At 40.8% G+C, this 144,179-nt stretch overlaps 2 protein-coding genes and 1 long non-coding RNA gene across 4 annotated transcripts; all 3 read left to right on the top strand.

Moving 5' to 3' along the window:
• The first annotated feature begins 16,463 nt into the window (after positions 1-16,463).
• Positions 16,464-21,836, top strand: LOC119814027. Its single transcript, XR_005285346.1, has 3 exons — positions 16,464-16,670; positions 17,568-17,758; positions 21,590-21,836. It is a non-coding gene; the product is annotated as an uncharacterized LOC119814027 (long non-coding RNA).
• Positions 21,837-62,778: 40,942 nt separating this feature from the next.
• On the top strand, positions 62,779-94,806 carry Dsc1 (desmocollin 1). The gene is made up of 16 exons (XM_038330884.1): positions 62,779-62,841; positions 65,235-65,319; positions 66,951-67,153; positions 68,459-68,578; positions 70,031-70,186; positions 77,428-77,572; positions 79,317-79,483; positions 81,228-81,362; positions 82,648-82,833; positions 83,944-84,203; positions 84,324-84,466; positions 88,716-88,928; positions 89,789-90,028; positions 90,746-90,870; positions 91,500-91,748; positions 92,685-94,806. Exons 1-16 carry the CDS (start codon positions 62,779-62,781, stop codon positions 92,880-92,882), a joined length of 2,688 nt encoding a protein of 895 aa, XP_038186812.1. The 3' UTR covers positions 92,883-94,806.
• A 10,177-nt stretch (positions 94,807-104,983) lies between these two features.
• On the top strand, positions 104,984-139,281 carry Dsc2 (desmocollin 2). 2 transcript variants are annotated; one of them, XM_038330027.1, is made up of 17 exons: positions 104,984-105,366; positions 113,630-113,714; positions 114,723-114,922; positions 116,469-116,588; positions 117,660-117,815; positions 120,995-121,139; positions 121,992-122,158; positions 124,970-125,104; positions 125,336-125,521; positions 128,335-128,591; positions 128,716-128,858; positions 131,517-131,741; positions 134,207-134,443; positions 135,025-135,149; positions 136,408-136,665; positions 137,353-137,398; positions 137,485-137,626. In XM_038330027.1, exons 1-16 carry the CDS (start codon positions 105,298-105,300, stop codon positions 137,386-137,388), a joined length of 2,544 nt encoding a protein of 847 aa, XP_038185955.1. In that variant the 5' UTR covers positions 104,984-105,297; the 3' UTR covers positions 137,389-137,398; positions 137,485-137,626. The 2 variants fall into 2 exon arrangements, with proteins under 2 accessions (XP_038185955.1, XP_038185954.1); XM_038330026.2 differs by lacking the exon at positions 137,353-137,398 and having other exon boundaries at positions 137,485-139,281.
• The last annotated feature ends 4,898 nt before the right edge of the window (positions 139,282-144,179 follow it).

Below are 144,179 nucleotides of genomic sequence, written 5' to 3'. Positions count from 1 at the left end.
AGAAAGTTCTCAGAGTAGGAATTGAGTCTTGTCAGACAAGAGAGATTTGGCTAAGCAATCAGAAGTATTAGAGACTCAGCTGGCCTCCCTATCCTTCACTTTTAAGACTCTCTTTCGAGCTGGCTATTACTCAAATGCCTACTTCCTACCACCATTCTCCTTTGGCAGCTGCCGCACCCTGGCTCCTGCCCACAGGGTCGCTCTGCCAGGCAAACTGTCTAGGCTGTTGTCCTCAGGAATGCCATTCTGAAGCCTATCAGTACCTATTCTTCAGCCAGACTCAACCAAAGCCCGTAAGACTTGGACACATGCTATTGCTGCCTCTTTCTACTGGAATGGCCTTCCCAGGAATCTTGGTCTGAATCTTACCAGTTCTCTTCCGCACTGACTATCTCAGAAGCCAAGGCACTGCACTCATACAAAACTATTATTAGGCCAGCGCTGTGCCAAGTACAACATACAGAGAAAGGCCAGGAGCCATTAAGGCACTTGTATGCTTGTAGGCCTATTTTTATTTCCTGTTTCTTTTCGGACCTTTACAAAAGTTGTGTGTTAGATGCAGCACCTACCCCACTCCCACCCATCCTCCCCACCCCATCCCCACCCATCCTCCCCACCCCATCCCCACCTCATCCCCACCCATCTCCACCTCACTCCCACCCATCCCCACCCCACCCCATTCCCACCCATCTCCACCACATCCCCACCCCATCCCAACTCATCCCCACCCTAGCCCCACCTCATCCCCATCCCCAATTCAGGAACAATTGGGCTAATGAGGATTCTGGAGTGGCAGATTTCAAACTTGCATCTTCAGACTCTATTTTTCCCATACAAGGAGACCAGTTTTATTTTGTTTTCTTTATTATCCCTTATGTCTCTTCAATACAGCTGTTTCTCAAAAACTAAGAAAAATCAGTGCAGAGGAGTAGACCCACGGTAACTGAAAGTGTTGAAGATGAACTGGATTTGGAGGCTGTTCCTTTTAGAATATCCTGGGAGAGCAGGAAGAGGAAATGCTACACGAGGGAAACACTTGCCTGATATGGCCACTCTTCTGGAGCCCAACACCCAAGGCTTCGACGTGGATGCCACTGCTGTTTCTGGTCACCATGTAGGCAATCTTACCTCAGCTGCTTCTGCCCCACGGTTGGATAACCACAGTCCTGCCCCTTCCATGAAAACTGGCTTTTTTCTTTGTGGTTTCCCCTGCCCTTCCCAGGCTTGTGCACAGTGCTAAAGAAAACAAATGACCCCATCTCCTGTTCATGACCACACTCTGTGTCAGGTTGAAATAGGAAGCCTTAGCTTGTATCTTGTCTGGGAGCCCATACGACCTGTCTGCAGTATCCACACCCGTCTGAGACCCTAGAGCAAGCCTAGTTCCGATTTCCAATAGAAAACTAGTTATTGGATTCAGAGAATATCAGAACCTTAAGGTTGTTGAGGAATTCTAGTTAGTATCAGCAAATATTTCAGAAGCTGTGTCTGTCTGTGAACTAACTAGGTGAGTAGTAACATGAAAACCCTGATCAGTTTTCAGAAGGGATTGCTTACAGAGACTCACTCTTAGAAATAAATTTTAAATTATGTGTTATGTGTAGTTCTCTATGTGGCCCTGAGCAGTACCAACATTTCCGCAGTAACTGTTGGGAAGACAGCTTGCAGATCTGTGGTTTTCTTTGGTCACTGTTTGATCCACATTCTCAGTGTGTGGGCTCAATAGTTAAGACTTAAAATGTGCATTTTTCAATCCTGAAAATCATACTCTGTTTTCAAGGAGACTGGTTTAATTCTGTTTGAGAAAAAGGAGAAATCAAAAGCAAATAAAGACATTCTGGGAGCGTTAGCTGCGGCCTTTGCCTTGCTACATTATCTGTGTAGATTTTCACGGTCTGAGATTGCCATAATTTACTTATCTAAATCACTGTTTTTACTTGTCCTGCTTCCCACCCATCACATCCACTTCCTGAGAGCAGAAATTCCATTTAACACTAAAGACCGGAGGGATGCTACACTCAGCCTCAGACAGCACCTTTATCCTTAGTAAACTTATCAGAATAGAAACATGGTTGTCTGTGAGACTCCATTTCCAGTATTGTCAACCCATCTAAGTCCACTCATTCAGAGAGTATCAATTGATAGGCAATATGTCAGGCACCTCATTAAGTGTTGTGATTAATAAAAAATGCAATAATTCTTTTTTTGCCTCAAGGAATCTGGGAAGAACATCACACATCACACTGAAACTACTCCCCCAAATGGGTTACTCCTCCCCTATGAGGACAGTTACTAAATTCTTGGGCATATTTACCAATGACACAGAAATCGGGCACACAAACTTTGGTAGAAAAAAAGCATATTACAATGTATATCAGCAGTCCCTCTCAAATTCACCAACCTTTGTCTGTTCCCCAAGGTATCATTACAGACACTGTGGGCAGGGCACGTAGTTAGAAAGTCAGCAGCTCTTTTCCTGGCATCATTGGGTGTGTCTTCCAGGTCGCCATACTAAAAACGTCTTTTGTCACATAACTTACTGACCTCCTTTGGCCACATAAGGGAAGGAGTGAGGGGTCCTGGAACACGCAATGAGTTAAGTGTTTATTTCTAGACCCTTAAACGAGGCCTAGAATCTTCTGAGAACCTGGAGTACACTTGCTAATATCGGGCAGGCAAAAATCCCATGCTGTCAGCAAAACTTTGATGGTATCAAAATACAGATGAGTCACCTAATTTCAGCTTGCTGAAGGTGGGGCTTGAGAAACTGCGAAAGAAGCTTCACTCATGGGGCAGAGGAAGACACCCCCAGCCTGTGGGGCTCATTAGTGGCTCCTACAGTTTGCAGTTCCAGAGACCACCATGGGTGAATCTGCTGCAGTCCTGCAGAGGATTTCCTCTTGCTTCTCTGTCTTCTGATGCTGTGAGAAACAGCCCCCTTCTGTGAATCCTTCTGTCTCAGACAGTTCAAAGATCTCCAGAGGTGGAGGCGCTGGACAGTTTCATTGCTCCAGGCAGATTATTCATTCACTGGAGATTCCACCCAGGGAAGTTGCCTAGCCGGTTTGCTGACTGCCTGGTGGAGACTTTTAAAGGGACATCGCCCCATTTCTTAAAAAAGAATTTGATGAAAACAGTGCCTGAAGAGGGCAGTGAACAGATCAGCCCCTCTATAACCAAGTGGATAGGACTCTTTCCCTCTGTCATCTTAAGGAAAGAAGGGATGAGCAAGACAGCGTTTTTTGTCAGGCAGCCAGTTCTGAGGGCAGATTTCAGGGCTCTTTTCTGGTGGTGCTTTTAAGCTGCGAGCGCATGGAGATGAGGTGGAAATACGTCCTGCATTATCGTGGGAAAATCCATTACTCAGTTCAGAGACTGCACACGCGTGTGTGCACACATACACCACAAACAACTGTGCTTCTAAAGTCCAAAGGACAGCGTGTACTTCATGCCTTGCTTACCATTATTCTTCCTTGAGTGAAATTTCCTTAGACAAAAAAAAAAAAAAAAAAAAAAAAATTAAGAAAGGAATTCTTTTACAACTATCCTTTTATCTTGGTTTCCTGGGATCCTTGATTTGGGAAAGTTTTGGTGTTGCCCATATTTCCTTCCCAGATCTTAACAGGATAATTGAAAAATGTATTTTTAAAGATCGTGAAATATGATCTGATTCAGTGTGCTTATTCAGAGTCTCAACTACATGGCAAGGCAATGCAGGAGGATCACTTGAGACCAGGAATTAAAAACCAGACTGGCTAACAAAGCAAGACTTCCATCTCAACAACCAACCAACTAGATAACAATTAATTGTTTGGTCTGATTTGACATGGTTCAGCCACTTATAGGCAGAACAGGGTAGGATATTTCTTCTATAAGTCTCCATAGTTCAAATTCTGTCTGTCTGTCTGTCTGTCTCTCTCTCTCTCTTTATGTTCATATATGTTCATGTACGTGTGTATGCATCTGTGCACACATGTGGAGGCCTCTTCAGCTTGAAGTGGCTTCTTCAATCACTGTTTTACATTACTTTTGAGACAGGGTCTCTCACTAAACCTGGAGCTGAGTGATTTGGCTGGACTGACAGGCTAGCTAGCATGGTGCACAGCTTTTCACATGGGTCTTGGAGATCAAAATCGTGTCTTCATGCTTGTACACCAAACACTTTACTGGCAGCTATCCTCCCAGACCCAATAACTTATGCATTTATTATTTCATTTGTATCAAGAGATTGCCATTATCACTATCATCATCATCATCATCATCATCATCATCATCATCATCCTTGAGAATGGTTTCCAGCCAGCTATTCAATGCATTTTTGATTTCATTAAAACAAAACCAAAATGGTTTTCCTTTTGCAATGAGATGGGTCTGAAGTTGGATTTAGTATGTGCATATTCTGCTTTTCTGTTGATGACACAGGCTTTATAACTGTCCATTCTAGCAGATACATAAAGTCATTAGTAGAATGATTTGTGTGGTTTAATGAGGATTTCAACACTTCCTACTAAAACAGTACTAATTCAGGATTAAGGTACGGAAGCAAATGTCTTTACTATATTTAAATGTGGCCAGATTTGGGTAGAATGATCAACAACACAGGATTTGGCATCTACTATGTCCAAGTACTACAGTTGTAGTTCTGTCCAAGTCACATAGATGAAGAAACCAGGATGCAGAGAAACTTCCTAGTTAGCAATAAATGGGGCAAAAATGACCACATTCAAACCTCAGGTCTGTCAGATGGTTCTAACGGTTCCCAAGGTGGTGCATGTCTTTGAATATTTTTATTAGAGTCATTCACATATTGTTATTCAGAGCCATTTTTTCCTGAATATGACATATCAGTCTCCCCAAGAAAAGGATGTTTGTGGAAAAGGAAGGTGTTCATCTGTAAGTAGGAGAGGGAAGACAGAAATGAGACACCATGGCTATGCATTCTAAAGGGAGGAGAGAGTGTCCAGTTGCTAGTGGTAGCTGCCTTTGTGCCACCATCCCCAAATTACCTGGCTTGGTCAGCTTCAGAGAGGAGAGATGTGTTTTAGCTTGCAATTTCAGAGTGGCTTTGACCACGGTAGCAGGAGCATGAAGTGGGGACTGTTCACAGAGTGGACCAGGAAGCAGAGTGTGTAGAGAAGGGGTTAGAGCTCGGGCAGAATCTGTAAGAGCCTGCATCTAGTCACCTGTTTCTACCAGGTAGCATCCGTCTCCTAAGGGCTCCAGGAAGGAAGCACTGAAAACACAGCCTGTGGAGGATGTTTCAGATGCAAACCATAACATCGCACTTCTGGCCTCAAAAGATCTCATGCTGAAAAATTTATTTAGTTTTATTTCAAGGGGCACCCAACTTACATACAGTTTCAAAGTTCTAGTTAAGACCCAAGACAAAAATCTCAAGTATGGGCTCTTTGGATATCAAAATGAAAGTTACATACTTCAAGTACAAAACAACACACAGATTAAGTATTCTATTTCCAAAAGGGAGGGATAAAGGAAGCAAGGCCTAATCCCATTAGAAAAAGCAGTAAGTCCTGAGTCTCCATGTCTAGTGTCCAGGGCACGTAATATGATTACACAGGCACAGGTAGGGTTAACCATTCACACCCTTAGAGCTCTGCTACCTGTAACACACTAGCCTTCTCATCCAGGCTAGCAACAAGCATTTCCTAGAGATTTCTTTAGGGTATGCCCCATGCTCCTGGCATCTCCTGTTCAGTGTCTTGTGGTAACATAGGCATCATTCCTACAAATCCAGACATCAAATTGTTTGGCACTCCTTGCAGGAAATGTGCAGAAAGACACATGACCTGCCCTCACAAACACTCCTTAATTATTTGCATGGAAACATACATCACTGTGTAATACTGGAACTCTGAAAGTTTGACAGACTAGTACCATATAGATGCTGTCAGGTTCTGGTACTAGCTGGAGAAGTAGCTTGGCAGACTTGGAACACAGATGCAGTAGCCTTCCGTGTACCTCGGCAGCTGAGTCTGGCACAGAAAAGGAGCCAGGGGAGGGGGCTTTGCTATGTGATCCCTTTCCAACAGAGCATACAACACTCTATAGAAGTGGAACAGGATGAGGTGGAAGAACAGAAGAGAGACGGAGCAGGATTAGGAGGTGAAAGCTCATCACATCTGTGTGGTGGCTGAGGAGGAGGCAAAGCATGTGCAGCAGACATTAGGGGCTAGGTCTGGCCTTCTGGGGTCTTCACCCCTAGTCACCTATTGTGCCAGCTTGGTCCCATTTCCTAAAATAATGGCCCCAGTGTGGGAATGAACACTCAAGTCATGAGCCCGTGGGGCATTCCTTATTCAACCTGCAACCTTATCTGCTGTGCTTGTATTTGTGTTGGGTTAAGGAGGGCACCAGGTAGAGGTGGAAGAAAGGAAACATTGAGGGGAAGACAGGATGGTAAAGCTACTCTTCAAGAGTTTGAGCGGAGTTGTTTTTAATAATGTGAAATGGAGTGCTGAATCTTCAAACAGTAAAGGGATGCTGGAAGCATCTGTGACGGCTTGAATGAGAAATGGCCCCCTAAGCGTGTGGTGTGCATTTGAACACTTAATTGCCAGCAGGTGATGCTTTGGAGGAGGTTGTGGAGCCCTTAGGAGGTAGAGCCTTGCTAGCTGAAGTATGTCCCCAAGAATAGGGGGTTCATACTTCATAGCCTTATTCCACTTCCAGTTCTCTGTGGCGATATTTTGTTTGTGCTATAACAAATAAAGCTTGCCCGAGGATAAGAGTGCATAGCTAAATTGCTAGTCAGTCATAGAAGCCAGGTGGTAGTGGCACACACCTTTAATCCCAGCACTCAGGGGACAGAGGCAGAGGGATCTCTGTGAATTCAAGACCATCCTGGACTACACGCGATTGATCCAGTCTAAAAAAGACAGAGCCAGGTGGTGGTGGTTCATACCTTTAATCCCTTCACTCGGGAGTCACACACCAACACTAGGGAGGTGGAAACAGGAAGGGATATGGCTGGGCAGAGAGAGGAATATAAGGCAGGAGGAGTTAGGAGCTCAAGGTATTCAGTCTGAGGACTTGCAGAGACAGGATACCCCATTCTGTCTGAGGATTTTGTAGAGGTACAAACTAGTGGCCAGCTGCTTCACTTCTCTGAAATTTCACCTTTCACCCCCTAATGTTTGGCTCTAGATTTTTATTATTAAGACCAATTAGAAAATCACGCTAGGTTTTCCCTCTACTTTCTGCTCCAGTCACCTGCTATCATGCCTCCCCTCCTGTAAGGATGCACCCTCTGGAGCTGTGACCCTGTTTATAACAGCAACAAAAAGTAACTAATACAATATCCTTTAGGAGTTATTTCTAGACTGGACAGTAGAGGCACAGGCCTTTAATCCCAGCACTTGGGAGTCAGAGACTGGCGGGTCTCTGTGAGTTGAAGGTCAGCCTGGTCTATAGAGTTATTAAAACAATATTGTCTTTTGAACAGATAGAAAGTGAAAAATTAATTCTCATTTCTTCTTCTAAAATGTGCCATAAAGGCCCCTGGCTAGGAGACATCTACAGATGGGGTCCTCATGCGAAAAGACCTAAGAGAACTAATTGAAGAGGAGGAGACATGGGAATACCCTGCGCACAGCTGAGGATTACACAATCCTCATGGCATCTGCGGGCATCAGCATCAGGCCTTGAAAGCAATAAAGAACCTGACCTCTGCCTGCTTAGCCCTTCAAACAGCACTTAGAAGTCTGGAACAATGGCTAGAACGTAATTTAGTAGGATAATTTTACTGCATGGTGCCAAGCATATTGACTCAAGTGTTCTTGACAGTTTGGAATGTAGTGTGTTGTTTCTCTTATGGTCTCTCTGTGTTGTCATCTCTTATTCATAGATGCTTCATGGCTTAGGCACTTAGGCAATGATCACCTTTCTGCTATTTACGTCGATACTCTACGGACACTAACAGTATGTAAAAATATTGCAAATCCAAGAGTCATTATTAGATGACACTGAGTCACAGCGCAATAGTAGAGTTCATGCCTAAAGATTATTGGTAAAATATTAAAATGACAAAACAAAAATATTTAATAAAATATCAAATTAAAATTTTATTTCATTATTTATTAGATACAGTTATATAGATATGAACATAAGATTGCCTTCTCTGCTAAAAGAATGAAGAGAGCAGACTGGGGGTTTCGGGAAGTTGGAGAGACAGTATATGCATGCCTGAGCCTAGATAACAGGGGCAGCAAGTGTCTTGGTGACAATAATCCACTAGAGGTGTTCTTATCATCCTTGAAAATAGCACAACCCAAGTCGGCATGCCGGGGAGTGTCTTTAACTGGAAAAGGGAGGGCAAACGGATCGAGTTCAAACCCAGACGTGTGCCCAGCAAGACTGTTTATTAAAAACAAAATCAAACAAAACAAAAATACAAGAATTACTCCTTCTTGTTTTCTTTCTTACCAACTCAGATTCAGTTAGACGTTCAAATCTGTTTTTTAAATTATTCATGGAATGCTTTCTTCTGACTAAAAGAGAAAAAAATCTACTTTCAAATTTTGGTTAATCTGTACTAATTTCTAAGGATTTTTCTCCCCAGTGATTGGAATATTGAAAGTAAAAAATAAACTTTGAGATTATAAAATAATATGAAAGGAGACTGGTGGATGGCGGAGAAGACAAGCGCACTTGCTGCCATGTTTGGTGATGTAAGTGCAGTCCCACACGGTAGAAGAAGGAGGCTCTCACAAGCTGTTTTCTGGCCACCATCTGTGTGCTGCAGCACACCCACGTAATCCCTCCCCCCCACAATGCACTCTAAATAAATGTAAACAAAAGCTAAAATAATATGAAAGATTTAAATGCTTGATTTAATGTAGAAAAATAAATGATTAAGCCGGGTGGTGGTGGCGCACACCTTTAATCCCAGCACTTGGGAGGCAGAGGCAGGCAGATCTCTGTGAGTTCGAGACCAGCCTGGTCTACAAGAGCTAGTTCCAGGACAGGCTCCAAAGCTACAGAGAAACCCTGTCTCGAAAAACCAAAAAATAAATAAATAAATAAATAAATGATTAAAATGTACATACATACATAATGAAAGAAGAATATGTGGTGAATTCAAGGGTAAGTTGTGGAGACACAGGGCAAATTGGAGAGGGAGAGGACATGGGACAGAAATTATGTTAATGCAGTACACATGCAGGAAATTCTCAAAAACAAATTTCAAACAGCAGCAACAACAAAAACATATACTATGGATCAAAGAGAGCAATACAGATAATGTGCACTCAAAGGGCTGTATCTGGGTAAGTTCCAACACAAAGCAAGCATGGCCAATAAACAAGAATGAAGAGAGACTTCAGCTTTCATAGTAAAGTCTTTGCCACTTTCAAGTTTAGCTCTATCACAGATTTGCTGCTAGAGGTGACTATCCGCTCAGTTGGTCATGTCAGATTCTCTGAAGTAATTGCAGAAAGAATCACCACAGGCAGACAATCGCGGAACTTATTTCAGGGACTGACTATTTAGTTTTCTTAGTTTAATATCAAGGAGATACTGAACACATTTCCCCAATTGGTTGCAATTCTTAAACCTATTTAATGGCAGCAGCATGTGATATTTGAAAGAATGTATATAAAAGCATCTCACTTAAATTGTATTCTGTTGTTCAGTACAGGATGATTTTTTTTTCTCTTAGGTTGTTTTATTAAGATTAGGTTCACAAGGATTAGGTTCCACTGCAACCTTCTTCAAGCAAAATTTGTTTTTGCTCTTTTTCGCTACACATTCTCCCACCTCCCTCCCGGATATCCTCCTACCTCTCCTCCTCCCACTCTTGTGTCATATGTGACCCTTTGTCCCCTTTCTCAATAGACCCTAGTTCTCCTCTCCTTGATTCCCTTGTTGTTTTAGTCTACATGCACTCGTAGAACCCTGTATTGACATGTGTGCGAATGTTAAAGGATCTGAGTATGGGAGAGAACATGTGGTATTTTTTTCTTAGATTCTGTCACCTTGCACAATACCATACTTTCCATTTTCTCTATCTTTCCTGAAAATTTCATGATAACATTTTAAAATTTTTTTTGAAAAATTTATTCTTCAACCGTTTCTTATATGTAAACAGTGAACCCGATTACAATCGAACCCACCTTATATGAACCCTACAACACCTTTTATCTTTACACAAGTCTTTTTCTCCTATTCATGTCATTTTGTTTTGTTCTGTGACTTTACCCATGGCCATCTTGGTAACCACGGATTTGGAATCAATAACTGGAGTCTGGTGAACTTCCTCAGTAGGTATGTAGTTGAAAACAATGTCTGTGAAGGCCCAAAAATGTGAGCCAATTTCTACCTTGTCTGATGGTCAGAGAGTTTGGAGCTTGCTCAAAACGGTCGACAAATGTAGGTACACTTCCTGACTCAGGATGTGATTTCTTGGTTCTTTTGACATTAAGATAGCTCATACAGGTAGATCCTTTCCATCCTGACAGATGGTCAGGATATGCAAGCATACTTCTTCTCCAACTTTTGTAATATGAGGTTACCTGGGGAATGGCTGCCTTCAGGATACTTGGTCTAGGGTGGCTTCACTCCCTGAACAACAGAATGCTAACAAATTGATTCTTCAAAGTGTTAAAGCAATTAACTGTTCAAATTGTCCTTTGTATCATGTTAAAGAAGTCTTCTATTGCCTTCTTCCCTCTTTTGTATTGGGATATAAAAGCATATGGAAAATTAAATGCAGATGAATTTTAGTACTGGAACACCCTCCTGGTACTATTCTATGGTTTCTGTTTTATTATTTTTTTCCACGTGTCTTCATAGTCTTTACTTATATTTCTAAATCCCCATGTCCCTACCCTGGCAAGAAGTGTTTTTGTCTGGGCTGGTCCCTGACAAATGCCTTCCATTCTCCCAGGACACATCAGTAGCTAGAAGTTTAGCAGTGAGGAACATAGATAGAGTCCTGGAAGTCCATCCCTACTCATGACTGACTGTTGACAAACCTCGTTTTGTGCGGGCCCATTGCAGGCAGCCCCAGCTGCTGTAGACGATGATTGCACTGGATGTGTCAAACTCAGATTATAGCATTTCATGGCTGTTCTTCCTATTTTCTGGCTTCTGTATTCTTTCTGCCCCTCCCTTGAGCCTCCTAAAGGTGGTATAAATGTCCCATTGAGGAACGAACACTTAACCATCACTTATTCTCAGCACCTTAACCAGTCATGAATCTCCCTAGTTATTGCAAGGAGAAGCTTCTCTGAGAATAACTATCTATGGGTATAAACACAGATATTTAAGGAGTGGCATGGTTGGAGCCATGATAATTAGTCTAAACAACATTTTGGCCTATGTCCTTCTCAATCATAAGCCATTTTGTTTTCTATTCAAGTTGGCATTACCAGGGATGAATTGTATCCTGCAAGTAGGTCTCTTATCCAGTCAGAAAGCAGTTGGTTATTATCCGTAACAGTTGTGCCATTATTGAAAGGTTGCCTAAAAGGTTGATCTTTTAGTTTGTAGGGGTCATAGCTGTGTAAAACAGTTGAGACCCTTTCTCTCCCAGCAGCCTGTACCTTTGAGTACCATGAATGCTAGCGATGAAGGAACAAGCTTTTAGTTCAGTCCCAGTTTGGTTACTCTGTATTTTGTCTTCAAAGCATATGATGCCTTCAGCAATAGGGTCTTCGTGTGTTCTGGTGGAGGAAGGGTAAGAACTTGTATTTTCTGGGCCCCCGGGACACCCTTCAGTAACTTAACAAGGAGTTGGACCACAGCTGGCCCTAGAATTTTTGATAACTAGTGGCTTCTTGAAGCAGAATTATCCAGCACTGCAGAATGGGAAAAGATACTTTTAAAGAAACAAATACCTATATCTAGTTTTATAATATTTTAAACTTTTTCATAATTTGACCTATCCAGCCTTTAAATAAACTGAATTTAACAAATACCACTTCCTCTAATGACATGGGCTGCAGGAAACAATAATTACAACCAACATTTGCTGAATGTGTAAATAAATGAATGATTCTGCAGGGGAAGATTAAATAAGGTTGTAGAAACAATAATTATAAAACACAGAAAACTTCTGGGGGCCTAGGATATACCTCAGTTGGCAGAGAGTTTTCCTCCCCTGCACAAATCTCTGGACTTGATGCCGGCAACACAGAAAACCTGGCCTGGCGGGGCATGTCTGTGACGCATTTAGCAAGTGTAGCCAAGAGGATCAGAACTTCAAGACCATCTTTGACTGCTGCTCAAACGTGAGACCAGGTTGGTCCTGTCTCAGAACTGAAAGGAAAACAACTATCTCTGTAAATTAGAATACAGGTTTTACATTTCACTTTGATTTCGTTGTTAGAAGCAGGTGGGTTCATGTAGACAGCTCTGAATCAAGCACAGATTTGGACGCAGAGGCTTCCTGCTGCTGAGAACTCGTCTTTTCTCATCCCTAGTCATCCCTGTCTTCTTTTCCAGGACATATACTTCAGTGTCACCAGCTAATCACTCCTATTTTTAAAATACCACTTTGAAATAGAGCTATGCAGAAAAATCTCATTGTGGATGTTGTCAAACAGGGTAGGCTTCATATATACAGATAAAATGACTAGATCCCCTTTCAACTATTTCTTAAAATTATCTGATACTTGTTAATTAAAATAGTTAGTACTTCCAATCTAGTAATTCCATATCTAGGTCCTAACCTTGATGATACCAAGAAACTGTATAAAATTATTTGTTGAGTGGAGAAGTTGAGTTGCTTAAAAAATATAAATCCAAAATTTCCTGTCTATTTTAAAATTATATTTTTATGTATACTTACTATCAACAGCTTTAGTTTTTCAATATCTAGACTATTTGTTCCCTGTTTTCTTTTTCAAATGTTTTATTTTAACTGATTTTTTTGTGATTCTTGAAGTCTACAAAACATTGGTTTCATAAGATGTTCTATTCATGGAATAGTTGGACTCAATTATGGCATTAAGTATGGCTTTGTGTGTGTGTGTGTGTGTGTGTGTGTGTTTGTGTGTGTATGCACACATGCGTGTATTTGAGTCCTCACTCAATATCCCAGTGTATTTGAGTCATGTCTCGTGTATCCCAGAATTCCCTTAACTCACTCTGATGATGGCTTTGAACCACCAATCCTTTTGCTCTGCTGCATGCAAACTGCAGACCACACCACTAAGTTCAGCTCAAATTCCTTGATGAAAATGCAGGAGTATAATTAAGTTACTAGAAAACCTGAAGAAAGGGATTTTTCAAGTTTGAAATAAAGTTTACAGACTATACTCCTCAGGGATTTTAATGACTAAACTTTTATCCAGATTTCATTAAAAATTTTCAATGACTCTTGAATACTATTGGATAATGTATAATAAAGTGAAAAGATTGAAAGGAGAGCATTAATTTCAACTTATGGGTCTATAATCACCCGTGGTGATAAATCAAGTCTTTACTATTTCCGTCAGCAGCAACTCACTCTTTTCAAAGGTTTGGCAGAATTGGAGAGCAATTGAAAACAGCCACATGAAAGCTGTCACGTTAAAGGTGACATTTCCTGGGTCTCTGCCCTCCAGCTTGCCTTTTCCTTTCCTTGTGCAATTATTGCTCAAGCTAGAAGCGTCAGCTCTCCCCTGTGGGCCAACGATTCACGGAGAAGGCACGCTGCTTATCCTGTCCCGTCATCTTGTGCTATTCCTGTGCGTCCATCTTTCTATTGAACATGATGTCATCCTGACACTTGGTCCAAATGCAAGCTTAACCATTCAGGAGAGAAAACTGTGTGCCTGCCTTGTCTGGACACAAGAAACCACTACTCACATCCAGAAAGACAGAAAGGCAGACAGGCAGGCAGGCAAACGGCAAAACGTAACCATCTAAGGCTCGCTCAGGACTCAGTGATCTCACTTCTCTTCCATCTGTATGCAAATGTTTAAACACTGCGGGTCCCTCCTTCTCTTCGGTATGTACATGCCTTATTGCATGTTTATTTAGTATCAGGCTCTCTCATTTAAATGCCTATTGCCAGAATCCAAGCTCCAATCTTAATGATTCCCCACTAATATTATTGGTCACTTAGGACCCCATCAGCAAGGGCACCTTGGAAAATCTCATAGGCTGATCACTGTGTCATGCTCTTCTCATATGGAAACAAAGCAGTTAAGTGTGGGCACTTGGGGCAGAGGGGGGCACACAAAACGAGGGGTTCTTTCTAGTATTACAATGTCGGGCTCAAACTCTTTTGAGAGGAGAGCAAGTTTCCTAGAGCCACTTACAGGGAAAATACGCAGACTCTGCAGTTACAGTCATTTCAGATTCAGGCCTTCCTCATGAAAAGTTCAGTATCCCCTCCCCCCGCTCATCTTCCCAGGTGTTCTGTGGGCCAGAGGGAGAGCCTCGTGATACCTTTGTGTCTAGTGGCCTGTTTTGAGTCAGGTGTGTGCATAGCTTCCTCATTGGCTCCCGGGGACAGACCTCTCTCCACAGAACAGAGCAGGACAGAACATCTGGGCAGAAACACGTGACATGTAGCCACAGGGCAGGGGTGGGGGTGGGGGCGAATTGCGAATTAGGTCTAGAGGACTCAGATGAGGCAAGATTATTATTTTCACTTAAAGGCATAAATTGAGTTGAAGACATTTTCCATAGAAGAGAAAATTTCTATCTTGGTTTGTATTAACCCGTTGGCTATAAATTCTACTCCATCTTGCCTAATGTATCTGCAGGCTTATGTCCTCCCTCCAGTTGCTAATTTGAGTTTCTTTTCTAGGACGCTGCATGTGTTTGAAGCTGTCTTTTTCAGTTTCTCAGAGGTAAGCATCAGGGTGACACAAAAGGCAGCTGATGGGTCTGCAGCCTGCGTGGATGCGCCCTGGAGAAAACTCCAGGTGTCCTGTTGCATCTTCCCTGTAGCATCCTGGTACACACGTGGCTCTAGAGCACTGTGCCAGGTTCACGAGGTCGCTGCTACTCGGTTGGTCCTCTCTGCTCAGAGTCCACATCCCTTGAGCTTGGGAGGCGGAGTCTCAGCACTGTTTAAACAACTCTTCAGGTCATGGTGACCTAAGTTGTGTGGGTTGCTTCTCTCTCTCTCTCTCTCTCTCTCTCTCTCTCTCTCTCTCTCTCTCTCTCTCTCTCTCTCTCTCTCTCTCTCCTCTCTCTCTCTCTCTCTCCTCTCTCTCTCTCTCTCTCTCTCTCTCTTTCTCTCTCTCTCTGTCAGTCTTCTCTTGTTCTTATAATTTGGTTTAAATGTTTGGGGGTAGGAGTGGGAACTAACTTTCCATTTTCTTTTAATCTCTATGTTTTAATATTTATTAGTTTGTTTGGTTTGCCTGCTTGTTTGTTTATTTCAGGAATGGGGGTTAATTTGTCTAATAGCATCTTGTGAAAGTAAAACAATGTTTAACTAAATAACTCACTAGTGGTGATGGCCAGGTCCTAATACCTGTGGTTATACACTTGGGTGGTTTTGTATATATAGTGTAATATATACTATATATATTGTTATATGTCATAATAGTTTAGCACAGCTGTGGGTGCACACACCTCCAGCCTAGTCCCCAGTTTGGACTGTGTGTGTGGTTCAGGGAAGATGGCCTCAACGGTCCTCCCTCAGATGTGTTTATAGCTCTACTAGTTTGGTGTTGTTTCTTTATTCATTGTTGAGGAAGTTTCTCACTTCCTGGAACTCAGTAGGCTAGGCTGGCTAGCTGGCCGGAACCTCAGGAATCCACCTGTCTCCATTTCCCTCCTGTTAGGATGGCAAATAGCATTTCTTTCTTTCTTTTTTTAAATCATGCATTCTGGGAAACAAACAAGAACTTTGCCAACTGATGTCCCTACCTTTATTTATTCATTTTTTTTAAAATAACAACTTTTTTGTGGTTTTCATCATAATATTTAAGATCTTTTCTATACGAAAATTGGCCCGACTAAAGTGTGCTGCTCTGTACACAGCAGCTTTTATTTTCTTTATATATATATATATTCATTATTTATTTATTTTGACCCACATGTGGAGATCTGAGGGCAACTTTCTACAGTTGACTCTCTCTTCCCCCTGTGTGGGACCTAGGGGATCAAACTCAGGTTGTTAAGCTTGGCAGCAAGCACTGAGCCATCTCACTGGGGGACCAAGGGGAAGTTCTTGTTTCTTACTTCAGTGTTTTTGACAGTTTCATTATCTGCAGCAGATAACTATTTGGTACACGTTAAATAAATAAGGAAATGCTGTGGTATACAGATCAGCACATTTCTGTCAAGTTAATTTTTCATATAAACACCAGAAACTAAGATTCTAAATATTATAATAAAAATCACAAAAGTACATTATATACTCTGTATTATTAACACCATTTTTTGTTGTTTTGTTTGTGATTCAAGATCAATATCAAGAAGAACCATTGCTCGGACCATAGGCACTATCTGAAGCCGCTCCTTTCCCATTTGGCTCTCCTTGTGTTATTGAGGTGCTGGACCTTGCACACACTAGGGAAATGATCAAGCCCTCAGCTACATTCCCCACCTCATTTGTTGCTTTCTAATCATCACCACTGCATGGCAAGGGTTGTTTAAAAGACATCAAGGAAAGGCAAATACTTTCTGTGGGAGAAAGCAAAGAAAACTTCAACCACAAGATGCACAAATGTGAAGGCCCTTGATTCCCCTGCATCTCACAGCAGGTGAGCTATGCTCTGCTTCCCCCTGGAGCTTTTGCCAAGTTGAAACTCAGTGAAAATTCTGACAGAACAATGTGAATCACAGTAGGGGGAAAACTTTCTAAGTAGACTCTCTCTGGGGACCAGTCGGCTGGATTCTGTTTTACAAAGTGGAACGTCCCTTGAATTCGAGAGCAGCCTCACTTCTCATTGTAGGAGCCATGATGAGCTAAATATGAACAAATGACCCAAAGGGAGTGCTTTACTTCCAAGCATTCTCACCTGCCAGGGTAGGACTCAGCCATCGATAAACTTAATAGAGGCCTGAGTCTCAGTAGTTTACCCTGAAGCAATACCTGGCTGCAGGAAGAACCACAAACTGAGATTACTTGAGCACCACCCTAGAACAGACCATCCAGAGGAAATGCCTAACGTTCCAACTGCTGTAGATAGGATCACCTGCCAGCACACTCACCAGGACACCCCTAGACAAATGTTAGCCAATCAGGGGTCCTGGACCTCAAAAATCCTTCACCCCCACCTTTACTACTATAAAAACCCAACTCTAACTGAGCTCGGGGCTCTCTGTTTATTCCAATATGTTGGACATGCGGAGAGACCAATTTTGCAAACTTGCATAAAATAAAGGCTCTTTGCTTTAACATATGGGACTCGGTCTCCTTGTTGGCTTTTGGGAGACTTCATGGATTTGGGCAAATCTGACATTTCATGAACATTATATTTTTGAATCCCTGTAGATGAAGTTCACACTGGACTCAATCAGAAAAAGCCTGTGTATCGAAGTGGAACATACTGTCCTAGGTACACTTTGAAGAAATTACCTTCAACTGCAAATAAATCTCTCACCCAATCAAAAGTATATCTAGCTGAATGAAAGAGGTTGCTTGTTATTTTCTGCAGGATTCTGGACTGTTTGCATGGATTCCCTGCAACTTCTGGGCATGCTTTAGGTTGGCGATGACTCATTGAACAGAAAGGCATCTTTCACTGCTAAAGAGAAGACATGTTTAAACAGAGCATTCTTAATCCTTCTTAAACAGGAGGCTACCCAGATGACAGTTCAGCCCTTCTTATGCTGTGCTTTCATGCAGGTGAGTCATAATTAGAAGTTACAGGATTCAGGTATTGTAAAGCCAAACAGAAAAATGAAAAAAAAAGTTGGAACAAGTTGGCGGGTTCATGATGAATCCAAAATATATGATACTTTAAACAGTGTATTGTTATGATAAGACAATTTAAAATTTGGGTATTGTGCTTCATAATGGTGGGGAATGCATTAACATGTGGGAGGTGTCTCAGAGGAGCTGCAGCCTATTAATCTCAGGTCTGGTAGGCTAAATCCAGGGCCTTGCGGATGCTGAACATGCAGACACTTTCACTTTTCTTCATGGAAACTCTGATACTGGCTCATCTTGGCCAAGAAAATCCTTAAAATGAAGATTCTTTATGCACACAGCGTGCTTCGAAATTCCCACCTGCAGACTGGACAAACTAGCAATCAGACACTGGTATAAACAATGAAGAGAAGGGGGCTGGGGAGGGCATGGCTGCATTAGGAGGAAGCTGGCTTTGAGGTGTTGTTATGAATACGCCTACATAAAACATAACCAGGGTTTCCCTGTATGTCAGCAAGTGTTCTGCAAGATGCATCTTTACGTATGTTCAGATAACACCTGCTTTTACTGATGAAGGGACAGGTGTCTGTGTGTCTCACATGACATTTACTGATGTAAATGTGTAATCAGATGACATTTACTGATGAGGGAGGGAGCTGCAGTCTCAAGTTGAGAAAGTTAGTGTAATTTCCATCGTTATAAGAGAACAGAAGCTAAGGCTAAATCCTGAAGCTGCCCCATCCAGTATTTAAGTCAATCAACTCCTGGTGACTGACTTGACTTTCTGAATTGTTTTCTTCATAATGTTTGAATTATGAAGGAAAAAAAGGAGGAAAAAAGTACTATATAGAAGTACTATATAGAAGGAAAAAATGTCAGGAGGGCATTACTAGAAACGGAAGTTCTAAAAATGTAACTGTCTGAAATAAGAAAACATATTCTACCATGAAAATCAGAAAGGACAGTAAAAGCAGATGGTTAGGTCTCAGGGAAGCATCAGAGACGGAGCACCAGGGCCCAAGAGTCATCATAGTGGAAAAAGACAAAAGCGAGGAGAAATTAATCAGGAGCATGCCAGATGGACCCAGAAGATACAGCTTGCATGGTAGAGACATTTGAAAGATGGGAGATAGAGGGGAGAGGAGAGAGGGGGAGGGAAAGAGAGGGGGGAAAGAAGAAAAAGGAAGAGGGGGAAGAGGGAGGGGATGAGGAAGGAGGAGGTGGGGGGGGGAGAGGTGATGGAGCAAGAGAACCAATAAGAAAAAAACAACAAAACCAACAAACAACAACAACACTGGAAACCTCTTTTGGAATGGCGTAGAAAGTATCCCTAAAAGTTTTGAAAGTGAAAGAGGCCTGAGTATGTTAGTAAATTGCTACTGCTAACAGATGAAACATTTTGTTTCCATATTATAGGTCTTAGCTTCTTTCTTTCTTTGGAGAGTCTTCTGCTCATCCTAGGGTATATGTTACTGTCTTTTTCATGTCTTTCTCCTCTTCTCTTGTTGCTTATATTTAAAGCTATACTATTTTTTCTTGATAAACTCCAATTTACTTCATTAAAAATAAATTTTAAAAGGAAAGTCTGGAATGACATTAAGAAAATGCTAGAGATGGCCACTCTTCTATACCCCACCCTCCCAATAACACGTCATGTAAGAATTTAGAAATGCACAAGTGTCATGTAGTTGAAGTGATAAATGAGGAGACTTGAGGGATGGCTCAGTCCTTAGGAGCACTGGCTACACTTCTGGAGGGACTGGGCTTGGTTCCCAGCACCCACACTGATGCTCATAACTCTGTTTAAGTCCAGCTCCAGGAGATGCAGTGTCTTCTATGTGCACCAGACAGGCAAGTGATGCAGACACTAAATGCCAGCAAAACTCTGATACACACAACATGATAAATGAGGTAGCGAAAGTAGGGTTTGTTCATGCATTCTGCCTTTGTGACAGATGCTAGGAATTGTTCTAGGTCCGAAACAGGTTTTCCATTCCCATTAGGGTAGTTTTTTAAACCATATTATTTTTATGATCTACTTTAGGAAAAAGCCACAGTTGTGGATGGAATGTGATGGGGAACAAGGTAGAGTAATAAAAGTATTCTAATGATTTCATTTTTGGCAAAAGGGATACATGGATGAATTTTCGGGGAGAAAAAGGGATTATTTTATTGATATTAAAAATAAGGAATTCAGTAAGATGCAGTGGTTACCAGCACTTGGGAAGCAGAGGCAGGTGAAACTCTGTGAGTGAGAGACCTGGTCTCCAGAGTGAGTTCCAGGATAGTCAAGGTTACACAGTGGAACCCTGTTTCAAAAAACAAAACAAAACAAAACAACAACAACAACAACAAAGACTTATAGATTTAAAGGCATCATGGTTTCAACAGAGTATGACAGAGAAGAAACAGGAGATTGTGCAGTTTAAGAGCAGACGAAGGAGCACAGGGACTGGGTTTACATCACAAGCATCCACGTGAACACCTAGTCTGTGTGGTGTCCTGCCTGCAGTCCCAGCATGGTTATCCTGCTGCACTAGTTTAATTGCTGAGGTCTGGATTCAAGAGAAAGACTTGGCATCAAATATATGCTGGAGAGTAATCAAGGAAGACAGTGGGATTCAACCTCCAGCCTTCATATGCACACCCCCATGATCGCATACACAAGGAAGATACACATGTATGCAACCCCACCCCCCCCCCCCCCACACACACAGATGGGGGAAAGAGCTAAGATTCTCAACTCTGGGAACTTGTGGTAGTCTTCCATAGTGAATCAGAGGCTTCTAGGCTGTGTGTGTATAACCAAATTCCTGCCAATGGAGTAGGAAGAGAGATGCTGTGCAAAACTGGGGACAAAACTTGAAAGAAAATGTCTTGCCTTGGTTTTGCCCTTCCTCCAGTGGAAGATAAATGTGTTCACAGGTGAGCTGTGGCCTAGGATCTGAGTGCTGCAAAACTAAACGTGGAACTAACCAGGAGACATGGGGAGCAGGGCCACCCAGAACCTGGACAGACCTTTGTGTGACTCGGAGTACGTTAGAAGTGATAAAGGGCGATGGCTTATTCATCTCCTCCTCCTCCTCTTTCCCTCCTTCTTCTATTTTATTTTATGTGTATGGTGTTTTACATGTGTGTGTGTGTGAGAGAGAGAGAGAGCGAAAGAGAGAGAGGAGAGAGGAGAGTGAGAGAGAGAAGAGAGAGAGAGAGAGACAGAGAGAGAGAGAGAGAGAGAGAGAGAGAGAGAGAGAGAGAGAGAGAGAGAGAGAGAGAGACCATGCCTGCTGAGGTCTGAAGAACAGAAAGCTGCATTGGAGCCACTGGAAATGGAATTACAGATAATTGCAGCCATCATCCATCCTGTGGGTACTGGTAGCTGAGCTCTGGTGTCCTGGAAGAATAGCCAGTGCCCCTAACCAGTAGGCAATGTCTCCAGTTCTGTCAGCTTCTTAATTTCTTTATATGGTACCCTTTGGTATAATGTTATAGAAATTCATACTGGAAGTGGTACAGATATCACATAGAATCAGTGATGTGATTTTGATATGAAAATCTACTAACAGCAAGGGCAAAATAAGGTGGGCTGGAAAGATGATCACTCATTCATACGCAGAAAACAACTGACAGCAGTATTACATGTGATGCTATGCAAGACGAATAATTTGTTCACTAAACTAGGTGCAGTGGCTGGACACTTCCAGAAAGAGTGTATGATGAAGCATGGAAGTTAAAAAACAGGTGTGTTAAGGAGTAATATTAAAAATAGATATGCAATCAACGATAAGGAGACACACTTTCTGTTTTCAGGACCCATGCTGCTGAGCTAGCAATTTGCATAGCACAGTAGAATCCTCAGACACAAGCAGTCCTAGGAGAAAATCAACTCTCCAATGTGCCTTAGAAGAGATGGCCATCTCCCTGGAGGCAGGAGAGCAGCAAGGACCATGGACAAAGGCACTCTTCTCAGAAGGGTGAGGAGCCAGGACTCATGTCTCCTGCTACAACAGGGATCATAGCTCCACGTCTTTCTCCCCGCAGTGCTACATCCACCCCCTTTCCCCCCTGATTGGTAGTTTCTGTCACAGTTACCCTGTTCCTATTTTTTGGGAGGTGGGGCAGAGGTCAGAAGAAGACAACATGTTGATCTGATGAAGAAGCCTGTGTTTCAACCAAGGACCCTGAACTTTGATCTGGGATAAAGTCACAATCAGATTTTGGATTACTTCCCTTAGAAATCAAATAGAGCCTTTTATTTGTGGAAATGAATCAACATCTAAGTAACTTGTAGCTAGAACCACAAGCCAGGGCTACCTATCTATCTAACTCCTTTCTCCTGACTTGTGTAATAGCACTGATTAAGCTGAGTGTGTTTTTCTTTATGTTTCCCAGGGTCCTTTGTGATGGCAGGAATGTGGTTTCTCCTGCAAGTGTAATGGGAGCAGCATTGATGGATATAATTTCTGCTTTATCATTTTAAAGATAAGTAAAAACTCGTAGCCTAGGGCTTGAAAGATGTGTGGTGTAGGAGAAGCGCCCAGATCTTGGAGGAGAGAAGACCAGAGAGGTGGATGCAGCCAGTCCAGCTCATGTGCAAACTCAAATTTTTATTCTGCCAAAAACAATCCAGGCTTGGTATAATATAAGAAAAAATTAATTGATGAGAAGATTAAAAGAAGAGCTAGCTTGGCCTTTACCTGAGAGCAAGAGTTTTGTTTGTCATGTGTCCGTCCTGGTTACTAGGTACTCATGTACACTCAGTAAGATGGTTCTAATCTGACCTCATTACCCTAAAGACCAGAGATGGGGTGACTGCCATGTGTGGCTCTGTATGGATGATGAGGAGAAGAGAGCTGAGGGCTCTCTTTTGTATGCACAGGATACATAAATTAGGACAGAAAAATATTACAAGTGGTGTCACAAAAGAAGTTCTCTTAAAGCTAAGAGACGCTTCCGGATTCTCCCCTACTGGGTTGCCTTCCTTGAAAGAGACTGGCAACATGATTGGATGCTACTGTGTCTGTATCTGAGCTATTGCTTGTCCCGTTGTTCTTTGATCGTTTATCAGAATGGACAGGTTAAAACTATGACAGGCACATTGTGCACACCAGCCATACAGATTGGACTCTGGCTTTTAGAAGAGCAAGGCTGAACCTCCAGCTGGCTTTAGTGAGAGCTAGGTCCTGTTGGAGAACATTCACTCTGAGTACCCAAGGTTATGCATGACCCGGGAGGATGGCAAACCCTTCCCCCTCAAAATTGTACAATCAGGTCATGAGGCAACAGACTTTGCTCCTGGAGGCAGATGGCTTTATTGGAGTGGGGGTTGGGACAAGCTCAGCCAGCAAGCAGCAAATGTGAAAAGGCAGTTGTAGTCCAGGTCAGGGCAAACAACTGGACTAACAAGCCAGTTAGCAGGGAGCTACCAACCCAACCGAAGAACACTGTAAACATCCTTGACTGGGAAACTGTGTGTGTACATGTGCGTTTGCGTGTGTGTGTGCACGTATGTATGTGTGCATGCACGTGTGCATGTGTGTGCGTGTGTGTGTGCACGTGTGTGTGTGCATGCACGTGTGCATGTGTGTGCTTGTGTGTGTGTGTTTGCGTGTGTGCGTGCACGTATGAGTGTGTGTGCATGTGTGTGCTTGTGTGTGTGTTAAAGCCCAGAGAGGTCCAACAACAAGGAAAAACTTCCTTATCAGGAAAACTGCCCAAATCAAAGGTGTTCCCAGAGCAAACTCTGATCTAAGCATGCAGTTGCTCAACCTCTCACAGATGACTAAGTTAAAAAAAAACTTGTAGAAAATCAGGTTTTAAAATAAATCCAGCAGTCATGTACCACAGGGTCAGAGACTCCTCAACTCAGGTGTGCTTCTTGCAACAACCAGAACAAGCAGCAGAAGGAGAAATCTGGAGAAACAGAGAAAGAGGAAATCAAAACCCAGACTTGTTACAGTATCTAAATTTTCAGGTTTCTATGAAAACGTAGAACAGGAAAAAAAATAAAAAAAAAATAGTAAAGCATGAACCGCACTTAGTATAAAATGCTTTTTCTGTGAAAATTGTCTCTGGCTGGGATAACACTTAGTAAGTAAGCATCAGACCTAATGCTGCATGTGTGCTGAAGAATCCAAGGACTTAAAGTGCGTTTGTTTACATGACTACAGGGAAAGGTAGCGGCAGCGCCTCAGAAATGGGGAACATAATATAATACATCATTCAGAAAGAATTCTAGAGCTAATAATATGCAAATAAATAGTCATAGGATCCAACAAGCTGAAAGAAATCCAATTCTGCATCAACTTGTGAATGATAAAAGCAGTATGCCCCTTCTGAATGTTATGCAGCGATTAAAAGGAATAAGCCTTAAACCACTTGACTGCATAGATGAATCTCAGAATGCTGTACTCCGCTCCTCAGTGATGTGCTATAGCTCATATCTCCTCGTTTAAGTAAGTAAGCCCCTTCCTATAACCTTAATTTAATAACAGCCTTATCAGTAACTAGAAAAAAATTATATAGATCATTTACCTTAATCTTTCTAACAGAAAGATAGGACCACTGAGATGAAAAACATTAAAATACAGCTCAAAGTCAGACTGTTAAGTAAGTAATTTGATAAAATAATCCACGTAACAACCGGAACTCCATACAGTTAAACTAGATGTGACCAGTGAGGTAATTTTGGCCACATAAATTAAGTTTGATCTTTTTTAAACTTTGATTTTCCAACCTACTGACAGCTGAAGTATTGAAAGGCCAGTGTGGAGCACGTGATCTAAGTGATGTCTCAGAAGAACACGGAAACTTTTCTTCTTTTCCTGTGATGTCAATAGTTAGAAAAACATCGCTCTTCAGTCTTAGACGTTCATTACGAGCAGCCAAACCGCAAATTCACCATGTTCTCCTGAACCCACTAGAAAGCAGAAGTCACACAGCAGCTAAACTGAAGAGTTAAGAGAGACATACCTGCAGTTAGAGAAGAATGGAACACTTGCTTAAAGGGAGTAGGGAACGAGGATGCAGTCGGTTGTTAGTATCAGAGAGTCAAGCAGAAAGACCACCAGACCATCATGGCCAAATTAATTAAAGCAAGCTTTTTTATTCAGGGACATGGGCTGTCTCTCCCCAAGAGTAGGCTTAAAGAGATCAGCATTGGATATGAGCTATGCTGCAGAGGCAGGAGGTTTCCAAACGGGGAATTTGGAGGGCAAAATAGGTGGGGTTACAGGAGCAGAACACAAGCATAGCAAGTGAGTCATAAGGACCTCCTGAAACAGAGACATGACTGCAAGGTGGTCATAAGGTAGACATAACAACAGGTGGTCATAGCAACCTCTTGAAACAAAGCCATGGTTGCTGTTTCCTGTAACAGGCAGTGCAGAACCATTCGTAGTTAAGATTACAGGTGAGGCATAGTCCAATCCTTGAGATACAGAGATTTAATCATACCTAGGAATGAACTTAGTTTGTCTTTACTATAAAGTGGCTTTAATACCAAATGGGAAGCAGACTGGTTCATCACAGGCACCAGTAATGACCAGTTGAGGAGTTTGGTTAAGGAAGTAGCAGAAGTTGAATGTGAGTTGCTGAGAGAGCAGAGACCCCGAGGGCAGTAGATGCAAGAAATGTTTGCACATACATATTTTTCTCCAGAGATTTCACCAAAATAGGTTGATGAGAACCCTGATAGAACATTCTTTGGTGGTGTGTTCCCCAAGAATGGGATAAATCCTGCAGGAGAGGCTGGAAGCCCTGATCAGTCTTATCTCTCATCTTCTTCCTACAAGGGTCTTAAGCCATCTACTGAGGTGCACACCTGTATCCCAAGCACTGGCTGGAGTTGTTTTGGGGAAATGCTAATGCTTTCTGCGAAATAGAAAAACTTCCTGGCCTTTTAGGAGAGACAAGAACATGCATAGAGCACAGAAAGGTAGCTGGTCAGTGGGAGGTTTAAATGCTCTTATCCACTGAGTGTAACCATAGCAACTGAAAACCACAGACTTAGCTCAACTCTTACTAGAATGAATGACTCAATCCTGAAAATGAAGGTATGTACTAAGAAAAGGACATGGAGAAGGATGTATCCTCAAGATAGTGGTCACAGTGTGTGCATGCGACTGAGGCTCAGTCAGAATCCCCACAAGGGAGGGAAGACCCCATGCTGAAGGTGAAGCAGGCTATGAGAAAACCCTCTCAAGATCTGCCCCCACTGTGAGGCAGGGCATCTCTAAAGACATTTACACTGTAACCATAGCAACTGGAAACTCAATTCAACTCCTTTCTTCTAGTTATCTCAATCACTAAAGCTACAGATCTAGTACATGGAAAGGAATGTCTTCATGAAAACTTAGAGTTTTCTCAGTTTCTATTCCCACACAGATGTCAAACTTAAAACACACACACACACACACACACACACACACACACACACAAACTTTAATAAGAAGTAAGCACAATGAACAAAGTACCAAAAGCAAGCAATAATGGATACAACTTGTAGATGGAACAGTGGGCTGTGTCCCACCACCCGGCTAGCTTTACCCAAAATAATTACACGGAAACTGTATTCATTTAAACACTGCCTGGCCCATTAATTCTAGCCTCTTATTGGCTAATTCTCACATCTTGCTTTAACCCATAATTAGTAATCTGTGTAGCACCACGAGGTAGTCGCTTACCAGGAGAGATCTTAACCTGCGTCCATCTTGGAGAGAAGAAGCATGGCGACTGACTATGGCGACTGCCTGAAGTGTCTGCCTTCTCTCTCCCAGAATTCTGTTCTGTCTACTCCACCCACTTATGTTCTGACCTATTGGGCCAAGCAGTTTCTTTATTAATTAACCAATGAAAGTCCTCCATCAACAACTTCAGATGATAATGGAACTATCAGGAAAAGACTGGTTAATTCACTAAGACTCTAGAGGAAGAGATAAACAAATAAGAGCATGGGCTGTTTCAGCAGAGACTGAAGCTGTTGTGCGCTGTACAGTGAAAACAAAAATGAAGAGCACTACAAAAATACAGATACCCAGATGTTGGTGAAAAGACTTGACACACTCAAGGGAAGAATTATTCAGTGTGAAGATAGACTAAGAGACATTAATTATACTGAAGCCAGATTTCTTATTTAGTATCAGTGAGAATTCAAAATGGCACAACTATGTTGGATTCTGAAGGTACCTGCACACACAGGTAGGTGTACTCACACAGACACATATACATATGCATAATTTTACAATAAATAAAAATTTAAAAGCAGTAGGATGAAAATAAATAAATAAATAAGCAACAGAATGGATAGATAAAAGCAATACACATAAATTTCAAGATTTATTTGTGAAGTGAAAGAAGTCATCCCCCCACTCAGACCATTTACCATAGTTCTCCATGCATCAAAAAGAAAATTACAGAGCCAAAGACCCAATCAACACCCCATGGGATAAAGATGGGGGGTAGTATGAAGAAATCTAGAGAGAGAAAAAAACAATTGTTTTCAATGATATTTTTATGGAGGATAATGTGATTATGTGTTTTTCACAATGCTTAGAATTCAGTGTCCCAAAGAGTAATTCTTACCATGAGTAAAGTTATTTTTTAAAAAAGTTAAAAAAATAGCTTGTTTGTATTACTGTATTCAGAATTTGGAATTGTGTGATTTTTACAGTTAGGAATACTTACCAGATACATGATAAATACAATTCATGGTTGTTATGTAACAGGCTACCAGGCCTTAACACAACTGGCACCATGTTGGAAGCACCATTCTGAGCTTAGCAGCACATAGATTACACCTGCCAAAACAGGAACAAAGACCTAGACTTTTCTAGGATCCTAGAAAGTCTCTAAGGTTGCTACCCTTGTTTATGGCTTCTGTAGTTTTGTTTCTCACTGTTCTTGCTAACTGAGAGAAGTCAATCATGGTATGGTTTTTTGTGCATAAAAGACAAAGAATGGCAAGGTTTGGTGTTGGGGAAAGTTTCTGTCCCACCAGCAGCTCCCAAATAAACACACTGGTGCTTATATTAATTACGAATGCTTGACTGATAGCTCAGGCTTGCTATTAATTTCTCTTACAACTTAACTCATTTCTATTAAGCAATGTGCTGCCTGAGGCTTATGGCTTTTACTTCTATCCCATTTTGTGTGTCTGACTCATTCTGCATCTAGCAGGCAACACTTCTGACTTCAGTTTTCTCCTTCCTAGCATTCTGTTTGGCTTTCCTGCCTAACCTTATCCTGTTTAGCTATTGGATAGTCAGTTTGTTTATTAAACCAGTTACAGAAACAAATCTTCACAGTGTACAAAGGTATTATTCCACAGCATTTTCCCCTTTACATTTAATTAAAAAGGAAGGTTTTTAACTTTAACATAGTAAAATTATATACACAAACTAGTTATCAAGTAAGAATTTCAGTTACAATATTTAATTTATTTGTATTTGACAAAATTAGAGAAATATTTTATTAGCTATTTTATGTTTATGAGTTTAAAGTTTTGTACTTAATTTACCTTTTATCATATTTAAGGCAAACTTTAACTATAACTATTTAGTCTTTAACTCCGTCAAAGACTCCAGAAAGATGAAATGTTACCTAATGACAAGGACATCAGGCTGCCTGGATAGTCACACAAAGTTCCTCTTCAGTGTTGGGCATCCAACTCTGGACTATAGTTCTAGCATATCTGACAGACTTTTCTGTGAAGCAGGGAATTTTTAAGGACTGTCCTACCTTGTCTTGGCAAAATTCAGCAGTAATTTTTCTTGCCACCTCCTGGTTCAGTTTAGACAGTAAGTGTCAACAATTGAGGCCAGGGCAGTTTTTTTGCACACATGGTTAGCTTTTGTCATAAAAAAGCAAACTTCATATAGACTTTTTTTGATGACCATCATCCTCTTTGAAGTAATTGATGTTGCCAGGAGCAGACGAGTCTCACTGTTGAGAAACATCTAATTTTTAAAACATTTTAAGTGCCTATTCTGTTGGTCTTTGAAATGTTTGAAGATTACCTATCTATCTGAAAATGTATCTCTGTATACATAGAAAACTTAACTAATATGACTGCAAGTTTGACTATTATAGATGACTATTAATCTGTATTTTGGGGATGGGAGATGAGACAGGGTTTCTCTGTAGCTTTGGAGCCTGTCCTGGTACTAGCTCTTGTAGACCAGGCTGTGTTCAAACTCACAGAGATCCACCTACCTCTGCCTCCCAAGTACTGGGATTAAAGGCATGTGCCACCACCACCTGGCTAATCTGCATTTTAAAATTATATATTATATATTTGAATAAGTTGCATAAGCACAATAGCCCAAACAAGATTAGAAACATACATACAGTATAAAAAAATAATTTTAAATTTGCATCAATATTCAAGAATCCACACCAAGTAGAATATTTAAGACTAGTAGTTGCTTTTTTGGTTTAAATCTACCCTTTTATCTTATTATTTCTATATCCTATCTCCTTTTTTTCCTTTAGAAAGAGATCTTTGAATTTAACTCCTTTGTTAAGCTTTTTTCCTGATTATGAGCAATAGAAATTTATAGCCAACCTGCCTTGAATAAGAATAAACATCCATAACCTAATTTTTGGGAGTGTGGCCATAGTTCTCTAGAGTACTTCCTGTTGACTGAGAGTGGTGGTATTCTTCAAACCCTGAGAAAACAGGATAGTGGTTTAGTCTTGGCTGGAGTAGACTGTGTGTGCAGATCATCTCAGCCAGTAGCTTTGAAGCTGCTTTGGAGCTGGATCACTTGGGCCATCTGTTTTCATTGGCATCTGGACTCCTTGCTCTAAAAATACATAAACTTTTAAAGGTAACATATATATATATATATATATATATATGTATATGTATATATTTGCATTAATATAAGTATACTGTGCATTGTATATACGTCAGCCAAAAATGTCTTTTTTGTTATGTGTTTGAGCAGATAACATGTACATCACATGTCTTGTAGTTCTTTTAGGTTTATTTCTTTATGTCTGTATTCAGGATTTCAGGGGGGCGTCCTCAGTCACACCTGATTGTTCTTAACCCAGAATGAGTTCACAGCTTCTCATTTCCTATGAAATAAACCCATCTCCCAAAGTAACACACCTTCTGAATTAAGTCAAAAATTTTTAAAATATATGGGCTGGTTTAGTCTATCGACTTTCATAATCCAGTATCTCTTAGAGGGCAAAAACTTTAAAGACAACACAACAACACATAGTATCCAAATTCTCTGTGTATTTCCCACCTTTATGTGGCTTTTTTCTTTTATATTACTTAACTCTCTTTTTAAGAATTTTTTATTACTTTAAAACTATATTTTTCTTTTTATGACTATTTATTCTCTTTTACTTTTTCTTCCAAGTCTTTGCACTTTTAAAATTTTTTTATTGATTTTTATTGAGTTCTATATTTTTCTCTGCTCCCCTTCCTGCCTCTCCCTTTCCCCCCTTCAACCATCTTCCAAGGTCTTGTCTTTTTCTACTTCTCATGTAGATTAGATCTATGTAAGCCCCTCCCTGGTGTCCTCATTGTTGTCTAAGTTCTCTGAGATTTTGGTTTGTAGGCTGGTTTTCTTTGCTTTATGTTTAAAAACCACCTATGAGTGAGTACATGTGATAATTGTCTTTCTATGTCTGGGTTATCTTATTCAAAATAATGTTTTCTAGCTTTATCCATTTTCCTGCAAAATTCAAGATGTCATTATATTTTTCTGCTATGTAGTACTCCATTGTGTAAATGTACCACATTTTCCTTATCTATTCTTTGGTCGAGGGGCATTAAGGTTGTTTCCAGGTTCTGGCTATGACAAACAATGCTGCTATGAACATAGTTGAGCACATGTCCTTGGGGCACTATTGAGCATCCTTTGTATATATAGCCAAAAGTGGCATTGCTGGGTCTTGAGGAAGGTTGTTTCCTAATTTTCTAAGAAATCTCCACGTTAACACCCAAAGGGGTTGTACCAGCTTGTATTCCCACCAGCAATGCAGAAGTGTTCCCTTTTCCCCACAACCTCTCCAGCATAAGTTATCATCAGTGTTTTTGATCTTGGCCATTCTTTCAGTTGTAAGATGGAATCTCAGACTTGTTTTGATTTGCATTTCTCTGATGACTAAGGATGTTGAACATTTCCTTAAGTGTCTTTCAGCCATTTTAGATTTCTCTGTTGAGAGTTCTCTGTTTAGGTCTGTTCTCCATTTTTTTTTTTTAAATAAGATTATGTGTTCTTTTGGTGACCAATTTTTTGAGTTCTTTGTATATTTTGGAGATCAGACCTTTGCCTGATGTGGGGTTAGTGGAGATCTTTTTCCATTCTGTAGGCTGTCATTTTTGTCTTGTTGACCATGTCCTTTGCTTTACAGAAGCTTTTCAGTTTCAGGAGGTACCATTTATTAATTGTTTCTCTCAGTGTTTGTGTTGCTGGTGTTATTTTTAAGTAGTGGTCTCCTGTGCCAATGCGTTCAAGTGTATTTCCCACTTTCTCTTCTATAAGGTTCAGTGTGGCTGGCTTTATGTTGAGGTCTTTGATCCATTTGGGCTTAAGTTTTGTGCATGGTGATAGATATGGGTCTATTTTCATTCTTCTACATGTTGATATCCAGTTATGCCAACAACACTTGTTAAATATACTTTCTTTTTTCCATTTGGTATTTTTTGCTTCTTTGTCAAAAATCAGGTGTTCGAGGTATGTGGATTAATATCTGGGTCTTCTATTTGGTTCCATTGGTCCTCCTGTCTGTTCTTATGCCAATACCAAGCTGTTTTCAGTACTGTAGCTCTGTAGTAGACTTTGAAGTCAGGGATTATGATGCCTCCAGAAGTTCTTTTATGTACAGGATTGTTTTGGCTATCCTGGGTTTTTTGCTTTTCCATATGAAGTTGAGTACCATTCTTTTGAGGACTGTGAAGAATTTTGCTGGTATTTTGATAGACATTGCATTGAATCTGTGCCTTTGTACATTTTTAAACAGATTGTAACCTGTTTAGAGTTTTTCTCATCAGAATCTGTCTTTACAGTGTATTTGTAATCTTTTTCAGATGACATGAGTTTACAAAGGGCTAAGCAGTGTGGCTTCTGCTTTGGCAGTTGGCTCTGTTCTGCTTGATTTCCTGAGAGCTTAGCTTCAAGGCAGAGGTACTAGGAACCATGTTTTCCATCCCAACACTGGGGAGTTGTTAGTTCCACACTGATACTGAGAAGTGCACTGCCCACTGCTTATAAACCCCATTTAAGTGTTAGGCTCTTAAAAGTCATGCCTGTTTTTGCTGCTAGCCCTGAGCCAGGGAGCTGTTTCTTAAAGGAGCCATGCCTCTGCTGGACACTAGCGAACAGTCTACCACAAAGTTGTGCTTTATGACTCTCTTTTTCTGTGTTTACAATTCTTCTTTAAGACTTTATGTGCATGTTTGTGATCCTGGACTTTGGGTGCCATTTGCTGGCAGAATTTCCTGTCCCACCAGCAGCTTGGCCGATAGCTCAGGCTTGTTACTAACTAGCTTTTACAGATGAACCCATTTCTATTCATCTATGTGCTGCCCCGAGGCTCATGACTTTTACCTCTATCCCAGTTTTTTGTGTTCAACTTGTTATGTGTCTGGCTGGCAACCATTATGACTTTGCCTTTCTTATTCCCAGCATTCTCAGTTTGGTTTCTCTGTCTAACCTTATTCTGTTCAGCTATCGGCCAGTCCGCTTGTTTATTAAACCGATCACAGTGACAAATCTTTACAGCATATGAAGGGATTATTCCCTGTTTACCCAGGGGTGACATGTTTTGAGCTAGGTTCCCATGTACCCACTCTCAGGCAATACAGACTTTCCAGTCATCTTTGGTGAACCTTCCTTGAAACATTCGACTGTATCCAGGGTGAAACCATTTGGAATTCCTTTCTCAGACAACCTTCCTTACAGACAACACTAAATTACAACTTGGAAGAACATCCCATTCTGCTGGTCCCAGGCAGGTTGAAAACAATGTACATTCTAACTTTCACTGAAAGGTAATTGTTTATTTCTCGATTACTTACTTAACGTTTTGTTTAAATTAAGCTAGTCCTTTCTTTCTTACTCACAGTTAACTACTGTCCACCTTTCTTTATCAGCCTTTGGAGTATCAGGTTGTTCGTTCTCCAAGAACGCTTGTGTTAAACTCATAAACTATGTACGGGACACACACTGTTCCTACCTAAGTACAATCCTAGTGACTATCCCTCTGTGGGATAATTTTCATAATTACATGGCTTCGCTGTTCCATTTACATTGCCTGGCTTTCCAAGGAATAATGAAATAATGATTGTAATTATAATCAGTCTCATTGTGAAAGTCCTTTGACATACTTCCTCAGTTATTAGAATAATGTGCACACACAACTGGAATGGATAAAACAACCGAATTTTCAGAGCCAGCATTAGCATATATTCATTTCAGGCTACCTTGGTCATGAATGGGCTTTCTCATATTGTCCATTGAATAGCCTGATTTAAGTTCACCTACCCAGAGTATGAGTGTATAATTTTAAAGTGTGGAGGTTAGGGGCAAATCTGGAGCTGGAACACTACCTCCTGCCAATTAATAGTTATTAATGCTGCCAATAAGGGGTTAGAGGTACCCATACTGGAGATGAACTTTAGACAAAGGGAGTCACGGAAATCAAGTATGAGAAGGGTTCTACAGGTATCCATGAATTTTCTGCTGCTGGGAACATGGCACCATTGTCTTTCCAAAAACAATCTGGAATTTAATGTTTACAATCAAAATATATACTTTAAAAATATGAGATAATTCTTTAATTCTTAAAATTAAAAAGTACATGCTAACTTAAATGTGCATAATATTACCTTGGGCAACAAAAATCCATTGTTTCAGGGTTAAGGATGAACCGAGGAGGGTCTGGTGACACGTCTGTGATCACAGTACTCAGATTCGGAGGACTGCAAGTCCAAGGCCAGAATGGATCACATCAAGAGACTGTCTCAAAACAGACTCAAAACCAAATAGGAACAAAAGAGATTTATCAAAGCTGATAAATCAGGTTTGAGCTGCATATCAAAAATAGAAAAAGAAACTAATGAAACTTCTTTTAAAGCCTTGTGTTGTAGACACCAGTTCACTCAGAACCAGAGCCAAGGGCACCCTGGGTAAGACCGTCCCTTGTTTTTTCACCATGCCTGTTTGCTTTAGGTTATGCCATTCCGAATCGTGCAGTGTCTCCTGGGAGAATGGAGTCTTCTGGGCATGGCTTCTGATACTGAAGAATTTCTCACCCTCAGCAGTTCTTTCTATTCACAAGGAGCCTGACTTTGAGCCCAGTTCCTCTGTTTCCGCAATCAGTCCTCCTAAACATTTCAGTTTGTTCCTAAATGTATTATTGTGGCTGTTTCATTCTCCATAGTTTATCCTAAGAAATTGCCACTTAAGTAAATATGAAAACATAGAAAGCAGGTCTTATTTTATATAAGCTTTAAAAATAACATTTGTTCATTGGTTTTATGTGAGTGTTCATGGGTGCGTATGTGCCACAGTGTACTTGTGGAGGTCGGAGGATAACTTGGGCATCCCAGCAAGCGCCTTTACCAGTTGAGCTGTCTCTTACCCCCAAAAGGATAGCTTTTAATACTAGAGTAGCTTGTTTCCATGACTCAGCCAACAGTAGAAAGATGATGCTAAAAGTAAGAAGCAATGTGAAGAGTGATATGAAGGTGGATTTGAAGGTGGCGAGAGAAACAGTAGGACCAGGAGCAGGTTCTTGGGGTGCGTTAGAGGAAGACAATTTAAAGTTCAACTATGGTGTTTGAAGTAGGAGAGGAAAAACAGAGACAGACAAAGAACAGCTGATAGGCCTGAATCCATCTATGGAATTCTATCAAGGAATGGTTTGAAAAGTGTGATGGCAAAGGTTAAATTTTTCTTTCTTTCTTTCTTTCTTTCTTTCTTTCTTTCTTTCTTTCTTTCTTTCTTTCTTTCTCTCTCTCTCTCTCCCTTCCTTCCTTCCTTCCTTCCTTCCTTCCTTCTTTCTTCCTCTCTTCCTCTCTTTCTCTCTTTCTCTCTTTTTTTGTTTTTTCAAGACAGGGTTTCTCTGTGGCTTTGGAGCCTATCCTGGAACTCACTCTGTAGACCAGGCTGGCCTCGAACTCTCAGAGATCCACTTGTCTCTGCCTCCCAAGTGTCAGTATTAAAAGCATGTGCCACTACTGCCTGGCTGTAAGGGATAAATTTTAATGACCATATACCAGTGGTGGGAGTTGGGAAGAGTTTGGTGGCACTGGCAAGCTTTACATTTAAAGAGATTGCATTCAAAACCTGTATTTGGCACTGAAGACCAACCATACGGTAGTAAGCAGATGCTTTAATTTCTCCCTGAATTACTTAGTACTTTCACACACAGAAGTTAGCACACATACCCACAAAGAGGGTTGTGATGAGAGTTGAGAGCTAATGTATGGGAGGCACCTGTTACACAAGCTTCCTGGCCCATGAATGGAAATCAAAATTGTTATGTCCACTGTAAAGAAAGGCCTATTCTAATTACCCACCAATGATTAACAATGACCCACAATAGAATAGGCATAATGGCATATTTACATGGGGCGTTTTCTTGTGCCTCAGGGAGATGGCCTGACTGACTGAGTCCATTCATGGGAGATTGCCACCAGGGGTCCCGGGGGTGACAAAGGTTCTTGAGTACCTGCTTATTTCATTGAAAATAATTCTGAAGGGAGACATGGAAGGTGAAGAGACAAGGACAAGTGGAGGAGTAAGATGGGAGTTAGGGTGTAGGGGTAAGGGAGGACAGGGGAAGGAGAGTCTCCTTAAAGGCACAGGGCAGGGGTGCACTAGCTGCTGAGCAAGCCAGTACAGTAGACAGGGTGTGGTATGTGAGCTGTGAGCTGAAGAGGCCTTTCACCTTAGAAAGAGGGTGGAACTTGGGAAGGGCAGGTGGCCAGAGGGTGGGGACATGGACCAGGGAGGACTGGGAAGGGACAAATGGGAAATTGCTGGGCCTGGTTGGGTGGAGCTCAGCCAATAAATCATTTGCAGTTGGTTGACACAGCATGCGTCTTCCTTTACGTAGTTGCTCTGTGAAAAGGGCCCTGCTTCCTTTCAGTGCCGGTTTGAGTCACTCAGTTACTCATTTCTGAAGGCAGCTGGACAGCCCCACGCTGCTGAGTGGCCAACAGTAGCATCTGTTTCACTTAAGCAAGGACAAGCAGCATTACACATCACCGAAACCATCAAGGCAGGACGGGATTGTTTCTGGAATTAATTATACGACAAAGATGGGCTGTTAATGAAGAGGAAGGTGCTGTACATATGTAAATATGGCCTTAGATTTTTCTGATTTAAGCAAAGCGTGCTTTGATAGGAATCCTGTTGGAGTCAATCGCTTGCTGTGCTTGCTAGATAAGAATAGGAAGGAAGGGAAGAATGGGGCTGCTGGATGCATGGCCCTTATGTGAGCAAGAGATGTGTTCAAATCCAGCCTTGCCTCTTGACTGTGGGGCTTTAGGAAGTTGCTTACCCTCTTCAGAGCTTAGCTTGCTCTCCACCAAAGAGGAGGCACAGGAACTGGATGCAGTGTATAAGGTAGTCAACATCAGAGAAAATAGTAATAACGGTGATGATGATGATGATGATGATGATGACGGTGATGATGATAATCCATAGCTACTATTACTTTTGAAGTGCTATACTGTTTGCTCATTCCCACCATTATCTCCCACTTCCTCTAAAGCTATTGAGGTAGGAGCATCTCAATGAGTTCACAGAGGAAATGAAAGAGGATACCCAGACTCCGTTACTTATCAGGGTTCCAAGGTTACAGGCAGCTGAGCTGCTATTCACACACCATACCTGGTGTCCTGTCTATGTGAGGCATGGGGACGCAGGACAGCTTGGGTCAGACTGACAGTGTGTGCTCAGTCTAACACTTCATTTCATGAGACAGAATCAAAAGGTCACATGCTTCACCTCCCCAAATTGGGTGATTTTTTAAAAATATGACTTAACTGACTCAAGACATACACATGTTGATGGGGTGCAGAAAACACCAAAACTACATAAAGTTTAAAAACTAGACAGGGCAAATGGCATAAAATATGACCAAACAGACACTCTTGACAATGTATCTGTAAAGTTTCCCCAAATACTCTCCAGTCCCAAGCACCTCAGCAGAGAGCTGGGCCACAGGAAAATGAGCAACAGCTGGGGGCGGGGATGTATGCGGCAGGACTGCTGACAAAGAGGAAAACGCTTGCTGAAGTCAGTGATGGTTGTGACAAACAATTGTCACCAAATGTCCTGTTCCTTTCTCCCTGTGAAATGGCTGTGGCAACCATAATGCACTTCTCATGAGAATAAGAGGCCCAGTGCAGGTAGATGCCTAGAAGTTTCGTGAACCACCAGATGTTCACCTTCCGCCTGCCGCCTACAAGCTGCCCAGGGTTGCTGTGAATATCGCCCAACATAAATCTGTGAACTTATTCAAAACACTGCTCTTGATTTTTTGTTTCTTATCTGAGTTGTGAAATCAGTGACTGTCAACGTTGTACACAGCAACATGGACCAGACCTGCGGAAAGGTTCGCAATCCCACCCATGGCTTCCAAATGTCTTCCTCATCTCTGTTACACTGCCACCGGGAGCCCACTGATCATACGATCTAGCTCAGTTTGTCAGTGTTGCTGACTGAGCTCTGGGCACCTCACCTCTTCTTCAGCTCCACGTCTCCACCTCAAACTCCCTGTCAAGGCAGTTGGAGCTTTTCTTAGTTTCTTATATGCACCATCACCCTCTCCCACAGCCCTTCGCTCCTGCTGTGTTCTGGTTTGGGACATCTTAGTCACTTAGCCAATTCATCCTCACCCATTCCCCGAAGGTCATTCTTCCCAGCCTGCCTTCCCCACCCAGCCAAGTGGGGGCCTTAGGTCCCTAGTGCATTCCTCCAATGTGCTCCTTGTTCCCTGCCAAGGCTGTTGTCATACTCTCTGCATGTTTATATGTGTCCACCTTTATAAGACAGCTCAGCTTATCCCGTGTTCCTGAGGGCAGGGATTGTAGCTTTCATGATGCCATCAATCCCCAGGGGCTAGCACAGTCTCCCACGCAGCAAGGCAGACTCTCCATAAATACTTGTGGAATGAGTGAAGATACCCTCCAGTGCACTTGTTGTTTGTGAAGCCAGTGTCTCAGGAAGAGGATGGGATTTATGAGCAGTGCTTACCAGCCAATTGTAATTAGTGCTAACATTAAGAACATGTATGTAATTATTTCTGCATTTCTTATTTGGAATGATAGTTATTTTGGCAAGATCTGAGGGTTTGTGACAACGAAGGAATTATGAGCAATATCAAATATGGCAGTAGGTGGCTCCTGTTCATAGCTTACGTGGGTAACACTCTAGAAGTAGGCAGCTTGACTGGGAACTTCTCATTTAAAAACAATACAATTTAAAAAAATAAAGGGAATTGCATTGAAGAAATAGAAACCATTCCAGCTCTTAAGTATACATTCAATGGACCCTTTGTTTGGCCTGTATATCTGAAATGCATATGCAGTGTTTGAGGCCCAGTGCTTGGCGTCATTTCAGACAACTTGGAGACTATTGGCTTCTCAGACATGGCACAGTAGGTATGTACTCAGGGACCATGTTGAATGCACTGGCACACTGATTTCTCTCATGCTTAGTTTTCATCTTATAAGGAAACACACTGCCATGCCAAGTGGCGAAGCAGTTGTAGACACAAAGAAAGTTTGTGCAATCAGACATCTCGGGCAACAAGTCTGGCACTATATCTCAAGGCTAGAGCAATTGCACGCATAGGAGCTGAAACCTGCTTCTGGAGCCCCTGCTGACCCTTCCATGCAGTAGGCTGGCTGCCTTACCCAAACAAGGAACGTTCCTGTCTACAGTAGAGATGGCCGTATCAGGAAAAGGTCCATCTGAGAGCAGAATATCTAGGTTAGAACTCTGAACAGTTGTATAAGTGTTGTTGTATGTAATGTTCCTCATATGAAATTAGAACTATGAATCTCCTGAAGATCAAATTCATAATATGGATAAACTGTTTAATTCACTGTTGAACCATAGGAAATGCACTTTGAACCAGTACATCAATATAAATCTTTTTTTTCCTTTAAAGGAAGAACAGGGTTTTTCTTTGTCTTATGGTCCTAGAGAGATAGCGTCTGTAATGGTAGGAAAGGTCCGACAGTAGGAGCAGGAACAGTCAGATCCTGTTCCATCCACACAGACAACTCGCTATGAATCTTAACAATGTGTCTTCTTCATTATTAAGAATCGAATAGTATTGCCTTTAAAATACATGTTAATAAGTAAACAAATGATTTTTATTCACACATGAAATAACTAATCATGCCTAACCTTATACTGGGAGGTGTCGTCACTGGATTCAACAAAGGGATGGTTTTTCTGTTAAATCGTGGGTTGAAGGAATTGTGAACAGAGATGTCAACTCAGTTTCCTGAAGTTGACAGACAGCATTCAAGTGCTCGTGAGGAAGCACATAACAACATAGAGTGCACGTAGATGGTTTGGGTATGGATAGCGATCTCTAGGAAGGCGCGCATGTGAAATCCCACACTTGGCTATGATGAAACCACCAGCACTCAGTCAAGTTGCAGATGCCAACCAAGTTTTTCCTGATTTTCTTGGGCCGCAATCAAGACTTTCGCCTGGGTTTGGTCTGAACTTAGAGTGCTAGTGGGGCAAGTCTTGACAAGGAATAACTGTGGGCTTGGGTGGCAGGGTTTAGAATTTCACATGGATGAGTGCCCAGAAGCCATCGCCAGCAGGGCACCTGGAAGAGACTTCCAAGTGACTAGGACAGCTGGAGTACAGCTTTCCCACCTAGAAACTGAGCATTAACTGCAGGCCAGAGACACAAGGAGGATTTCCCACCCAAATATTCACGTCACACCCAAATCCTGTAATTTATGAAATGTTAGATAGTTTAGCTTTTGTAAAGTGCAAAAGCTTTGATTTTTAAAGTTATTTATAAGCATTTTTTGAAACTTGATTTTTTTTGCATTGTAAATATGCATGTCTTTATGGAGACAAAATTGTTGGTTCCCTGCCGAAACGTGGATTTGAATATCCCCAAAGAATATTATTTTATTAGGCTAGGTTCTGGTTCTGTGACAAGGAAGTTCTGGAGCTGCCACGTCTTTGAAGGCTTCATAATGAAGTCAGCCATTGCTAAGAGGAGCTCAGAATTCAGCAGGAATCTTGGAAGAAAATCAAGTTTTATCTACTTGATACAAGTAGAGCGTTGCTGTCAGATTCCTGAATGGTTCAGGACAGCAAAATAGGGGCATTTGAAGAGCAAAGCACAAAGGTGAGAGGATGTGGTGGTCCGAGGTTGATCTGGAGTCAGGAGCAGAAATCCCATTCGACACAGGAGGATCCACTGGGGAATGAGCACTATCAGGATGATTATCTTGCTAGTGTGACTGTCAGCTCATTGCTAAGGTTAAAAGTTGGATTTGCAAGCCGGGCGGTGGTGGCGCACGCCTTTAATCCCAGCACTCGGGAGGCAGAGGCAGGCGGATCTCTGAGTTCGAGGCCAGCCTGGTCTACAAGAGCTAGTTCCAGGACAGGCTCTAGAAACTACAGGGAAACCCTGTCTCGAAAAACCAAAAAAAAAAAAAAAGTTGGATTTGCAGTAAGTAATCTAATTCTTCCCACATGGCCCACGTGCAGGTAACCGATGCTCTCTGAAGCATCACACTGTTAGCAATACTGTAGCGTTTACGTATATGAAGCTGTTTATCCTAATGAGGCTCTTAGTCGTCTCTCCTTTTCTCCATTGTGGGTTCAATATCTGTAAAATGATATTAAATAGGACAGGAATGGAGTATAGTAATTCTACGGATCATTCAGGTGGCAGAAGACATTAAAACAAAGACAACTCGGTAAAGTGATTTCTAAGTTCTTTACAGTCATTTCCAGTGCATCCAAAGACTCTGTGCGCAACACACACTTTAAAAATAAGTAAAGCAGGAGAACACCATGAACACTTTAAGCTGCTTTCCTCGTGTGAAGACAGTTTAACCACTATGAGGGTCTAGGACAATGGTTCTCAACATTCCTAATCCTGCAAACCTTTAACACAGTTCCTCAGGGTATGGTGACCCCCAGCCATAAAATTATTTTTGTTGCTGCTTCCTAACTGCAATTTTGTTACCAAATTTTAATGTAAATATCTGATATGCTAATGATCTTAGACAACCCATGTAAAATTTTGACCCTCCCCCTAAAGGGTTGTGATCCACAGGGTGAGAAACACCAGTCTAGGGGCTTCCAATGTGCTTCCGGAGTGAGGCTCCTGAGGAGGGTTATCTTCATCTACTGCTAGTGAGATTTATCTTTTCCCAGGATGATACGTAAGAGACCAATGGGAGAAAAGCAAGATGTGTTTCAGTTGAACATGTGCCAGCTCCAGTGAGTCACCGCGTCCTCATCAGACGGGTGGGACATCTGAGAAAAAAGGCTCACTCCACCCACCCTGTTCACCATGCTTTGCCAGAGCTCAGCACTCTGTAAACTACTTTCTAGACATGTCACCGGGCTCTTTGTGGATTGACGAGGAAACTGTAAAAGCACTGACCAGAGCAGGAATTAAATCCTACTTGAGTGAAGGCTGACTTTGCACATAGACGCAGCCGTGTGGATGTGTGCTTAATTGAAAAGCTAAGCACTTTTATTTGTGGATTTTGAATTTGTTAGAAATTTTTCAGCAACACATATGCCATACTTTTTTATGGCCCATTTGCTTTTGATGAAAATTATAAAAATATTTGCTTATATTTCTTTTTTTAAAGATTTATTTATTATTTTATATGCATTGATGCTTTGCCTTCATGCATGTCTGTGTGAAGGTATCAGATCCCCTAGAACTGGAGTTACACACAGCTGTGGGCTGCCGTATGGGTGCTGGGAATTGAATCCAGGTCCTTTGGGAGAGCAGCCTGTCCAGAACTCCTGACTGCGGAGTCATCTCTCCTGCCCCTATATTTCTTCACATTGTTACAAGTTTATTTTAGACTATGTAGGAAAACCCATGAACTTCTAATATTAAAAGGCATGTGTCATGAAAATAGTTTTTTGGGGGCAGACCCTCATTATGTGGTACAGACTGACTTCAACCCAGTGATCCTCATGCCTCTGCCTCCCCAGTGCCATGACCATAAGTTGTGCCAACACAACTATCTTGGCACTGACTTGTGTAAGTATTGATAGCTGACACCCTGTATAAAATGGCTGCTAGAACATTAAAACTAATGACCTAGAGTTTAGATTAAATTCTGAATGAATACCCAACAGAAACCACGAAGGTCCTCTTTTATTTTTAGGGTTATAAGGATCTCATATTATTTGTATCCAAGAAAAACATCAAAGAACAGAAATCACAGAACTTGGAGTTGGTCAAATGCTACCAATAGCCTTGTGCCAGGTAGAATCACAGGCCAGGCCTGAACTGTAGAGAGAACATTTTATGTAGGATTTTGTGAACCCCAATGGTCCATGACCATTTTTTCCTCTTCTTAATTGTGTCCTTGCCCAATAGTTCAGCAAGTCATAATAAAGACACCAAGAAGATATTTCTGACGGTGTCTCTTTGATGTGTGAGTATGGTATATGTGCACGTTGTATGCATGTGTGGTATACATGAATAAGCACATGGAGGCTAGAGAAGGGTGTCTGGTATCCTGCTGTCTGACTCCCCACCTTATGCTTTTGAGGCAGGGTTTCTCACTGAACCTGGCACTAAGATGGTGTCCTTCACACTCCAGAGATTCTCCTTTTCTGTTCCCCTGATCACTGGGGTTACACCAGGGTTTTTTTCATGGGCGTTGGGAGCCAAACCCTGGTCTTCACGCTGCCTCAGCAAGCACTCTTGCCTTCTGTGTTGCCTGAGCAGCCCCTGTGGCACTTTGTGACATCCCAGTTAGACCAGAGGAGAGAACACTGGACCCCGTGGACATTCCTTAATGCTGGTGTGTATGTTCTCCCCTAGCCCTCCTTATCTCCTTGAATAGCACGGCCCTCCCTTTGCTGGCCAATTCTGCTTCTTTTTACCTCCACGGTTTTAAGAAGACAATTTAAGCATAATATTCTCATCAAGCTGGGAGTGGCTCAGAGGAAGCTTCGGTCTTCTTAAAGTTGATTTAAATAACAGTTTAAGGATATTCGTGTTTTTGCTGGTGAAGGCACAGATTAATCTGTTGTAGGAGTGACTGGAGACAAAAAGAGGGACAAAGAGGCACAACAGCTTCCAGACAATGGTGGAGTTCTTCTCCTGTTAGTCTATGGGCCCCTTCTCCTTTTCCTAATTCTATGTTCTGGGGCGTGGCAAGTTTTCCTTTTTAAACTCTAGCAGTATGAACTGTGTTTCTATATCTTGCTTATAAATAACACTCGAAATGCTCTATGTCTCACATCTTCCTTAGGCTAAACTCACAGTCTTTACTTGTCCCACATAATGCTGGGAAGAGGGAGGGAGACGGCCCTGGAAATTTTTTTTTTCTTGAATAATCATCTTTATTAGTGTATTTTCAAAGATACATATAATCCTGAGCTATTGCATTTATACATTTATCATTTTCTCTTTGAGGTTTACATGTATTTCACTTCAAACTTCGCGGTAAGTGCATTTTTATATTAATCAGGAACGTAAATAACTTAAAATATTAGTTGTGTCCCTCAGAATCACCTACTAATTTACTCAGGTCACTCAACTGTCTGATCAACAATTTGAAAGAGTTTAAGCCATTAACTCTCAAGTACTTCAAGGCTGCAGACGTGGGCAGTGCACGAGCTGACTCCACAGACCCCGGGCGAAGTCTTAGAAAGCCGTGAAGCTCGTTACCTCTGATCCATTTCCTGGAGTAAGCTGACTCATTCTTTATCTGGTCAGCTGAGAGACAGTAAGAGAATCTTTAACTTTAGTGTTTCAGCTAAGGCAAAATGCCATAGGTTCTCTGCACAGGGAAACGTGCACACAGGGATCTCACAAAGAAAAGTTTGCCATGATCTAAGGAGAGGGAATGCAGCCCAGTGTAAATGTATCTGTGATGAGATGATGAAGCCTTACAAAGCATGTTTTCCACAATACCTCCTCCAGTCTACAAAGGAATACATCCAGCAGACTAACACTAAGTTCCATAAACCAGATTTTTGTAAATGCTAAATAAAAAGACAAAAATGAAAGGCAAAAGGTTCTGTAATCTTAGAGAAAAGACATTTATCCAACATATCCAACTGTGGACAAACATGTTCATCCTAAGTATTTTAATTTACTACCAAAATATTGTATCTTTCTACAAACAACAAAAAACAAGCATATAATATCTAGAAATGTTTCTCTGACAAGAATGTCAAGTTTTTGAAAGTACACTCAATTTTTTTTCCTGAATAAGGTAACTATAATCTTAGGTTAAAATTACAGTAAGCAGTTCAAGCAAAAATGCATATTGCTTAGATTTTTAAAGCAAGCAATCCTGTTGAAAATGTAAGTACAAATGTGAACCTATTGTAGAAACATTTATAAACACTTCTTGGGAATAGTCACAGATCAGCGAGTAGTGACATTACTGGTTTAAACATAATAAAAGACTGGTGTTAGATGTAACATGTGATGACAGAAATACCTCTAAATGATTTAAAAGAACAAAGATGCACTTTTGGCTATTGCCACAGAAATTTTTATTTCTGGATATTATCTGAAAAAACAAAAAGCCAAGAGGATGGCCACAGGGCATCAAAAGCATCTTTGACAGTATAGATTCAGTCAAAAGGAGAAACGAGAGAACAGGTCCCAGAGATGTCACTATCCTGTGGTTCGTAGCTATCCTTTATACAACTAGAGGTACTGTTTGAGTATAACAAACTAATCCTGAAACTTAACTACAAAATGAAGCAATTTGGGATATGATTATACTTGTTGTAATCATGTTAGGTGATTTCTTTCTGAGACAGGGTCTCGTGTAGTCCAGGCTGGCCTCATACACACTATGTAGCCATGGATGACCTTGAACCTATAGCCTCTGCTGGGGCTATAGGTATGTGAGATACTGCTTTACTCCTTGCTGGGGATGGAAGGCAGGGCTCTGTTTGTGTCTGATAAGCACTCTACCACCTGAACTACATCCCTGTCCCATTGAACACATGTTTTCTAACTTCCCAATAGTAAAGATGTCCAAATACGCCTGAGGTTTTGACAGCAGTGGTAGCACACTGGGAGTTTTGGCGACTGGTCAAGTGAAACTTGTGATGAGCGTGGTGATGCTGAGACACGGTGTGTTTTCATCGGGATTAGTCTGGTTGACACCGTCTTTTTCAGTTCCTGTGTCTGTAACCCAAAAGTTTGAGTCATTTCATAAACCCAATACATTTCTCCTTGAGTTTGCTGAGGTCCTGTTTCTTGCATCATCTGAAGACATGACTAATATGTTGTACGGCAAAGGGTGCTGTTGACTGCGGTGCCATTTTCTGTTTGTGACTGGCATGGGAAAATCTACAGGAATGTGTTTGCATTTGTAGCCACCAAACATTGAGTACGCATAGTCTGCTATGCTTGGCATTTGACAGAGGGATTGTGTGATAGCTGAAATGACCGTGGGGAACCATAGCTCTGTATTAATATACACAGCCTCATCAGAAAACATAAGGCTTATTTATACTTTTCACCGATTTTGATTAGAAGTTTAGAAAAGGAAATGCAGACCAGATTGATTTTTCTGGGAAATACGAATGTTTTGAGGTATCAGAATGAATGATGCATCAGGCAGAGCAAAATGAAGATTGCTGGTCCTGGCTTCCTCTTGAACGAATTCTATGTACGAATATGCTGAGCATTGATGAGGAAGGGGCTCACGAGCCCCACCCAAGCTGAGGCTCTTTGGACAGTTGATGGCTGCTAGGGGAAAGTCAGTTTTCTTTAAGGGTGTGGCCCTGGTTGATGCCCTATGCTTCAGTGGGTGGCCCCACACCCATCCAAGTATGTGCAGTAATGATTGAAATTACTGGTCTGCTCAGGAGAAAAAAAAAGGGACATGAAGTTGAGATGGGTCTACAGGGTATGAAGTGGATCCATGGGGAGTTAAGGGGTAGGTTGTGAAAGGACTTAAATATATTGTATAGATGTATAAAAATTTTCAAGAATTAATAAAAATATCACAATAAAAATTAAGATTAAATATGCTGATTAAATGATTAATTTGGCAGTATTTAACCTATAGAGTGACAGGAAATTCTCTGTCTTCTGAGGTTCCTCATTCCTTGGTGGGCTGTTTAGTGAGAATGTTCATTGTATTTAATTGAGATAAGTCTGAACAGAAAATTTTGTCCCTCTCTGGTTAAGTGCCTGCTGTCCGCAGATGCCAGGATGTTCAATCTACCGGATGAGTAGTGAGGAGGATGATTGGGGTCTTTGATGCACACTGAAATTGGGGGAAAGTCCTCATGTTGGTGAGAACTTGAAAAGGTGAGCATGATGTTTTGATAGTCTTACATTTATTTGGAGCAATTCATTCTAGAATTTTCCTTTAGTATGATCAAAGGGGGAGAAATGAATGGATAGAGGTTTTAAGCTCTGAAACATTCCCCAGGCTCCAGACTTCTTGTGGGACGAGGAGATGGATGTACTGTATCCACCTGTATCGCTGCACTGAACTCCCCCAGAACACTGCAGTGGGTACCATTCTTTGCATTCCTTACTGGTTGCTTGAACAGTGTGAGCACAGCTGGCAATTGCTCACCATACACTGTTGCTTGTTAGTTCTTGTCTTCTAAAGATAGAACTTTAGATGTGGAACTCTGTCCTCGTACTAATCTGTAAACTTGTACCCAATCTAGAATAGTTTGGGATAAGGTATGGCTCAATGTCATAATTGCGTGCCAACAAAAAGCACACACTAACATTATCTGTGTAACCCTGGGCTTCTGGTCATGATCATTTCAGAGCACCAGCGAGTTCTTGCTAAGAGCAGATTAGCTTAGCCTGGAAAGCCATTGTACCCCAGTTCTCCTCTCACAACCTCTGTCTCTGTGTTGTGTTAGGAAATGTCATCTTACAACTTCTGTTTAAAAAGTTCTCCCATTTTTCTAAGGGACGCATTTTCAGACAAACTCTCTGGGATTCTGCATAAAATTCTAAGAAAGAAATTCTAATAGCCTTAGAACAGAAGTAAAGATGTTTCTCAGTCCAGGTGTCTGCTGCTCATAGGGTGGGGCTCCCTTTGATGGTACATTCCCTTAGTCTCTAGGTTGGAGAGGCTGGGAGTGTAATTTAAACTTTATTGAGTCCCCTGGGATTGCTATGCCTTCATATCTCAGGAAAAGACAAAATGACTGTAGAATCCCTTTGAGGTCCCTGGTGAGAGATGACTTGATAGTATAAAGTACCATTATAGCAAATAGACCCTGAGATCCTGCCCATGAGTGACTCTAGAGTCAACATTAACACAGTGAGGAGAATGACTTCAAACCTCCATTGACTCAGGTTTCTCCTAAGGATGCTCATTGTACTATATCAGTAAATGTTTTCTCAATCCAGAGCAAGGAATACTTTTCATATGATGGTGACTTAGCAAGAAACTGAAACTCGTTCTATCGGACAAGACGGGATGAATCAAGTTCTGACACGGGATAAGCCCTGACACAGGCAGAGGCTTGTCTAGTGATACGCATCGGCGTCAAACAGAAGGCTCTAGGTTTGTCAGCATTTCCCAAAGGACAGCAGACCTGATAATATTAATGTGCCAGCACCTTTAAAAACTCATAAGACTAAAAGAAATTCTAATTTTCTCATGCATTAAACTGAAGAACAAGGAATTTAGTGTTTGCTTTACTATATGTGTAACCTTGCATATTTCAATTATGAAATGCATGGTGACTGAATGAATTGATTATTTTCCATAGTCTGTTTTCTTCAACTCCTATTAGCTTATGGATTTGAGAATCATTACTTGGACTCCACTGTGCCCTGGATGGGAGGGGTTTGCTGAGATGATAGATATCAGAATCATGACATACCACTTAACTTAGCAACAGATATTTATGCCATAGGGTTCTTTTATGGATTGGTGTGAGAAAAACAATTCTTACTGCAAAGTAGATTTTTAGTCAACTTCTTGGTCAAAAGGCTGTGCAGTGAGAGGTGTTCTCATTAATATGTCTTGTGTTGAGAAAGACACTTTGGACAATCTTGAAATACTGACGGAAGGCATTGTAACAGCAGACAAATGGACTTTTGATGCTGCTAAACTCTCTGTATATGGGTGCGGTGGGGTGTGGTTACCTATACCAATCCTTTTTATGGGTAAATTTGGTTCTTATCAGTAGGAAATGAGACTGGGCTTTCCAGTCTGTTTTCTGTGTCAAAGCGGAAATGGTTCACAAGCTCCTTGTTTATGATTGTAACCTGAGGTGTTGGAGATTTAGCTCAGTGGTAGAGCTCTTCCCTAGCAAGTGCAAGGCCCTGGGTTCCATTCTCAGCTGGTTTGTGGGGGGAGGGGAGAAGTTAAATAATTGTTGTAACCCGATCTCTAGAGCTGGAGAAGAGTGGAGTGAAGGGAGCCTTTCACTCTTGCAAGCCACAAGGGAACTCAACCTGCAGAAGGGTTGCGAAAGCTTCAGCTTGCATCAGTGTTCCTTGTGCGGCTTGCTAGACAGGAAGTTTCCTTGATCTTGCTCTTTCCCATCTCAGGATGGCTCTCCTTGTCTGCCTGGAAATCAGGAATTTCTAGTTTACTGAGAGCAACTGATTGTTTCCCAGCTTGCTTCATCTAGATGCTACTCAGAGAAATGCTCCAAATCATCACACACTAGGACTTGGGCTAGGGAGAAACTAGTGCCGCAAAGGCAGCAGGGAGTGCTGCTTCTCATCACTCTGACTGCGGTGTTGGAAAATGTGTAAAACAAGACTGTAAAGTCTCATTTACTTGCTATCCCATCTCATTTCCTCATCTCTGCCATGCACACTCTAGCCTCAACCCCTTCAGATCAGACCCTGTTTATCCTCATCTCTTTAGAATACTGTCTGCTGTAATTTTGCAAAAGTCCATTTCCCATAGTGAAATCAACTGCTTTAGGATATTCTTGGAATCTCCTCCTGCTTTTATTTGAGAAAAAAAAGTTTAGTCCAGAGGCTAAGATTGCCCGGATTCAAATGCTTCTGAATTATCAACTAGCTGGGTGTCCTTTAAGAGGCACTTTATGCCCTAGGTTTGTTGTCTTTAAGATGGGATAATAAAAGCACCTATCCTATGTCTGCTAATATATTCACTCCTCACAGTTCCCAAACCTGTGGTGAGGGTGTGTATGTGTGAATAAATTAACAGATGTAAAACACCTGGAACAGCAGAAAGACTCTGGTGAAACCATTTAAGTGTTACGTACTATCCATTGTGTTTAGACCACTGGGCCATTTGTCTGGCCCTAACTGCTTGATGTAAAGGGTTTTACTCTTGGATTTAGGGAAATGAAGAGTATTTGCTCCTTTACTCTTTAAAAACTATTGGCTTCTTTATGGAGAGATAAAGATATAAATGCTCTACAGAAAACCACAAACAATCAATACACAGAGTTGTGAGTCCAGTTCCAATGGATACACCTACAAAACATTCCCATGGGTACACGGTGGAAGAAGGGGCAAAAGCCAGCCAATCAGGGGATTTCCTGTAATATATGTCTCTTAGTAACGTAAAAGGCTATACTTGTAAAAAATGTCTCACCAACATGACCACCCAAATGTGAGTTGAATAAAGAAGACACCATGAAGCCTAAGGAAAAGCCCATGAGGCCTCAACCCTACACAAAGAACTACAGGCAACCGGGGAAAATTGGTTGTCCAGTGCCAAGTGATCAGCACTGAAAATAAACACACAAGTGACATTACAGGGACGCAACAGGTCATATTTAGGAATGTATATGCATATACAAATACGAATGTGCATGCAATAATAATTGATTAAAATGACTTTGAAAGAGAGCAGGAAAGGGCATATGGGAAAGTTTGAGGGGGGAAAGGGACTTAAAATGCAGTGTCAAAAATAAAATAATGATAAAAAGGCATAGTGGTGAGGTGAAAGAAATTTCAGAAAAAGTGTGACAGCACAAACATTATTTGTAAGTGAAGAGGAGCCTTTTATATCCACATGGAAAAGTGAATTCAGAAGATTCTCGTTTCACAGTTTGGCAGCTACTCCTAATAACGTGTTTCATTTCATTCATTCATTCATTCATTCATTCACTCGCTCACTCAGACAAGGTCTTGTTACATAACTCTGGCTGACTTGAAACTCATTATGAGGACCAAACTGCTTTGAATGTGAGATGTTCCTCTTGCCAGCATCTCTTGCTTGCTCGGATCACAGGCTTGAGCCACCACACCCCACATCGTTCTTTAAGCATCTGAAGAGATGTTTTATCACGGACAACATTTTATCAGCTCCACAGGCAAGTCACTTCATCCTTATTAGATTGTCTCCTTGGGACCTCTGAGGTGGTGGTGATCTTTGCATTTTTTCCAGTTAAACTTTGCTTTAAGAGTGAAAACCTTTGTTTAAGGGAATGCCTTGATAAGCTTATTGGTGACATAAAAGGAGGATTCGAGAGAACGTGAACAGAAATAGATAAGGAGACTAAGGTACCAGTCACTCCCTCACCATTTTCCCTTCATTATAACTGTGTGTTGCCTCCTCTCCCCACAAGCAGATGGTGAGACCCATTGCTGAAGATGCCACACACTTTTTGGTGGGACATAGAGAAATAAATGGTGCACTGAACTGGACTAGTGCCCCTTTGCCTGCTGCATAGCTTTCATAGAACTGGGGGATGCTATGCAGTCTAATGGGGAAAAGTCATCAATGGGCTTATCCGGAGGTAGACCCTGTGTCTGTGATACATACCTGCCAGGCTAGAGGTGCTCACTGTGCGATAGTGGTCTGAGTGACGCAAGCTTAACCAGCCTCTTTCTGGTTGGATTTAAAGCCTGCTTCACATTAGAGAATTCATATCTGGTGCTGTAAATCCCGTCAAAAGCCCCTGGCTCTGGAAAGTATAGGCCCCGGGGGAAGGTGCTACTGTTGCTTTGTTAAATGGACATGTTGTCAAACTGCCTCATAAATATTTATGTTTATAACCATAAATTAGTGCTGATGTCAGCCTTGGCCAGAGACGTTTCTGTTTGTAGTGGGAAATGGTTACTGCTGAGATGGGCTAAGAATCAGCGACTGTTGAGCGCTTAGCTTTAAACAGGACCTCTCTATCACTCCTCCAAAATTCAGAGGATGTCACAGAAGAAGGAGTAGTAAGATTTGAAGAGCTGGAGGTTGGGGAGGAGCGCTGTGAAATGAAGTCTTTGGCTATGGTATGGCTGTTGAACTCACAAACTGACAGCAACTGTGGTTGTCAGCACAAGACTTGAACAAGATGGGGCCAGTCAAAAGTCCATCATGGATTGGGAAGGGGTTCACAATGCCCCTCCCTCTGTGGTGAGCAATTGGAAGGCCACTCCTCTCCGATCTGTTGTTGCCAGGGGAGGAATAATCATTTGATTCAGTATTGTAGGCTCTAGTAAGTTGTCCTTGCTCAAGTAAATAAGCCTCCACCCATGTTCATATAAGCAACTGAAATTGAACTCAGTAGGTCATAAAACAAGCAAGTAAGCAAGCAAACAAACAAAAGATGAAAGTAAGCAAAAGGGGAACCTGTTGAGAAACAGGGATTCAGCAGGATTTGGGGGGGAGAGAAAGCATAATGGGGCAAAATGACAGAAACACGTTAAATACATGCATGAAAGTATTAGGGTGCATGCATTAGTTCCTTTACTGTTGATGTGATAACAATCATTACCAAAAGTAATTTGTAGACAGAAGTCTTTATATTGCTTTAGAGTTTCAAAGAAATAAGAGTGTATCATTGTGAGGAAGCAGGGTAGGCAGTTGCAGGAGCAGAAAGGCTAGAGAGTAAATCTCATCTGCAAACATGAAATAGAAACCTGGCAATGAGATGAAGCTAACTCTTGAAGTCCAACTCCAGTGATTTCTTCTTCAACAAACTCCATGCTTTAAAAGTTTCCTGTCCTCCCCAAACAGTGCCACCAAATGGGAATCAAGTAGTCAAACACATGAGCCAATGGAAATGTCTCATTCAAGCCACTACAGTGTCAAATAATCATTATATATGTATAATATAATATATAATATATAACATATAAAATTATGCATGTAATATATAAATAACCATGGATTCATTGTGTGTGTATGTGTGTGTGTGTGTGTGTGTGTGTGTGTAAAACACTATAGAATCAAAGGAAGATAGAGAAAACAACAGAAATCTGGAACCTCAGAAGAAAAGATTAAAGAAAAGTGAGGAAACTCCTGACCAAGCGCTTGAGAGTAGCAGAAGCTATTCAACTGTCCCCATGATTGACTGGGCAGATTGTAGGGTTTTCAAAGGGGTTCCAACTATTGTAAGATTTTGTTTTGTTGTTTTGCTTTCTAATGCCCAACACCTACGCTCATTTCTCTAAACTCCCAGTGAGACCTGTTATAACTCCCCACCCCCTTTCCCCTGTAGGGTAGTTTTGCAGGGCCCAGACTATGGAAGACTGTACCTTTGACCACACCCTGACACACACACACACACACACACACACACACAGAGAGAGAGAGAGAGAGAGAGAGAGAGAGAGAGAGAGAGAGAGAGAGAGAGAGAGACTAGTTCTGGCATTCCAGGTGCTAAATATCTGGAAGGCATAGGACAGGTTAAGGAAAGACTGGGAGCACAATGGAAAGCTGCTTCCTGGTGGTCCTGCAGCTAAGAAGGCCACCTCCCTTCTCCTTCCCTGCTTAGTCAACCACATATAGTGGCCAAGTACTTCAAGTCACACACTTACCGTATAATTTATACATCTTATCCCATGTTCCACAAGAAACACCAGGTGGGGACTATCATTATGCCTTGAGATGGATAAGAAAGCAGAGCAAAGTCACACTAATTCTCTAGTTAAAGATCTCCCAGTGCAGGAGACCCAGGCTGGTAGAATCAGTGTGAGAAGAAGCCTGCCCAGATGTCAGAGGCAGTGTGACACCCTTGGCACCTTGAGGATGGGGGGTAGACAATGACCTATTTGTGTCTGAGGGCAGGAAAGTTGAGCCTTGGGTGGGATGGGCTTTAAGTTGGACCCAGATGAATACATATACTTTGTGTATCCAGGGAGCTGTGCAGGGAGAATGACTGCTGGCCAAGGTCATCATCCTCAGGAAGCTCATGGTGTGCTCATTTTCAGACTTTTGCCTGTTACTGGGTTATGGTGTCATTGGAAAAACAACTCCATTTAAAGCATGTTCAATGAGGAAATACTTAAAAGTGAAGAAGCAAAGCCATCTAGATTAAAGTAAAATCAAGTGAGACAGGCTTCATTTTACAGTGGCTTAACAGTATTGTGAGAGATGGAAAAGACCCCGAACAGCAATAAGACAAAAAGTTGGAAGGAACTGAAAAGGGACACAGAAAAAGAAACCTTTCTATTTGAGACTGACATTTAAATCATCACATTGTTGAATGCTGAATCAGCAAACAAGAGGGGGCTTGTTACAGAGGAACCTTGGAAAACATAGCTTTATAATTTATTTCATTTAAATATTTATACTCAAATGGCTATGGGTCTGATTACTGCACACAAACCTAGTCAAAGTCAATATTTCCTTTCGTCTTCTTTACAAAGTTTTTAAATCTATCCTCAAGGCATTGTTACTCATAAGTTCTTGACCTTGATGATTAAATATTAACCCTGCATCATATTTTTCTGCCTTATGGTAGACCTTTGGCCCAAGCAAATGCAATCAGTTTACAGGTAGATAAAGCAATTCAGAATGGTTTAAAAGCAATTGAAAAGGAATAGAAATGAATGAAAATTAATATATTGAAAAATGAAAATATTTCTAGTTCACACCCTCTCTCCCTCCCCCTCACACACACATGTCATATATATATGTGACACACACATACATATATATATATATGCACGCACATGTGTGTGCGTGTGTGTGTGCGTGTGTGTGTGTGTGTGTGTATGGTGATGGGGATCAAAATACTAGGCAAATACTCTACTAATTGTCCTATATCCCAGGGATGTTTTCTGGTCTAAGGGATATCTTTACAATTCTCCCTAGCCTGAGCTGTAGAATTCAGTAATTAATATATATGTGTCTGTGTGTGTGTGTGTGTATTTATATATACACACACATCTATGTTAGATATATTATACACACACGTATATAATGATATCTAGGTGTTTTGGGATGAGACAAAAGTAGAAAGAAACTTCCTTCTAGGAGATAGCTTTCTGTCAGAACAAAATAAGACTTAACACTATGGCTAAAAGTCATCTTCCATTCACCCCTTTCCATTCGCCAGCTTCCTTTACACCAGGACAAACTCAAATACATTTAATTTATAAATATTCAGTATGAAATAGAAGGGTCATAAAATGGCCTAAATAAAAAAATACACAGCATTTCTTTGCAGAAGATTATGAACATTTACTAGCTTTTATAAAATGATTGCCTGGCATCTTAGCTCATTCTTGGTTTGGAAGACTAAAAAGTCTGAAGAAGTCAACTGTTCATGTGAACATCGATGGAATTAGAAACTTTGAACTTTGGTTCCACAGCTTATGTCAGGGAGAACTATAGCGATGTCTCTTAGACAAGAAAACTTTCCTGGGATGTAGGCCAGTTGGTAGTTATTGCCTAGTGTCTTGATCCTCATCACCACATGGAACTAAGCATGTGATGTCTGTCTGTCCTCTCAAGTATTGAGGCTACAGACAAACATAGCTATGTTTTAAATGTGGATTCTGGGGATTCACATCCAAGTCCTCATTCTTGGCAAGTGCTCTTTCTCATGGAACCACCTCCCCAGCCCAGATTCCAACATTTTATTCCAGTCAAAGGGCCTCAGCCAGTATCAGTAGTCTCATATTTATGTCACCATTTACTAGCTCTCTGACTGGGAGGAAGTTATTTAAATTCTATGGGTCTCAATTTACTTGTCTATAAAATGTGATAATAACAGACCCATTTCATGGACTTGTTATGAACATGAATTGAGATAATACATATACAGAATTTAAGAGTATGTCTAATGTGTAGAAGTCAAACAATAAATGAGAGCCATTATAATTAGGGTGGTGTTTGTGGCAATGGTGATGATTTTAGTCTAGTTCACCCATCTCTTACCTTTGACCCTTGGTTTCTGTTGAATATGACAAAAGATCTCAAATATCAATTTGCCATCTCATCCTTTCAATTGGACTATTGCGTATCCTGAACCAGTAGATAGTCAATAGTTCTGAAACGCAAAGTTATGAGCCTAGATTTGAGATGGCGGTGTCAAATGTCTTGTGTGACATTGCTAGTGGTATCATCCTAGACAGATGGTCTCTGCAGCAGGTCATCCACTGTACTTTCTTGGGGTAACACCTCTCTGACCACTTCCAGTTATGTGAAGCTGGTTCACGAGCTTTTCAATTTGACTTTTGTGGTGTGGCTAAAACTATGTTAATGAATTACTTTTCTAGTTTGCTAGCTGGTGTCCACTTCTCTGGAGGAACCATCAATCTGGGCAAGTGCAGTGGTTATTATGGCTTCTTTTTTCTGGGGATAAGGTTTCATATGGCCCAGGCTAGCTTCGAGTTTGAGTCTGATCCTCTTGTGTCCACCTCCTGAGTTCTGGGATTAGAGGCATATAGCACTATTTTCTGGTGATGGAATCAGACCCCAGGACTTCCTGCATGGTAGGCGAGCACTCAGCTGTTTGAGTTTTATCCCTCGACTCTGTTAACAGTTTCTTGTAACTTGATTTCCATTAGACATGACTTCTTTACTTCTATCCAGATGCTCCTTAGGCTCGTGTTTCTATGATGTCTCTGCCAAACTTTTTTTCTCCCACCACCATCTTTCTGTTTCTCTCTGTCTTATTTCAAGAGAAGTTCTCCTTATGTAGCCTTGGCTGGCCTCAAACTTTCATCTCCCAAATGCTGGGTTGATCTCCTAAATAATTTAATTTTATCCTGTTTCTCCATTCCCTTCCTAGATTTATGCCCGCCCCCATCAGAATCTTCCCTTGATGGAGTTCAACCATGTCAAAATCTTCAGTTACTTTGACTTGACTATAAACAGTGTCTTTTAAGTTTTGTTAACTTCCTGAGTCTTATAAGTGTCCCACCTTCCTTCAGAATGGTATACTTCAATTGGAAAAAATATTTACATAAGTGGGTTTTTAAATGAATAATTTTGGAAGGTCTCTACAACTGATTGAAATATTTAGATCTGATACAGGTTACTCGTGGACATCAGGTTGGTACTACCCAAGCACACTGACCCAAGATTAGACCTTAGCATGAGAATCTGAGCACTACAATGCATGGCTCTAATCCCAGTGCTAGCAAGGTGGAGACACTAGGATCCTTGGGATGTGTTGGCCAGCTAGACTGAAGGAAGGAACTCCAGGTTCAGTGAGGGACTTTATAAAATCATAAGGTGGAAAAGTGATTAAAGAAAACATTCTGGCTTCTACATGTAGAAGCACACACATGCATACACACTTGCATATACACATACACAACACATACACACATAAGAACATGTACACACACACCACACACAAAAAAATCCACATTCCTTGCCTATTGTTTTAAGAATCTGACTCAGTAAGTCTGTGGTGGACCAAGGAAACCCATACCTTCCAGAACATAACCCTCTGAACTTCTGTCTCTGGTAAACACTGGCTGAGGCTATGGCATACAAAAGGAACAAATTAACTGAGGCTATCCCATACAAAAGGCACAAATGAACTGAGGCTATCCCATACAAAAGGCACAAATGAACTGAGGCTATCCCATACAAAAGGAACAAATGAACTGAGGCTATCCCATACAAAAGGCACAAATGAACTGAGGCTATCCCATACAAAAGGAACAAAATGGACTGCTTTGCTTTGTTCTAATGACCAAACTTTCCCATGCTCACTTAAATTTTATTTTTCTACTTTATTCACAGTTTGCCCATTGGTTCCCTTAAGAACATTCTAAATAAATTTGTTATGTGCATATATGTTTTATCCACCTAGAATCATGTCTATACAGGACATATAAACAATGACTTAGCGTGTGAAAATTTTTATGTACTCAATCACTCTCCACAGTAAAGCGCCTATCAGGTGATATTCTGTGGGAGGACCATTACTTTCTTTTTCATCTTTTGACACCTCCTCATCAATTCTCAGTCAGCATCCTCCATTCAAAGGAACATTGCATTCTTGGAGTCTGATAGCACTGCATACAAAATGACAGGCAATCAAGCCGGTTTACTTCATATTCTTTGATTCTCACCTGTTGATCCTTGTTCCCATTTGGGAGGTAATTGGGAAGGGCAGGGAGGTCCGTTCTGCTGACTAGCCTCTTCAATGGAGCCAACCAATGGAGCTTTGCTCAAGCTGCTTCTTTTTAAACAACTTTCTGTCAAGTAGAGATCAAACTGCAGCTGTCAAGTGCAGATGAGTTGGGGAGGGAAGTGGAGCTCCTACATTGTCATAGTTTAAATATTGCATGCTGGTAGAACAGCTGCCTGTCTATCTTAAGCCAGAACACCTGGTTGCACATGCACAGAGTTCAGTAACCCTTCCTGCACGCTTGAAAATGGCCCAGTGCTCTGTACCACATCCTGAACTCTCGAGACACAACTGACAGTGCAAGGCCAGCCCTGTCTGCAGAAGAAGACCCTAGCCACCTGCCTACCCACACTCGGCCTCTCCTTTTCCTCTTCTTATTCCCTAATCTAGAAGAGAGGCGCTCTGACTACTTGTATGGTCTGCGTCCTCAGATTATCCTAAATAAGTCTGTCTGTGCTAATAGCTGGCTTCTGTTCCTTGACTCACACATATGGTATCCTAATTCATAGATCTGTTCATAAACATTTGCAATCTAGAACCAGCATGCAAGTCTAGAAACATACATTTCTCTTTTAGGAAGTAAATATGTAGTGACTGATACAGCTACAGAAGGCATTTCACACTTAGCCAACAGACAGAAACGGGTGGAACGAAATCAAGTCAAGAAATACAGCCAAGTCGCATGTTTCGGGATGATGGAATGTGGGGGTCTCGTTCTTTGTTTCCCTTTCTCACTGTAGTCTCCCTTGTGTTCAGAGCTGCTTGTCATGTAGCTCTCCAAATGGTATGCTGCTCTACTGACTTTTTAACTTATCGTCAACATACGTGTTTATTCTGTTAATGCTATAGGAAAGAGAAGTGTGTGCATTGTGTGTAATGTGTGTGTGATGTGTGTGTAAGGTCACTATTGGGGACAGAAGATTATTGCAAAGCACAGGAAATGAATCAGTGTTATGCTGGTTGATGTTTAACAATTGACACTGAGGAAAATTAGAGTCAATTAGAGACAAGTCCCTTATTCAGAATGTTTTGATTTGGGTGTTGTAAATTCTCAAGTGTCTTTCTGCTTCTATGTTTATCTAATGTCTCAAAACACTTATTGGGACAAGACTGCACTGAAGGCTGCTCTTCTTCTGACTTCTTCTAACTGCTTCACATCTCTGAAGTGACCTCATGAGCTTCTTCCACTGAAAGTGACTCAAACAGCGTCACTGTTCTTCCCCACTACGCTGGGTTATTGACTCCCTTCTCTATAAGACATGGGGCTTGTGCTATAGCTCCCCAGTCCCCACTCCCCACTCCCCACTGCGTGTCAGTCTTTTCCTCATCTGCTTCTTCATTACCCTCTGACAAGACTAGAGCAGCTCCAGAGTCATAGAGAGGAGACACTAAGTGTCTGTTGAGAGAAGTTGTTCCTACATTGACCAATTTCCCCTTCAGCCCATTTTGCCCTCTTCCCTGTTATATATCTTTCCAGCTTACCCTCTTTCTAGAGTTTTCCATTCCTCATGCAATCTAGTTTCAAACTAGATGTCAGCCTCCATTAAAGGACATACTCTCATCTTTCGTAATCTCAGAAACATTTATAGCAAGGAAGACAACATTGATTTGTCTCCCTTTCTGTGTGTTTGTATGTGTGTGTGTGTGTGTGTGTGTGTGTGTGTGTACATGTGTGTATACATATGTGCCTTAGGCCAGAAATTGATGCTAGGTAGTTTTCTTCCACATATCCCAGTCTACCTTGAACTCCCGAAACACTGAAATTCTATGCCTGAATATGCATGTGACCACATATTCCTTTTATCTTATTTTATACATAGACTCCTTTTCTGTTTGCCAATAGTGTCTTCATCTTCATGCACAGTTTTTCTTTTCTGCTCATTCTGCTTTCTTTACATTTTCTAGCAGCATTTTGGATACAATAGGTAATTATTCATCAGTTCTAGACATGTGGAATAGCACTGTCTGATGACTTGCAACATACTGAGCCCATTCCAACCTGAATCTGGCTCTGAGAGTGGAATCTGGGCGTTCCCAACCTCAGCATTTTTTTAGATTCATGTTCCCTGACCTATGCCATTGCAGGAGGGTTGTCTGCTACCAATTGATTGCAGAAGCATCATAGCATAATGATAATTGGAGGCCAGTCACTAATTGAGGCTATTTCATAGAGGGTGGATGCTTTAATGAGTGTAGTTTCTTTTGTTTAATGGTAATCACTCTTAATTCATTTGCACAAAAGAAACCATAGTTAACACAACTGTAAAGTGGAGAAGTGTGCTCTTAATGGAACTTCTTCTAAAAATATTCTCAGATTATTCCTTTTTCCATTGCATATTTATTCTATACACTATATTGTGCATATCTATTATGTATAGTATTATTATTTCTATAACTATAAGGACCTCATTTACCTTATTAATGATAATAGAAATAGAACTGTATAAAGATATTTCTTTCTAATGAAAGTCTTGCTATTATATGACACAATTAAGAATATTAAAGATTTTAAGTGTCATCTTCAATTGAAATTCACCGAGAGTGCATAATTTAGAAATATGAGTGTCTTAGCCTATCAAGTATTTCAACATCAAATTCTAAAAATGCTTAACTTAGAAGAGTTAATTTAGAACATTGTGAACATAAAATACCTCTAGCTCAAGAAATAGTACACAAAAATTATGTATCAAGTTGGTCCTTCTAATGAGTAAATGTTAGGAATGACTTAAATGCTAGTTAAATCGGTTGCGATGCATGTGCATGAAGGAAATCATGCTTCACTTAAGCAGTTTGAATTAAGTGTGGGTGCTAAGTGGAGGGGACCCTAATTGCCCTTGGATGGGTGCTGACGTTTCTTTTCTTAGGCCTGACAACAGTTTTGATAATAATTTGGAGTGATCATTTTTATTTTATGTATAATTAATTAGTAATCTCTGTAAGAACCCTTAAGAAGTCATTCCTAGTAATTTTCACAAATAATTTACTTCTAAATTTAATAACTTTTTACACAGACAGTTTCCAAGTTCAATGGAATTGAAAGGCCTTTCTCTGTAGGTAGTGAGAATATATTTTCATGTTCAAAAGCGGCATTTAATAATGTGATGCTTAATACAAAAGACGAACAACTGACAGTAAATTTATAATTATAAATAGATTTTAAATACTCAACTTCGAAGGTCACCAGAGAAAATTCTTGCTTTTTGTTTGTTTGTTTCTGTAGTATACTGAGATCAAAAGACTCGGGATGCTGGTTTCGATAGCTCAGATTTCTGTTTTCCTTTGTTTATATGTTTCCCCCATAAGATTGCAGCCCGTTTTTCTCCACTTCAGAATTTGGCTCCTCCCACTCATGTCTAGCTTTATCAGTACAGTATTCCTACAGGTCTAGTCTTAGAATAAATGAGCTCACCTGGGAGATACCTTAGAGTTGTTTAAAATAATAACTGTTTGAAGGTCTTGAATTTTTGTCTTAAGTAGTTCTTCCTTTAAATTGATCCCTTGTAAACAATTTCTCTGAAATGTGTTGCCCTATCTCCTTAGAACATACTGTTTAGGGCATCTAGATGCCTTCTTGATGTACCTTAAGGTAATAATTAAAAAAATACATGCACCATGTGAGGCTTTACATGACAGTAAGTTTGTGGTAAATGAGAGATTATGCAATATTTGCATAATAAATTAGACTCTGAATTATGATCTTATGATCTGCTACTTACCTTGTTTTTTAAGTGCTAAAATCTTTAATACTTTGTCCTTTTTTTATCCTTTAAACTTTTATGCGGTCTCCAAAAAGTGAATGTATTTTTCGATTCATGAGATTTCCAGTTCTTTTCTCCTTAAATGGTACTCCTTCTTAGCAGAGCACAAAGCCGGTTATGTGAACCTTTCAGTATTTGTCCAGTGTGTACATCTGTTTGCACAATTGTAGGTAGCCTCAACAAACAAGGAGATGACATGACAGGTAGTACTTTGGTGGTGGGCAGACACTGTCTACTTTTTCACTTGTCTTTTTGGGACAAAGTCTCCTTTATCCCAGGCTGTCCTTTAACTTTCTAAACAGCCAGAGATAACCATGAATATCTGACCCCCTCCTCCACCTCCTGAGTGCTGAGATTACAGGCATGCACCACCACTCCTGGCTTATGTGGTGCTGGGGAATGAACCCATGGCCTAAGCTGTATGTGCAGTCCACTTTACACATATGTTCAGGAACACAGAGATATGGTTTACTTCCCCAAAGTTCTGTCATTTGCTCAAAGGAGCCCTTGTTGGTCTATTGGAAATACAAACATAAATGCCTGCCATGGCTCTTGATTTATAGCAATCGCCCAGAAAATGTGAACTTAGTTTCATCCTCATACCTAACACCGAATACCTGGCAATATTTTGTCATTCTCCCCAGCTTCTGTCACTACTGTCAAAAACAACTGAGACTGAATAACCTGAATTAAAACAGAAGAAAAGACACTCAAGTCCCCACTGCAAGAGTCGTTGGTGTTTACCAAACTTGAATGCTGTGACATCATTACACCAGCACTCTCCGTCAGCTTCCGTATTACTTGTAATGCACAATTAGGGAGAATGGAATGATTTCATGTGATTAGTGGGGTAGACTTTAGTTGTCCTGCAGGGGAAGGGGCTAACAATACAAGAATAAAGTTTCCAGTGTAACAAAAAGAAAGCAATAAGAAAACTATGTTCTTGTTACTTTATTATTATTATTATTTTGTTTTTATGAGGTTGATCTACTTTGGGATATTCCTTGAGATGTCTAGAGGACTGACTCCTTGGAGACAGAAAATAACAGGGGATAAACACACTGTACTGGGGGCATCAGCTGGAATGTCATCTCTCCGGCCGAGCTGTAGTGCTTCATGCACAGGCTATACCTGAATGCTTTGATGGGGAGATAACTCCAGATGGAAGCGATTTCACAAGCATACGTCCTCTGATTTGCCAATGCACCCAACAAGGCATCCTTTTTTTTTTTTTGCATGGGGTTTATGCACAATTTCTGTTTGCACCCGGGGGGCAAGGCAGGTTAATAAGGCCAAGAAGGAGCGGAGGCTGTGGGAGGACATAATAACTGGGAGGACTTCACAGCCTCTACCTGGGGGGAAAGGGAGGAGGGCTGAGGATGGAGGGTGTTGTCTTCTGCTTCTGACTATGTGTTAAGTGGCAGGAGAAATTTTGAAAGCTGCTGTGAGGAGGAGCCAGTGGCTGGGCATGGGGTGTTTTGTGCCTCACTCTCCCCACTTGTAGGAAACCTCTCTACAGTCAAAGGTAGTTGGACTGGAAGGAGGGAGAGCGGCCAAGGAAGAAGGCCATTCCATCGCTCCTCCTCCTGTTACTTATCTCTTGTCTCCTGACTCTCTTCCAAAGCCACCTCAGCTGTGCCAACGTGGCCGCAGAGCATCTTGACAAGTAGCAGCCTTTGCTTGGCCTCCCTGTGCTCTCCCGGTCACCCTAGTAGCTGTTCACCATCCCCGGTCATTGGGACCTCTTCTGATGGCTGTGGCCTCCGCTGCCCCAGGGAGCACCTTCTCTAAGCAGCTCCTTTTCTCTCTCCTGGTGAGTAACCTCCAAAGGATTAGGGAAGTAGGCATGCTCTCACCTGCTTCCTCCTGCCAGCTGGGTCTTGAAAGTGAGTCTTGGCAGGAAGGAAAGGCAAGGAGGATAGAGAGAGGGGAAAAAACCTGATGTGAGAACAATTTGGAGAAGAGTCAAAGTGCTTGTGACCTCGGATGGGAAGGGATAAGCTTTCTCTCCCAGCTCCAGTACCTGCGTCCTAATGTCTTTCAAGGGAATCCCTCATTCAGGTTTCTGTGTCCCCCCGCCCCCAAGGAGTGGTGAAATACCTTTTTGGAATTTGGTCCAAACGTTTCTGAGATTTGTTTTAGATACTAGGCATATATAAAGCTCATGCATTTAACATGTTATTCTACTGAGCAGCAAAAAGAGAAGAGAATTCTGGGTGCAGTATGAATTACTCAAGATGTTCAAGATGTTCTTAGTTCACTAAGGAAGCCTTAAAAGATGGGTAGAACATTTCATGTGAGGTTGTAGTTCAACTCAGCAAGAGGAATGTGTCAGTCACTGGAATTGCCTTGAAGCTGCCTTCCACTTGGGTTGTAGTCACTTTGAGCTGTTTATAAGATGCTGCTATGTTTGCCTTTGATGGGGAAAGTTTCTTTAACCTCCATCTAGAAATTCTGCACTGTGATTCCTGATTTTTTTTTGTTGTTGTTGTTGAGTTTTTATTTTACCAAAAATACTTTAGTTGTAAATTATGTTTTCAGAATTTGGGGGTTTTCATGAATGAGCACATACATTTTCTTTATATGAATAATTCCCAGTGCAGGCTTGATGATCTACTTCTCATGCTATGACTATCTGGAGAAGAGCACAGAGACCATCAAAGTTAGCACTGCTTAAGTAAAATATGGTTAAACCCAGTTCCTTTTCGCTTTTTGTTCTGGTCCCTGCCCAGCCCCTTATCCCTTGGCTCATCCTTTGCCCTTTCACCCTTGACTCTTATATTGACTGGGAAGATCACAGCTCCTTTCAAGCCATTTAGTCCCCAATTTCAGTTGGAGGCAGAGGGACAACTGTTTTCTGGAAACTTCCATTGTTTCTGTCTAGGGAAGATGCATTTATGAGGAGAGGTTCTTAAGTGAGGGAGGATCTAAGATGAGGATAGGTTTGGAAATGGAGATTTATCCTATAAAATGTATGTACACGGATATTTTCATATATAAATGTATATGTTTGTGCATCTCTTTCCAATTATGATGTGCTTTTCTCACATTGTACCTGTAGACAATTGCCTACCTAGACTTTATCCCCAGCAAGACTGGAGGCATGGTCTAGTGTAATTCTTGGCATTAGAGATGATTATTTCTAAAAAGCCAAATGAATAAGAAGGTCTCTTGTTTTCATATGTGGTTATTTAAATTGCAGCTGTATGCAAGTGTGACCTATACAATGGCAGCTTGCCACATATATGCCTACCAGAGTTGTAAAACAGAGTCACAACCTGTTTTAAGCTGCTATGATACACCTAGTAGACTTGAGTTAAGGAAGAAGGACACAGAATTCTTAATATGAACATTAACCGTTTTGTTCATCCTTATGCAAATAACGAGTCCTGGAACTTTAGAACTTGGTCTTTGAGAAAAACTGATCACAGATTGATCTGTGTGATACTGGAAAACCTAACTGTGGTCTTTTTTTATGAGCATGGAATTATTTTAGTAAGGAGAAATGTGGATAAATATAAAGTGCCACAAAAGAAATAAAAATGTTTTGTAGAATTCTCCAAGCTCATGACTTTTACTCATTTTTTTTTAAAAAATAATTTGTGTGCCTTGGAATTCCTATAACAGTAGCTGTGCCTTGAATATAATTAAAACTCAGAGAGTTCTGTTAATTTAAAACAGGTAGCTAGGTGATTTGAAAGCAAATTTTGAAGGTTTTTTTTCTTTTCTAAGACAGTCTGAGCAATGATTTAATGACAGCGGGTTGATTCTAAGTATTATTTTTATGAGCCTCAAAAACGCTTCAATGATTTCTCACTTCCTCAACAGTAACCTCAAAGAGCAAAAATAACAATAAAAAGCGGTTGGAGAGTTAGAGTTCTAGAATTCAGTCCTTTTCCAAGCTGAAGACCTGTGCAGTTTATGGAGGCAATGCTCTATAAATCTGATGGTGCACAATCCATTCTGCTGCAGTTATATAATAGTATTGTAGTCCTATTTGGTTAATTTCTTCATTGATACTAAATGACCCTGGGATTTCTACAGACTGTACTAATCACTTCAAAGTGAATCTTAAAAAAGTAGAGGATTAAAAGGTTTATTTGTTTCTAAAATTACTAATAATTTTATTGACCAGACAAAATTGTAATGTAAAAAATATGTGATCCATCATGATACTTGAATTTGTTCTTTTTTTCTTCTTCTAAGGTTCTGGTGTTATTTTGCGATGCCTGTCAAAAAATTTCTCTTCAAGTTCCTGCTCATCTTAAGGCTGAAACACTTGTAGGCAAAGGTGAGACTCTGTTGTCATGGGAACTGGACAGCTGTAACTCACTGTGATTACTTGTTGGCTGCCCTTAGAAGCTGTGGCACGAAAGTTATGTAACTGCTGCTCAGCGTTGAAACTTGCCATACACCGGAAAGCAGCTCTCTTTTTATTCACGGTAGTTGAGAGTAGCTAAACTATCAAATTTGGTTTTGTATCCTTCTTGCTAGAAAAATTAACAAACATCACAGAATGAAGAAAACTCTTGGTTTGAACACAGGCAAGCATCGAAACCAGAAGCTTATCTCAAATCACGTCAGCTCTTCAGGCGCCAGAACCCCTGTGTCAGGTTTCTTGGCTGATGAAATATGAACCAAATCTCAAAGTTGAAATGCTCCATATGAAATCTGCACCTGTGATCGGGAGCAATGAATACATATTTATTGAGAATTTATACGGTCTCTTTCACAGACTAACTGGTGAAAGTCAAGCAAGATTTTAGAGCATTTTGCTATCTCAGCCATCAATATGCATTAAGCACTGAGCTTATCAAACTCAGAAAGATTTTATGTGAAGAGTATTTGCATTATTAATGAGAAATATTACACAAGAACTTACTAGGTTTCTCACCTGTTGCAACATAACTTTTATCTTTTTGCCAAATAAATTTTAGCTTAATCTAAAAATTTACTGACACCATATTATGATAAATGCAATTTAAAGCTATGTAAGTCTATAATGTACTATAGAACAGAAATTTATATATATTTAAATTATGTGTATAATATATGCAAATTACATATGCATTAATTATACATAATTTTGTTTCATAAACATTGTATACATACATATATAAATTTCTGTTTCATAGTGTATTATATGTATATAGTGAATTGTATATATTTATATATGTACATACATGTTTACGTATGCTATCTATAAAGATATAAATACATATATTAACTTTCTACATCCAGATAGCTCTTGAATATGATGGAGTCACTACATCCTCTTAAACCCACTAGAAGTTGAAAGTAAGGGAAAATGCATTCAGCACACCTAGTCTACCAAGCATTGTATCTTAGCAACAGGGCCCACTGTACAGTTGCAAACATGGTCCCTTACTATCCTCTCATCTGAGGATCACTAGGAGCAGTTTATAACTCTGGCCAGCTTCAGGATGGAGGGTTTTTGCCACAAATTCCTAGCTTGAGAAAAGGATCAGTATTAGAGTCCCAAGCTCAAAGTCAGCCGCTCCCACGCGTATGTCATTTTCACACTGTCATGAAGTTGGACTGTTCACAAACCTGTGGACACTAGGGAAAGTAGAAGCAACCGAATCCAATAAAGTTGTAGAATAGTTTGTTTCTTAAAGTAATTCATGATGAAAGTACAGGGATGTAGCTCAGTTGGTAGAGGCTTCACTTTTCTGGATGAGGTCCTGGGTTGGATCCTCAGCATTGCCAAAAAGGAAAGAAGGAAAACAGAGGGGGCAAAACCCCATTAGTCTAGTTTTTACAGCCCCCACGTTTCAGAAGGGCAGGTGTTCAGTGCCACGCCCTCTTTCTGCTCCTCCTGTGTTACTGACGGTTGTCATTCCTGTAAGACTTGTTCCCCTCCAGTTGAGCCTGACATCGCTGTGAAATGTCTCCCTTCAGTGAATCTGGACGAGTGCCTCAAATCAGCCAGCCTGATCCTGTCCAGTGACCCAGCCTTCAGAGTTCTAGACGACGGCACAATCTTTACAACACATGACCTGCTCTTGTCCACTGAACAGAGGAGGTTCTCCATCTTCCTATCAGACAGTCAGAGGCAGGAGCAAAAGGAAATAGAAATTGAACTGTCAGCAAGAGAAAAAAAGGTAAAGCCAGTAAGGGCCGGAGGTCCTTACAGGGCCCCCATTGCGTCTGCAAGGCTAATGTCATCCTTGATTGATTCCTTTGTTTTTTGCACTCAACATTCTCACAACTGAGGGCTGGACTGTTAAAGGGAGTGGCATATACACTATTTACACAGTTAGTATTGCTGAAGAAGACCATGGCCCTTGAGCAAAGTCGGAATATCAAAGGATTCAGATACATTTTGAGGTGTGGTGGGAAGAACAGCTAACACGAAGAACAAGAACAAGGCTGGGGAGTGTCTCAGAGAACAATGAAGCCTGCCACGCAGTGCCACCCTTCCCTGTGGCTTCCTTTCAATGGGGCTTATGCCACTCATCAAGGGGACCTGCTTGCATAGTAGAAAACTCTATAAGGCCCCTGTCTTTAGAGTGGCTATGTGGCCCGGTCAGTAGGGGGTATGTGTGTCTTTTTTTTTTTTTTTTTTTGGTTTTTCGAGACAGGGTTTCCCTGTAGTTTCTAGAGCCTGTCCTGGAACTAGCTCTTGTAGACCAGGCTGGCCTCGAACTCAGAGATCCGCCTGCCTCTGCCTCCCGAGTGCTGGGATTAAAGGCGTGCGCCACCACCGCCCGGCTGGGTATGTGTGTCTTAAATCCAGTCTTGTATTTAAGAGTAATGAGTCCTAGGCATGAGAAGATTGCCACCCTTCACATCTTCCTTTGAGTAAACTCAGTATAATGACTTAGACTCTTAAAACTACGGATTAATTTTATAAGCAGATTTCTGAACTAAACCTCTTTTGATTGCAAAGACCATTCTTCATTGAATTTAATATAAGCTTTGTACTTATAAAACATTATTCTTTTTATCCAAATTGCATAAAAGCTGCTTGAATGGATGCTGTTCACGTTTTTGTGGTGGTACACAAATATTTGTAGACAGGGTTTCCGTGGATTTCACCTGTACCATTCTGCATGAAATGAAGCCGGTTCTTAAGTATTTGCTAATAGGTCATCAATGCAGGGGCCAGGAGAAGTCAATAACTTCACAAAGATGTTTATATCACTTACCAACCAAATTCTGATTACTGACTGGTTACATCAGGAAATAGATAGAACTAGGGAAAAGGATGTAGTATGAGGTCAGTGTGTGTGTGTGTGTTTGTGTGTGTGTGTGTTTATTGAAAAAACATAATATAAATTCTTTAGAGATTGCCCATGATATTGTCATGTGTCACCCTTACTTATTTTTTCTGTCTTGCAGTACATGGAAAACCACAGTTTTAGCAATGCTAAGTAATGCTGTATTTCATTGCTCATCAAATGTAGGTATTTAGGAAGAGACATACCGAAGACCCAGTGCACAAACGCAGTAAGAGGAGATGGGCTCCAATTCCGTGTTCGCTGATGGAGAACTCATTAGGTCCATTCCCACAACACGTTCAACAGGTCTGTCCCATGTTTTTTTTTTTTTTAAATTTCATATGTGTTAAATATTTTATTCATTTATATTTATTTATTTATTTATTTTACACCCCAACTGCAGGTTCCCCTCTCTCCTCTCCTCCAAGCCTTCCCATCCCTGACCTCTTTTCTGTTTCCCTCCATCCACTCCTCCATTTCTGTTGTAGAAAGGGAAGGCCTCACACGGATGCCTATTAAACGTGGCATATCAAGTTGCAGTCAGACTAAGCACCTCCCCTCGTATTAAGGCTGGGCAAAGCAACTCAGTATGAGCAATAGGGTCCTAAAAGTCAGCGAAAGAGTCCGACAGCCCCTGTTCCTACTGTTAGGTGTAGCACGAGAAGACGATACTAAACAACTAAAGCGCAACTTTAATACCTGGGGATGTGACTCAGTGGTAGTATGTTTCCAAGTATGCACAGGGTCCTAAGTTCTATCCCCACCTCCCAATAAAGTACATAAATAAATAATGTATGAAATATTGAATGAAGGATTTAAGTTATTAGCAGTACAGGCGTCATCTATTCATCACAATGAGGAACATATAGTGATTCCAAAGAGTTTCTTCATTTCTTATACTAGTTTTTAAAGTGTGTGTGTTTAACGCTTTACTTATTTATTTGGGGGAGGGAGCATCAATGCACCATAGAAACACAGGTGTATGGGTCAGGAGATGGCTAGAAATGGTTGGCTCTCTCCTTCCACTATGTAGGTGCCAAGATTTAAACTCAGGTGGTCAGGTTTGGCGGCAAGCACCTACACTCTTGAGCCATCTCTCCAACCTTAGATGCTAGATTTCTAAGCACTCATTTGCAGAGAGTAAGACTACCAATTTTATATAACTCAACTTTGGCTTAAATGAGCACGTATCCCCTAAAACTTGGCTACTTTTTGGTTTAGTAACTGGGCTGACTCGTTGTCACACAGTGATATAAAAGCATAGGGCAGCTTTGGAACAATCTGAAGTCTGCTGAAACAATTGTGCATGAAGTTGTATCACCTGTGATTGTACAGTTTTCAACGCTAAATAATTTGAAATCACAAGGAAAGACAGGACAAAAGAGGCACACTGCTCTCCAGGCCTCAGAACGGCGTGGAAAGGAAAACATTAGGGACCAAACAAGGGACAGAGTCTGTGGCTTCAAACATGGAAGGATGAAGATAAGATTTTGAAAAAAAAAAGGAAGATGTTGGCTGAAGGAGCAAAGGAAAGAGAGCAAGTGATTGAAAGTAAACTCACACAAGAGTCTAGATTAAGATATTAATCAAGATCTATTTGTTCTGCGGGGTGGTGGTGGTGCACATCTTTAATCCCAGCACTCAGAGCTCCAAAGCTACGGAGAGAAACCCTGTCTCGAAAAACAAAAAACAAAAACAAAAAAAACCAACCCCAAAACATATATTTGTTCCTCTCCAAATAATCTCTTCCTATTATAGATTCAATCTGACGCTGCCCAGAATTATACCATCTTTTACTCCATCAGTGGACCAGGGGTGGACAAAGAGCCTTTCAATTTGTTTTACATAGAGAAAGACACTGGGGACATCTATTGCACCAGGAGCATTGACCGTGAGCAGTATGATCAATTTTTGGTAAGATTGCTGAAATATTTATTTAAGAGTAGGTGTTTATTATTCATGTATTAATATTTTAAACCTTTTTTACAAATATTAAGTTCTAATAATTTGTTAAATATGTAGAATATTATTAGTATTCAATGTAAACTTTAAGTTCCCTTGGCACTAGGCTGAAAGACAGACAGTATGTATAACAAAGTGGGGCAATGGGTAGAGGAGAGAAGGATGTGTAAAAATACCATGACAAAATTTTCAAGCACAGATGTTCGTCTGTATACTCTGGAGAAGTGACAAAGATTTTCTTTGGGCTCAAAGTTCTCTATAATAAAATACTTCAATTATTGTCACCCATGTTTTATGCCATAAAACACATGACATCTAAAAAACAAGATAAGCAAAACAACTGATCTTGGGCTGATGCCCAGAAAGTCTGACCTAGGTGTTCTGAACTGGACGCCATAACCCAAGCGGTTCTGAGTGCGTATATAAGTTGGTTGGGTCCACCATTTCAGGTCTTGCTAAGCATGGTGCTACTTCCTCCTTCACCATTCTTCAGAAATTTAACCCTTGAATAGCATTTTGTCTTCCTAGGCATCTAGAACTTATTTACCAATCTGTCTTATTCTTCTACTTAAAGACAAATGTACACATCTGCTTAGCATTCTAATCTTTAAGGGGTGTACAAGAGAGATCCCCATTGGCTTAGGAGGATGATGTTGAGGGACATTAGTTAAGTTCTTACAATTCCCAACTTAGTTATCAACTAAGGGAGGTTGATAACCATATTCTTTGCTGGTGGCATTTAACCAAGAGAAGTGTCTAGGAAGGAAGTTCAGTGAAGAATCCTTAGTGGTCTTCTGAGAGAGCTCAGCAGGAGTTGGTGACCCCAGAAAGCCACCTATGAAAGAAGTTAACTACTATGAGAAGGAGGGGTGGAGGATTCCCAAGAAGGTGCATTTGCAATAGAATGGCCTATTTGAAGCCAGGCTTATTAGACAGGGGAGGCCAAGACAGGAGGATTTTGAATTCAAGGCCAGCCTGAGGTATCTAGTGAGGCCTATCACAATAGCAAGGGAAGAATGAAATGAAAAGTGCGGGGAGGGTAGAGGAGAGGAGAGGGAAGAGGGATGGGAAGATAAACAACTACAACCAGCTCTAATCTGAGTGGCGCTCCACAATGGGAATGTGAAATACAAAGACAGAAGGCTAAATCAAGGGCAGACAAAAAGGAGGCTGGTGTTTGTTCTGGAATATTCATCAAAGAACTCATTAGGTAGTTCGAGTTTTAAAACAACACAATTTCCACTGTAGATATTTCACCACAGAGCGCAAAGGGTGGGCTGTTGTGACAATTTCTTATCATTTTATGCCTCTTCAGTTCTCTAGATTAAACATGTTTTACTTCTAATAATCTAAAGTGCTTTCTGAAGAATGTTTATTGAAGCTATAGCAGAGAGAAGCCAACCACCACTGTAACTTCTTCATTTTGAACTGCCGGAGGGTTGGGCGTGGGAAGCAAGCATTTGGCATAGGAGGCCAGCAAGAGCTCTGTGGCAGAGCAGTCTCAAGCCCAGCATGCTTTTCATTTTCATCTCTGCTTTTCTTGATCCTGGCGATTGACCCCAGAGTCCTCCCTATGTAAGCTAAATGTGTATCCCACACTCAGTCCCACCGGAACTGCTTTTACCTTTCAATCCACACACAAGTGAAGCTTGCTAGAGATGGCACAACCCATTGTTGCCTTGACAGCACCTTCCCAGAAGCAGAGCGTTTACTCAGAAGGCACTCTGCTGGAGACTTAAGAAGCCATTTGCTGTGCTGTTGAGGGATCTACTTCACTTAACACTCTGCCAGACTTTTGATAAGGGCTGCTTTTTAACCTTCTGTTATTCCTTGTTTCTTACTATATATATTGCTGGGGGGATTGTTAAAATAAGATTCTTTGGTATTTTAAAAGTTTTTATTATTGCTTGACATTTTCATTCGTTTACACAACGAATTTATATCATTGTCTGCTTTCATTCCCAGTTTCCTCACAGCCCCTCCCCCAGCCTCCTCAGTCATGCCCTCCCTTTCTGCGAATCATCATTCTGTGTGCCCAGAGCTCCTTTCTTGCTGTGCACTTTGCCACTTTTACACTTGGAGTCTATATTCAGTGTTAGGCTTTTGAGCAATTTCCCCTTGAGAGCTACCCTGTTTTTCTGATGTTTAGATCTAAATTGGCATTAAGAAACACCACTTGCACAATATGTTTTTTTTTAAAAAAACTGGAATTTACTAAGTGAAGTATCACAAGAAGATATAAACACAAGGCAAACTATAAACTCACTAGAAGCAGAAAGGAATAGAAAATATTCTTCTCAAAGGAAAAGTTTTAATTAATATGCTCTAAAATTATATATCAATATTTTAAAACATCAGTTTAATTATTTTTAGCTTACTATAAAAGACTATATAAATATATTTGTTCCTTTCTTGTTTATATTTAAAAATTATACGGTATAATTAAAAATTATACTCTCCCTAACTCCTCTCAGTTCCTCCCTACCTCCCTACTCATCCAATTTAATCTCTCTCTAAAAAACAAAACAACACAAATAAAAAATAAAGACACAAGCAAACAAACAAACAAACTAAACAAAAAATCCCAGCAAGACAAAGGTTTCAAAATGGTGAGGAAAAAACCCCTCACACAAAAAACATGGCCTTTGTTTTGTGTTGGTTAACTGCTCTTGGGTTGGAGTCTTCCCTGGAGTGTGGTTTATACAGCCAATGATGGTCCATTGAAAAACACGTAGTTTCTCTTTCTTGCAGGTATTAACTGCAAACACCTTGTTCATTAGAGGTAACATTTGTGTTCACTTCCCCTTCTCAGGCTGGAATTTCTTGGTTTGACCCTGTGCAGTCTTATGTCTATCATTGTTCTTTGTATCTTGGTGAGACATAACCTTCAGAAGTCTATCTTCTTAATTTTAGGCTGCTAATAGCTATCCTACCTACCACACAGGTGTTCTAACATTGGATGACACAGCATTGACAATATCACATGCAAACATGAAATATACATACTCTAGAATTTTGTTCTGGGAGCTTTGATGCAATTTCCTGATCATCCACTTTTATTTAAATTATACAAATGTGAGATTTTAATAATAAATGGCTGTATTTAAAATAATTTCATTTAGCTAATGACTAAGAATGACAGTCTTGGGACTAACTCAATATTTACTCTCAACTGTGTTCATGTTCTGTCTTCTGCCCCATGCTGTGTTGTTTAATCTTGGCTTCTGAAGATTTTCCGGGCAGGTCATTCCATTATTACAGTTTAGTGGGGTTTTTTGTTTGTTTGTTTGATTATTTAATCATTAAATTTACTTAATCTTATATGGATTCATGACATAGAACATTTTGACAGATCACTTTCTATGTACTTTTTCTTATAAAAAGCAAGATTTCTTTACCCATTCAAAATTATTTCACAAATCATTCCTCTCTATTTGGTGGAGATTTGCACCTTTGAAATAATCTACAAAACCCTGGCCTCTTTTTCCCTTTTCAACCAGAAGCATCCTGTGGAGTGATGCTGATCCTGTTCCCAGACATGAGTTCTGTCCTTTGTCTTTCCGTGTGTTGTTATGGCCCCTGTGGGCCTGTTCAGTTTTGTCATTGCTTGTCCTGCGTTCTCACTCAGTCTACACTAGTTATTCTCACTGTCAGGCCAGACTTCAATTCCAAATCCTGGGTGGAGCTCTTTGAAAGTTCTCCAAGATGACAGACATTTCAACAAAGGAAAGCATGAAAGCGCTGAAGGAAAAATATTTCTCCAGAAAAATTAAAAAGGGGAAGGCTATAAAAATAACAGATCCATGGCACTGAAACCATTATAGCATGTGACACAAGGTCACAGAGTCCAAAGTCCCTTATATGCAGCCCAGTATCGATGGATAAGATATTATTATTTAAAGCTACATGTAGGAAACATGATCTCCATTGGAAGGGTGAACAGGAGGAAGTCACCGGAGCATTGGGAGATGTCTTAATGCTGTAGTAATGAGGTAGAAGAATTAATACAGGAGGCTCAAGCATAAGGAGTAATTGTCTTTATAAGAGGGAAAATGATTGAATAGAATAAAAAGTTTTTTTTTTTGTTTTTTTCGAGACAGAGTTTCTCTGTGGCTTTGGAGCCTGTCCTGGAACTAGCTCTGTAGACCAGGCTGGTCTCGAACTCACAGAGATCCGTCTGCCTCTGCCTCCCGAGTGCTGGGGTTAAAGGCGTGCACCACCATCGCCCGGCAATAAAAAGTTTTTTATTTTTAAAAATTTGTTCAATATAAGGCACAGTGTTGCTGTGTTAGGTATTGTGGGGAAATGCCAGTGACTCTCCAGCTTCACATCTGAGGACATTTGTCATCTAATAGATAATTTTAGGTTTTAATCTAGTCTTAAATTTTAAAACCAGCCTTTCATGAAAAGAAAATCCATGTAACCTAGTGGGAGAGGAGAGGAATCGGTGGAAGGCTGAATAGTGTCTTATTTGAATGTTCTAAATATGGTGGTGAGGGTACAGTGTGATGATGGTGCTGTGGTTATGATGATGTTGAGATGATGATGATGGTGATGACGGTGGTGGTGGTGATGATGGTGATGGTGGTGATGGTGATGACAGTGGTGGTGGTGATGGTGATAACGGTGGTGGTGGTGATGATGGCGATGGTGGTGATGGTGATGATGGTGGTGGTGGTGATGGTGATGATGGTGATGACGGTGGTGGTGGTGATGGTGGTGGTGGTGATGACGGTGGTGGTTATGGTGGTGATGGTGGTGATGGTGATGACCGTGGTGGTGGTGATGGTGGTGGTGGTGATGACAGTGGTGGTGGTGATGGTGATAACGGTGGTGGTGGTGATGATGGTGATGGTGGTGATGGTGATGATGGTGGTGGTGGTGATGGTGATGATGTTGATGACAGTGGTGGTGATGATGGTGATGACGGTGGTGGTGGTGATGGTGGTGGTGATGATGGTGGTGGTGATGGTGGTGATGATGGTGATAACGGTGGTGGTGGTGATGACGGTGGTGGTGATGACGGTGGTGGTGATGGTAATGATGGTGGTGGTGGTGATGGTGATGATGGTGATGATGGTGGTGGTGGTGATGGTGATGATGGTGATGACGGTGGTGGTGGTGATGGTGGTGGTGGTAATGACGGTGGTGGTGATGGTGATGATGGTGGTGGTGGTGATGGTGGTGATAGTGATGACAGTGGTGGTGGTGATGGTGGTGGTGGTGATGACGGTGGTGGTTATGGTGGTGATGGTGGTGATGGTGATGACGGTGGTGGTGGTGATGGTGGTGGTGGTGATGACGGTGGTGGTGGTGATGGTGATAACGGTGGTGGTGGTGATGATGGTGATGGTGGTGATGGTGATGATGGTGGTGGTGGTGATGGTGATGATGTTGATGACGGTGGTGGTGATGATGGTGATGACGGTGGTGGTGGTGATGGTGGTGGTGGTGATGATGGTGGTGGTGATGGTGGTGATGATGGTGATAACGGTGGTGGTGGTGATGACGGTGGTGGTGATGACGGTGGTGGTGATGGTAATGATGGTGGTGGTGGTGATGGTGATGATGGTGATGACGGTGGTGGTGGTGATGGTGGTGGTGGTGATGACGGTGGTGGTGGTGATGGTGGTGGTGGTGATGACGGTGGTGGTTATGGTGGTGATGGTGGTGATGGTGATGACGGTGGTGGTGGTGATGGTGGTGGTGGTGATGACGGTGGTGGTGATGGTGATGATGGTGGTGGTGGTGATGGTGGTGATGGTGATGACAGTGGTGGTGGTGATGGTGATAACAGTGGTGGTGGTGATGATGGTGATGGTGGTGATGGTGATGATGGTGGTGGTGGTGATGGTGATGATGGTGGTGATGGTGATGATGTTGATGACGGTGGTGGTGATGATGGTGATGACGGTGGTGGTGGTGATGGTGGTGGTGGTGATGACGGTGGTGGTTATGGTGGTGATGGTGGTGATGGTGATGACAGTGGTGGTGGTGATGGTGATATGCCATGGCAATTATAATGGTGACGATGGATGATGGTGCTGTGTTTATGATGATGTTGAGATGGTGATGATGGTGATGATGGTGATGACGGTGGTGATGGTAGTGATGGTGATATGCCATGACACTTATAATGATGATGAGTTCTTAGAGTAGGGATGTAAAGATACAGCATGACCAAGGCAAATGAGAAATTGTTAATTGGGGGCTTCCTTACAGTTTTAGAGGGTTGTTTCATAATCATCACAGTGGGAAGTAGCCCCAGGCAGACAAGCATGGCACTGGAGCAATAGCTGAGAGCTCACATCTGATCTGAAAACTGTGGGCAGAGAGAGTAGGACTAGGCTTGGAATGAGTGTTTGTAACCTCAAAGCCCACCCTGGTGACACATCTCCTCCAACAAGATCACACAATCCTTCCTTACAGTGCACAAGCCAGGACCAAATGCTCAATATGTGAGTCTAAAGGGGCCATTCTCATTCACACCACCACAATGGCTACGGGATGATGATGGTGATGGTGATGGAGGTTATGGTGATGATGGGTTGGTAGTGATGGGGATGGAAGTGTTAGTTAGAATAGTGGGCTATTTAGTTCATTATCTACATACTGAACATTAACTATGCACCAATCACATAGAGTACAAAAACAGCTGGATAGAATTTTGAGGTAAAAACCATTAAATCCTGGCAACTTGGATCAAGGTTATCTTATTGTCATGTAGTTTAGGAGATATGAATATGTTTTTATTAACATTTTATTAGAAATGTTTTTGATAGAAAATACAGGTAGAGATATCACCTAGATATAATTGTGGTATATATCTGTGTACATTAAAAGAGGAGCATGTTGTAAGCTTTGATAGTAGTTGTTATAAACATAACTGCAATGAGTCTTCCTGTGTTCTAACAAGTCAAAAGTCACGCAATTAATTCAGAGAGCACTTGGAGCTCATGGTATGGGAGCACATGGGACTTTGGTAAGAGAATAATGAGAAATCACTCTTCAAGGTGGCTGAAACTGCATGGTGCATGCACACAGTGATATGCATTTTATACATTGCATTATTGCTTAGCTACACATGCCTGTGCATGTCGTTTTTAAGCAACACCTTTTGCCCTACTGCTGGGCTTGTGTTTGTGCATGTTTTGTCACGTAGGAACCAGCTGATACTGTTGTCTGCCTTCCAGGTGTATGGATACGCAACCACTGCTGACGGCTATGCTCCAGATTATCCTCTCCCCTTGCTGTTCAAGGTTGAAGATGACAATGACAATGCCCCATATTTTGAAACCAAACTGACAGTTTTTAGTGTGCCTGAAAATTGCCGAACTGGTAAGTTCAAACATTTATAATTTTTTTGTATGTATGTCCTATGTGTGTGCATATGTGTGTATGTGTATATGAATGTGTGCATATGTATATGTCTCTGTGTTTGTACGTGTGTGTGTGTGTGTGTGCATGAGGCTATCAAGGAGCGGTTCTCTCTTTGCACAGTGTATTTGGGGTCTTAAACACAGATTACCAGGCTCAGCAGCAAGCCCCTCAATCGTAAGTGGAGATTTCACAATGATATAATAAAAAGATATTTGCACTTTAAAATACTGCAAGGTAAAATGTTTGCCAGTCATGGTGGCACATACCTTAAACCCCAGCACCCAGAAAGGAGATGTCAGTGATATCTGTGTACTCAAGGCCAATCAGGACTTTGTAAGGCTAGCCCTGGCCACATAGAGAGACACTGCGTCAAAAGTTTAAGTTTATAATTTCATTTCATGTTGTTTTGGTACTTTGGCTTATACTCATCCTTTGTTTACATGTTAGAAATGGTTTTTCTATTAAAGGTTAGATTGGTTGGAGCAAGTTTTCTTTTTTAAATTGTTTTTATTGAGCTATACATTCTCTTCCACTTCCCCTCCTCCCTTCTCCCCTTCTCCCTGACTCCCATGTACTCAATTTACTCAGGAGATCTTGTATTTTTCTCCTTCCTGTGTAGATCCATGTATATCATTCTTAGGGTCCTCTCTGTTGTCTGTGTTCTCTGGGGTTGTGGACTGTAGGCTAGTTTTTCTTTGCTTTATGTCTAGAAGCCACTTATGATTGAGTACATATTATGTTTGTCTTTCTGGGTCTGGGTTACCTCACTCGATATGTTTTATTTTTCTAGATCCATTTATTTTTCCTGTAAATTTTGAGATGGCATTTTTTACTACATTATGTAAATGTATTATATTTTCTTTATCATTTTTTTTTGGTGGAGGGGCATCTAGGTTGCTTCCAGGTTTTGGCTATTACAAATAATGCTGCTATGAACATAGTTGAACACAAATCCTTGTGGTATGATTGAGCATCTTTGGGTATATACCCAAAAGTGATGTTGCTGGGTCTTGGGGAAGGTTATTTCCTAATTTTCTGAGAAACTACCACACTGATATCCAAAGCAGCTGTACCAGTTTGCACTCCCACCAACAATGCAGGAGTGTTCCTTTTGCTCCACATCCTCTCCAGCATAAGCTGTCATCACAAATTTCCTTAAATTTAATCTTGCACTTGAACTTAGGTCATATCTTTTCCTTTTTGTATCATGACCACAATTCTAGTAATCTTTATTTGATTCAGTTTTCCCTAAGGTTGTTTGTCGGTGTTGGTGGTATAATATTACAGAAATATTGTAGTGGAGAGAGAAATGCTGGGTTTTTATTCAGCTGGGAGGATTCTAGAAGAGGGGATCTGGCTGGTAACTCAGAGAATATATGAGGCCAAGATCGTGCCCCAGGCTTCTAGAAAAATGTAAGAAAACTGCCTGGTGTTTCCAACATTTGTAAGAAGTGTTGTTAGCTATGGCCCTCTGCGTTCTGTTGCTGGGTCACATCCAGATATGATGCTTCCCTCTCAGAAGTGACTGGGAGGCTATAATGTCCTGTCTGTGACTATCTTCTGAACAGCAGATTTCTGTAATTCACATTTAATTCTCTCATGTGTGTGTTGACAATCGAATGCAATGATATCTGTATTTTTTGTTTATAACACAATTACTTTATGATTTCAATTTTTGACAAAATTGGCTTCATCTAAACAGGAACTTCAGTAGGACAAGTGACTGCCATAGACAACGATGAGCCGGGAACCCTACACACTCGTTTGAGATTCAAAATCCTACAACAAATCCCAGATCACCCAAGGCACTTCTCCATACACCCAGACACAGGTGTGATCACTACCACCTCACCTTTACTGGACAGAGAGGTAAGGGATCAGTGCCTTAATTCTACAGTCACTGTGTTTAAGCCGGTAATTACCGCCAGCATGATTACAGGACAGCCCAAGTGTTTACTCCCTAAGCATTCTTCCCAGGCTAAGCCTGGGGATTCTCTGGGGACTTTTTTTTTTTTACCTCTGCAAAGATGCTGAGATAATACAAGGTGAAGACAGGTCTGACTTGCTCTCATTGTGCTGATACGTGGTCCTGATAACATTGCTCTAATTCATTTCATTTTTGATTTTGAAAACATAATTTCATTATAATGCATGTCATTTTAAAAAGTAACAAAATGCTTTGTTAACGCAGTTCTAGAGCCACCAGTAAATAGAGCATCCTCATGCTGAACAGGTAACAGATACAGGGCTACTGTCTATTGGTACTTCCCCCTCTTTAACTCCTGGAATCACTGATGTATGCAAATATACGTCATTTATAGCTATTCACACACACACACACACACACACACACACACACACACACACACACACACACACACACACATATATATGGGGGGAAGAGAAGGAGAGAGATTCTTCATAGTCCACCTTTTCCAGACTGTCACAGTCTGAGCCATACAATGTGAAGACTTTCCAGACTGGCTGCCTTCTCCTAGTAATCTTCACTTCCCCCATGCCCTTTTATGGCCCAGTAGCTCATTACTTTACAGTACAAACTATCCTTCCATCATCTGAATATACCAGTCTTTTTACTCATTTCTCAGGTAAAGAGTATCTGGGTTTTTCTTAAGTTTTGCCAATTATGAAGGGATAAGTTTAAATTTTACACGTAAACATCTGCGTTTGGGTACTTGGCACAAACATCTGTGTTTTCGTAGTTGGTTCCCTTTCCTTTGTCGTGACTAAACATCTGACAAGATAAACTCAAGGAAGGAAGCGTTTGTCTGTGCTCAGCTGTGGGAGCACAGTTCACACGGCAGGAAGACTGCTGGTCACTCTTCCTAGTCAGGGACCACAGAGAGCAGAATTTTGCAGCTCAGCTCTCTGTCTCCATTTCACCTTACACTAGTTGGGATCTCAGCCTACAGGATGGTGCTCTCCACACTGTCCATCCTCTGGACACGCCCTTTCAGGTATGCCAGGAGGTGTGCCCCCCAGGTGATTCTAAATCTAGGCAAAGAGATAATTGAAATTAGCTGTACTATTTGTTCAATTTCTTTTTTTTTTTTTCGAGACAGGATTTCTCTGTGGCTTTGGATCCTGTCCTGGAACTAGCTCTGTAGACCAGGCTGGTCTCGAACTCACAGAGATCCTCCTGCCTCTGCCTCCCGAGTGCTGGGATTAAAGGCGTGCGCCACCATCGCCCAGCACGATTTCTTGTTTGTATTTATATATTTGTATTTATAATATTTTTATTAAATAACAATCAGGGATAGGCATGCAATTATGTAAACACAGACATATAATTTAAAAAGCATATTTGTAATATAATCACAGCACAAAGGGTATATATAACTCCAAGTGATGGAAAATATTGTTTCCTAATAAAACCTCTCTCTTTCCTTCCTTCCTTCCTTCCTTCCTTCCTTCCTTCCTTCCTTCCTTCCTTCCTTCCTTCCTTCCTTCCTTCTTTCCTTCCTCCCTCCCTCCCTCCCTCCCACCCCTCCCTCCCTCCCTCCCTCCCTCCCTCCCTCCCTCCCTCCCTCCGTCTCTTTCTCTTTCTCTCTCTCTCTCTCTCTCTCTCTCTCTCTCTCTCACTATTTTTTCACAGAAATGTGATACTTACAAGCTAGTGATGGAAGTTCGAGATATGGGTGGCCAGCCCTTTGGTCTATTCAATACAGGAACAATAACAATCTCACTGGAGGATGAAAACGACAATTCACCGTATTTCACCCAAACTTCTGTGAGTAGACCTGTGTGTTGTTTACCTAGATTCCCTCACATTAAAAAAAAAAATCTAGAATTTGGCAGCTCCCTGAGAAGAGACATTTTGTCTTAAATAGTAATTATGTAAAAACAATAGACTGAGAAAAGCATAGTTTCTGTAAGGATAATAGGTGACGTGCTGTAGGTTTTTTGCTCTTAGCACTGAAGAATTCCTTTCTTTGGATGTGGTTCACATGTTCAATGTTTTCTTAGTTCTTAAGGTTGCTCCAGTTTTGGGATTCTTGGACGTCAATTCTTTAATAAGTTGAAGAAGTGGCTTTCTTTCCCGTGCCCTTTGTATTACATGTTTTGAAAAAGGAAAGGAATTGGTCTTATAACCTCTGCCGTGGTCAGAGGGAACCCCTACTCCCAGCTCCTCTTGTGCCTTAGCTAGCAAATTATGTGAGGCATGATATATGATGATATTTTCAAGACATGATTGTGGTTTTGACTTTTAATGAGCAACTTGGCATTTTTCCATGAGTCTACACCAGAGTTCTGGTCAGATAATAAGAAACCTAATACAGTGATGGATGGCTCACTGTCAAAGATCTCATTTATACAGACCATAAATCAGAATAAGTAGGATTTAAATCTAGATCTAATCTTTTCCATCTTCCTATGAATTCATCTCTTGAAGATTATGGTTTATCTTTTTAGTCTTTTAATATCTTAGGCTTCTGTCTTTTTTTAGCTTCAAAGAGTGATGTCTATGATTTAAGTTCTCATAAGAAAGAGAGAAACTCTCTTAAAGTGTTTGGTGGTGAATCAAAATAAGTAAAAATAAGGTCATTGTGAAAACTGCTAATTCTGAGTTGTAGTCCTCACTCAGGTGTAGAGTTCTGGCCCTGTAAGCTTGAGGCACCTGATTCAATTCACAATATTGTGAAGAAAAAACCCATCATTTATATCTCACTGTCTGTAAGTACTGTGTGGTGAATATGTTAGTGCAACTTAATTGGTGTTTGCTATATCTGAAAAGGCAGACAAGATGTAATTGTCAAATAGGGTCAGAGAAGACCACATCTGAGGGTCAGAGAGACAGAGAATCACCTCACCAGAACTTTGGCCATTAAGACAAGAATCACCTTTGGTGAATGGAAGAGATTTTAAAGAGGATTAGGAAGAAAGATGTTAGCCAGGCATGAAACATTTTTTTCCAAATTAGGAGTATCTTCATATTGCATTCTTTAAATATGATTTTAAATGTAAAAACCACTTTGTTAAAGGCGCAGTTATGATTAGAAAGCATTTTCCCCCAGTATACTACAGAAGTAGAAGAAAACAGAATTGATGTTGAGATTCTAAGGATGACAGTCCAAGACCAAGATTTGCCTGGCACCCCTCACTCCAAAGCAGTGTACTCAATTCTCCAAGGGAATGAAAATGGGAACTTCAGAATCACAACAGACCCGAACACAAATGAAGGAGTTCTGTGTGTTATCAAGGTATGTAATAATCATAGATGTATTCTTTGAGGCATTCAAACCTGTGCTTCAGCATTGGTATAAAAATTACAGCCTTCTATGAGCCTTTCTCAGAAAAGCTACAGGCAGTTAAAGGACTCACAAGGAGGGAAGTTACTTACTCCTAAACCCAGGAGGAGGCCTTGGGAAGAAGGGATTTTGTGGTGGGGAAAGGGGATAAGAGAAGATAAAAGAGGCTTTGACAAAAAGACATTATATGCATGAAGTTGATTTATAGTAAATGAGTTAGAAATGAGTGCTTCCTGTGTGTATATAATCACACAAGAGCGGTATGGTGCTGAAATGGTTTTCACAGACACTTTTCTATTATTGTGTTCTTTCTTAAAAGAAACTCACATCAGACAGAAACTTCATTCCTCCGTAGATGAGGATTACTAAACTAGAGCAATGCCGGATCTGATGCTTGCCTTGCTGGCCTGCTTTGAGTGTGCACACTCCCTGGTGCTCTTTGAATCACTGGGCCCATGTCTCCCTCTTGAATGCCTTTCCTCTTTTAATTTCCCAGGGGTAGTTAAAAGCTTTCTGAAGAATTTAATTTTTGATAAGATTCTCATAAAATTATATTGTATATTCTTCTTCCCTTTTTCCTGGTCTTCTGTATTTCTTTCCTGCTCTTTTTCCTTTAAATTTAATTTGTTTCAGGGGTCCTACTTGGATTAGAAACAATTATGCACCATTTTATTAGTGTTTAAACTTACAATAGAAAAATGAAGATAGGATCTTCCAAAGCAAAAGTAGGGAGGGAAGTGATTGAATTTTAACTTTTTTGTTTGTTTGTTTAAGCCAGGGTGTCTTTGTAGCTTTGGAGCCTGCCCTGAAATAGCTCTTGTACACCAGGCTGGCCTTGAACTCACAGAGATCCACCTGCCTCTGCCTCCCGAGTACTGAGAATAAAGGCGTGTGTCACCACTGCCTGGATATATTAAGAAGTTAATAATTGATCTTTGTGTCAGCACCGGCTTTGGGTAACATTTTAACACTAAGAACGCCATTCCCTTTCTGTTAAAACTTGGGATCAGTCATGCTCTCTATAACAGTACATTGACTGATCGATGCGTGCTTGTTACACAGCCACTGAACTATGAGGCCAGTCGCCAAGTCATTCTGCAAATCGGTGTCCTTAATGAAGCCCAGTTCTCTAAAGCTGCCAATGGACAGACCCCCACAATGTGCACCACGACTGTGACTGTGAAAATTAAAGACAGTGATGAGGGCCCCGAGTGCCAGCCACCAGTCAAAGTCATCCAGAGCAAAGACGGGCTGCCAGCCGGCCAAGAGCTCTTGGGCTACAAAGCCATGGACCCAGAAACAAGCAGCTCTGACGGCATAAGGTGATGCACCTTCCTAAACGCCCCTGCATTTTCACTGGGGCATGAGCTACTTATTTCATATTTAGAAATGGTCAGTGGGTCCCCTCTTTGGTTATTTGTTGTTTGCTTTTTAAAACCCAGGTATCAGAAGGTAGGAGATGAAGATAACTGGTTTGAAATTAATGAAAGCACCGGAAACTTGAAAACCCTAAAAATACTAGACAGAGAATCAAAGTTTGTGAAAAACAACCAGTACAATATTTCAGTAGTGGCGATGGATGCAGGTGAGTGATATTTTCTTAAAATAAAACGTGAATATAGAATATGTGTCTAAGAAAATGTGGGGCAAGGGCTGTCTGTGTCTAGGTCAAATTTTAGTTCAGTCATTGTTATTGGTACACTATGGTACTAGTAGTCTATAGTGCACAAAAATGTGTTCAGTATGCTTGTTCATTTTACTCGGATCACCCTTTTGTCCTCTGTCTACCCCTCAAGCAAAGATACCTGAGAGAAAAGGACCGAAGTCTAGTTTTGAGTATTGGATTATTCATTTCTCCTGAGGGATCTCTGGGTTGCTTTCTCTTTCATTTAGATTACAATGATGCCTTGAACATGCTGAATGGGATCAGCCTACCTAAAACAGTCCAGTCCAGGGCAAGTTCATTCCAAGCATCTGTTAAAGGAATAATCCATTGTTGGCTGACACCTTTGGTGGAGTTTGGGATTGTCAACTTTAGTTCTCCAACCACTCACATAGAAAAAATAGTTTTCTTCAATGGAGTCTAGCGGTGTAACCAAACTTAAGGGCAGGCCTCATGCTTAGCAGTGGGTGGTCAACACAAAATAAACTCTGGTAGTTTTGAAGTTTTCTTCTTCTTCTTCTTCTTCTTCTTCTTCTTCTTCTTCTTCTTCTTCTTCTTCTTCTTCTTCTTCTTCTTCTTCTTCTTCTTCTTCTTCTTCTTCTTCTTCTCCTTCTTCTTCTCCTCCTCCTCCTCCTCCTCCTCCTCCTCCTCCTCCTCCTCCTCCTCCTCCTTCTCCTTCTTCTTTTGGTTACGTTACTATTTCTGTGATGAAACACCATGATTAAAAGCTACGTGGCTTCAGGAACCTGGAGGGAGGAGCTGATGCAGAGGCATGAAGGGATGTTGCTCACTGGGCTTGCTCCTTAAGGCTTGTGTGGCCCGCTTTCTTGTAGAATCCAGGACTACCAGTCTGGGGATGGTACCACCCATAATGGACTAGGTCCTCCCGCATTAGCTACTAATTAAGAAAATGCCATACAGGCTTGCCTGCATAGTGATCTTCCAGCATTTTCTCAATTAAGGCTCCTTCCTCTTTGATGAATCTAGCTTGTGTCAGGTCGACATAGAACCAGCCAGGATGTTCACCTTACAGGTCTTTTGCTTATTTATGTATTATATGCCTGTTTTCTGGTCTTGTATTTTTATGGGATTTTGTGTGTGCAAATTTGTATATTTCATAATCTATATGTTTCTTGTGTTTCCTTTGGTTCTTTTTTCCTTGTTTATTTTGTCCTTTTTGGTTTGTAGTATTTTATCTTACCTTATTATTATTATATGCCTGTTTTTTTCTACTGAGAGGGAAAGAAAGGGTACAGAGTTGGGAGGGTGGGAAGGTGGGGAGGATCTGGGAGTAGGAGGAGGGGAAACAGTAATTAGAATATATTGTATAAAAAAACCTATTTTCAACTAAATAGCAACAACAATAAAAGGTTAGTTTTATAACAAACTCTATAGAGAGCCTCTGTCAAATACTGTCAACCATCAAGTAGTGATCTTGAAACTTTTGAAATGAGCCCCTACTGGAACCATGTTAGATAGTTTAAATAAATATATGCATATAAAATGTGCTGTAGTGTGTGCTAGTGTACACATGTACTATTATGCAATGCATTCTATAAATCTATATCATAGAAATAAGTGAAATGAAAGTTAAACAGAAGATTCACTTTAATTATGTACTTCCCTATGTAAGACAAATCCTCATAGAGATAAAGGAAAGTGACCTTGGACTTTCTAGACAGAGCTAATTCTTTGGCCTCTCTGATTAATCAAAAAGGTCTCTGCTGTTTTTAGATACACTGACTGCATAATGCCAGACAGTAACAGGCTATTCTCAGAAGAGACTGCACAGTATGAGAGTTTTACCAGTAGAGAGTGTTTAGATGTCATTACGCATGGAGAGAATTCAGAGGCACTCGTATTGAAACACAAAGAGGCAAAGATTATAGAAATGCTGGCACTGGATGAAAGAAAAATGTAATTCTAATTTAGAGAGTAGTAAATTGCAGAGAGCAAAATATAAGAAAGTAACCTTGTTCTTTAGTGCTGAAAGTAGGCGTGGTACAACCTAGATGGGTTCTGGGAAAGATGAGGATACTATAAACTTTAATGAGGAAAATCATATGACAATATAAAGAATAAATTGGTTTTTCTTGAGTTTTAGTCTTTATGTAGGAATGTAAGAGTACTATACAATGAAAACTTTGTTTTGATGATCAAAGGTATTTCTAGATAATAAATTAGGAAGTCCTACTGACTTTAGAATCTCCAATTTCTCCTGTGCAGCATCCTTGCCTGTCAGGCTGATTTCTGTATGGTCAGTCTGGAGGACCCTGTTCTACACATCATACTCCTAGAACATGAGAATACCAGTCTCCCTCCAAGCCTGCCCCCAAACTCATGTTCTTTAAATTATTGAAATGAGTAGCAATGACAGCTTCTTGATTGTTACCATTATCCCTTTTGGATTGTTAATACTGCAACTTAAGCATTTCTTACTCTGAAAATGTGTCTTCACGCTTTCTTATTCCTATTCTTTTACCCTAGATTGGTTATGAACTCATTTTTTCCTTTGGTAAACTTTCTCTTTATTAGGCATCAAGATAAGAATTTGGTACATGTATGTTTAATGCAGATTGTGTGTATGTGCATATGCATGCACCATCTTTAGAAAGCTAGAAGAGGGCTTTGAATTCCCTGATAAAAAGACAAAGTTCTGACCAACTCCCTGATGGCTCCTTGGTCTGGAGAGGGAGGGAGGGGGGATATGGGTGGAGGGTAGGGGAGGGAAGGGGGAAGAGGAGAGGAGGAGATAGAAATTTTTAAATATAAAAAATAAACCATGGAAAAAAAAGGACAAAGTTCTGTGGCTTTGCCCAGGATCAGACTTAGCAAGATGGAGGCTAGGAATGGGGCCAGGGTGTCAAAGGACTTACGGTCTCAGTTCCTGAGAAGTTGGCTTTTTTCCTGTGAAGAGACTGAATCAACAGTCCCAAGGCCTCTGTGTGTTTGCTCTCTGACACTTTTGAGGTATTCTGTGTTCCCCTTGTATGCACTCCTTTGTCAGCTTTCTGCTGAATTTGCCGTTTCCCCTCTATAAACTGTCTAGAAGATGCTGTATTTCTTAATAAATTTGCTTAGCATAAAACAGCTTGCACAGTAACTACTGATGCCAGGTTTCTTATCTTCTTTAACTTCTCATCTTCTGGTCCTCCCCCTTAGAACTCTGTCACTGAAGAATGACATGCTTGTCCATGTCACCTAATGCATATGTTACGATCTAAACTGGGGTCCTCTGAAAGAGTAACAAGTGCCCTTTCCCATTGAGTCCCAAATAATACAAATGTTAATATTTTCTATTCTTCTGTGTATTGAGAAGCTCATAACCCTGCAGGTCTGGGTTTTGAAATTCACTACTGAAGACACTATGACATTGAGGTGTACTTGATACTTGAAACAATTGAGCTCAACCTTTATAAAATACCTTCTTTTTTTTAAAAGCTTCTTACAAAAGTCTTAAAATTGTTATTGAGTGGCTCTATATAAAAGCAGTATTTTATTTCATTCCAAAAGTAACACACACAATGCTGGGAGTTAATTGGCATACCACAACTTGAGAAGAAAAAACATGGACTCTTTCTAATAATAAAGAAATCCAATCATTCAGGAACTGACTTTAGTACAAAAACTTCCATCTAACAATTGATATTTGAAGTCTAGTTCTAGTCATGGTTCATACAGAAAGAGTAGATTCAATTTTATAAGTATGTCTTCACTTCTGTACAATATTAACATATTTGCAAAATTCTGAAAAACACATATCTGAGCATTTAAATTACGTATCTGGTGAGAATGTGGATGTTCCCTCCTATCTACAATGAAAGTTTGTATCATCAATATTTATTTTACAATGAGCAAGTTTTATTTTTACAACCCCATATTCCCTCTGGCTCATTATATGTATGTAAGTGTTATGGAAAAGAATCTTTAGTGCATTTCTGTAAGAAAATAAGAGCTGTACATTCAATTTGAGAAAATTTTGTTTGAAGATCCTTATGTAGCATAAAAACATCTACTTTTCAAGCATCTACTCCTCATAAGGTTTATCAGGCAAATACATAGTTGCAAGACTTAAAAATGATAGCTAAATAGATAAGTGTTTTTAAATATAAACTTAAATGAATTTCAGTTTGCTTTGCTATGGGGGTAACTTTGGTTCTATTTATCCTAGTTGGCCGGTCCTGCACGGGAACACTGGTAGTTCTTCTGGAAGATTTTAATGATCACCCACCACAGGTTGACAAAGACCTGACCATTTGTCAGCAGGAGAAGGATTATGCTGTTCTGGAGCCTGTTGACCTAGATGGGCCTGATAATGGTCCACCTTTTCAGTTTTTCTTGGATAATTCTGCCAGCAAACTTTGGACTCTAGAACCACAGGATGGTATGTGCTTAACGTTAAATCTTGTAAGCTATCCTGGCTCAAGATTACTTAAGGTTTTTTCTTCCACCTTGGTTAGTCATCATAAATACATATGCACTGTAAGAAGTTATTGATTATGGAAAAATAAGACACACACACATATAATTTGTCTCTTGAGACAGGTTTTCTCTGTGTAGCTTTGGAGCCTGTTCTGGAACTCATTTTATAGCCAGGCTGGCCTTGAACTCACAGAGATCTCCCTGCCTCCTGAGTGCTGGGATTAAAGGTGTGTGCCACCACTACCCAGCTAAATAATAAGGCCTTAATATCTATCTTCTATCTGTCATCTATTATAAATATATCTACCACAAATTTATTATTTATCTATATATATCATCTATTCTTTAATCAATTATCTATGTAACACCTATCAATTATTAACCAATATATGCATGTGTCTGTGTATTAATAATTAGTTATTTATCTTATGCTTGTTACGCTTAGACTTTTGGTCTAAATATCTTTTAAGAAAATATAAAAATAATTTTTTTTTCATTTTTTGAGGCAGGATCTCTCTACCTAGCCCTGGCTTTTCTGGGACCTTGGCCTGGAGCTCACAGAGATCCACCTGCCTCTGCCTCTGGAGCACTGGGGTTAGAGGCGTGCGCCACCACTCCCAGCCTGAGATGGATCTGTTTTTAGTGTAAAGTAATGTCAACCCTTTTCATAATTTTTTGAAAAGTCATATCATTTTTAAGAAAGAAAAAGGAATCAATAGAGTTTTGATTGCAGATGAATTCCTTGAAGACACACCAAGTGGGAACATCATTGCTGCTGGGATGTCATATTAATATATGCTTTCTTTACTCTTTCCCCTTTAGGGAAACGTGCCATTCTTCGCCAGCGACACAATCTCAATTATGACTATTATTCCGTGCCAATCCAAATACAAGATAGACATGGTGTCTCTGCAAAGCATATGCTCTCAGTGAGAGTGTGTGACTGTACAGTTCCCTCAGAGTGTAGAATGAGTGCTAAGGAGGAAAGGGACATTAAACCAAAAGTAATCCTTGGGAAATGGGCCATTCTCTCCATGGTCCTGGGCTCCGCACTGCTACTGTGTAAGTATCATTATCCAAAGTGTATTAACTCAAGTGTTAATTTTTCCATTATTGTAACAAAATCCTTGAAAAAATAACTTACAAAGAGAAGAAGTTTGCTTTCCCATGACTAATAGGCTCTGTTGTGCTGTGTCTGTGACCAAATAGCACCTGACCAACCAAAGCTACTTACCTTATGGCAGGTAGAAACCAAAAAGAGAGTGAGAAGAGGTTAGTGTTCCATTCTTCCCTTGAAAAACATGTCTCCAATGATATGACTTCCTCTCATTAAGGCCCACCCTTTGAAGATCCTGCTGCCTCTCAGTAGCACTCTGAGGTAGAGACCAAGACATTAACACATGGACCACTGGGGACAGCTTGTTCCAGCTATGGTAGTCTAGAAAGATGTACAGCAGTTCTTTATATTAATGACATGTATAACTGTTGGCACATGTATAATTGTTAGTACATGTGCCCTTTAAAAAACTTGTCCCTCCTTTGTAAGTGAGTTATAGATGAAACAGCAATAACAGCAGATTAAAACTATTTAGAGGTCATGTTTAATTCTTCAGAAGTTACTTATGAGACAGTGAAGGTTTCTGAAAAGCTGTACAGATAGTTTTTAAAATCTTATTTTCAAATTATTTGTTTTTTAAATATTTGTTTACTGTCAGATTATTTTAATATCTACCAGAATGTAAGACAATATTACTTTACCTTGCTTTCTCATTTATTTAGGTATTCTGTTTACATGTTTCTGTGTGACTACTACGAAGAGAACAGTCAAAAAATGCTTCCCCGATGATGTGGCCCAGCAAAATTTAATTGTATCAAATACCGAAGGGCCGGGAGAGGAAGTGACGGTAAATCAGAATTCAAATCCCACTGAATTCTACAGTGATTCAATGAACATAATTGATTACTCTGTAGTAATAACAAAATGTAATACTTATTGGCCCTTATTGCACCAAGCAGACACTGAAGTGCCCCACATAGTTTTTTTTCCATGTCCATTTATATTGGTGTCAAAGAACGACTATAAGACACCGAATGACTCAAACAATGAAAACACATGTTCTCACTGTTTTGTAGGGTAGGAATCAGAGATAAAATATTGACTGTCATATTTTCCTCCAAGCTTTATTCACTTCTTGTCCCTTGCCTTGTCACCACAAAAAGCGATTTGCATGGTATTATCTCTTGTGTGCTTTATAATCTTTCTGTAAGAGCACTGGTCATATTAGACTAGATACTTACCTAATCTGGTATGGTTTCCTTGAAACTTAACATGAATCACAACTGCAGTGACCTTGAAGTGAGAACCGCAATGTATGAATTCTTGGGCGACAGAGTTTGACTCAGTATGCCCATGATATGGTTCTTAAGATTATCCTGATTTTGCATGTGAAGGACATAGCCAGCATGTGACTTATCTATGGTAGAAAAGAGTTGGTTTCAATGCCATTGATTGATTTTCAAACTCTCTCTTTAGGAGGCAAATATTAGACTCCCCGCACAAACATTCTGTGATACAAGCACATCTGTTGGGACTCTTGGTGGCCAAGGAATCAAAACACAACAAAATTTTGAGATGGTCAAAGGAGGCTACACTTTGGAGTCCAACAAAGGAGGTGGCCACCACACCTTGGAGTCCAACAAGGGAGGTGTGCTGGGAACAGCAGACACTGGCCGATACGCATACACTGACTGGCAAAGTTTCACTCAACCCCGGCTTGGTGAAGTAAGTCCCCCAAGTTCTCAGGTGCCCACTACGTGAAATCCCAACATGATTTATAAACAGAATATCCCAAAGTACCATTTCATACACCTGAAACACAACTTTCCATCTCTTATACCAGGCAGACACTGATGTCAAGCGCAAACTCAGAGCAAAATACTCTTTCAAAGTTCCGTTTTTAAAATATGACTTCCAAGACTTTAGGACTAGTTTATGTAAATGTCTTTGGGATACTAAGAGACTGATGTCTTCTTCACTAAATATTATCAGAAAAAAATTGTGAAAAATTGACTAGTATTATGAACAGATCATAAATTGCCAACATTTTGCCCGCATGTTGGAATTCTATATGTAAGGTTAGGATATCTTACCTACCTAAATCAACTAGATAGGTTTGTGAGCTTTAATCTTAGGTTCTATCTCAGGATTCTGAGTACTTTCCTTGTTTGTTTCCGATTACTCAGACACACTAGTGAGCCACATTAGTGTGTTCGATAATTAGAGCTGCGTAACATGTTATATATGTTACTCATGTTATATATACATTAATGTATTAGACTCTTACAACTATATATAACAGTATAAATGCAAGAACCACAACCTACATTGGTTTTCTCCCCATAAATGAAGAAGCAATTTAGGTAAATTTCAATTAGATATACCATTATTCAAGTGGGAAGTTGTAAGTTATTCCTGTGATATATGCATAGTCTTAGTTCTTATAAATGTGTTCACTCTGACCATTTATTTATTTGCTATACTTTATAAATGAATATAATTTAGACCAATCATGTGCATTTTTTATATGTAGGAATCCATTAGAGGACACACTCTGATTAAAAATTAAACAGTAAAAGGTAAATTCAAGAATCATTTTTATGCTAGTCGGTTTAGGTGTCTTTTAAAAGACATAATAAATTGTGCTTTTTCTCCACACAGAAGGTGTATCTGTGTGGACAAGACGAGGAACACAAGCATTGTGAAGATTACGTCCGTTCGTATCACTATGAAGGCAAAGGCTCCATGGCCGGCTCTGTGGGCTGTTGCAGTGATCGGCAGGAGGAAGAAGGGCTGGAGTTTTTAGATCACTTGGAACCAAAATTTAGGACATTAGCAAAGACATGTGTGAAGAAATAAACATTTTGGTTAATAGAGCAACATCTGCAGTGAATACAGGGGCGTCCCTGCATGCAAAAGGATAGCAGTTTGCAGTGGCGACTATGCTTATTGAAGGTGACGCCATCTACAGATGAGGATGCTTTACCAACCACAGCTCTTCAAGTTCTCCTTGTCTCCAGAACTTCTGTGTTGTGTAGACAGGAAGTTGTCACTGTTCCTTTTCTTTCTGTGCATGTGTGCATTGCCCTCCCAGGACTGGACTGTGTCTGCCACTGAAACTGGTGACGTTTGAAACTTAAGCTCTTTTGCACGCTAGGCAAGACTCTGTAGTGGAGTTGGGTATTGTGGAAGCTTAAAATAGGAATCTGCCTTGTGTATATACAAATGAAATAGTTTCTTCAAAATCAGGGGGAGAATTCTGTTTCTACATTTTTTCTTTTGGTGCCAAGTTATCGTTTTCCCTCTCCCAAACTAGCTTCAGATAGATTTTTAAGTATTTTTAGATGTAGTCTTTCGTGTGTCTAAATAGGCTTTTCACTCCTCCAAGGAGCACTGTCTTCACTCAGGAGCCTACGAGTCCTCAGATCAGCCTCCTGGAACTCTTGTTGGAATGGCATGGGTCCCAACATCTTGAGCTAGAGATTGGTTAAGGAATCCATGGAAACACTGGACTCCTGATCTCCACAGGCTGGCGTAGGCTCATGGATATATTTTGTTTGTCTGACTTAATGTGGGAATACTTTACATTTACAAATACATGTGCAAGTACTTTGGGAAGAATCTTAGCTACTTAATTTGACACTGACGCATTATTTCAGTGGTTTTCAACTGCTCTTCATCTTCAAACCTTTTTCCAATGAGTCTTAAAGTCATCTAGTTGTAACCGGCACAGGGTTTAACATTATCCATGTGTCAATGCTACATTAGCGTCCATGCTGGAACTTACTACTCAGTACACTGAGTATTAATTTGGTAATTACTCAAAGAAAAACTGGAAGACTAGAAATAATTTTGAGTAGATATACATTAAAAATTTTAATCTATTTCAGCAACATGTGCTTAATATTGAATTATGAATTCATAAATATTTTAATAATGAGTGGTAATAAGAAGGTTTGACATTTTAATAAGATATTATTTTACTGATCTATAAAGAAACTATATATTTGAATGATTTTTTGTGGAAAACTACAGATATTGTTAAGTTACATCTTGTGGAAACTTTATATTTAAACTAAATTGAATTTCTTAACCCATTCCATTCTATTTTCAAAATAGATTTCTGTTTCATTTAGGTTTTGTAATTAGTCCTATTGTCTCAGTTAGGAAAGGAGTTTTTTATTGTGAAATTGGATATAAGAATAAAATGAAACATGGCTTTGATAAACCAGATTTGGTTTTTCAATTCTCCCATAATATATTTTTTTGCAATCATTGTAAGATAATTTGGACTGGTGAAGTGATTTTGCTTTTTGAAGAAATGTCACTCTGACAATGTAGATTATGACATTTTAGGATCTAATAGTATCAATTTGGAAATGCATCAAATGCCACAGTAAGTTATATTCTTCAGTATACTTACAGAACATTAAATGAGCAGTTGTAATCATTAGCTTAACAATAGCTTAATTTGCATTGTTTGTCTTCATCTTCCTCTTATACTTGCTGAATTATAGATGAGGAAATTTATGTCTAAATTAGGAAGCACAATTGACGTTCACAGTAGACCCTTTTTTATCAAGAGAAAGCTCCTCGAAGTGTCAGAGAGTTATTAGAAAGCACAGGAAATAATCTGTATTAAGCATTTTTAAGCTATTTTAAACATTTTCAAGCTATTATCAAAACTTATCTCAGAAAAATTATATTTATTGTTGGATTTATTTAGGCAACTCTGTGCAATTCTCTTTTTACATCAAAATTTAAATATTAATTGTATGATGAATTAAATCTATGAAACCCTACCAGACTGTAATTTAGTTTACTAATAAAGTACTGTATTTCATACAAATGTTGAGTTAATCGTTGATTTAAGAAATTAATGGTTATAAAATGTTTTCTATATTTCAACATTTATGAGGACCAGACAATCCAGGTTTTTTAGATGTTAAGAGCTTTACTCTCCTTTTTGCAGTTTGTTGGTCAAAAATGTCATTTAGAAATCCAGAAACCTGGCCATTGCCTGACAGCCTGTCAGGACAAGTATGTCTCAAACCCTACCTCAGCCTTGATGAATTACAATCTGCATTTTAGGAAGAGCGCCAGGGGATGTGCATGCCCACGGAATTCTGATAAGCTCCAGGTAAACGATGAGGAGAGAGGAAAGACAGAACCCACTAGCAAGAAAGCAAAGCTATTAGCTGAGTAGAATGGACAGAGCAGGTGGCCGAGAGCAGCAGGTCCAAGACTGCTATCCTTGCTGAGGGATTACGCACATTTGAAACCATCTCCCATCGTTTGCAAAGATTCAGCTTCTCCCCTTATGTGGACAACTGACTTTCTGAAGACTTTATATCTCAATAAGACCTTACACTGTAAGGAACATGGGGACAGACAATATGTTCAAAGTCTAATAAAGGGCATTTTCATCGCCACTTAATGAATTGTTATTTTTCCTACCCCAAATTAAGGAAATCGCATTTAACAAAATTCTGCAAATTTTGATTGTGCCTATGAAAACAATTTGTACAATTTTATCTAATCACAAAGTTAAAGAGCCCCAATGATTGGCACAGCACTACCAGGATCACTTTGATGAGCAGATGCCTTGCTGCAGTCTCTTTTGTATGGTTTGTCATTGGCGTACTCTTCAAGTTTTATTTTGTTGGGTGTGACTGATACAGAATATCATAGGAGTGGTTAAGACATTGTCAAAACCAGTCTTTTGTGTCAAATAATCCCATTCTGTCAAGATTGTTCTTCATCTTACTATTATTATTTCTAGTCTGGCAAATCATGTAGAAAAATACCAAGGCAAACAAGGTCTAGGAAGATGATTAAGCTGATAGAAAGTACCTGCTGTGCAAGTCTGAAAACCCGAGTTCAAATCCCCGGCCCCATCTAAAAGTGGGACTCCTACACTCCTACAGCATAGATGAAAGGTAGAGAAAGGAGAATTCCCATAAAACAACACAATACCTATCTCATACAAGGTAGAAAGTGAGGGATGAAACCCGAGGTTGTCCTCTGACATCCACTTCTGAGTGTCTGCATTTATACATACTAATGTGTATACACACACACACTCAGACATGTACACTTATACACAACATATACACATGTATTCAAACACACTCATACTCACATACATGTACACATATTCTCACGCACATAATACACATGCACCTTCAAATATTCTTACACATGCATCACAATGCTCATACACACTCAAATGGTATTCACTAATATACACTCACATACACATACACTCACACATACATTTAAACACACACTTATATCCCCTCACACATGTGCTTACATACTTAAAAGCACACATATTCACACACACATACAGACAAGTTTTTAATAGTTAATTTAAAAATTTTAGAGGCAGTGAGAACTCACTAAGTAAAGGAATTGGTTTTTATGCCTGAGAACTAAATTCAATCCCCAGGCCTCACACAGTAGAAGGAAAGCATGACTCCTGCAAATTGTCCTTTGACTTTCATACATGTTCCTTTGATGTGTGCACATATACATGTGACAAAACTATGAAAAATTAGTAGTCTTGTGTAATATTAATAAAATTCTTTTAAAAATATTGTATGCATAGCATAGGCATATGATTTAATATAAATAAAAACTAAAATATAATTCTTTTTTATTTTAAATCATATATATTAATAGTTATATATTAATATCAAATGTCGAATTTGATTTTTGTGTTTTGGTATAATTATATTCATCATTAAAACGATACGTTGCTGATCCGCATATGTCTGCTGCTGTTCATGGCAGTTACGGCAGAGATTCCAGGGTACCGAGCATCTATCTCCTAATACCTATTTCTGAATCTAACTTTATTGAGTGGATATGTGTCTAGCTAAGACACCATTATTTACTAACCTTCTAAACTAAATGTGATATTGTCTTAAATTCTGACCAATGAGAAGTGAAAATATTATGCATGAGGCTCATGGGTAGGAATCTAAAGAGAATTAATTCCCCTGAAAAGAAGCATTTTTCTATCTTCTTTACTATATTTAATATGTGACAAATTGTCTGGTACTAAGTACATTTGGTGTACATCATATCAGAGGCTTTGAACCAGGAGTGGCAGAAGTAAGAACTGAGAAAGACTAAAGCAAAGAACAGTGGCCCGCACTTTTAATTCCAGCAGTCAGGAGTCTGGAGGGTCGTCAGTTAGAGATGAGCCTGTGCTACAAAAGGAGAACCTGTTTGTAAATAAATAAATAATAGAGGAAAGATAGACAAATGGAAGTATGGACAGATAGATAATAGGTAGGTGATAGATGGATAGATACACAGATGATAGATAGATAGATAGATAGATAGATAATAGATAAGTAGGTAGATAGATAGATAGATAGATAGATAGATAGATAGATAACAGAATAAAGGGTTCCTTGGTAGCTTGGTGGCATCTTGGCCAGGCCATTAAGCTCTTTAATGAACTTCTGTGTATCACAGACAAAAAAAAAATCTTAGTTTTTTTGTTACAATATAGATGATTCTAAACTGTTACAGACAATAATGGTTGGTTCCAAATATTTTTTAGCCTAGATTTTGATTCAATGAGCTAAATTTTTAGATCCTCCCCTGCTTTCTTTGCATCTTCCCCACTTTCTGTCTTTGTGCCGGGGTCTCATGCAGCCCAGGCCCATGTGGCTCAGAGCTTGCTGTGTAACCACAGAAGACCTTGGCCTTGGGGTTCTCCTTCCTCAGCTTCCCTGGTGGTAAGATCAGAGGAGTGGGAGTCATGTTGACCAATAATTCATTTTCTTTTCATTCAAAGTTCAAACCAATGAGGGCTGATGATATTTTAGGGTTCTTCCAAACAACCCCAAAGCAAAGTGTGGGTAAGAATTAGTCACTACTGGAAGTAAGACCAGCCTAATAATGGACAGCTAGAAGATACTGTATTTCTGCTCTACTAAACCCACAAGCCTGTCTTTAGGGGATTTAGGAGACCTGGTGTTTTCTAATGAGCTGCTATGAGATTCTGACAGGTCATTGAACCTCATCGCTTCGACCCTTCAGCATTAGGAATAATCTTGAGGTTGATTTTATCAACCAAATTATCATGCTCTTGGAATTTAAGGACCTGTGTTTTCCTTACTGTTAGGTAGCTCTTTCCAATGGGCTCAGCAAGTTTTTGCCTTTGCTTTTACTTTTAGTTATGCCGGGGATGGAAGCTATCCCATGCCTGCCACACAGCTCTGCCCCAGTGCTCTTCCCCCAGGCCTGAGGGTTTTTTTTTTTTTTTTAATTGTTGTTATCCATGGTATTGAATACCTAATTGGTGCATTAAGTCAGAACTCTAAATGAGAATGACTTCCATCAGTGTAGACTGTTTAAAGTGCCGTGTGCTATATTTGCAGTGCTTTTCTCTCTCCTTCTGTGAATGGTGTGGTACTGCCCTAGGCACCTCCAGTCTGACAGACACAATACTCACTTGCAATTTCACAGCCCGAGGCATGATCTCACTTTTCAGTTCATTACAATTCTGCCTCTTTATTTCCATTACAATCTCGAACCATTTTCTGTGCTTTCTTAAATAGACTTCAGCCTTAGAGTCAGTAAAGGTGATCTTGACAGAGATGCTGGCAGTTTCAGTCTGTGACAAAACAAATTTTACAGTTTTGTTGTATGACCAATGCTTATTACGGCTTCCAATGGACTGCACTGGAATACTGTTGTTCTATGTCACAGACTATATAAGACATCTTATCACAATGGAATGGCTAGGACTTTGTATTTGTCTGTAATGGCATGTGGAGAGTGGATTAAAAGTAAAGTTCATTTTTCTCTAGTGCAAATTAAGGCAGATGTTGGGCTCATATGGAGACAACCTAATCAATGTTCTCAGAATTGTTATTTTTGTTTACTCTCTTTTGCATAAATTACTTCAGAAACACAAGATGACCAATGCAATTTCAGCTATCACATATGTCTCTAGAGTGACTGTCTACTAATCTAGAAGTCTATAATTATCTGACTATCTAAAGACTGGAATATTAGAGACAGGAGGTAGATTTACAGATTTAATCATTACAGTTCTTTGGTTGGTTGTAATGACAGAAGTGGACAAAAAATGTCATATGGAAGAGTAAGTGGGTTTTTTTCCTCTTTGGAAAAGTGAGGCATGGCTCAGGCAAGGCAGGAGATAACATTTTAATGACACAGAAGTAAAGAGCAGAGCCAGAAAAAATTAGAAACAATAATAAAATAACAGTAGAATCAACCAATCAAGAAGCAAAGAAGCCCCAAAGAGCAACTAGGAAGCCTATATTAAGAGAACAGGTGAGAGATGGTGATGAGCAGGGAGAGCAGGTGAGGTGGTCACAGACACAAATGATCTGGGAGCTTGGTAAGAGGCCCAGAGAGAAGAGGCTGAATCACACGACTCTAATTTCTTGATCAAATGGGAGGATGACCAAGTCAGTAACTTCACCGGGGAAAACAGCAGAACTCATTTTATTTTGGAGTGATGAAGGCTTTAGAGTAGATGCTTTGAACCTGAGCTGTTTGTAGGAGTTTCATGCAAATCCTTTCTGTCTCTATCTTAGTCACAAAGGATGCACTAAGTGTGCTTTTTTGCTGCTGTTTAGTACCTGTGTAATCTATTCTCCAGGGTTGGAAGTGCATTCAGGACTGGGGCCACTTTTAATGTAGCTTTAAAAGTGACTATAGTGGTGTGATATATTTCATTCTGTGTGGATATCCAACTGTGTGCTTTTATTCTCAAGGACATGCCATGCATTTTTCCGCTTATATTTCTTTCCATTTACCTAAGCTTTCCTCTCTTGGTTCTAGGCACTAGGATTCTGTTGGGAAAAATCACACCAATAAGTTAGCTGTCATCATCATCATTACTGACAGACTCTCTAGTGTCCCAGACTGGCCTTAGACTTTACATGTAGCTGAGGATCACCTCTGATCTTTCCGCCTCCACCTTTGTTAGTACTGGGACTATAGACATGCACCACCAAGCTCCATTTATGAGGTGCTGTGTATCCAACTTAGAGCTTTTGCCTGCTAGTCAAGCAATCTACCGAATAAGCTTCAGATCCAGTCCTGAGGCTTGCTTTCTAGTGAAATATAGTTAACATGAGAGAGAACAACTTGAGTTCCATCTCAATAAAAATATCACAAAAAGAAAGACAGAATGCGATAAAAACAAGAGTCCAATGACCAAGAGGTGGCTTATCTTCTGTTAGGTGGACATGGTTGAGTAGAGACTGTGTGGTGGGAGGGATACATTTCAGCTTCCAGGAAGCAGCAACAGGTTGTGGATAGCCTCTTGAGGTGAGCCTCAAGAAATGACTCTCACACTTTCTGAACACACTAGAATAGCCATGCAGCACTTGACCTTTCAAATACTAGAGACTGTTGAAGATACTTGGCATTTGGTCTCACTGGGATGAGAAACTTCTGGGATTTTTATTTTGTTTTTTTGTAAAAAAAAATTTGAAAGAATTTTAAAAGAACTTAGTACAACAACATAACAATCTAGGCCATTTGCATTTATTTAATTCTGAGTGGTTTATTGAGAAAGTGCTCTCTTTATAACCCAGGCTAATCTCTTGAACTCCTGATTTTTCTGTCTCATTGTCTTGAGGGCTGGGATTACAGGAGTGTGCGTTAAATTCAGCCCTAATTTATTTAATGACAAAGACAACAAAGTTCCTTGGTTTAAAAAAATAAAGTTAGGAACACTGACAAAGAGAGAGAGAGAGAGAGAGAGAGAGAGAGAGAGAGAGAGAGAGAGAGAGAGAGAGAGAGAGAGAGAGAGAAAGAAAAGCTAATTGAGAGGGTTTTGGTACAGTCTGGAGAGATGATGGAAGTTTGAAGCAGAACAGTATTGATGGAGAAGGTGAGAACAAGGTGAAGTCCAGGTGTGTTTCCCAGGTGCCTTTGGTAGAATTTACTGATTGGGCCTAGAATAAAAGAAAAAAAGAAGGACCAAAAAGGTGGTTCAGCTACTGGAAAGGGGGTGTTGGTCTTGACTGAAAGAAGATGAATTTTGCAAGACCTTGTAGATACCAGAGTTAAGACTGGAATATGCAGTTGAAACCTAAAAACCAGAGCGAGATCTGTGACAGATTTAGAGATGCTGGTCTCAGCATCCTGCCAAGACTTAAAGTTGGAGACTGGAGTGAGAAGACTGGGAAGCATGGTGTAGGAGGAGCACTAAGTCCCATAGCACTGCAATATTGAGAGGTCATACAAGAAAAGGCATCAATAGGGGAAGGAAAAACAGAAGTCAAGAGAAAGATATGTTTAAGTGATGGGTGGACCAGCTTCTCTTGCGATTCAGATACTAGAACAAAACTGAAAAAAATCTGTTCCACTCAACTGAAAGAACATCACTCTATCCTTGGTATGGGGGTAGAGCTGGGTGAGGGCTTCCTTGTTTTTCTTTTCTTTGGGGAGTAAGAAAAGGAAAGAATTACTTGTGAAAAATATGTTCAGATGTGCTGCGAATTTGTCATTCACCCGTTTGCTCATTTCTTCATTCATTCCACATTGAACTGTCAGCTGTTTGGGAAGTGTGCTCGTGTAGGAGACGTAAGGGTGAACCAAAACAAAATAAAGGCATAGAAGTTAAATGTAATCTTTTGTGAGGAAGAAATATTAATTAATTTATTTACAAATTCATCATGATAATTGTGACAAGTCTTCTGAACTAGTTAGTGAAGAGGGTTTTACATTGTTAGAGGATAAATGAAAGCTCTTACTTATAGAGCAGGCAGGAGTTAGTCTGCCCAGGGGCATAGGAGAAGTCTTCCAGAGAAAGAAATAACACACCATATCACCTATAGCAAAAGACACCTGTGAGTGTAGAGACCTAAGAAACACAGGTGTGTGTGTGTGTGTGTGTGTGTGTGTGTAGTGATACTTCCAAGATAGATAAGGCACGAGGGCAGTCTAGATCCAATCTGAAGAGAGTACACAGGCACAGTCAATGAGAAAGAAGAAAACCAGAACAGATAATCTTGGCTTGTTTGGCCTGGGATTTAATCTCAGACACACTAACCAGTGGCTGCCCTGTATATATTTCACTTCACTGGCACTGATTTTGAAAAGCAGGCTTAAAGAAGTACATGCAAAAGTAGAAAGTAAATAGTTTATTTAACAGAAAGGCAAAAACACTTTCCTTGTGTTACAAAAGAATTAAAATGTTGCATATTTCCAAAAACACACAAACCTTATATAGTCTCATTTTAGCTTCGTAGAGTTAAGTTGTAGACGCCGGTGGAAGTCTTTGCTTGTGATTGAGAAGAGAATGAAGGCTTAGAAGCGATGAGTGAATTAGCATTAGAACTGAATCCTAGACCAAATGGAGAGTCTCCTTCCTAAGCAGAAAAGCAGGGGACAGTCACAAAAATGAGATGTAGCATGTGATATAAGGGACAAGAGATGGAGTAGTACAGTTTGGAGAAGGGGGTGCCCATGATAACAGACCCTGAAGGAATTAAGGACCATTTGGAGCATTTCTTCCAAGTGCATCATACACCACATCATTTAATCCTTAGGAGAACTCTGAGCAGTGAATAGGTGTGTCTTTGCTGTTATCACAGGGCTGGCTCCTTACATCCACCTCTGAGCTCTATGCAGTGCGTTCCAATCTTGTTTTCTTTTCCACCTTTGATTTGTGTCATACTTGCTCCACTGTCAGTTCTGGGTGAGGGACACACCTTGGATAGCGTCCTCCTGAAAGCCACATTCATCCATGAGTTTCTCGTTTAGAGACTCTGTCAATTGTGCGAAGTGGACATGGGGAACTACTGAGAATTAACTCGCTCAGTGACAGGTGACTTTGCGCACACATCTGTGTAAGTAGGATTTTTGTTTGTTTGCCCATGTATTTAGTTTCTGGACTCTGAAACTAGAAGTCTGTGAAACTATTGGGTAGAGTTGTGCCCTGGAGTTAGGGTTGTATATTATTCCTCTTTTTAGGGAGCCTTTGCTTCTGAAGCTCTGTGATATCTATGTAACCATCCTCTGCCTCCAACTGTCTCTTGGAGCAACTATCTCTCAGGAGCAGTTCAGCAGTTTCGTTTGGGTGGAGGAGGTGGCGTGGGGTTACCTTTCTTATCAAATGTGAGTGTTGCTGCCCAAGGAGTTCTCAAAGCAGGGCAAGATGGACAAGAAGCTGGAGTGTTGCTGCCCAAGGGGTTCTCAAAGCAGGGCAAGATGGACAAGAAACTGACCCGACCGTTGATTCTCTGCTAGGGTAACAGAGAGCTGGCATGTGTCTGCTGAATCAATGTTCACAGCCAAATGACACTCTCAAAAAAAGAGTCACGTCTTCTGCTCTCACACCTTCATGGTAGGATGTTTCAAAACTGGCTCAAGCAGGAATTCGCATATGGTCAGCTAGGCTGACTTAGGATGTGTAATTTTATCTAATACTTTGAGTAAATTTTCATGAAGAAAGAAATAAAAACTGCCCTTTTATGAGCTTTAGTTATCTGACATCTGTGAGATGAATTGTCAGATTGCTCTCTCACCCCTTTCTGGAATGAGAAAGAGCATGAGGCATCCCATAGGCATTGGAGGTTGAAGGTAGGCAAGAGTTTGGCAATGTCCTATTGTCAAGAGCTATGATGCCGAAACCAGCTGGCTTCCGTGCTTTCTGGAAAGCTTGGAGCTGGACAATGTGGTGTCATCACCAATGAGCTGATAGGCATTTATGAAATCATCATTGGGCAAACATGAAGTAAAAAAACAAAAACATGACACTCAGACTCATGAGCCAGGCTTATTTTACTAGCAATCGCTGATAATTTTATAGTTATGGAGACGACAGGACACTCACTTATGTGGCATTCATTAATAAAAATCAACAGGTCAGGCACTTACCATTAGACATCAGTGTTGAATTTAACATATGACTGCTATTATCACCATCTGTGTCTGCTCACAACAGGAAAACATTTCCATTATTAAAATGGCACTGAGTGATGTGCGCATCTCTTTAAACTTGTTTTCTGCAGCCATCTTTAAACAGGTAACAGGGAAGGGACACATTTCTCTTCCTGGTGAAACTCCCCTGGCGTCTTAGAAAGGAGGCACAGAAGGGTGAGTCAGAAGCCCATTCTGAGGAGCGCGCAGCACAGGGTTCTCAAGCTTAATCTTCCTGGCTAAGTGCTGCTGTAATTCCTAGGCTTAAGTGCATGTCAAGTCAGAGAACAAATTCTCCTGTTCTTCTTTACTTTTCACCATGAACTCTAATCCTGATGACAACGTAGAGAAAAAAAAATGGTACCAGGATGTCCGGGACTCTCATATGGGAGATGGCTCAGGAGAAAATCACAAGAAAACATGTTCACATATGACAAAGTTCTTAGAGAAAATCAGTAGCCCACATTTAGCTGATGGTTGGGCCTCAGTTGATGTGTTTTTTTGTAGTAACCTCGGTTTTGTTAAGGTCCCTTCCCTCCTTCCTTCCTTTCCCTCCCTCCCTCCCTCCCTCCCTCCCTCCCTCCCTCCCTCCCTCCCTCCCTCCCTCCCTCCCTCCCTCCCCCCTCTCCCCATCTCCCTCAGTCCTTCCTCCTCACCTTTCCATCTTTCCCTTTTCTCCCTAAGTTATAAAACCTGTGTCACTGTCAAACTGTAATTTCTGAACCTTGAGACCCTCTAGGATGGAACTTCTGTTGGAATTGTATTTACCCGTCTGTTGGACTTTGATTTACACAATAGAATTTCCTTTGAGTCCACCTCTTATCAGGCTGGCCTCAGGCAGCTGTGAGTAACTTCAGCCAGTTGATGCAGGGGAGTTGTGGGTCTGGGAGTTACCCCCAGGATAGGGACCTCCACTGGCTGTGGGCAGTGCACTGGGCGGGGCCACGGCCTGAGCTCTCCTGTGAGTCTTAGTATAGTCAAGGCTTCTGCTGGGCAGGGCCAGCTGCTAATCCTACCAGACGGTCACCGGGGCGGGGTGGGGGGGCGGTGGTGACAAGGGACATATAGGTGGCGTCTGCTGGTGAGAAACACCTAGTACAGGTGAAAGGGTGGCGGTGAGAGGGAGTTCCAACCGGCTGAGTTTTTAAAGCCATGAAGACACAAGAAAAATAACAAGGAGTGGCCAACAGGAGTCTTTTGGACTTGGCTGGAGCTCCACCCTCAGCCAGAGGAAAAGCCCCTCGGGACCGAGGCGGGAGCATCAGACAAGCGCGAGAAAAGCGCCTGTGCGCGCTCCACCTCTACGCAGCGGGTGCGGGGCGGCGACCTGTCCTTTGGGCTGGCCATGGCGTCTGCAGGACCTGTGCGCTCCGGAAGCCCAGCCCTTGGCCTTCCGCACCTACTGACCCTAGCGGTGAGCTCCGGGGACCGTTTCGGGAGAGAGGGACATTGGGGCCAGGGCGGCTGGCCCTGATGGGGTCACCGGGCCTCGGGACCTCTTAAACTGAAGTTGTTGGAGGTGAGGGAGGGCAACAGGAAGCTGAGCGGCTGGCGCCAAGGTCCCGCAGGGGAGGGAGTGTGGCCATGAGCCTTAATAGGCACGCGCAGCGGCTGGAGACGGGGGCGGGTTGCGAACGCCCAGCCAAAACCCTGGCCCCGGGGTTCCCTAGGCAGAGCGGGGTGCGCCGAGGTTGTGCGGGAGCTGGAGCACGGTCCTGGAGCCCTGGGTGCCGGCCATCCTGACTAAAGGCAGCTGCCCAGGAGCCAACAACCGAAAGCCAGTGTGGTGTCCTTGGGGGTCAAAAAAAGGACTTGTTGCTCTTGAGGATTCTGTGCTAGGGTTGGGATTCGAGAGCGAAGTGAGAGGTGCAAGGAGAGAAGGAGAGAAGGAGGGGGGGCTTTCTCTCAAAATAGGAGATGGTGGAACAGAGATAACCACTGATCCCCTAAAATCCTGGGAAGAGAACTTTCTGACCCTGAGATCTTGTCCTGGGAGGGGTTTGGATTCCTTAAGAAGTAAAACAGCCAGGACCTCGAGCCCTATAGAGGAATCAAAAAATGGCTTTATTTGGACAGGACTGGATCTCTCTAAAAGCCAAAAGACTCCAGAATTCACTCCAGAGTATAGGCCTCTGGGGAGTCTGAGGAGCCCCAGATTGTAGTTTTATATGGGTCTCTTGGATAAGGAAAAAGTTGATTGTACTAGGTGAACAGCTTGATTGTGTTCTTCTACCCATGCAGTGGTAGGCTCAAGCTGTCCCTGAAGGAAGCCTGGCAGAAATCAAGGCACCAAGTGTGTGTGTGGGGGGGGCGGGGGGGCAAAGGGCGGGGGTTTCAAAAGCTTAGGACATCTTCCATTTCTCCTGGACTCTCTTTTCACAAGGGATTCCTGCGTTTTTAGTTATTGAAAATATGGTTGGTTACTGGTTATAATGTCAGTTCCAAGGAATGAATGGACTTTAAACTTTTGATCACAATTCCCAGGGGCTATTCACAAGCACAGGTAGGGACAGGTACCACTGCACTCAAGATTTTATGGCTGAAGAAACAGCCTAAGGCAAACAATGGTCACAAAATATGCTGCTGGTGACAAAGACTGAACTTTGGTTACTATCTAGTGAGGGAAGTTGCCACTTCCTTTTATACCGCAGGACCTTGTTCTTTGAAAGGAGAAGCATCCTTAGTCTTTGTGATATAGCAGTGCCCAGTGCAAAGCCGCACGCCTGGGTGCACATGGCTCAGATCCTTTTAAAAGCAGTGAATGCTGGGAGGAATGAGGGGAAATAGAATCCTCACTCCTTGACCTCTCTTAACTTCAGAATCCAGGAATGGGTGCCAGGGTGGGGCGGGGAGGTTCTCTTACAGGCAGTTTGCTTCCCAGCAGGAAAGTGTAGTGGGAGTCCCCTCAGGTTGTTCTAGACTCCAGTGTGGTGCATGTGAACAGCCTTGCGGGCCTCAAGTGTGTGGGAAGGTCTGAGGTCTACTGAAGAGAATCACTCTTGGGGGAAGGGGTGCGGCTCCTCCACATCTCCTATTTCCCATACACTCAGGTAATCCCTCGACATTCCACATGTCAGCTTCTCTCCCCTTCTTAGTTCTGCCCCACCCGGTAGTGTCTTAACCACTGGAGCTTTCTTCCTGAATGCCCCGATGGCGCTTTGTTCTCTACAATCGTCATCCAGGATCTCTTGTGACTAGTTCAAGTGACGTGTTCTGCACTGCACATAGTCCTACCCTGACTGGTTCTTTATTCTGGACATTATCACCTTAGGAAAAAACTCTCTAACCTTCAGAATCTGACTTCTTACCCAGTTTCTCCATGCCTCCATCCTCCCTTTTTCCTGTGTATGATTTAAAGATGTAAGCATGAGATCTTCCCCTTTGACAGGGTTTTGAGTGCACAGTAACAGAAAATTAACCACAGGCACAGTGGACGATTGTGTCTTTAGCGACAGAAACGGTATAACTGTTAAGCAGTGGACCCTCCTCTTTCTGTGCCTCGTGCCCTGGCCACTGCCTTCTGTTCGTTACTTTTGTCTTTTTGGCCCCTGTTTTTCTCACTTGTAAACACTAATTGTCTGTGGGGCCTTGTTCTAAGTCCTGTTTCCTGGAGTGTGTGTGTGTGTGTGTGTGTGTGTATTCTAGAGGCCATTCCATCTATTATATGCTTTAAGATATCACATTATCCTAAATTAATACTGCTGTTTGAGACATCACCTTCAAACAAGCCTTCATATTTCTGCACGTATGCTCTGCAGCATTCCGCTTATTATGTTCCCAAACAGTGTTTCTCCTTTGGTGTGAGAGATTTCAGTGTACAGATCTCCTGTGTACTTTGCTCCTCATGGAAAAGTCTAGATACTTGTCTTCTCGTTACTCCTCTTACTCCTCCATTGTCACAATAAGTTCGTCCTCAAAGATATTGCATGGGTTTGTTTATTGGTATTACTTCAGTTGCTGGCTTTTGCTCTTGCTAATAATGTGTCCGTGGCTACACCTGGCTGTATACTGGTCCTATATGAGCTGGCGTCCTTATGGGCAGGAGTAGCAGAATTGTAGAGGAGGATGAATACAAAGCCAACGATGGTGATTTTGGAGATGTCCTCTCAGGATAGGTTGTATATGACTACACAGAAAGCTATTTAGTAGTTGATAGTGTGTTATATCAGTGGATCTCAACCTCTGGGTCCTGAGCTCTAGGCCAGTTGGAAAATTTACATTTTGATTGACCAAATATTTACATTATGAGTCACCACAGTAGCAAAATTACAGTTAAAAGTAGCAATGAAAACAACTTTGTGGTTGGAGGGTGGTCACCACAACCTGCGAAGCTGTATTAAATGATCACAGCATTAGGAAGGCTGAGAACCACTGTCACATCTTTAAGGATAGCATCAGTATAAGAATTATTGAGATTGACCTTGAGGCTACTGGAGCTAGGCTGAAGTTTTGCAAAAGGTAAAACTGAACCCACACTTTATGAAGAAAACCCAAGGAAATTCCAAGTAGATGAACTATTGAAATGTAGGATGACACCATGTGCATTACAGGAGAAACATGATGAATCCTACAAATTTGCGGTTAAGAAAGCCTATGACCCAGATTTCAACTTTTTTCAAGTTGAGAAAAGCAATGGTAAAAACAAACAAAATTTCCATAGTAAAAATGCAAAAATAAAACCAAGCAAAACCGAACCACTATAAATGTGCCTCTTATCACAGATATTTTAAAGGCCAGTGTAATACTTTAAAAAGTTCTTATAAGTTGTAAGGAAAATTCTAGTATGAACAAGGAAAAGACAAATTCTAGAAATTAAAAAATCATTAAAACATGAAGTATAAAAATAAGGAAAAGTGAAATGCCATTTCATACCTAAAGGTATTTGACCATATGCTATGTATGCGAGACCGTGGTGAATGGAAAACTCACACACTATTGGTGACAAACGTGTATCTCCTGTGTGGACTATGAATAGAGCAGTTGCTGGCAGGCTTGGTGTTTGTCCATTGTAAACCATGTAACTAATGCTTTTCTATCCACATACTGATAAATGGTCCTGTTTTATTTAGTAGGACTTTGTATGCTTTTAACATCTACATAGCCCTTTGTTGCTCTGCTTTTTCATATTTTTTCTATGAACTTTTGAATCAGCTTGTTTAGATACAGGAAATAGTGTTGAGATTTTATGGGGACCATAAAGTCATAATTCAATTTTGGATTAACGTATGTATGTTGCTGATTTTTCTTACTGCAGACTAGATCTATGTTTCTTTCTGTGTAAATCAACCTATCTGTTATGCATAAGTGTGTTTAGTTTTTCCTGAAATAGGCGAGTCTTTCACGGCAAAGTCATAGAAGGATGAGAAAAAGGCGTTTGGTGGTCCCAATCAGGAAGCAGATAACGTGGTCTTGCCTCTCAGCCTTGTAGGTGTCTTACTGAATTTACTCCCTGGCATTTCCAAACATTTCACTACCTTAGGAAACAACTTTTTTTTTTTAAAATACTATATGACTGGTTTCATTTAGGAAGAGTACTGATAGCCATATTTTAGTAGCTGCTTCTCATGGTACTTTGTTGATTGGTTTGCTTGAGTGTTGTAGGTGAAGTCAAAGCAAGTGCAAATAGAGATATTTCCCACACTCTGCAAGCCCTAGCTCTTTTGTCTGAGATCTCTTCAGTGTGCCATGAAGCGCATATGCTGACCTTAGAAAACCTATTGTTTCTGGGTTTCGTGATGATGTCATCTACTTTTCTGGTGGCCGTGAACAAATACCTGAGTAGAAGCAGTTGGAAAAGGAAGAGCTTATTTTGGCTCTAGTTGGAGGTCACAGTCTCCCTTGGTGGGGAAGTCGTTGCAGAAGAGTGAGGCGTCTGGTCCCAGGTAAGGGGCAGTCAGGAAGTAGAGAGCATGGGTGTTGGAGCTCAGCTTGCTTCCTCCCTATTACTCAGTCCTGCACCCCTGCCCTTGGGAGGGTGTCACCACACTGGAAATATCTTCATAGACACACTCAGAGCTGTGTTTGTACTAAGTCCACGGAGAGGAACCATCACTGCTTCCAGAGCTTTCCCTCTGGCCCTGTGCTCATAATATACAAGAGATTTTTTTTTTTACACAAGCCATGCATTTGAACGTGGATCCCAAACCCATGCAAAGACTGGTTTAAGTGTGGCTCTGTCTCATACTGATGGTGTAATGGAGGCCTTTCATTTCCCTCCATTTCCATCGAAGCCAACAAGGCAGAGCCAGTCTTGGCAGGTCAGAGGTTGTTTCTGGTTCCTGCTGTCTGTGTTTCAGTTTTATGCACAGACAATGACCTTCGATTCCTTGCTGCTTTTGTTAGTTCTCTGATGCTTAGGATATTTCACAATGATGTTACTCATCATTGCTGGTTAGTTTTCTCATGACATTCTCCAAGTTTTCGTACACGTCCCTACTGAAATGAAAGTTCTTTGCCCTGATTTATTTTTCCACAATGTTCAGACTTAACCATACTCCAGTATAAAAGCTACTTAGACAATAGATTTACTGGGGACAAATCTTTGCTTTTTATTGGTCAGTCTTTTTCAGTGCTCTGAGAAATACTGGAGAAAAAAATGTTAAAGGAGAGAAGAGGACTTAGAATTTTTAAAGCTTTTGTCTATGGTTAACTGATGCCATTGCTTTCGGGCTCATGCAAGGCAGAAGCTCTCTGGATGAAAGTCATGGTGGAGGGAAGCTATTCATCTCACGGCGAACAGTAAACAAAAGGGAAAACAGGATGGGGGCAGGACAGGCTCCATCAGCCACAGACTTCCCTCCTTACATGAATTAGGAGCCACTACAAACTTCCCACCACCTGCTAACAATGCCAGCAAATGAAGCATTCATTTACAGCCATTGATTAAGTCACAGTCACACTATCCAGTTGCCTCCCAGTGACTGGGTGTAGCATCCAGAAAACAGGCCTTTGGGGGTCCCAGCTTATTTTTAAATTGTAGCAGCCCTCATAATGTGTAAAAGAAAGTGCACATGGCCATTGAGTTTATCCAGAAAGTGCTCCACACTTCTTCTTCAGAGTCACTTGAATTGTTTTCTCCTTGTACTGTACACATCAGTCACTATAGCAGTGGCTCTCAACCTCCCCAGTGCTGTGGCCCTTTAATACAGTCCTTCACGCTGTGGTGACTCCAACTATAAAATTATTTTCTCTGCTACTTCATAACGGTAATTTTGCTACTGTGATGAATCGCAGTGTAAATACCTGTGTTTTCTTTTACATATATATAATATAATATACATATATATTTTATTTAACTTTATTTTTTGTAAATTGGTTTGAAGGTATCAGATCCCTGGAACTAGAGTTACAGACAGTTGTGAGCTGCCATGTGGGTGTTGGGAGTTGAACTCAGGTCCTCTGGAAGAGCAATCTGTGCTCTTAACCACTGAGCCCTTTCTCCAGCCCCAATATCTATGCTTTCTGATGGTCCTGGGCGACCACTGTGGGAGGGTCCGAGAAGCACTGCGCGATGGATTCCTATCGCGGTTTCTGTCATCTGTCAACTGTCACTTACAGTTTCTACCTTGCCTTCTTCCATCATGACTGACTCATGGCCATTCCCCAGCTGACCTCATCTGGTTCCTAGGTGAGGCTGGCTTTCCCTGCTATCCTCTACTCCTAGGTCAGCCCGTACTTCCCTGCCATGCCATTTCCATACCCTATTGAGCTTACAAATATGTCTATCCTGAACTTTAATTTTCATTCATGCCATATTTGTTACTAGGTGTTTACTATATACTAGACATTCCTTGAAATTTGTTGTATAAGTGAGTGAATGTCAGCAACATAGTTTCCAAAAGTGCTTGTCTTAATTGGGCCATTCAACACCTCTACCACTAAGACTTAGCCCAAGTCCCATGATCCTACCTGAGAACACTGCTTCACCACTGCAGCTGCTATCCTGGTCCTGCTCACATGTCTCTGCTGTCTTGTTGGCTACACCACTGCAGCTGCTATCCTGGTCCTGCTCACATGTCTCTGCTGTCTTGTTGGCTACACCACTGCAGCTGCTATCCTGGTCCTGCTCACATGTCTCTGCTGTCTTGTTGGCTACACCACTGCAGCTGCTATCCTGGTCCTGCTCACATGTCTCTGCTGTCTTGTTGGCTACACCACTGCAGCGGCTATCCTGGCTCCCGTTCCCATGTCTCTGCTGTCTTGTGCCATGTAACCAGTTGACTGACTGCCTGTTAACACCAGATAAGGCCAATCTGCAGCTCCATGCATTGTTGCTTTCCTTTGCACTCTGAACAAAACCTGCATTTCTCATCACGACATTATAGATCCTAAGTAATATGTTCCACACTCTTTTTTAAGTATGGAACTGGGTTTTCCCAAGTTCTATCCTCCAGCCTTCTCTGTCATCTTCCTCGGCTTTATTTCTCCCATAACTGTTATCTGTCTTGGTGGGTGTATGTGACATTTGTGAACTTGTCTGTTTGCTCGTTGAAGCATTGGAACGTGGTCTGTTGAGGGCAAGGTCTTTGCTTTGCTTACTGTTGGAGCCCGTGACTCAGCTTGGCACCTCCTTACCCCGAGTGTTGGTTGAATGGATAAGTGTTGGTTCTCTGTCAGTCTTCTTGAACCATGGTACTTAAAACATATGACTGTTCCCCTGCTCGTTGGCTATGCAGCCTATGAAAATTCCCTTCTTTTACTTTCAAATAAAAAGTCTTTTTGGGGGGAGGGATTTCAATTTTATAGTTAAAATATGATCTTTTCCTTATTAGATCTCTCCTATATGGTTTAATTGAATAATTACAGGTGCTTTAAGATAGATTGGAAATGAAAAATTTCAACTGATCTAGCTGATTTTAGTTCATACTTAGCGGCACAAGTGCTGGTTGGTTTCCTTGCTTGTGGCCAGTCATTTGGTGAGCTGAAGAAAATGGAACACACATTTTTCAGAAGCATCCACAGAAAAAGTTCATAACATAATAAAATTTGGGTTTTCAAATGTATGACCAATGCTCAAGGATGACCACTAAATCATTTAAAATATTTGAAGTCAAGTGTTTTCTAACAGTGAGAAGCTGTGCCTTCCGAATAAGGTCCCATGCTTGCGTGAGCTGATACCTGGATATAGCCCACCCCTCCCATGCAGTCACAGGGCCTTCCAGCAATGGTGTCCAGGTTTGGTTAAGCAGACGTTTGCTTTGTCTCTGCAGCTCCTGGGCTGCTGAACATTCATGGAAACAGTGTGATGGGATGGCGGTTTAGTTTTTCTGTTTCCTGTGTGTTTGGTGCAGTCTCACATGTTGTGCTGGGTCCCCACTCTGCTGTCCCAGACAGTGACAATGCTAGTAAATTCATTTTACAAAACGAAATAAAAACAGTCCTAAGAAAGAATATGGTTTCCTGAGTATAAAGTGCCTTGAAAAGAAGGGAGCCATGGGGACCTATTATCCCGTGGCCTATCTCCTTCTCGTATTTCAGGTTTCTTACTCTGGTACATATTTCTTATTTTATTTTGTTACTTTAAGTCAAATGAATTTTGTGTAACGATACATATACTCAAGTATTTAATTTTTCTTTTATGTAATTAAGTGGATATTACTATGTAGTTGAGACTTAGGTAAACTCTATATTCATTGGAAAGATCTTGTGCATGTATGACACTGGTTTGTTTGTTCTAGATCCTTGCACTTGCCTGTGATGCATGTAAAGAAGTGATCCTTCGGGTCCCCTCTGAACTACCTGCTGAGAAATTTGTTGGCCGAGGTAAAGAGCAGCTTCAGTGTGTGCTAATCCCTAGTGTGGTTTGCTTTGTGAAAAGTTACTGTGATGGTTAGGACCACGAGAGACTCATGATCAGTAGTTAAAAGCGAACAGTGCAGTAATTTTTAATACATGTTATATCATATTTTTATTTAAGAATAGGATTACCCAAAGAAGATAAGAAGATGAAGTTCAAATCATAACATATTTTTTGTTATGTTATGGATATTGTATATGCTAAATATGTTTCTAAGCATTTGAAGAACAATATTGAAGTTATTTCTTGAGTTTGAAAGTGTTGTTCTTGTATTTTCATCATGAAATGTTCGACGTCTTACTTCATTTTGCTTCCACTCTCTGCGTAGGTGTGTTGGCCCTCTAACCCAAGCCAACGGCATATGCTGAGCAAACAGCCTACCCGAGCCGCATCTCTAGCCCCATGCACTTCCTTACAACCAATCAGTTCCTTATGTAACTTATTAAATAAGTGTGTCTGTGCATGTGTGCGCATACACAAGAACACACAGAGATGGCAAGAGATTTACCCCTGACATCTTACTGGCCTCTCAATTTTTATAGGACTTAGGTATATAAGGAAAAAGAAATCAACCCAATGTGGCCCACAGTAGGTTAACTATTTTACACTTGGTGTAGACTTCAGTAGTATTCAGTTTAATAACTGCGGATTTTAATTCAGGTAGTATATAGTCTCTAACAGCTAATTTTAGTTAAGAGAGAAAACCCATTTTCAGTGTTGTATCAAATGTTCAAATACTAGAGTCCACATGTCTCCGTTTCAGAAGAGATATCTCTTCAAACAGGTATAAAACAAGCATTAGAAACAATATGGATGTTTAGGGCGGATCTTAACCATAGCGTTTCATGTATCATTGTAACAGTACTAAATACAAATATGAATGTGTTTTTCATGTTTTGTACCCCTTGCACATGCATACTGCATATACTTTTGCATGCTATGCTGCTCAGTTACTGCTGTGTGTATTTCCTCAGTGAACCTGAAGGACTGCCTGAAATCGGCAAATCTCATTCATCTGAGTGATCCTGATTTTCAAGTCTTTGAAGACGGTTCTGTGTACACAACCAATTCTGTTGTTTTGTCCTCGGGCCAAAGAAGCTTTACTATATGGCTTTTCAACACGGACAGCCAAGAAGAAAGAGAGCTGTCTGTCCACTTAGAGGGCCCAGTAGAGGTAAATGAGATGGCATGCGGGAGATGTAAATGTAATGGCGTGGGCTCTTTGGGCTTGACTGACGCCACCAATGAAGATGTGGAACCAGAGAAGATTGGGTGGTTTGGGTGTGGGGAGAACAAAAGCCGTGGCTCAAACAGTGTTGAGTGAAGGAGGGTTGGTTGTGCAGCACATGTCATTACAAGCTGTCACCGCTTTCATTCGGGATGCGCTACACTAAGAACTTGACATAGGACACGAATGACACTTCAATTTTTGAAATCAATTTCCAAAAACAAGTTTGGAAACTACTACACCTTGATTAAATTCTTTTCCCTCTTGCATATTAGTGTTAAAAGGTTTTCTTGTTCTTGTCTTCTTGAAGAAATGAATTCAGCCAAACGACGTAGATAGTTTAAGCAGTTGTTTATTTAGACAGCCCAAGGCAAGGAAACAAACACCACAAAGAGACAATGGATTTGGCTGTCCCAAGGCAGTCATATGCCTGGTGAATTCTGTGATATGGATCATAAAAAGATTTATGAATATTTGTGAGACGAGTGGCATACTGGGGGGGGGGAAGGGGAAGGTGATCCATTTTGGTCAAGTTATGATGGACCACATATATTTTTAGGAGTTTTCTTTCTGTGATCCTTTAGGAAAGCCCACACAAAGAGTTTGTGGCAGGGAAGGGGGAGGGCTAAGCTACAATGCAAGGGATAAAATGATGCTGTCTGGATTTGGAGGATGCAGACCCTTTGCTAGGGACCTGCGTGGAAGAATGCGGTTGTGCCTTAGTTTCTAATATACCAAGAACAAAAATCAAGCTGTGCCTGCAAGGTGCTTAGCCTCAAAGGGCTTCTGACTATCAGGAGGCTCAGCCTCATGGACACAGCTACAGCTTTCCTGCTCTGCCTCATGGTTACCATCCTGCTGCCCTGTATCATTAGCATGGCTGGAGTCCTAGAAGACTGAGAACAAGGGAGAAGGCTTGGACCACATTATGTGTCTATTGACTGTGACACCAAAGGTCAAGACAACCTCTCCTGTCCATTATTCACTGAAACTCTCTGAGCTCTGTCACCATATTTATTTCTTCGTTCTGACAGATGTCTGTTGGTCTCCTGGCTCTGGCTAGTTGCTGGTGAGTGGACTCTGCTTATGCTACATATGGGAGTGAAGTCATCCCTGTCATTCTCATTGCATCTCCTTCCTCTTGCATTCTTGCATGGCAATGTGGCAGCAAGAATTTGCTTTCTAGTGTTGCATCTCTTCTTCTAGCCCATCTCTCTGCCTTCCATATTTCCACCAAGGTAGTTTTTTTAAGAGGATGGCTGGCATAATAGCAACAACAGCAACAAAAACAAGTCTTACTCTTTGCCATTATTCTTATTATTTCCTGAGTATTGAAGATTTGTTGGTTTTGAAGCACTACCATGGCTTTACACCTTTCTATCCAACCTTCATAAGAAGAGACAACTATGTCATGTCAACTCTAATGTCTGCGGATGAAGTCATCATGGACTTTAAAAATTAAGGTTTATCTTTTTTTGTTTTCTAAATCAAGGTACTAAATAAAAGACTGCATGCAGAGAAAGTTCTCAGTCGTTCCAAAAGAAGATGGGCTCCTATCCCCTGTTCCATGATGGAGAATTCCCTGGGTCCCTTCCCACTTTTCCTTCAACAGGTATAGTTCACTTTGGCTGCTAAGATTCGTCATTTCCATTTAAAAAATAATTAATGGTTATTTAAAAATAATTGTGTGAGGGCCGGAAATGTATCCCAGAATGCTCAAGACCTTGGTTGAATCCTTACTAATTAAAAATATGTAAAATAGTTGCATGTGACTATCTGAATAGAAAGTTTAAGTATCATGTTTCAACATATATGTGTAAATATTTCTTAAGTCAGTCATGTACACAGTTTTTGATTTAATCATGCAAAAGCAATCTATAAGAACTGTAAAGCTCATCGTCAAGCACTCTAAAACATGTTTTCTTAATTTTTTTACCAGTCAACAGGGTATCACAGAGGTGGAGCACAGTCTATAAAATCCAAAAATGTATGCCTCAATAAAGATTAAAATTGAGTTAGGATTAAGGAGTGTACACACATGCACACACACATACACACATGTATGCATTCTCACACACACACAAATACATATACATATATATACACACATATACATATAGACAAATATATACAGTCTAGATTTATAAATTAGGGACAATGGACAATGTGATGTTTGTCTTCGGAGTTCGTCTTATCCACTTAGATTTTTCTTGTTCTGTAGCCTTGAGCTGGCCTTACCTCCAGTTCTCCCATCTGTACTCTCCCTGTGCTGGAACGACAGGCATAGGCCCCCATACCTGGTGAAACCAGTTTTTAAAATGCTTTGCCAAGTATAGTTAGATCTCAGGACTTAACTAGAGTGGCGGCAGGTAATCGTTCACGCTTGTATTGCTGCATTTTCTAATGCAGAGAAATCTCAAGTGTTTGGTTCATGTGTATAACGTTCAGCTCTCACAATAGTCCTTGATTTAGAAGATAAGAGTCTTCTAGAGGATTTTGCAAGTGTCTTGGTTTTTGAAAATTTTCGGTCATAATTCCTTATTCTATTGCTGCATTTTTCTAATATTGAATAAGACAGGGGACTATTGTTATTCTAGTAACTGGCAGTGTGATAGCATAAAATACCTGTGCAAATTCTGCTGAAATAAAGATATGTCCCATGCTTGTAATTTCTACTCTCTAGATCCAATCTGATACAGCTCAAAACTACACCATATACTATTCCATCAGAGGCCCAGGAGTTGATAGAGAACCGCTAAACTTATTTTATGTGGAAAGAGATACGGGAAACCTGTATTGCACTGCTTCCGTGGATCGTGAGCAGTATGAGTCCTTTGAGGTAAGGCCTAAAAATCAAGTGTTGTATTAGCAGTCGTCTTAGTTTGGATTTCTACTGCTGTGAGGAAACGCTGGCCAAACAAGCTGGGGAGGGAAAGGGTTTATTTGGTTTCTGTTTCCACACGATAGTCTATCATGGAAGGAAGTCAGGACAGGAACTCAAACAGGACAAGAACCTGGAGGCAGGAGATGATGCAGAGGCCGTGGAGGAGTGCTGCTTACTGGCTTGCTCATCTTGGCTTGCTCAGCTTGCTTTCTCATAGAACCCAGGATACTATCCCACCAAGATTGCTCCACCTACAATGGGCGGGGTCCTCCACCACCAACCATTATTTAAGAGAATGCTCAAAGGCTTGCCTACAACCCAATCTTATGGAGGCACTTTCTCAAACTGGGTTTCCCTCCTTTCAGAGGACTCTAGCCTGTGTCAAGTTGACATAAATCCAGCCAGCATAGCTGTCATTACCCTTGGCCACTGTGTCTTTCACTCTTAATTTATCTACTTTTCTTTATTCCCTGAGGTTTTCACTGGTGTTCTGGCTACAGTCGATGACAGAATTGACTTGAAACAACAAAAAAATTCAATGGAATAAATAAAATTCAGTTCTGTTAGGGTATTCCTGGTTTTATGTTTTTTTCCTGTTTTTCCTGTTTTCCAATGGAGCAAACTTTGTCAGCTCGTTCGTCTGTTAGAGAAGCTCTTTGTGGAGTGGGGATGATGCAGGAGCTGAGGAATCTCAGCAGCTGGCTTTACCTCAGCTCTTTGTAGAGGGAGAGGTGATTATAGGGAGACCAGGAGGGCTGTGCAGCCCCTAATAAAGCTCAGTCAGTCTTTCAGATGTTTCGTGGATTTCCCCTGTGGAGTCCTCTTTCCCTCTGGGCCTGTTGGCCACTGGGTCCAGAGGGAAAAGAGGCAGAAGGGACAACAAACCTTTGTATGTGGCCCATGAGCACGAAGGGAGATAGCCCTCTGGGAGACAGATTTTGGTGAATCAGCTCAACTTTGTTCCAGTGTGTGTGTGTGTGTGTGTGTGTGTGTGTACATATACATATATATATATATATATGTATATGTATATGTATATATACATATATATATATATATATATATATGATTGGGGAACCTGGAGACAAGCTCTAATTTGCATTAAGTGACACGCTCCTATCGTAAGGCTTATTATGTATGTGGCAGTAGGGTCCTATAGCAGAGCTTCTTAACAGAAGCCTTGAGCAGGGATCTGTGCCAAGGGTCAGAATAAAGATGAACTACCATCTGGTTTAGAGATAAGCAGCTGGTTTAGAGACAGCTTTTAGAAAAAGTCAGTCCTCCAGGCCCAGGGACATTCCAGATAAGGGCAGGTAGAGAGCAGGAAACCTTTCTGTGGAGGGAGGGAGTTTCCATATTGCTGAGTTTAAAGAAAGCAGCCAGGCTATGGCAGACTGACCTCTTACCAGCCAGCAATGTATTCCAACAGGAATATGTGTTTTCCTCTAAAAACCTGACCTCATGTTGGCTTGATTTCCAACAGGCTCATCTTACTTATCTGACTTTTAGTTATTTTATACAACTTTTGGATGAGTCATTCTTTATTCACGATGAAAGCAAACTAACTGTAACAAGCTATGAGTTTTGTGTTTACATTGGGGATTGCTACAGTATGGCTTTCTAAGTACACACAATGTTCTGCTGTGTCTACGATAGTTGTTATATCATGGTTAGATCTGGAATATGCATTATGAAATTATAAGAAATAGATTGTATGGGAGGGTGGTGACCCCAAGGCCATCTAGGACATACTCAGGCCTCATATTCTCAGCACAAAAGAGATTTATTACTTCTGAGGGCCAAGCATGGGAGGCGGTGACGGACTCTGATTTGGGCATAGGCAGATAGCCAAGCAGCAGCAACAAACAGCAAGCAGGTGGTTTTTGCAAGAGTGGATGTTTAAGAAGAAGGGGGAGTCTGTGATAGGGTGAGTTGGTAAATCCCGATTGGACATATTAGCCAGATAATAAATTTTGGTTTTTGGACGCTATTGTTCTGTCTCAGGAATGAGTCAGTGATCAAATAAGAAAATGGACTTTGATGGCTAGCTTTAAGAATGTGGCCTAATAGTTTTTAGCAAAGAAGAGAGAAAGTAGGAAGAGAGCAAGACCTGTTGGCACTATGTTTGCCATGTGTGGACCTGTGTTTGCCATGCTTGGGCCTGCCAGTACCCTTCATACAGAATCTATAGTCACACATTTGTTCTCTTCTTAATTCCTGCTTTTCAAATAAAGACATTTGTGGAAAATGTTATTTGTACATATAACCATGGTGGCACCTAAAATACTAAAAGAAATGAAAATAACATCTCAGTTAAGTGTGTCCAAAATTTGTAGTGTAAATTAAGAAATATCTAAAAGTTGTACTTAAAATCTATGTGTCTAAAATTATCAGGCAGAAAAAGAAACCAATATTTTTGGTAAATAATAACAAATACAATACTTATGGATGACGTACTGCAGAGGTGAGGAATGAAAACTAAGCACATTAGTATAGTAGATCAATAGAAACATATTCTAACACAGGAAATCCAGGTCTCTTTCCACCTCACCGTCATGGCTGCATCCTGAAGTAATAACAGTGGAAGGCAAATGCTCCAGTAGTCTCCAGATGAAAGCGTCATTTGAGCGGCTGTTGAGGGTGTGGCTCACTGGGGAAAGCATGCTTGACCTGTGTGAGGCCCTGAAATCCATCCTCAGCTCCACACAAAACAAAACAGAGTTATTTTCTGTAGACGATTCACAGATGATTTTCTTTGGGTTATAGCTCACAAAAAAATGACATGGAGACTTATTATTAATTATGAAAGCTTGGTCTTAGTTTAAGCTTGTTTCTAACTAACTTATAACTTAATCCATTTCTACCAGTCTACATGCTGCCATATGACTCATGGCTTTTGCCTCTCCTCCTGCATGTCCTGTTTCCTCTGTGTCAGGTTGGCGGCTCCCTTTGCTTCTTCTCTGAGACCTCTCTGTCCCCCAAAGTCCTACATAACCTCTCCCTGTCTCGCTATTGACTGTTCCACTCTTTATTAAAGCAATCAGAAAGCACCTTGGCAAAGACACATCTTCATAGTGAACCAAAATATTATTCCACAACCACTTCACTTTTTCCTCATTTTACTCTGTTCACAGCTGACAGCGTTTGCAACAACCCCAGATGGGTATACACCTGAGTACCCGCTGACCCTCATCATTAAGGTAGAGGATGAGAACGACAACCACCCGATTTTTACAAAGACAACATACAGTTTCACAGTGTTGGAAAACAGTGCGGTTGGTAAGTTGCTACACCAAGGATCCAGGGCGGCTTGGATGGACTTTGGTTTATAAACTGAGAGTCTCTGTGGCCACAGGAAAGCCCTCCACACTGGTGGCAAGAACATGGGTCCTGGGAGAAGGTTTCTTCTCCTTCACTAATTTCCTCATTTGGAAAGCTTCAATTTCTTAGGTTCTTATCCAGCAAATGGGTTGCCTGTAGACTACATTATCAAACCGACTACATGTATCGTGTTGCCTCAAGAAATGAATGATTTTTCATTTCTCTGAAAGGTCAACGAAATGTTCTTAAGAGGAGTGTCTAAGGAGTCTGCAAATGACCTCATGCAGCGCCTACACCCCTGTCTGCTAAACTCCCAATGACTAAATAGGATGCTCGGCGTGATCAAGCATCATTGAAAACAACACACAGGCTTTCCCACTCTTGTTAACCTCAGGCCTGCATTGGTGGGATGTCAGGTTGAAGTTTTGGGGACTTACCCTACAAAGACTTGACTGAACTGATGTTTAGAGAGAACTGCCTGATTCAAGCGCAGGCCTGCAAATGGAAATAGAGAGAATAATTAGAAAAATCTCAGTAGAAATTCAGAATTCACAGAGGGTTTATAGGAGCTCACACCAAAATAGAGTGAAAATCAGTGTTGGGGATCATCGTTTCCAAAAATAGAACATGAACGTATTTAAAAAGGAAGTGTTATTGTGTGTAGATAGCAATTAACTTCTAAAGGCGGTGACCCTGGTCTGTAATAAGGTGCTTCAGAAGGCTTCTGAGCTAGGCGGAAAAGAGCGAAATGAGAGATGTAGAGCGCTGAAGGATTTGGAAAGTCAACGGCAGCTTTTCCTCCCTCCGCAGGCTCCGTCGTGGGGGAGGTCTGTGCGACTGACAACGACGAGCCTGATACGATGCACACGAGGCTGAGGTACTCCATCCTGGAGCAGTCGCCGGCTCCGCCCATGTTGTTCACCATGCATCCCACCACGGGCGTGATCACGACCATGTCGTCTCAGCTGGACAGAGAGGTAACAAGTGCCAGTCGGAACAGCCGAGTTAGAACAGCCGCATTTGAGTGTGGCTCTTCCGAGCATCCTGTTTCAGTTGGGCAGGGTGGTGACAAGGGTTAGTGGGTAAATCTGGTGACTTAAGAGCACACATATGTTATCTCTAGTCAGAAATATCTCAAGGCGGAAATACCCCAAAATATGAACTTTTTTGAACAACGATTTGATGTCACAGATAGACAATTCAACAACCAACCTCTCATGGACAGATTGCAGCTAAATCACAGGCATACTAAAAATATGGCATAAAATTCCCTTTGAGCTTTGTGTGTCAGGCATGATTAGAACACACAACAATTTCATGTCTATTTGTGGGTCTGACACCGAGATAGCCTATGATGTGGGTTCAAGTATTCTAAAAATCTATAAACATCCGAAACACTTCTGGTCCCCAGACCCTTTAGATGAGGAATGCTTACGCCTGTCTGTCTCGGAGCATCACCTGTCTGGGTGCTTCTGGAAAGTATGGTCAGTTCCCAACTTTAGGAAATTTATTGCTTTTATTATGCAGAAGAAGTTTATTAAGTGGTTACTTAATGAAATGCTGATTTAGAACACTGAGCTTCTTCTCTCCTGACTTTTATCTTTTATGAAATCAAATTTTTCATAATAGTATATTTGTAGTTAGTATTAAACGAGGATGTTTCAAAAAAAAGAGCAGACCTTCTCAAGATGGGAGAAATGTGTTATCTATGGAGAAAGAATTATTTTAACATGGGTCTCTTCAGCACTCTTGTTTATGTCCTTCCCCCCTTGCATAGGTAAAAATATCTCCACACGTGTAGCCTCTGGTTCCCATCTCAACTAACTGCTCAGATTCTTACCTGTCTGGACATCTGAATCCATCTTAGATGCAGTGTATATAAGATGTGACTTGGTAGCAAACTCTATTTCCCATATTTTCTTGGTAAAATGGCTTTAGTAAGTTCCCCTATTGATGATTTTTCTAGTATCACCATCGATACTAGACTGTGTTATCATGCTCTCAGACTGTGTTAGATGTCTTCCCTATGTTCTAGTTTCAACGTTCCTAAGCATGTTAACATTCCCAATGAGAATATTTTGCATGTATGCTCTGTACTTGTGACTACCCTAAGCCAATTACTTAGTACCTATACAACTATTGCATCCCCCAGCAAGTACTAGTCTCCTGGACTCTTACAGCATTTTGGTGCTCTTATTTATCATCTATGATCTTTAATCTTGCAGAAGTACATGATTCTTGGGTGTTACTTTGAATCTCAAAATTTCCAGCAGGGGCTGGAGAGCTGGCTCATCAGTTAGATCTTTTGCACTTTTAGGGGACCTGGGTTCAGTTCCCAGCACCACACTGGGTAGCTCACAACTGCTTGTAACTTTATTTCCATGGCATCTGGCACCTTCTTCTGATTGCACGACCTCTGTGACATGTGCTGTACATGCATGCACTCAGGCACACATGCATACAACTAAAATAAATAAAACAAAATGACCCTTTCTATTAAGATATATATTTTCAGACTTAGTGCAAATTTCCAGATCTTGACAAATGATTAAACAATATCAAGCTATGATGTGTTCACTTCCCTTTATATCTTAATGGTTGAAACAGTTTATCCAAAGTTATCATTGGCAACAAATTGTTGTTTTTATTGAAGTGATTTAACAAAATGTTTTTTAAATAGTCTCTGGACAGCTGCAGGTTCCTTTTGTGTGTAAATACTGCCTTTTGCCATAGAAACAGCAAGCAACCAAACAGCAGTAAAAAAAAATCATAATGGCTTGTTAAACTTCCAAACCAAACCTTTAAGTAAATACTTACAGGGTTGGGGAGAAGGCTGGGCAGTTAAGAGTACATTCTCGTGTGTGTCGTGCCAAGAACCTTAACCCATATCAACTGTACCAAGAGCCCCAAGGGACTCTCTGATCATCCCCCCAACACAACACATACACATGGTGAATATAATGAAAACAAACCTCAGAAAGTAAATGAATGTTGATGGCAGAAATGGTTACAAACATTGAACATACGAAGGAGTTTACTGGATAGTACTTGCCTGTAATTTTTTGATCTCAGTTTTCTAGTTTTCACTTGTTGTTCAGCCTTCTTAAATGTTGCAGTTTCTCTTTCATCTGCAAATAACACCAATCAGCCTGGTATGATAGTAAACGCCTGTTTTTTTGTTTTTTTTTTTTTCTTTCTCATCAACTGACTGTTTCTGATAAATCGCAATGCACCTTGATACAAATGAAACATGCTTGCCTCTTGGCAGACAGCAGCATTAGGTTTGTAAGGACAGTCAGGGGAAGTGAGCTGTAGACATAAGAAGAGGGTGTGCTGGAGGGGGCTTTGGAGAGGTGCATGCGAGTAGCATAGCTAATGGGTGAAGACAGGGAAGATCAACAGAGACTGAAGCCATGGCATGAAGGTGGCTGGAGAGGAAAAGAGCACTCATTTTAGTTATTACTCATTTGACTGTAAAAATGTACTTTGGAGGGTCATAGAACATTTTCTGCCTTACTATGGCATATTGAATGCACTCATGACACTTATTTCCCTTTTGAAAGTTGGTAAAGCTAACTAATTATATGTTCCTTGAATTGATAGCACTTTCCATTTGAGAAGTGACTAGTTTTCATGTATTGTTTATACAATACTAGACCAAGGCACCTTCTCTAGCATGTAACTGTTGTTAAACATCACAATGTTCCCCTAAAGAAGAGCAATAAAGTCAGGGTTCTACTTATAAAGATGCTGCGTTTGCCTAACAGTTACACTTTCTTTGTTTTCAGTTGATTGACAAATACCAGTTGAAAATAAAAGTGCAGGACATGGATGGCCAGTATTTTGGTTTGCAGGCAACAGCAACCTGCATCATTACTGTCGGAGATGTGAATGACAACCTGCCAACCTTTACTCGCACTGTGGTGAGTGTGTGCTGTTTATTAGAGAGAAATGCATGACTGTCTGCTTTAAAGTGTGCCATCTCTTTGTGTCCCATTGTTTGGCAGGAAATGCTCACAATGACATGAACGTAGCTTGGGGTTAGTTTTCATGAGAACGGTGCTTTGGGATTTGTAAGCATGAGCTTACTTCCCGTGGTGATCTTGTTTTGTGATGATCAATTGATGAAGCTTTTCTCTCTTCTTTTCTTTTAGTATGAGACATCAGTGGAAGAAAATACAATTGATGTGGAAATCTTACGACTTCCTATCCAGGATAAAGATTTAGTTAACTCTCCTAACTGGAGAGCTAATTACAGCATCTTGAAGGGCAATGAAAATGGAAACTTCAAAATTGTAACAGATCCCAAAACCAATGAAGGCATTCTGTGTGTGGTTAAGGTAAGGATTAATTAATAAATTAGATATTTGTGATTTATAATATAGAATCGCAGGCAAAGATTTAATGGGCAGAAAGATATTCTGGTTAATGGAAACATGAAATACATAATATAGCTAATTATACTATTTTATTCATATAGATTAAACAGACTGAGTATGTTTACTGTGAGTAGCTGTTAGTTCACTTTCTATAGCTATGATAAACATCTGGAACAAAAGTCAGCCAGGGAGGAAAGTTGCTGTTTCTCATGCCTGCACTTCCATGTCTTTTATAGCCTGTCACCAAAGGAAGTCAGGGCAGGAACTCAAGGCCAAATCCTGGAGGCAGGAGCTGGAGCAGAGACCATGGAGGGACGCTGCTTATTGATTTCCTCTCTGTTTGCCTAGTTTGTCTTCTTAGATACTTCAAGAACACCTTCTCGGGTAGTACCACCCACAGTGCGCTGGGTCCTCCCACATCAATCATTAATCAAGAAAATGCCCCATTGGTTTTCCTACAGGCCAGACTGATGGAAGCATGTTCTCAGATGAGGTTCTTTCTTCCCAGATAACTCTAGCTTGTAGGAATTTGGAGAAACTAACCAACATAGCCTTGATGAACACATGATTGTAAAATGTGTTTATTTGTGTTTTAGTCATGCGGCATAGTATGCATTTTCTAACATGTATTTTAACACTTTAAAACTTAGCATAGCATTCACAGCAATGGACAGAGCCAGTCTAATCAGAGAGAATAGTTTATAGACTATTCTTTCTGTTTCCAGGGCAAGGAGTAAGTACTTAATGAGTTTCTGAAATGAGTCATAGCTGGTCAGACACACAGGGAGACTATCACTGGGTCTATTGTTCTGTGTCTTGTATATAGTACAGTCTCATCATCCAGGGCCATAGCATGCAACTCAAGCAGTCTGTGACATCCCTGTTTCCAACGCATCTTTCTGTTATTATTTTTCACATGAGAGTCAGACCTGGTACATGAAGCAAGCCAAGTTTTTTCGACCTTAGATACTTATATGGCAGCATTAGTAGAGCATAATTCCATCCTGGTCTGGAGCAGTGGTTCTTGACTTGTGGGTCATGACGCTTTTAGGGATCAAACAACCCTTTCACAGTGGTTGCATATCAGATATCCTGCATATCAGGTATCTACATTACAATTCATAACAGTAACAAAATTACAGTTATGAAGTATCAATGAAATGATTTTATGATTGGGGTCACCACAACTTGAGGAACTGTATTCAAGCGTTACAGCTTTGGGAGGGTTGAGAACCACTTGTCTAGAGTGTTTTCCTTTTGTACACATTCTAAAGGGCTGTAGATGAAAGGTGATAAATCCATTTTCCTCCAATGACACAAATTAGCTTCAGTTTCTTGGTTAGTTTCTGTTCCAAAACAACAAAGAAAAGCCCTTTAAACCCCATATCTTCCTTGACCCCACTGCTGTCTCAGTCCTAACACCAGACTTTATCTCTGGGTCATTTCTGTCAACTGCTCCTGTTACCTCAGCAACCAGGCAGATTAAAGGATACTTGCTCTTGACTTTGGAGGAAGAGATTTCAAAAAGGAACAAATAATGTCTCTAAAGCTTTCTATACTCTTGTTTCTCCACTGTTGTGGTGTTCAACTCTGTTGGAAAAGACCAAAGACTTAGACTCAATTTAGATTTAGGTTAAATGAATTTATTCTTACTGTTAGCAGGACAGCAACCTTGGAGTCAAACAGTATGCTGTGCTGAAGGCCCAAAGGGAGGGTTTATAGGTGGATACTAAAGGTTACATTATAGTTATCTATGGAATCCACAGCTGGGCAGGAAGATTGTTTCACTGCCCTCCCACCGTATAGTCATGAAAGGACCACTTCATCCCAGTCCTACAGTGATAAGCAAGTATACAGAAGCCAAAAGAAAGCAGTTCATATCTCGCAGCTGGAGCACCATTATCGAATTCTTATCCCACCTCAATAAGGCACCATATCAATTTTCTTTAGCCATCACAGGGGCGTTATGTGCAAATTATTACACAGGTCTGAGCATTCTGGGGCAAGTGTCACTAAGGACTGGGATAGAACAGTTTATTTCTGAGCAGGCAATAGCACAGTACCACCAGGTTAGGGCTGGCTGTCACATCCCCACAACACTCATAAACATTTTATAGGGCTGGGGCTGTAGTAGTGTGATGGTCTAGCATCCCCAAGGTCTGGATTCAAATACTAGGCCAACATAAAGTGGGCATGGTGCCACATACCTATAAACACAGCATTTGGGAGGTGGAGGCAGGAGGATGAGAAGTTATTGTAATTCTTGGCCCCACGAGTGATTTCAAGGCCAATCTTGGATACAGGAGACAAAACAAAACTGAAACTGAAACAGAAAAACTTCTTTAAAATTTGACCCAGTTTTTCACTTCCAAATCTAGTGTAAAATAACTGTCCTTCTGAAGACTTCGAGACAAGCTTTCTAAAGTAACCAGTGTAAAATAACTTACAATCCACACCCGAAATTGGAACTTAGTTAAGCGTCGTATACAGATCTCTGATACCTTGTACTTTAAATTTTCAATTTTCAACTCTTTCAAGTTTCAAGGGAAAGTTAAACAATTTTTGTTTGTTGCCAGTCCTACCCAAATTCTCGCTTGTTTGAAAGAGCCCCCCCCCCCCCGCCCCCCGTCATGCTCATAATTCAAGCCTGTGTTTAATATTCTCATGATTGTTCCAGCCTGGTACTTACCTATTTCAACTCAGCAACTTCTGCACGTAAAGAACTTCACCAGCTCTTCAAGGGTTTAATCTGATTTTCAATACATTTCCTACAGCCTCTGAACTATGAAGAACGAGAACAGGTGACCCTACAAATCGGTGTCGTTAATGAAGCCCCATATACTAGAGAGGCTAGTGCAAGGTCACCCATGAGCACAGCTACAGTGACTGTCACTGTGAAAAATCTAGATGAGGGCCCTGAGTGTATCCCTCCAGTGCAAACTGTGCGGATTCGAGAAAATGTGCAAGTTGGGACCAGAAACAATGGGTACACAGCGTACGACCCTGAGACCAGAAGCAGCAGTGGCATCAGGTATGATTATACTCTTGTTCCTTTCACACTTAGAATACTAGAAAAGTCCATAACTTCTTTTGTTATTGGCATTATGATTTGACTCATGATACTTCTTGCTGTGTTACTTCACCATGGTGAATAGGTACAGGAAGTTAAGTGACCCAAGAGGGTGGGTCATGGTTAATGAAGACTCAGGATCAATCACCGTTTCCCGAACCTTGGATAGAGAGGCCGAGACTGTCCGAAATGGCATCTATAATATTACAGTTCTTGCATTAGATGCAGGTAAGAAATCTGTTTTTAAGACAGCTGATGCATCTTTGATCGTATACTTCCTTAGTTTTGAAGTCAATGACATATTTTATGTTTTAATCTCATGGTGCAAAGGATCAGACCTGGGTCTTCCAGTTGCTAGGCAAAACACTTGGCTACCTTAACACAAGAGCATACCTCATTTTTTGGGACAGGGTCTCATTGTGTAGCCTTGACAAGCCTGGACCTCTCTATGGAGACCATATTGGCTTTGAACTCACAGAGATGAATCTGCAACTACTTCCAAGAGCTGTGATTGAAGGTGTTTGTCATGCCCTGCCTACCAAACACAGATTTTTAAAACTGGCTCCATATATTCTCAGTTTATTTATCCCCAGTATAACATACAGAATAATTAATAAATTAAGCTTGCTGTCATTTATTAACTCTTGTCAGCTAATGGTATCTTTAGTATTAGATGCAGTTTTAAGATAATGTGGCCTAAGATGAGGCCAGGGAGAGGGCTCTGCTGGTTAAGGTCCTTGCTACCAAGCCTAATAACCTCAGTTTGATCCTCAGGTGAGAGGAAATAATGGACCTCTAAACATTGTCTTTTTGACCTCCACTGTCATTCATTAAACAAATGCAATAAAAATTAAAAGAAAAGTTAATTTTGTCTAAGAAACAAAGTTATAGTATATTAATGATAGTCATCAAAATACAGAAAAACTACTGTAGAAAAATGTATTCATTTATCTTGAAACATTCAGGAGAGTCATAAGAGTAGGAAGGTATTTAGTCTCTTCGTACATTTCTAGAAAACAGAACATTTTATAGGAAGCTAACAGCAAACTTGTGGGCTAGAATCCCAACTAAGCACATTATACAAAATTCAACCAGTCACAATTCATAGTGTGTTGTAAAATGAGAGGGTCAAAGTATGTGTCCACATATTCCACCCTTGTTTCTGTTGCTATGATGAAATGACTGGATAAAATACAACTTGGAGGAGAAAGGGTTTAGCTCATGATTCCAGGTTATAGTTCTTCATTTCAGGCAAGTTAAGGCGGGAACTTGAAGCAGATAGTTGTGTCCACAGTTAAGAGCAGAGAGAATGAGAGCACAGATGCCTAGGGCTCAGCTGGCTTCTCCACTCCTATATGGGCCAGGCTTTGTGCCACCACTGGAGAGCTGGGTCATCTCAGCTCAATTAAGGTAGTCAAGACAAATTCCCAGACATGCCCACAGGCCACTGTGAGTTTATGTACACCATGACAAGCTGATAATTAAAACTAAGCCTACACCATAGAAGAACATAAAATGTGTTATATATTGTGCATTCTGAAAAATCATAAAAATATGGGTACAGTGATTATGTATATAAGACTCATACAGTATATAAAATGTAATTTTGCTATAAGATATCTTTGTTTTGGCATGGTACATATTGAAAATTCTAGTACTTGGGTATTAGAGGCAACAGGATCAATTAAAGGCCAACCTCAATTACATAGTAAGTTTAAGACTAGCCCGAGATACCCAAGACACTGTTTGAAAAAAAAAGAAAGAAAAAGAAAAAAATCCTTGAAAACCAAAAGATATAATTGAATTTTTTACATTTGTACAATGAACATGCAATTAAATAAGCATAACTCATTATGCTCTAACTTGCAGAATTAAATAGTATACATGATTTTATAACCTGGCGGCATGGCATGCCTAGCTTGTGAGCCTGTGATGGCTCTAGAACTACAATGATCCAGCCACTGTGCCAGAGGGCCCTTGGTTAAGGTTCTGCTTGCCAGACAAGCTAGCTTTCCATTTTCGTAGGTTGACAGCTCTATGTAAGATGTGGCCACAGGCATTGGGTGGTGCAGTTTTTGTTTTTCCTTTTTCTCCATCTCTAGTGTCCAAATCCTCTTTATTAAGTAGACAGAACAAATGGGGTCAAGGCAGGAAACCTAGTTTCATGTTTTGTTTTAGACTTCATAACCTTCTGGACCTTGGATTGCTTCATCTTTGTCTTCCAAATGCTGTACCTTGTATAGAGTTATCAGGAAGATTTATGTATGTATGACAGCCTAATTATAGAAGTTACACCCTCAGTCCTAAGTTCCATTTACTTAGATGACCTGCTCTTTATGAGGCTACACCCGTAGCGATCATTACTACATTTGGAAATATCCCTCCACCCTTCAAACATGTCCTTGAGCCATCTTCTGTTAAAATTTCCCAGATACATCTCTTCTACTATTCAACCTCCCTGTTTTAAAACCTTAAGCATTCTCTTCATGTATGCTAAACTCCAAGTTCTCTCCTCTAGCTTTCAAAGGTCCTTAGCTCTTGTCCTTGTCAGCTCCCACCTGTCTGCTTTCTCCATTTTCTTCCCCTCACAGGTGGGTGTGACATGCTGTCCACACCCTGAATTTGAGTGTGCTGTGTACCCTACTGTACTCTCTTTTTGTCTCTTCAACATCAAATAAAACTTCTCTGTCTAGAATTTTCCATGCCTAATATAATGACATAGTGAGTGGATGAAGTTTTTCCTTTGGTGTTCACTGTTCAAGTCTGCATTTGTTGTAGTAACTTATGCATTGTAATTGATTACTATAGACTTTAATTTTCAGTGTGTGATTTTCTAGCAAAAAATAAAGGCATTAAAAAGATGTGTTCTTATTGCTCTCTGTCTAGCTGGGAGAAGCTGTACCGGAACTCTGGGAATTGTTCTTGAAGATGTGAATGATAATGGCCCCTTCATCCCCAAGCAGACAGTGGTAATTTGTAAGGCCACCATGTCCTCTGCTGAAATTGTTGCAGTTGATCCTGATGAGCCAGTGAACGGCCCACCATTTGATTTTAGTTTGGAGAGTACAGATTCAGAAGTACGGAGGATGTGGAGATTGACAAGGATTAACGGTGTGTGATTTCAAACATTGCCCTTTCCTTTCTACTCTCTCCCCTCTCACTCGCTGTCTCTTTCTCTCTGGAAATAAGAGAAAAATTTATTATATGAGAACCACTCAGGAAGAAGATACAAATTTTGGTGTAATAGGCCATGAACCTCTTCAGTGTTTGCTGTTGATAACAGAATTCTCTTAGGTTGTCTGTAGATCAACATCCAAGAACTCACCTGCATGAGTGTTTTGTAACTGCTGTCAAGCAGCTGGGAAGTGAGCCCCTCCTTGCAGGGGTGTCTGTCCCTGACAATGTCCACCACCCCTCTGCTCTGTCTGTCGCTGTGCTGACAGCTCACTGTTTTGTGTCTAGTTCTTCTTGGGAATCTTTCTCGCTTTGGTTTGCAGTTGACGATAGCCCAGAGGGGTCCTGTGGTACAAGAATGGATGAATTTAAAGTGACTTTTCTCCACTGCTGCATTGTGACACACCTACACCAGAACTTAATTCTTGCCTCCAAACACGCAGCCATGGACTGTGACGTCATGGCCTCATAGCTTTCTTAACTCAAGGACCTCAGTCACTTTTTGAGTGATTTGAAACTTGAAAACACCAAATGTTTTCAACCTCAGCTCTCAATGGCCATGCCTTAGTTTCCTGCTATGACAAATTAAAAGGTTAAAAAAAAAAATAAGTTCAATGCAAGCAGAGCCTCAGATGGGGAAAGGAAAGCAAGGTGTAGCCAAGCAAGTCAAGACAACCTGTCTTGAACACTAATGACCTGCAGACTGATAAGATACATGCGTTAAAACAATATTCTCCTGTGTGTCTTGGGGAAGAGGAGAGAGATTTTTATTTATTCTTTCTAAGAAAAAAAAAACTTTATTCTTGGATTTTGTCCTTTCTACTTGTTTGAAGTAAGAGTGCTTTAGTTTAAATGACATTAAGAGAAAATGTGGGATTTTAGACGTTTCTCCTCAGCCAAGTAATGTTCTAGTCAGAAGCCTTGTGCCGTTTTGTCTCTGTGGCACAGGAAGTGAACCCATGCTGGGCACGTAGTCACCTACTGAGCTGTAACTCAGCTCTGGAACTTTGTTATTTTGTAAATACCAGTCCTTGAACACACGAAAACTAGGGCGGTGCCAGGACAAGAATGTACCCAGCAGAGGTCTTGGTGTTCCATGGGCTTCACGTCAAGTGCCAGATCCACCAACTGTTACATAAATCTGACCATGGTATTTACTCTCTGGGAGAATCAGTTCATCCTTGTATAAAATTGGATTATGTCTAGAAGTCAACAAGACAATGTAAGAAATAGACATGACTCACTCCTAGTTCTGTGTGTTGGCTCACGATTATGTCTTAGAAAATACACTGAATAGATAATTGTGGTTTCTATTAAAATCACAGTTCTGTGATTTCTTATCCTAGGTAGCCTAATTCCCTTTGGAAACTTCAAACACTATACTGAAAGTGAGCAGGCCACACCGGGGAATTAAGTAATGGAGTGATTGTCCTGTTGCTTGTGTAGTCTGCTGTGAGAATCGTTTTACATCTTTTGCTCTGAGCCTGGGATCCTGCCAGCATTAGATCTGGATATTTCCTACTTTTAATCTAAAAAAAAAATCCATCTAAACAAAAACATTCACTTGGTCCCAGTGACCCATAAGCATTAGTGTGCTTGTGTTCCTGTGGTGTGCGCATGACCTGCCCACGGAGTACATTTGCTCCGAGCTGTCAGAACCAGTTCTTGCTGATAAACCACAAGTATTCATGTCCACTTGGCAGAATTTATGAAAACAAATGAGAGATACCAAATTTTCAGCTCTCTAACTCCCCGAAGAATGGAAATTTAATATGACAGGTTTAATTGAATATCTTAAAGATAGGACAGAAACTAACCTCTTACCACATCTATTAGTTATGATAGGAAAAATTTGTATATGAATGGATAAAATACTTTATTGCAAGAGCCAAACATTGTCATAGACAGTGTATTAGTTTCTTTCCTCAGTGCTGAGACAAAATAACAGGCGGCAGAAGCGTGACGCAGCTGCTCACATTCCGTCCACGGTCAGGAGGCAGCGAGCGAGGGAAGCTCATGTTCTGCTCTTTTTTTCTCTCTCTTTCTCTTTTTCTCTTTCTCTTTCTCTCTAGTCCAGGAGCCCGGCCCACAGGGTAGTGCCATCTGCATTCATCACTTAAACTTCTCTGGAAATTCCCTCAGAGGCATCACCTAGGGGACTTTAAAATCCTGTTAGGCAGTGCACGCTAACCATTGCAGGCAGCATTAGACTAACTAACCGCAGTAAGTTTGCAGTGGCTGTGGGTCAGAGGCAGTCAGTCCAGCCACAGCCAGGATCGCAGCATTTATGATAACCCACGAGTGTCCATTTTCAGGGAAAGGGGTATGTGTTCGATAACCGGATATTTCTGCTGAAGAGATGTTGGTGGCTTTTGTATCATCTGGTTTTATTGTTTACTCAGATACAGCGGCTCGTCTGTCCTATCAGAACGACCCTTCGTTCGGATCCTACGTAGTTCCTATCCGAGTTACAGACAGACTCGGTCTGTCCTCAGTCACTTCACTGAATGTCCTCATTTGTGACTGCATCACTGAAAGTGACTGCACAGCCCGCTCAGGAGAGAGGACCGGCTATGCCGACGTGAGACTCGGACCATGGGCTATTCTTGCTATACTGTTGGGCATAGCCTTGCTGTTTTGTAAGTCCTTCTTGAATCTATTCCAAAAACCTTTAAAACAATGCTAAAACAGATTCTTAGAATGAATGTTAATACTTATGGGTGATGATTTGTACATAGCTATATTTCTTTATGTTTAACATAAGTAACAAAATATTTTTAACATTTATTTAAAATTTTTGCATATATCTCTTTTATTTTAGTGGGAAAGTGCCCTATGTGAAGGTCAGAGAACAGTTTTCAGGAGGCTGTTCTCTCCTTCTACCTGTGGAATCTGGGAGGGAACATAGGTCATCTGTCTTGGTGGCATGCACTTTTTCCTAGCGAGCCACCTCACCAGCTCATATATTTAATGCATATGTTTAAATGTACTTATATGTATACTCAGCAGAATATACAGCTCACTGGAGAAAGATATCATGTGGCATGTGTTTGTGGCATTTCTGTTAAGGACACACGTGCTTTGACACATGCAATCGTACGTTCTTGAAGGTGTTTTACACCTTTTGATCTGTGATTTATTCATATCGGATGCTGTAAACACAGTTTTCCCTTATGGATGAGAGACCTAAGGGAGCTCCTTACCTTCTTCCTTTCTCCAGGTATCCTGTTTACGTTAGTCTGTAGTGTCTCCCAGGCAACGAAGCAACAAAAAGTTCTTCCTGATGATTTAGCGCAGCAGAACCTAATTGTATCCAACACCGAGGCTCCTGTAGATGACAAAGTTGTAAGTCACTCATCTGTCCTTTTAAACTATGTGTTCATTCTAAAACTAGTTTCGTTTGGTTGTTTGTTTGTTTGGTTGGTTGTTTTCTCAACAGACTTCTTTTGGTGTCTGGTGACTTAACAGCAAATGTCATCCATTCCAGGGAATCAATAAAACAAATATGATTCCCATGAATGTGCGGTATTTCAATTTGACCATCAACACTGCTTAATATTAAAAAAATTTTAGTATGCATTTTTTCCCATTTCATGTGTCTCATGGGTTCAACATTAGGCCTGTATTTTTTTACAAATGTATCTAAACTGCTGTTTATGTTTTAAAATATCGCTGTTTATGTTTTGATTATTAACAGTTCACCAGTATAATTGTTTTTTTTTAAAACCTGGCTCCAGCAATAAAGTCTGTACAGACTTTGATCATGGTGGGAAAAGGTTTATTGGATTTTTCCTGACTATAATGTGGGTTAGAAATGAGCCCGAGGCAAGCAGTCCAAAGCAGCAGCCGAACAAAAGGCTGCTGAGTGGCTCTGATTTTCTATTCTAATATGTGAAGAAAGAACAAGTAAATATCTTCCAAAAAGCACAGCTGATGACTGGAGCAGGGAAGGTCTAGAACCACAGACAAACAAACTACAAAAACAAAACAAAAACCTGACCATATCTGAGAAAAAGACCGAGGGAAAAATTTTAATTATATTTCAGGATGTAAACACACAACCTGGAAGAGGAGTGTTGGCATTTTTGGTATTTTTTTCTGCCTAGTTCATTGCTTGATTTATGTAGATCTGAAGGGATTTTGTGTTTATTGCAAATTTTCTTTGTATTTGAGTTGGAAGGAACTAAGTTCGTATAGACCGAGAAAGCTTGTCATTATTTCTTTCTCTTCCCATGCCTGTAAAGGTGAATGGGATGGGTTTAGCTGAGACAGAAGTCCCTGTGACACAGGAATGCTGCTTCCAAAGCATTGGAAAGCTGTAACGGAACCTGCCCAGCATGCTAAGGAGTGTTTAAAGGCGGAACTCACATCAAGCTTTGGGATTTGTTTCTTTCTTGTGTTAGACATGGCATCTAATGGCATCTAGTACAGGGCACATGCTAGAGGTACTCACGGTTGAAAAGACAAACAGCCGATCCACTCCATGTGTTTGGAATGATTGCATTGTAATGCCGACCTAAGCCAGGGCATCGTCTGCACCTGCCTACTTCTACTGTGTTTGCTCCTCTGTATATTTAACTGATGCACGCCATTATCTTTTCAGTATTCCACAAACGGCTTCACAATTCAAACGGTTGGAGCTTCTGGGCAGGCAGCTTTGGGAATGTCGGGAGCAGGAGCCAAAAGTGGAGGGCAAGAGACCATTGAGATGGTAAAAGGAGGACACCAGACCTTAGACTCCTGCCGCGTGGGCGGCCATCACCACACCCTGGATCCCTGCAGAGGAGGACACGTGGAGGTGGACAACTGCAGATACACTTACTCCGAGTGGCACAGTTTCACGCAGCCCCGACTTGGTGAAGTGAGTTTCTGAGCTGTTCCCCAAACTTTTGTTGCTATAATTTAAATTTTACAAAAGGTTCCAACTTAGTGTTTGTATAGACAGCTACTTTTAGTTAATGACGAGTATACTTACTGGAAGGTTACTATTTTTAATTAATTTGGGCTTAATTACGTTCATATTAATGTGGTCATTCACTTTTCTGTATATTTTATTGATTTTATTACTCTTTTGGTTGCTGCTTTTTGTTCTTTTGAGACATGGTTTCTCTGTGTTGCCCTGGTTGACCTGGAACTTGCTCTGTAGACCAGACTAGCATCAAACTCAGATCCGCCTCCCTCTGCCTCCTGAGTGCTGGGATTAAAGTTATGCACCATCACCACCCAATGGTTTTTATTACTATTTAAGTAACTAATTTTGTGCAATGATTTTGTGTATGACAAATGTTGTTTTAGCAACCCAACATCTAGCACATGGCAATATATACCATCACTTTGCTGTTCAGAGAGAATGGTGCCCACATCAGTTTGGGTTTAGTTTATTGAGTGTGCTTTCACTTTTATCATTATTTAGAGAGCGGGAAACAATGGCCACTAAAATGAACACTTGGTTACTTACTGCCATTCAGGACTTTTAGAGGCATGCTAAGACTGACTTTCTGATGTAATTTTATGATACAGACCAATCATGTGCATTTTCTACACATAGGAAACCATTAGAGGACACAGTCTGATTAAAAATTAAACAATGAAAGGTAAATCAAAGAAATTCTTTTTCTGTAAGTACATTTTGGTGCTTAAAATAATAAAAATAAAATGTGTTGTGTTTTCTCCCTGGCAGAAGGTGCAGTTGTGCCATGAGGATGACAATCAGACGCTCGCTCAAGACTACGTCCTCACGTACAGCTATGAAGGCAGAGGCTCGACCGCTGGCTCTGTAGGCTGCTGCAGCGAGCAACCGGAAGACGACGGACTTGAGTTTTTGGACCATTTGGAACCTAAATTTAGGACTTTAGCAGAAGTATGCACAAAGAGGTGAAGAACGCCTCCCAGGGTAACCAAACTAATGGATTTATTACTTTTTCCTACCTGCTTTTAAATATAAACTAGGCTTTTTCAAAAAGGAAGATATTGTATTTGGGGCTCCCCCCACAGCCTGCCTTGGTCTGCAGAATCTCCAGAAATGCACATTTACAGAAAGACCTTGGACTTTAGTACATTTGAACTTGAAAACCGTTCTGCATGGGTTTTAATTGCTTCCTTCTCTCCCAGGTGTCATCTACAGGTGGAACTTTAAGGAAATTTGCATTATTGTTTACATTGGGCATAGTGACATCAACCAACTTATTGTGCAATAAAATTTAATGGATCTGAATCTGTTTATGGACTACGTGACCTATACCCCAATTGGAGATGTAGAAACCGTTATTTCCAGCTAATGGGTTAATTGATTTTTCATATGGTGCTTGGAAACTGTTGTTTTCCCAAACATTCTAAACTGTATATACTGTGTCTTACATTTGTTGTAGTCTCGTAGCATGGCTTGACTTCCTAGTAAAAAGGTAGACTGCCAGGCAGCCATTGAATATGTTTATAGTTCCATTCCATTGGGGTTAGCTTTTAGGTTCTATTCTGGGTGAAATTCTACACTGAATCTACATCTCCTTTGTATTAACTTTGTTAGTTAAATTTAGATTTCAAAATTTCTTTAAAATGTATTTTTATTACTCTTACAAGTTTTTTTTTGTTTGTTTTTATGTGAAATACCAAATGGTCTACATTCCTATCCCCTCTCCACTTCCTTTTTTTTCTCTCCTGTCGATTCTGAAACTTGTACTTGGATTGGAGAATCCAAAAGTTCTCAAAAGTTGTCTCTTTTCATAAAATAGTTTTTCTGTGGTATGTAAGCATGTGCATTGTCAGTTTTCTTAAGGTCAATGTGATAGCAACTTGGCTTTGGAATTTTTGGTAATTGCTTCATTTCTGTCCTTAGTGAAGAAGTTTTCATTTTCCCATTGAAAGTGAGGCTCTTTCATGATCTGTTAGAAGCAACATTCTATACAACAGAAACAACAGTAATGTAGTTAGAAGTAGGATGTGGCCATCTAGTGTAGAAAGGCACATTTATGATTTCTACCTTTAATTCAGGGACACTGGAAATGGGAAATAGTGATGGCATTTGAACTAAACTGCTTGGCATATGTATTTCAATCCATCTCTGGGATAACAACTTCATAACTTTTTAGATGCTATAGCTAGTCATAATTACATGACTGTAAAATTATTTTTTAAATAGTTTATAATTACAGCTTTTACCAAATGTAGAAATGGGCCAAATGATCTAAAACTGTTAAGAATTTATACATGAGTAAACTTCATAGCCAACCATAGATCAGAGGTCAAACCTCCTAGGTGAGCTCAGCACTTACATTCGGTGCACGGATATTCTAGGTGCACTTGTGATGCGTGTGGTTGTTCCGGTGTGTCTGGCTTGAATTCACCAGGCTGGCTTATAACAATTATTTTTCAGAACAAAGATTTGGAAAAATTTGGAATACCAGTTATGTTTGCAGTAGAGTCATTAATATTTTGTCAAAAATATTTCCGGTTATTTTTAATAAAGTATGCACAAAGCGATTGTGGGCGAGTAGTGATGAAAATATCAGCGAAGCAACGCCAAGCAGCTGGGTGGGTTTGTTACTCTTGGGTCTCATAGGAGTGGATCTAATACAGGGAAGCGCCCTCCCTTTCCCAGCTGTTGGTACAGATCGCAGAGCTAGCCAGATTCACAGATGTTACCTTCCCACTCATTCCTGTGCTGTGGCCTTGGCCAATTCGCATACTCTCTGTTTCTTTATTTTTATCCTCTTAAGATGGAAGATAGTTTTAGAAGTTTTAGCTAATATGTTTTAAAGACGTTTGAATTAAAAGGAAAATGTGTGGTTGTGTTTTAGTTGGGGTTCCTCTTGCTGTGTTGAAGCATCGTGATCAAAACAACTTGGGGAAGAAATAGTTTATTTGACTTATATAGATGAATGTTTAAAAAGGGACAGAGTAGGGAATAAAAGTCATACAAAATGGTCTACCTAAACTTACCCCTAATAATAAAAAATGTTTTTAAATAAATCATGTATAAAACCCCTTTTATATCAATAAGAATCAATTAAGAAAATGGGACAATGGAGACTGTTTTGAGCTGACATTTGCCGCTTGAGAATGTGTATCTTCAGAATGATCAATTGATGACTGGATCTCAAATGTGCTGTTGTTCAGAACACATCTGCAGACATTGTGGCACATACACAGGACTGCCTAGTTTGTCATGCTATGGATGGACATACCAGGTTCAGGAAGATGAACAGAAGAGTATCCACTTCTTATACAGCTGATAATTCGGAAGCCCTCTGAATTAAAACTTTACCTGGAAAGGCCTTCCTCTGCTGCTCTCCTACCTGTCCCACCAGACATTAGCAATGGGTTGCTACAAATGGTAGCATTTGTAGTTCCTTCTAGTCAACACAGCAATCTACAATACACGGGTTTCAGAGTGGATTCCCTGATGCATTGCTCTCCTTACTGGGCACGGTGCCATCTGAACTCTCTGGGCCTGCTTTTGTGCCTTGTGTTGAGAGGGGAGAAGACTTCTCAAAAAGACAGTAGTCAAAAAGGACGAGTTGATTCATGGAGACTCGCGGCATATTGCCCTGAGTTTGCCTGGACAGCCACTGCTGATGGGGAGAATACTTGCTTGGGGGCAGTCAACACAGCCGCAGTCTCCGTTCTGCGGCTGTCTGCCACCTGCCCCTGTCCATCTAGCCCAGAAGCCTGACCAGCATTTACCAGGGATGGATTTGAGACTTCATGGCTCAGAATCATGTCTCCATCTCGTTCTTATGGTTGTGTATTTTCCTTTTTCAGTGGATCTGGAGTTGAATTGGAAAGCTGATGTTTAACACATCAGCCTGTGCACCACTGCTGAATCCCTAGAGTTATTATGCCATGCTGGTTGTTTATTTATGGTAATCATGGGTAGGTAAGACTGCTGGTTGCTTTCCTCCTTTGTGAGATTACATGGCACCTTCTGCCACTATGAAAGCTAGTCCTCAAGGAGTCAAGTTGGTGACCTCCAGGCCCTATTTGTGAAGTGCTTGGTGTCTTCAGAAATAGGGACTTACTCTCTCCTCCTTTGGGGGACGACCAAGTACAATAGCAGTAGCCTCTAATGCTTGGGGAACCTCCTGAGCAGCAGCATTGATCAGCAACTCAAAAGGGCTTCTCATGCATGGTGTTGGGTTTTTGCTATATGATCTTTGGCTCTTGGAGGGTGCATTGTTAACCCAGATGAGAAAATTTTGTTCAATATGTATATTTATACTCAGACGTTGTTGTAATAGAGTTTTTAGGAAGACAGTTAATAGTATAATTTCCTATGACTTTTTCAGATACCTTTACTGTTATTTTACTCTCCTACCTCCTCCTCTTGGTCACACCTCCCCCTCCTCCCTAATTAGAGCCCCCTCCTTTTCTCCATTTCCCTGATTATGTCTCTTGTACCCTGCTATTCCTTCTTTTCTATAGCTTCCCTATCCCCCTCCTCCAGTAATAGTCCCTTTTAACTTTCCTGGTTTGGGCAGCCACTCCCAGATTAGACATGATTTTTTAATCTTGGGTACTGATTCTCTCACGTAAACTCTGACTCTGACCTTAGCCTTTCTTATTAGTCTCCATTGCTAGCCCGTTTTCTTGGATCCAGATAAAAATTCCTTCTGTTGCTGTTTTCCATTGTAGGGACTTGAACTTAGGACCTCTCACGTATCAGGCAAGTGTGGACCACCGATCTACATTTTCAGCCCCAAGCTGATGTCTTTGCACCTGATTTCAATCTGGCCAGCCACTCTTGTGACTTCCTGGAGTAAATTGTTCTTTCCTTTTGTGCCCTTCAAGCCTCCTTAAACAACAGAGCCCTGAGAGAAGACTTGGTGTCTGTGGAGCTTATAGGTTGTGCTTAATTCTGAGAACCCCTGATAATACTATAACACTATTTACTGTGTAAAAAGAGAAATACGTTTGCTACCCTATGGGATGCAGCCTTCCCATGCTCTTTATGTCCTCAGTGTCCTTCCAGTTACATAGGCTTGAAACCTTTGATTCCCTGGTCTCCTGCCCAGCACATCTTGTTTGTTGTTTGCATTGTCTAACTTTCTGAGATTTTTTAAATACAATCTTATTCATGAAACCAGCAGCCATTTGATACCTTTCTTGTGCAGTCATCCATGGCCTTCTATGACGTGCACACAAGAACTGCTCCCCATGAGAAAGGACATGATGAGTCAGCTCATCAACCCTACCACATTCCCTTCTGCAAGTTGGGACATGCAGGGTGTGGATAAGGTATGGGCGCAAGCCTGTAAAATGCATATGACGCCTAGAATATGGTAAACACTCAACACATGTGAAACAACTCCAAATAGTGCAAGCAGAAGCTGTAGTCGGGGAAGGTATCCTCTCTCTAATTCTTAAAGAAATACATACATACATACATACACATATGTAGGTATTATTTTGAATTATGCATGAATGTATATGGGAGGGCAAAGTATGTGTGAGTGCAGTTGTTTTTGAAGGCCAGGGGAGAGCTTCAGATGCCTGAGAGCTTCAGTTACAGACAGAGGCACACTTTACTGCGTGTTCCCGAAAACTGAACTGTGGTACTCCTCAAGGACAGTGCTCACTCTTAGCTGCTGAGCTGTCTCTCTAGAACCCCTGCTCCCAACTATAGTCTTTTCATCAATACCTGCTCGTTCAAGAATATTGATACCTAGAAGGTGAGCATATTTATTTCTGCTTTCTTCCAGTTGCCACTGAAGAGCAGACATGGAATTTTCTCCCATGGGTCTCTAGCTTACTGTGGGTCTGACACGTAGAATCACAAGGAGCTACTGATCTCTATACTCTACATAATCTCTGCTGTGTAAATGTTTGTGCAATTCCTCCAGGTGGGCGGTGTTGACCTGACCTAGATCATTATGTACAGACAGTTCTGCCACAAACCCGACTCGCTCATGGTAGGCCTCACTCACTCTCCATTTCTTCCTTTGTTAAAATAGGAGTCTGATGAAAAATAGTTCAAATAGCATCTCCTCCAAAAGGGAAGACATCTGCTTGTTTAGAGCACAGCACTATAGATTTGACTCTTAGATTTGTATATATGTATGTGTTGTGTGTTTCTTATCATGTGAGAGATTCATGAAGAACAGAATGCTATTCAGATTTTTATGTCCTTAGAATGCTGCTCTCAGCACATTTTAATGAGATCAAGTTTTATTTTCTAGGTCACAAAGAGTAAACACATCAAAAATTACACATTAGAGGTTTGGTTTGCTCATTGCCATCTCTTGGTACAGATTTTTTTTTTTTTTGGACAGAGATGGTGCATGCACTATTCCTTCCTCATACTGGGACATTAAATAAATAGAACGTCTGACATTTGCCATGCATCACAGGAAAGAGACACATTGGGATTTGGGGTTCCCGTCCTGCTTCTTTGCTGTGTGGTGTGGATGACAAAGCAGGACTTCTAAGCAGCATGACGTTGAGTATTGTGGCTTCCAGTCACCTCCGCTCCCATCACCATTAATCACACAAGCCACACCAGTGAGTTGTGATCTTGCCTGTTTTCTCCACTGTTCTCCAGTACCTAAGGAGCTAGAAAGTGTTGATGGATGATCGACGGCATTCATGATGGTTAAGTACTTGACCAAGACTGACTGTGATGACTTAAGATTCATTGTCCCCTTTACTTTGAAACCCATTTATCAACATGAACATTATATCTGAGACTGTCTCTATTGTCACACATTCCAACATGCCAGTGATCTTTTTTTTTTTTTTTAAATGGAACCATCACCTCCTGGATAAATAGAACTAAAAACACTTTGTGTTGAAGAATTCTTGAAAGGATTTCTATAAGTTTGTTGAAGTCTATTCATGAACTGCTATAAGTCAGACCTCAACTCCAGAGAAACCATGAAACAAGTAAGCAGTGTTGGGGTTACAGATCTGAGCCCGGCCTCCGGAGAGACCGGAAGAGCGCTGTGTAATGCACTGTAGTGCTCTCACACACACTGAGATGAAAAGCTGCAGAGAAGGCCCAAGATCAGGAAAAGAAATGGATGGCCATGAGCCTCCAAGGCTCGTGTATGCACAAATAGGGGTATACATGTGCATGCAAGTGTGTGTGCGTGTATATGTGTAGACACAGGGCATGGGGTCCTCTGTCACTCTTCGCCTATTCCTTTGAAGCAGTATCATCTCTCTGAATCTGGGGCTCACAGTCAGTAAGCCCAAGTGGTCCTCCTTCTCCACCCATTTTCAGAGCTGGTATTACAGGTGTGCACAGGCTACCTAGCTTGTTGTATGGATGCTGGAGTAGGATTCCAGAGGTCATGCAAACACTTTTAAGTGCTGAGTCATCTCTCTAGCGTCCCCCTGGCTCATGGGGTGGTAGTGTTTTAAAGTTCAAGTGTCAGTAGTGGT

Source organism: Arvicola amphibius, chromosome 5, assembly GCF_903992535.2.
Source record: "Arvicola amphibius chromosome 5, mArvAmp1.2, whole genome shotgun sequence".
NCBI lineage: Eukaryota > Metazoa > Chordata > Mammalia > Rodentia > Cricetidae > Arvicola > Arvicola amphibius.
The sequence above is the reverse complement of the archived record's forward strand: the minus strand, read 5'-3'. Positions and strand labels throughout refer to the sequence as shown.

What these genes read in the sequence shown, in the direction of transcription:
- Dsc1 (XM_038330884.1), top strand. Translation starts at nt 62,779, where the DNA reads ATGGCTGTGGCCTCCGCTGCCCCAGGGAGCACCTTCTCTAAGCAGCTC. An exon ending in CACCTTTACTGGACAGAGAG is followed by an intron (nt 79,484 to 81,227) that starts GTAAGGGATCAG and finishes ATTTTTTCACAG; the next exon opens with AAATGTGATACTTACAAGCT. An exon ending in CGTATTTCACCCAAACTTCT is followed by an intron (nt 81,363 to 82,647) that starts GTGAGTAGACCT and finishes ATTTTCCCCCAG; the next exon opens with TATACTACAGAAGTAGAAGA.
- Dsc2 (XM_038330026.2), top strand. Translation starts at nt 105,298, where the DNA reads ATGGCGTCTGCAGGACCTGTGCGCTCCGGAAGCCCAGCCCTTGGCCTT. An exon ending in ACTTAGAGGGCCCAGTAGAG is followed by an intron (nt 114,923 to 116,468) that starts GTAAATGAGATG and finishes TTCTAAATCAAG; the next exon opens with GTACTAAATAAAAGACTGCA. An exon ending in AGTTCTTGCATTAGATGCAG is followed by an intron (nt 128,859 to 131,516) that starts GTAAGAAATCTG and finishes CTCTCTGTCTAG; the next exon opens with CTGGGAGAAGCTGTACCGGA.